The 144,179-nt window shown below is 35.5% G+C and overlaps 6 protein-coding genes and 1 pseudogene across 15 annotated transcripts in view; 2 read left to right on the forward strand and 5 right to left on the reverse strand.

Annotated features, from left to right (window-relative positions):
* Nucleotides 1-1,240: 1,240 nt before the first annotated feature.
* On the reverse strand, nt 1,241-18,688 carry LOC125650535 (uncharacterized). The gene is made up of 2 exons (XM_048878912.2): nt 18,318-18,688; nt 1,241-2,493 (listed from the first exon to the last, which is right to left on the reverse strand). The coding sequence occupies exons 1-2, from the start codon at nt 18,501-18,503 to the stop codon at nt 1,603-1,605; spliced, it is 1,077 nt and encodes a 358-aa protein (XP_048734869.1). The 5' UTR covers nt 18,504-18,688; the 3' UTR covers nt 1,241-1,602.
* Nucleotides 18,689-26,537: 7,849 nt separating this feature from the next.
* Nucleotides 26,538-27,906, forward strand: LOC125650531 (uncharacterized). Its single transcript, XM_048878909.2, has one exon. The coding sequence runs from the start codon at nt 26,663-26,665 to the stop codon at nt 27,878-27,880; it is 1,218 nt and encodes a 405-aa protein (XP_048734866.2). The 5' UTR covers nt 26,538-26,662; the 3' UTR covers nt 27,881-27,906.
* A 22-nt stretch (nt 27,907-27,928) lies between these two features.
* On the reverse strand, nt 27,929-34,155 carry LOC125650530 (uncharacterized). The gene is made up of 2 exons (XM_056139218.1): nt 33,969-34,155; nt 27,929-29,424 (listed from the first exon to the last, which is right to left on the reverse strand). Exons 1-2 carry the CDS (start codon nt 34,091-34,093, stop codon nt 28,311-28,313), a joined length of 1,239 nt encoding a protein of 412 aa, XP_055995193.1. The 5' UTR covers nt 34,094-34,155; the 3' UTR covers nt 27,929-28,310.
* A 745-nt stretch (nt 34,156-34,900) lies between these two features.
* LOC125650536 (uncharacterized) lies at nt 34,901-38,566 on the reverse strand. Its single transcript, XM_048878913.2, has 2 exons — nt 38,347-38,566; nt 34,901-36,007 (listed from the first exon to the last, which is right to left on the reverse strand). The coding sequence occupies exon 2, from the start codon at nt 35,946-35,948 to the stop codon at nt 34,926-34,928; it is 1,023 nt and encodes a 340-aa protein (XP_048734870.2). The 5' UTR covers nt 35,949-36,007; nt 38,347-38,566; the 3' UTR covers nt 34,901-34,925.
* Nucleotides 38,567-48,194: 9,628 nt separating this feature from the next.
* LOC125650529 (uncharacterized) lies at nt 48,195-119,765 on the forward strand. 10 transcript variants are annotated; one of them, XM_056139222.1, is made up of 16 exons: nt 48,372-49,187; nt 59,026-59,265; nt 62,351-62,458; nt 62,976-63,038; nt 63,575-63,613; nt 67,586-67,710; nt 68,201-68,402; nt 69,999-70,096; nt 76,407-76,456; nt 86,956-86,982; nt 88,337-88,467; nt 92,858-92,921; nt 103,531-103,560; nt 112,192-112,407; nt 114,097-114,188; nt 118,002-119,765. In XM_056139222.1, the coding sequence occupies exons 2-16, from the start codon at nt 59,140-59,142 to the stop codon at nt 118,119-118,121; spliced, it is 1,491 nt and encodes a 496-aa protein (XP_055995197.1). In that variant the 5' UTR covers nt 48,372-49,187; nt 59,026-59,139; the 3' UTR covers nt 118,122-119,765. The 10 variants fall into 10 exon arrangements, with proteins under 10 accessions (XP_055995200.1, XP_055995202.1, XP_055995199.1 ...); XM_056139223.1 differs by lacking the exon at nt 86,956-86,982 and having other exon boundaries at nt 48,374-49,187; XM_048878902.2 differs by lacking the exon at nt 86,956-86,982 and having other exon boundaries at nt 48,376-49,187; nt 76,407-76,624.
* An 11,865-nt stretch (nt 119,766-131,630) lies between these two features.
* On the reverse strand, nt 131,631-132,976 carry LOC125649401 (uncharacterized; annotated as a pseudogene).
* Nucleotides 132,977-136,052: 3,076 nt separating this feature from the next.
* LOC125650527 (uncharacterized) overlaps nt 136,053-144,179 on the reverse strand; it is a 19,607-nt gene continuing 11,480 nt past the window's right edge. Inside the window, exons 3-8 of the mRNA XM_056139228.1 lie at nt 143,766-143,818; nt 142,873-142,912; nt 142,490-142,708; nt 137,820-137,923; nt 137,356-137,687; nt 136,053-137,270 (exon numbers count right to left, since the gene is read on the reverse strand). Coding sequence (XP_055995203.1) covers nt 136,310-137,270; nt 137,356-137,687; nt 137,820-137,923; nt 142,490-142,708; nt 142,873-142,912; nt 143,766-143,807 — 1,698 coding nt within the window. The 5' untranslated portion in view covers nt 143,808-143,818 and the 3' untranslated portion in view covers nt 136,053-136,309. The remainder of the gene's footprint in view (nt 137,271-137,355; nt 137,688-137,819; nt 137,924-142,489; nt 142,709-142,872; nt 142,913-143,765; nt 143,819-144,179) is intronic.

Here is a 144,179-nt window from a genome sequence, read left to right on the forward strand (position 1 = left end):
TTCCGTATATTAAGTGCAAAAAGGTCTATATATTTCCAATTTACTAGCATTAAACTTTTTATATCGATATTGTTAGAAGACATAAGTGCGTATTTATTTGATAGAAAGATTAATTTGTGCTGCTTTTGGAAATTAAAACAGTTTTTGCACTTTTAACCATTATTATTGACAAGTCACATGAGGACCGATCCACCTTAAGTGTACATGTAACAAGAGGTCCATGGGTCACATCACTCACCTGAGTCACCTTGGCCCATATTTAAAGATTTCCTTATATATATTCGCATGAAAAACTATTGTAGCCCCACCTTAACCTCGGGGGCTGTGATGTTTACAAACTTGAATCTTCACTATGTCAGGAAGCTTTCATGTAAATGTAATCTTTTCTGGCCCAATGATTCTTGAGATGATTTTCCCCAATATATTCGTATGTAAAACTTTGATTCCCTATTGTGGCCCCATCCAACCCCCGGGGGCCATGATTTGAACAAACTTGAATCTGCACTGTGTCAGGAAGCTTTCATGTAAATCTCAGTTTTTCTGGCTCAGTGGTTCTTGAAAAGAAGATTTTTCCTATATATTTGTATGTAAAACTTTGATCCCCTATTGCGGCCCAACACTACCCCTGGGAACCATGAGTTCCACAAACTTGAATCTGCACTATGACAGGATGCTTTCATGTAAATGTAAACTTCTCTGGCCCAGTGATTCTTGAGATTTTTAAAGATATATTTGTTTGTAAAACTTTGATCTCCTATTGTGGCCACAACCTACCCCCAGGAACCATGATTTTAACAAACTTGAATTTGCACTATCTCGGGGAGCTTTCATGTAAATACAAACTTTTTCTGGCACAGTGGTTCTTGAGAAAAAGTTTTAAAGATTTTCCATATAGATTTCTATGTAAAACTTTGATCCCTATGATGGCCCCATCCTACCCCCGGGGGCATGATCTTAACAACCTTGAATCTGCATTATGTCAGGAAGCTTTTATGTAAATTTGTACTTTCTTGGCACAGTGGCTCTTGAGATTTTCCCTATATATTCGCATGTACAACTTTGACCTCTTATTGTGGCCCCAACATACATCCAGGGGTCGTGGTTTTAACAATCTTGAATCTCCACTATGTCAGGAAGCTTTCATGTAAATTTCAGCTCTTCTGGTCAACATTTACGAGTTGAAGTTTGCGACATTATTGGGGGGGAGGAGCGTTGACGAAAATATTGAAAAGTCAACAAATAAAAAACATCTTTTATTGTGAATTTCAATACATACAATAATTTATTTTATGACAAAAGCATTTTAATTAAGAATTCTTGTAAAAATGAATTTCATGGTACATGTACACATGTATACCAGTACAAATATTAATATAGTGCAAACGTTACTGTCTAGCAAAGACGGTATTTATTTACTGAATCATTGTGATTCCAGTGGTGCATACAATGGCTTATGTGCATGATTAATATATGATACATATACATGTATCCCCACTATCAATGCTAAAATGATGAACTTCATCGTATATTGCACTTTTTACCATAAAAGCCCCCATTCTGTACAAAACTTAACACGAATTGATCAAATATCAATTTTACACGTTACATAAATATGGCATTTTTTGAGCTTTTGTCTCTGTATCCTTTTACAAAGACAGGGGCTTGAAACCACATATATGCCGACATGTCCTCTAAAATGTCTGTCCTTAATGATGGTTCTGTAAAGTCTCTGTGATCGATGGAAATACTGTTCATATGGTCGCATACGATGTCAGAAGAATTCGACTGGTTTTCCTTGTCGACTACAGTGATGTCATTTGATGCAAAAAGAGAAGAGACTGAGGCAGTGGCATGGATTGAACTTCCGGACTGACAGACCTCAAACGATTCCAAGAGACTATTGGTAGAATTCTGTAGAGATTCATCATCTCCGGACAACGACAGACGTTTCATAAAATCCGCCGAAGTGATATCTATAGCTGAGGATTCTAGTGGTTCGATCCCCGATATCTCGACCGTATCATCATTACAAACAATGCTTTGATTAGCTAAATCCGAATGCTTGCAGTTCAGGTTAAAAACGTGGCGTTTCCCCCGAACTGGAAGTTTAAAATTTGGTTTAGGAAGAAACCACGAGATTCCGCTACATTTCGGTGCATTAACCATCACAATCATATTAGTAGGAGATATCGACTTAGCATCACCCAATACGTCTTTGCATACAATTTGTCGGAAGAGTGTTTTAACTGAACTCTTTAAACTCAGGCAGTCGAATTCCGGGTGAAGCACCGGCATTGAAAGTAAATACGATTCCTTCGGACTAATCGGAGTGGTTCCGAATAGTATCAAAATACTACGGATTTCTGGGCAAATTTCGAACGCTTGTGAGATCATGTCAAATATTTGGTCGAGATTACGGACGGCCTTAATGGCATACTTGAGTTCCCTTCTGGTGGTTGGTTTGCCGGGTCGTGACTTCATCTCCGACAGTTGCTGCAATGACAAGAAGACGAGATCATTCATATTGTAGCAATTTTTTGACTCCTATTTCCACTAGAATACATTACAAGGCAAACAAAAGTCACTGCACATTCATATTAGACAATAGTGCGTGTTTAAAGAAGACTTATCTATTGAAGTGTACCTGCCGATTGGAATCGTGACAAATCTCGCCACAAACGCGAAATGGGATGATCGCCGAGATCTTAGGGAATTCCCAATACATGCCACGACAGACAGCAACGTAATTAAAAAAAATAAAATGGGTTCCTCTGTGTCAGTTTCTTTATCACTTTAACAGATCATCAGTTCAAATAACAAAAATTTCATGAAATACATCACAAACACAGAAAGATGTATGACCCGATGAGAAATGATTGATAAAACTCCTACTTGTTACAGATACCAAATTAAAATCCAATATCTGTAACTATCTGAATATATTTCCCCCTTCTTTCACTGATCAGCAATTAATGCGAGTAATGTAATATTGTTTGTACCCGCTAAATATCTTAATGTGTCGCATAATTTCAAACAGCTCTCTGCCTAACATTAGTATTTCGCACAACTGGCATAAATATTGAAAATAACTTTAAAGACAACATGAAATCTATCTGCTTCTATTTCATACATAGAAACGGACGGGGGAATCAACAGGTTCATGTGCCACAATGTTCACCTGACAAATAGTATTCCAATTAAAAAATAGTTCCCAATTTAAAACACGTCAGTCACTCGGGTCTATGTTGTACAACCAAAGCCAGTGGCGGCGGTGAGTAACTTCTTCAAACTACTAGGCTTGTTGGTTATTCTGACGAATTGTTGTTTGTTTCATCTGATCCCATATTGTGATTTCACCTCAGTAGGAGAAAGAGGAGGCCACGTTTCTGAATCCCTATCCCTATCTGACAAATGATACAATGCTTATTGGTCACAAGAACATTTTAGATATTTTCTACATATTTTGTATGTAAAATTATTACCACGTTTGCATTACTCATATGTCTCTAGGGACAATGGTTTGAAAAGATTTGACAAATTGAATTTCAATTATTTTTTTATGCTGTATATATATATCTTCTGTAAAACACGGGACCCTTATTATGGACGACTATATGAGATGGCGGCTACGTCGATTTTTAAAAACAAATTTCAACATATAAAAATGCTTACAATTCATGTATGTATATATGAAAGGTGGAGATAACGAACAGTGATCAATCCCATAATCAATACAAAATAGATAGTTGGGCAAACACGGACCCCTGGACACATCAGGTGCATATATATATTAATCAGTTACATGTATATCTTTGTAAATGTAATTTTAAGGTGGCATGTAAAGAACCCTATTTTAGCCCTTCTCTGGATTTATGTGTTGTAATTTGAAGCTTTACTTCTAACGTAGCCCCACCCTGGATCTAATGGTTGATTTAAAGACTCCTGTAGCTTAATCTTGGATCCAGATGTACTTTGAAGCCTTGGACCTCTATGTATTCCTAATCTGGATCTACATGTTGTTGGAAGTACTAGTATTCAGTCTTTGAACATTTGGATCCAGAGGGTTATAATGTAGGGGCGAGGAGATCAAAAGATTGATGTTGGATAAAAATCTAAATTCAAATAGTTAGGGGGGGGGGATAAAATCTCCCTAAGTTTCTATCATACGACATCCATCATTAACGATTACACTTTAGTGGAAAAAGAAGACGAGCGACTGTTAAAAACCACATAATAATGATACATTTTAATGAACATTTTAATTAAATAGTTTTAAAGTGACTTTCATTTGTGAATAAACAGTAGAAAAGGTGTACAGAGTGTTATTTAAAATCGTATGTTTTTCTTAATTGTTAATCATTTAGTTTCAACATCCATCATATTTAGTTTTAAAGGGGGTTGGGGAGGGGATCTTGGAGAAAAGAAAACTATGTGAATTTAGTTTTTGGTCAGACATTGAACTTTTGATATCGACTGTTAAAGTCTTCGACTCTTATTATATCCTCTTGTTGGATTTAGGGGCTAAAATTTAAACAACTGAAATCTATGCTACATATAAATGTTTCTATACTGATCGGAAAAGTACTATAGACAAATTCTTGAAGATTAAAAAATAAACATTTTCAGTTCCTCTACTAATATCACCAGTATCTATAAACTCTTCTGTGGCTACTACCTGTCACAAGGTATTTTTTCTTGTTTAATTGTTTTTCATAATACAACAAGATGTGTTTGTGAAACACAAATGCCCCTGACAATGGCCAACTCCAAAGATGGCCAAGCTACGTCACAAGGACAAATATCTTGGTACCAGTAGAAAAAATCTTGTCACAAGAAATACTCATGTGCAAGATGGAAGCTCTAATATTTACCATTAAGAAGTTATGACCAATGTCAAATTTTTTAAAAGTAGGTCAAATACCAAGGTCAAAAGGTTTAGTATCCACGGAAAGGTCTTGTCACAAGGAATACTCATGTGAAAGATCAAAGCTCTAGCACCTACTGTTCAAAAGTTATTAGCAAGGTTAAAGTTTTCAAAAAGTAGGTCAAACTCCAAGGTCAAATGGTAAAACATTTTGGTACCCATGGAAAGGTCTTGATACAAGGAATACTCATGTGAAATATCAAAGCTCTATCACTTGCTGTTCAAAAGTTATTAACAAAGTTAAAGTTTTTAAGAAATAGGTCAAACTCCAAGTTCAAGGTCACAGGATAAAAAATGTTGGTACCCAAGGAAAGGTCTTGACACAAGGAATACTCCTGTGAAATATCAAAGCTCTAGCATTTGCTATTCAAAAGTTATTAGCAAGGTAAAAGTTTTCAAAAATGGGTCAAATTCCAAGGTCAAGGAGTAAAAAAAGTTGGTACCCATGGAAAGGTCTTGTCACAAGGAATACTCATGTGAAATATCAAAGCTCTACCACTTACTGTTCAAAAGTTATTAGCAAGGTGAAAGTTTCAGACAGAATGACAGACAGGACAAAAACAATATGCTCCAAGATACTAGACCATGGTCTTTCATTTGAAAATCTTATACCATACTGGAGAAGTCAAAAATGTATATGTATTAAGTTTTGACAAAAACCTTGCTGAGTCCTTCAAACTTACAATGAACTACTATGAAAGATCTAGGTGAAATACAGAGAACATAGCCTATTATAGGTGATCCATACTGGTGTGAGTTCTAAAATTGACATGTCATTGGTTTCGACCACCGAAAATATCCTCCCACTGGTAAAGGGTGTCAGCTAGTACAGTTCATTGCTTTAAATTGATCAATTTATCAAAATGACCAGTATGAAAGACATTTTTCTGATAACTGAATTATAGATAAAACAGCAACCCTGAAATTAAGAACCGTCAAGCACAAAAAAAAAATTTGATAAAAAATCTGTATTTATAAATAAGTACATCCAAGTTAGACCCCAAGTGTAAAAATATGTGTGCATGGCACAAATGTCAGAAATTAGTATCAGCAATGTGCACATCACATGTAGAATCCTATTTATCTCTTTTGTCACTGGTGTGTGACTGGCACGGGCTTACACAAACTTAATTCTGCTGTTTGCTTTTATCTTATCTATCAGACTATCTATTTTTGGCTTTCGATCATTCAATTGAGGCTGTAAATTTATTTCCCTTTTCTGGAATTGTTACAAATCATGTATTACAAAAGACTGAAGCAGCAGGTAACATAAATTTCCTCTTTTGTATGGGACCCTGTTTACACAATGAATCAGTTGCCGGTGTGATTCTAGTAATCATGTCCTCTAGGATACTGGTCGAATTGGACAGTAAGGAATAACACATCGTTGTCATGGCAAACTTATGAAAGGCAAATATCAACAATACATTGAATTATTCCTTGTACTTGTCAGTTTTATGGCCTAACTGTTAGTGAGTTAACATGTGAGACTGCTGATCTATATAGATCCTGGCCCGGGAATCAAATCTAGCAGCTAGCCTGGATTAATTTTTTTTGGGGCCAGATAACTTTTCTACTAAAACTGTGCTGTATAGCACACTTTCCACCCATAACACTACAGAGTGCTGATTCATAATCAACAACATTGGCATGAGGACCTCATAATGGCAAGCATCAACCTTTTCTAACTGTACAAGTACATGTAAATATCATCCATCAGTTTTGTTTGTGTCATTATAGAGGTTCGCACCTCAGATTTGGAGTATTGTCAACTTTTTGGGAAGTGTATTTTTGATTTCTAAACTGAAGGAGAATTAGGAAATTAAAAAGAACAAGAGGCCCATGGGCCACATCGCTCACCTGAGTTACCTTGGCCCATACTTAAAGATTTTTTCCTATATATTTGCATGTAAAACTTTGATTCCTATTGGGGCCCAAACTTACCCCCAGGGGCCATGAGTTTTACAAACTTAAATCTGCACTATGTCAGGAAGCTTTCATGCAAATGTAAATTTCTATGGCCCAATGGTTCTTGAGAAAAAGATTTTTTAAAGATTTTCTCTATATACTTTAAAACTTTGATCCCCTATTGTGGCCCCATCCTTCCCCCAGGGGCCATGATCATGATTTGAAAAAACTTCAATCTGCACTATGTCAGGAAGCTTTCATGTAAATTTGTACTTTCCTAGCCCAGTGGTTTTTTTTAAAGATTTTCCATATATATTTGTATGTAAAAATTTGATCCCATATTGTGGCCCCATCTTACCCCCAGGGGTCATTGTTTTAAGGAATTTGAATCTGCAATATGTCAGAGAGATTTCATGTAAATTTCAGTTCTTCTGGCCCAGTTTTTGAGAAGGTTTTAAATGGCCCCATCCTATTTTTGTGATTATCTCCCCTTTGAAGGGAGATGACCCTTCATTTGCACAAACTTGAAAGCACTTCACCCAAGGATACTGTTGGCCAAATTTGGTTATAATTGGCCCAGTGATTCTTCAGATGAACATTTTTAATGATTTTCTCTATGTATTTTTATCTTTGATCCCCTATTGTGGCCCCATCTTACCCCCGGGGATCATGACTTTTACAAACTTGAATTTGCACTATGTCAGGAAGCTTTCGTGCAAATGTAAACTTCTTTGGTCCATTGACTCTTCAGAAGATTTTAATTTTTTTTTTATCTATTTAATATATCAATATGTAAAACTTTGATCCCCTATTGTGATCCCATCCTAGCCCCAGGGGTCATGGGTTTAACAAACTTGAATCTGCACTAAGTTAGGAAGCTTTCATGTAAATCTCAGCTTTTCTTGCTCAGTGGTTCTTGAGAAGGATACTTTTAAAGATTTTCCCTAACTTTGATTCCCTATTGTGGCCATATCCTACCCCCAGAGGTCATGATTTCAACAAAATTGAATCTGCACTATGTCAGGAAGCTTTCATGTAAATATCAGCTTTTCTGGCCCAGTGGTTCTTGAGAAGAAGATTTTTAAATGACCCCTCCCAATTTTTGCATTTTGTGATTATTTCCCCTTTGAAGGGGGCATGACCCTGCATTTGAACAAAACTTGAAAGCCCTTCACCCAAGGATGCTTTTGGCCAAATTTGGTTATAATTGGCCCAATGGAAGTATAAAAAAAAAAGAAAAAAAAAAAAAAAAGTAAAAATGTAAAAAGTTTACGGACAGACAGACAACGGACAACAGGCAATCAGAAAAGCTCCCTTGAGCTTTCAGCTCAGGTGAGCTAAAAACTGGGGTCGCAACACTTGTTATTGAGCTTCAATGTTCTAAACATGACCTTTTTGCAGTTAAAATTTATTAAATTAAACTTGATTTGTCTGTCAATAGTTATGCAACATAAGCAACACAAATCAATCATGACATCAAATAGATATATAATCATGTCTTCTACCACTACAGAAAGTTCCATACTAGTCTAGTAATGGAAATAAATAATGACCTTTTTGCACTTGATATATGAAAAAATTCATCATATCAAATTTGAGAGTTTAAAGGACATATTTAAGAGTAATGTCAATTTCTAAAATTTCACATAATTTTCAAGGTCTTGTCTTAAAATTTGAAATGGAACTTTAAAAAGTGGGGGTTGGACACCAAATTTTTAAATGATTGGCAAAAATACTGAATTTTTATAAAAAAAAAATTCAAGTAAATTAATTTAAACTTTTATAAGAATTGGTGTTTTTTTAATTTCTTTTGGGACTGACTATTAATAAAAATGGGCTGGAAATATTAGGACAATTGAAATTTTATACACATTTACTGTTCATGTTAGTTTTGGACACTCTAACCCACAAAAAATACATTAACAAAAAACAAGAACAACTAATTGAATTTATTTGAACCCTAAACAGACTTCAGAATTTGAGTAATTATGACTGACTTCTGGTTATTATTTGTCTACAATGACAAACTGCTGCTGCAGACATACAGTAATATGTAGAGTAGATTGGAAATGAACATTTTATGGTGTACTATTAATACATGTATAAGTATATTAAAGTTGGATAAATATCAATTGTAATACAATATTTAAGTTCCATTGTCGATTCTATTTGAAGAGAAAGTTAGATCTCTGATATGATTATAGTGTGTAATACACAAGATGGACAACTTTATGCCTTGTAATTAACTTCCAATATCAGTGATCTGGGTGCATCATAGTCTAATGCTGTTTCGTTTTACTTGTTGGTAATAACACTGATTATTTTAAAATATTCCCAGAGTTTGATCATCTTCCAATCCCAATCAGATATTGGGTAGTTCAAAATTTCAACTCTCAATCACTATGATTAGCCCCCTTATTTTCTGCCATAAGACTGTTCTGAAAATAGTGTTATTCTGCAGAACCCATCATCATCAAATGGATAAAAGAGTCAAGATGTAATTCTTGCTGCTAAATGTTACTGAAAAGGGTTTAGTACAATAGAATAATTGTGAAAAATGTTGTACAGCAAATTACAACCAACAGAACAAGAGGCCCATGGAACACAATGCTCACCGGAGAAACCTGCAGCCCTGCTGTTCTTCTTCAGATCCCCCCCCCCTTCTTTATTCCCATGAAAAATTATGACCCTATATTGTGGCCCCATCCTAACTCTAAAGGATCTCTGAATCTACACAACATGGAGATGCTTCATATCAATAATCAATGAATAATCTAAATATTTAATTATCTCCCCTTCATTTGAACTTGAATCCCCTTTCACCCAAGCATGCTCCGTGCCCAGTTTAGTTAAAATGGACAGTATGGTTCTTGAGAGAAATATTAACAATCAAAAGTTTACAAACAAAAGGTGGACGAAGTATGATGAAGAGACACCGATTTCGATCAAAGAAGTTCAATGGAGGTATAAAATCAAACAGAGAATTTTTTCTTAAAGCCTATAACACCCATATGAACTCATTCTACAATGAACTACCACAATGGTTAACATACACTACTTGTATTTCAGTGAAGGAACCTTGGTAAAACTTCAAAAGTTCCCAAAATAAAAGGATGCATTAAACCAGGAAAATAAAGGTCCAACTGTTATGGTTCAGATTTTTTTAGTAACCAGAAGTTTACATTTACAACATCCTGGGATGAGAGCATTCATTAGCATGTCCCTAATCATTTTCTTAAAATTACCATGTCATTGTCAGATCAAAAAATATTTCTTAAAATTAAATGACATCGTACAACTATCCAGTCAGGCGAAAACAAATGTATTTTTGTTTCCTGTTACCCAATCTACTTGGACTCAAAGCTGCCACCTGGAGTTTTTTCTAACCAAATTTCCTAAAAAAAAAAATTATTATAATTTCCAAACAAGAATTTGTTTTAATTCTGATCTAGATGAACTTGTAAATTAAACAAAATGGCAGCACCCAGTGACATGGGAACTAGCCTGACTACTGTGATAAACAGTTGAAAAATGCAGACAATATCACAGCCAGGACTCATTAATTACATGCTACAGTAACTCAAGTATTATCTTAAGTAACTTTAGTAGGGATGGCAATCGAATATAGAATTGCCAATTGGTTAACCGCAACTCGTTCCTACCGATTAACCGGTTAATCGTATCAATGATTGATTGTATATTGCTTAACGTCCTTCTCAAGAATTTTTCACTCATATGGAGACGTCACCAATACTAGTGAAGGGCTTCAAATTAGGCCTATGCTTGGCGCTTACGACCATTGAGCATTGAGGGTTCTTTAGCATGCCACACCTACTGTGACACGGGACATCTGTTTTTAAGGTCATCTCCGAGGACCCGTGACATTCACACCTCATGCAGAGTGTTGGAACTGTCACTAACTATTTGAACGACTTAGGTCTATCGTGGCTCAGGGATTCAAATCCCGACCTCCTGCATGCGGGACAAACGTTCTACCTCTAGTCCATGCGGCGGTAATCAAAATATACATTTTGTGACATACTTAATGGCTTTAATTTCTCAAGTTTGCTCTGTTTATATGCAAAAAAAAAAGACAATGCAACACACCTGTAATAATATGTTTATGTTTAATTGGGCTGGACACCGGAAAGTCTTTGAATTCTAGGGGATACAAATGATATCACTGACAAAGTTTCTGGAGTTTTAACTGTTTCACTAGGATGCTTAATGCCTTTAGATGCGCAAGCATATTTGAGGTACCACCAGTGTATGTCAATTCTGCTGAGCAAAGTTGACATTTTTCAATTTTGCCATCTAATTATTTCTCCCTTCCCAGAAGGGGGACATATATTTGTTTTAGTGTGAATTCTCTTTCTTCTTCTTCTCATACAAAGTTAGTCCGGGTCATGATTTTTTTGGTCTTTTGACATAGCTAGGCCTTTGATATTTGGTATGTTCACAACACTATTCCTTGGTTGAAGCACATGTAGGTGACTGTTATGTACCATAACTCTTAATTTTTCACTTTAAAGATGATTCCTAATTTTTTAGCTCACCTGAACCGAAGGTTCAAGTGAGCTATTCTGATCACATTTTGTCCGGCGTCCGTCTGTCTGTCTGTAAACTTTTCACATTTTCGACTTCTTCTCCAGAACCACTGGGCCAATTTCAACCAAACTTGGCCAAAAGCATCCTTGGGTGAAGGGCTTTCAAGTTTGTTCAAATGAAGGGCCATGTCCCTTTCAAAGGGGAGATAATCACAAAAATGCAAAAATAGGGTGGGGTCATTTAAAAATCTTCTTCTCAATAACCACTGGGCCAGAAGAGCTGAAATTTACCTGAAAGCTTCCTGATATATTGCAGATTCAAGTTTGTTCAAATCATGGCCCCCGGTGGTAGGATGGGGCCACAAGGGGGGATCAAAGTTTTACATACAAATATATAGGGAAAAACTTTAAAAATCTTCTTTTCAAGAACCACTAAGCCAGAAAAGCTGAGATTTAGATGAAAGCTTCCTGACATAATGCAGATTCAAGTTTGTTCAAATCATGGGCCCCTGGGGTTGGATGAGGCCACAATAGGGGATCAAAGTTTTACATACAAATATATAGGAAAAATCTTTAAAAATCTTCTTCTCAAGAACCACTAAGCCAGAAAAGCTGATTTTTACATGAAAACTTTCTGACATAGTGTAGATTCAAGTTTGTTCAAATCATGGCCCCCGGGGATAAGATGGGGCCCCAAGGGGGGGATCAAAGTTTTACACACAAATATATAGGGAAAAACTTTAAAAATCTTCTTCTCAAGAACCACTAAGCCAGAAAAGCTGAGATTTACATGAAAGCTTCCTGACATAATGCAGATTCAAGTTTGTTCAAATCATGGGCTCCGGGGGTTGGATGGGGCCACAATAGGGGATCAAAGTTTTACATACAAATATATAGGAAAAATCTTCTTCTCAAGAACCACTGAGCCAGAAAAGCTGATTTTTACATGAAAACTTTCTGACATAGTGCAGATTCAAGTTTCTTCAAATCATGGGCTCCGGGGGTAGGATGGGGCCACAATAGGGGATCAAAGTTTTACATACAAATATATAGGAAAAATCTTCTTCTCAATAACCACTGAGTCAGAAAAGCTGATATTTACAAGAAAACTTTCTGACATAGTGCAGATTCAAGTTTGTTCAAATCATGGTCCCCAGGGATGGGGCCACAAGTGGGGGGGGGGGGGGGGGTGTCAAAGTTTACATACAAATATAGAAAAAAGCTTTAAAAGAACCATTGGGCCAAAGAAGTTGACATTTACATGAAAGCTTTCTGACATAGTGTAGATTCAAGTTTGCAAAGGGTAGTTTGGGCCATAATAGGGACCAAGGTTTTACATGCAAATATATATGGAAAGTCTTCAGATATGGGCCAAGGTGACTCAGGTGAGCGATGTGGCCCATGGGCCTCTTGTTTTTTTTTTAAAAACATGGAAAATGGAAGGGTAGACATCAGTTTTAGTGTGCAGAAACAATTTTATCTAGTTCTCTTTTGAAATATTTCCTTATGTGTAATGTTGAAGGAGGCGGTATGCAATGAACCGAGGTGTAACAGAGATACATACTAAAAACATTTTACAGTTCACAAAAATGTTAATAGCACTCAACAGTGATTTTATTTTCATTTATGCAGGCTTAAAGAAAAAATGGTGGGTTGGAGCAGTGGAACTGATTGAGTTTAAACAGTAATATAGCACAGTACTGCCAATACAGTTAATTACCTCCAAATTAACTAATTAGATACGTGAAAATGCAATCATATCACTATTCAGAGCTTTTGGAAATGGACTGGCAAATTTGTAGTTAAAGATACATTCAAATATACATGTACTCATTTTCATATTTTTTCCTGATTAACCGATTATGGATTTTGCAACTGATTATCACCATTCTGACCGAGTAAATGGTTAACCGATTAAAAATTGCCACCCCTAATTTATAGTCAATAGCATGAATCTGGACCTCTGTTTCTAAGGTCATATCTAAAAGACCTGTGGCTCTCACTTTTGTATTGCTTGTCAGAGTTATGAGATTGATCACTGTTCATTATCTCCACCTTTCTAAACGCTGAGCAGGACTCGAAATTAACATATGCCTGTCAGTCTGTGACTGGTTAAAAGTCTGGCGGACTGACTGACATTTGTTTTAGTCAGTCCGATGGGATTGGTTAATTTTCTAAAGCATCATTTTGGAAAATATACTTTTGAAATTTTATACACACATTTGGCATGCTTCGATCTGAAGATATCAGACGAATCTGATTCGTAAATATAAATCCCACATTTAAGTGTTACAATATTGTCTGAGGCATATTGAATTAAATCTCATTTTGATAACATTAACAAAATATGTTTAATTATTTCTGGAAAACTCTGTTGGACTGGTAAATTCTTCTGCGGACTGGTTGAAATTATACCCCATCATTCCAGCTGGACTGGTGACATAAAAAGTTAGCTTCAAGCCCTGCTGAGCATTTGGAGAAGGAGCAATCACTATGTTTACGTCTTAAGTTTGATCCGACCATGGCAGGAGTGAGACTCAAACCTATGATATCCCAGTTATGAAGTGAATTATGCTTTAACACTGCAAGGATACTACACCTGTGGTGCAGGGTCCAAATTCTTAACTTTTAGGTCTGACACTGTGACCTATACTTCATGTGTGATCGAGTCTTGTAAATTAGTTCTTAGTATTGGTCCATTTCTTAAAATTGTATAAAACCAACCCCCTAAAAACATAATTAATAAACTACTAAAAAAAAATTGGGACTGTGATTTCACTTAAGGCTTTGAGAGATTGAAGTTTGAGTCATTGAAAGTCACCTGTACATTATACACACAGAGAATTAAAAGCATCAATGATTGATACACCTATATATGAATACACAAAGAACCCCAAAATACACAGCACTTAAGAATAATTATCTACAAGAGTAGCATGTATTACATAGCCTTTATTCGATGTAAATTTTCATACCAGCGAAGGAATGGCACATAATTGATAAATTTGTTATCTGTTGAATAATACATAATTACAAACAATGAGAGTTATGAACAAATTGCACTGAAGTGATTTATGAATTTATAGCAGACTAAACTTCTTACCCAATACCCCTTAAAGAATTCCAGTATCACAGAAACCATAATATCATATTCATTATAAATGGCATATTCAAAAATTCATTAACCAAAAGGTTTTTGAGAACAATCAGGCCATATTTTTTATAGATATAATAGCTCTATTTGTCTAACATTAAACCATGAGGGAAATATCTGTTCTTGGTGTAAGATTAGTTTGCAAATAGTAATTTCTCAAGACCACAGAGAACTATTCAGGTCAGGTTAACCTGTCAAAGTCAAATAAAATTTAATTTTTTTCCCTGTTTCTATTTTAAGCTCAAATGATCTTTCATCTCAATTGAGACTTTCTGATCACATTTTGTCCGACACCAGTCTGTCCCATCCGTCCATAAACTTTAACATTTTTTACTTCTTCTCATTAGAACCATTGCAAGACCTAATTTCAGTCAAACTTGCTACAAAGCATGCTTGTGCAAAGAGGATTCAAGTTTGTTCAAATGGAGTGCCACTTATTTTTTGAAGTGGAGATATTAAGAACAAAAAAGGTCCATGGGTCACATCATTCACCTGAGTTACCTTGGCCCTTCTCTGAAGACTTTCCATATATATTTGCATGTAAAACCTTAGTCCCTATTGTGGCCCCAACCTACCCTTGGAGGCCATGATTTTTTACAAACATGAATCTGCACTATGTCAGAAAGCTTTCAAGTAAATGTCAACTTCTTTGGCTCAATGGTTCTCGAGAAGTTTTTAAAAAGATTTTTACTATATATTTCAGCTCTTCTGGCCCATTGGTTCTTGAGAAGAATTTTTTAAAAAGATTTTCTCTGTTTATTCCCATGTGAAACTTTGATCCCCTATTGTGACCCCAACCTACTCCCGGAGGCCATGATTTGAACAAACTTGAATCTGCACTATGTCAGGAAGCTTTCATGTAAATCTCAGCTCTTCTGGCTCATTGTTTGTGGAGAAGAAGATTTTATTAAAAATTTTCCCTATATATTTCTATGTAAAACTTTGATCCCCATTGAGGCCCCATCCTACCCCCTGGGGCCATGATTTGAACAAACTCGAATCTGTACTATGTCAGGAAGCTTTTATGTAAATGTCAGCTCTTCTGGTCCAGTGGTTCTTAAGAAGATTTTTAAACGACCCTACCCTAATTTTGCATTTTTGTGATTATCTCCCCTTTGAACCTCCCATGGCCCTTCATTTGAACAAACTTGAAAGTCCTTCACCCAAGGATGCTTTTGGCCAAGTTTGGTTGAAATTGACCCAGTGGTTCTGGAGAAGAAGATGAAAATGTGAAAAGTTTACAACGCCGACAGAAAATGGACAAATGATAAGAAAAGCTCACTTGAGCACATTGAGACTGTTGACCGATGACGTCATATGGCGCTAACTTGAGCTATCTTTTCGTGTCGTTTGGATAAAGAAAAATGGCGGATGCACATTTTGCGACAGCAATGGAGGATGAAATTCAATTAATTCTTCAAATTAGGGACAGCAAGAACATAAAAAACTTATTTGTTCATCTTTTTCTAGAATCAATTGCATAAAATGAAGTTTACTTATTTCTATTTCATTCTTGTTAAAGCTGCTATATACACAAGTCAGTAAAGGCGATGTTCACTGATTTGACTGATGATGAAACACAGAATTTATTAGATGAAAAGCAGAGCAGATACACGGAAAATATAATTTTCAATTAGGATATTGGACTGGGCTCGAAATTAGCGAGAAATACTCGCAACATGCAGGGCTCGAAATTAACAAATGTCCGTCAGTCTGTGACTGGTTAAAAGTCTGGCGGACAGACTGACATTTGTTTTAGTCAGTCTGATGGGACTGGTTAATTTTCTAAAGCATCATTTTGGAAATCTTATATACACACATTTGGCATCTTCTGTAGATATCAGATAAATCTTGATTTGTAAATATAAATCCCACATAAGTGTTACAATATTGTCAGGTATATCAAGTTAACTTTCATTTTAATAGCATTAACGAAATATGTTTAATTATTTCTGGAAAACTTGGTTGGACTGGTAAATTTTTCTGCGGACTGGTTGAAATTATACCCCATCATTCCAGCTGGACTGGTGACATAAAAAGTTTGCTTCAAGCCCAGAAATGCGAGTACATTTAAAAAATAGCGAGTAAAAATAGTGCATGACACTCGAAAATCTTAGCAAGTGGTGATTTGCAAACCATGACTGTATCTGTTTTATACGGTGATGCGCTATTCCTTTATAAACTTGCACCCAAAATCATACAAACACTTACATGTACGATCGATTTCAACAACCATTTCTATCCGGATTTTTCTTTTATGATTTTTAAAGAAACTCGGAGTCAAACAAATGCTATAGAGGTCGGACATCGCATTATGATGAAAAATACATGTGACACGAGTCCTGTTCACTTATAGGGGTGATTAAATTGAATTCCAAGTATGAAGTTTTTGTTATTCATTTATATAAAAAAAAATCCGAGTCTATGTTTTACCAAGTCTTCCGGTAGTCAATTTTATCAGAATGTCCTGATCTACATTAATTTATTCTCATATTGAGGTTGGGTTGTAGTGATGACACGAGTGCGTTCATGGGACTCGTGATCGTGCTGCTTATAAACCATGAGTCCAGGATTCGCTTTGAAAAATCACTAGTGACACCTCTGATGTGGCGTGAAATACGCAAGATCGTAAATACCGAGTTAGCGGAACTCTCTTGTAAAGAAGTCCGGAAAAGCGTGTCGATCTTGGACAGTTTTTGTTTATTCAAACATGGCATCGGAAGACGATTTAACCTGTGCTTTCCACGATTAAAAGTATTTTTAAATGAAAGGTGTGTAAAAACATCTGGATACAGGAAAAATAAACTCCTTAATTTAGCTCGTGAAGCTATATGTTTTGACGCAAGCTCTTATCAGCTTTGGGAATTTCCTGACTGACAGCAGTGGGAAAAAATCCACCACATTTCCATCAAAATCTATCATTTGTGGATATTTCTGGGTATTATGTTTCTTTCTTGAATCATTACTGCAGTCTACTGCAATGCAATGATAGTGCACCATTGTTAAAATCAGGTGAATCGATCACAACAAAAGTTGCAGAACTGGTATTATTTACCAACATGCCCAAATTCTCACAAACTCTGGGTCTCGTGAGACTTTGAAAGGGGAAAGTAAAATTTAAAACCAAGACGAAAAAAGTAGTCGCGATCTTGCGTATTGGAAAACTTTGGATCTAGACAGGTCTGCGGTAAACAGGTTGTGGATTAGAGCATGGTGCGATGGTCAAGAGACCTAAACATAGCACCATATGACTTATATAACTTAGTATCTTGTCCAAAGTGAACGATGCCTGTTGACCCACTAGGCTCAGTCATGTCAATAATGATGGGGAAAATCATTGATTTAAAAAAACATACGAAAAAAAAAAAACTGCTTCATTATTTTTATTTTAGCTTGTAGGTTTTCATTTTAGCCTTTGGATTTTTTACCCACAGGCTAAAATTAGCCTGTGGTAGAAAAAGTTAATTTTGACCCCTGTTGGGTATATTTTTTTGAACTAGTGGAATGGTGATAAATGTACAAAATCACACTGTCCCGTTTAAAGTCAACAAACCATGTGCATCTAGTAAAACAACCTAAGAAATGAAGGTGTATGACATTGACAAAACAGTTATTGACTGGGTCCTCGGACAACAGCTGTTTTGTTTGACCCTCGAATGGACCTGTTGCCCTCAGCCTACGGCTTCGGACAACAGATCCGTTCTTGAGTCAAATAAAACAGCTGTTGTCCTCGAGTCCAGTCAATAACTGTATATAATGTTGCAATGTAAACACAAAATCTTACCGTGTCGTCGTTGAGACTGATATGCCTTTTCAGCTGATCTAAGGCCAGTGGAAGCTGTTGTCTCTGATACATTAAGTATTTGATGACTTCAATAATTAGTTTTACTCTTACTTTCGAATCCAAGCCCTCATCAAACTCAAATTCGTGCGTTATCAAATTATTTTTGAATCTCCCTCTTTTCGCCATGATTTTCAAATATACACCCCGAACTCGGTCAAAATATTCTTTGTACACCGATCCCAATTTCTAAAAAATAAAAAAATAAAAATAAAATTACTTCCATGGACTCATTCCCCCCATTTATGTGAAATACGGACAATAGAGAAATATAGCTTTTTGACAAAATCAATGAACTTTTACCAACGCATTATCGGTACAACCCCATGCATAATAAATGCTAATATGTTAATATGTTAGTATCTTGAATTTCAATACATTATCTTGAATATATGTCCAAAATTAAGTTAACATCTTTAATTTTTAAGATATTTTCTTGAGTTTTCAAGGTGATATAAAACGGTGTTGCACGTCTCATGTTAATTTCCCTAAAGGTGTTGCATGAAAAATCGATAAAATTAATAACTTGATTCAAACATATTTTAAAATAGGTTTAAAAGACGTGTATTGACAAGAATTAGCCAGAATAATTTTAGTAAAAATCAAGCATTTAGGACGAGCCTGCATATGGTTTTTAGCGTTAAAATCCAAAAGTATCCCCGAATTTCGGAAAAACTGCCTCCGTGAAACAATTTTTTTTTTTTTTGGTATGAACATGTTCTTCGAGTTTTCCACTAAAAAACTGTTGCTTTAAAATTTTGTTTCACGGGGGAATTTTTTGTAATTTTCAAAAAATCGAAACGATTTCACTAATAATATTTTTAATTTCACCCGTATGTTAATTTTCGTAATACATGTATGGTTTACTGCGTGGTTCATCTTTTTTTTTAAAACGCCCTGGTTCGAATCCCTCACGTACACAAGATTTTTTCATATTATGTTTCAATCTAGATTTTTTTTCTTAATTGAAACACACTTCTAGTTTATAAAAATGTTTCAAGTCAACTTTCTTTTTATTGCAATGTGGTGAGTTTGAAATAAATTCCAATCTGGATACTGTAGTTTATTTATGCTGAAAACGACTTCCTCTTCAAGATGTGAAAGTGACTCACAGCAAACATGTGACACGTTGTACCTTTAGCTTATTAGTAAAGGCTGCTAACGAGGACTTGTGTGCTTTTCCGAGTGAAATGTGAAAGGCCTGCCCCTAGTACTGGGGAATCCTACAGGTGTAAAAATGGCAAATTATTTACGTAATATGAGTTTAAATCTGGATGAAGATCGGTTCTACGTCATGAGTGTTTAAATATCAGGCACTGAGCTCCAATTAGGGATATCTACCGCTTCTGTGCAAAACCTTCTTTGAATTTTGAAATTAGCATCTTAAAATTTTGGTGACAAAATGACAGTTGATGGCCTTACAATGAGAATGAGTTAAGTAGTTAAACGCAAATTCAAAATTGCAAGAACACGGAAATCTTACTGGACTGCCAAGGTAAGTATAAGTGTGTCTGTTTGAGGCAGGACTTGTCCATCTACGGGACCGGTCAATATTTATTGGGGGTTGGGACCGGTGCATTCCATATTTCCATTTAAAAAATAACAACACTTTTGTCCTATCTTCTAAGAATACAAAAAAGTTGCTGTCCTATACCAGATGTGTAATGAAAAAGTGTGTGTCCTATCTAATGAATAAATATACATGTATGATTAAACAGCATTTTTACTTTACTTTAAAAATCTCTGGAGTTCGTCACTTAAAATTTGTCTCTTATCGATATATCAACAGAGGGATTCAAGCTCCTGAGAAACTTTTGTTTACTTTGTCATGTTTGTTCGGTAATTTGTCTAGTGAAGTTACAAATCTCATTATTGTTTTTATCTTATTTTTTTTTTCTTTTTGTGAAATTGTTGTTTAAAGTGCTACAGTTTGCATATTTTTGAATTACTGTTTTACTGAATTGTTGTCTGATGTACGTGCAAGTATTTTTCACATCTCAGTATTCTCTATAAAAGGTGAAGATAACGAACAATGATCAATCTCATAACTCCTCTAAGCAATACAAAATAGAGAGTTGGGCAAACACGGACCCCTTGATATACCAGAGGTGGGATCAGGTGCCTAAGAGGAGTAAGCATCCTCTGTCGACCGGTCACACCCGCCATGAGCCCTATATCTTGGTCAGGTAAACGATCCGTAGTCAAAACCAATGTGCTAAGAACGACCTAACAATCGGTATGAAACACGTCAGACAGCATTTGACCCAATAATAGGTTGTATTGGCAAACTATCAATTTATGAAAGATGTGTTTAGACTTTAGTTAAATTCTGGTCTGTATCTTTCAAGTTATGACAAACATGATATACCATTTTATTTTCTATGATTGAAATCCATACTCCATGCAAAACATACATGTAATTTTTGCTATTTTATTCACAGCTGAATACTTCTTTTTTAATTACATGTTTTAATATTATAAATTTTCAAATTGTCTCTAGTAAATTCAACTTGGACATGAAATAAAGCATGCATACAATTCAGTATTATTGTTTGTAAGATAGTTGAATTAAAATTTTGAAATACTTTATAATATTTTTTGTTCATTGATACATTTGCAACCAAAAAACATATTGCTGTCCTATCAGTGTTGAAAATAAAAAAAAAAGTTGGGGTCCTATCAGTATGTAAGTCAAAATAAATGTGTGTCCTATTGCATTTTGCACCGGTCCCAACTCCCCAATAAATATTGACCAGTCCCTAGAAGGACTGACGGTGAATTGGAGTTATTGAGAACCATGATTTCCGATTTCTGGTGTTGATTCGTAGACCTATTTGGTTGGGACCTATTTGGTTGGAATGTGTTTGTAATCTGGTGGTTTTCTCTTGGATATGCTGATGAGTGCGATAGTACGGCATGATCATCAGCAAAGTCGAGATCTTCTAGGGTTGAAAATTTTGATGTCTCTTGGGGTGTCTGAAGTTGTTAGTCAAAACACCCGATCAATGGCTATAATAGATAAAGATGATGACATGACATATAACAACAAGGAATTTATATCCACAACTGCACAGTGAATGAACGTCTCGAAAACGCTGATATTCCTGCATGTACGGATTCTATTACTTAATTGAATACATTTGTACATGTGTATGTATTTACATTCACTGTGTGTATTCTGCTTAATTTCTATTCAAATACTTTTTCATTTGCAACTATGAAGGCACACTCTGTTCCAGTCTAGTTGGATGAGGACAATATTTAACCATTTGACCTGGGTTGTGAGGAAAGACGAGAGGATGACCCAAAGAATGTTAAGGTATAGATACAGGATAGTACCTTAGTGGGTACAAGTGGAGACCTGTTCCGACTTATTACAAGTGGAGACCTGTTCCGACTGATTACAAGTGGAGACCTGTCCCAACTGATTACAAGTGGAGACCTGTCCCAACTGATTACAAGTGGAGACCTGTTCCTTCTGATTACAAGTGGAGACCTGTCCCAACTGATTACAAGTGGAGACCTGTCCCTACTGATTACAAGTGGAGACCTGTTCCTACTGATTACAAGGGGAGACCTGTTCCGACTGATTACAAGTGGAGACCTGTTCCGACTGATTACAAGTGGAGACCTATCCCTACTGATTACAAGTGGAGACCTGTCCCAACTGATTACAAGTGGAGACATGTTCCTACTGATTTACAAGTGGAGACCTGTTCCGACTGATTACAAGTGGAGACCTGTCCCAGCTGATTACAAGTGGAGACCTGTTCCTACTGATTACAAGTGGAGACCTGTCCCTACTGATTACAAGTGGAGACCTGTTCCGACGGATTACAAGTGGAGACCTGTCCCAACTGATTACAAGTGGAGACCTGTTCCTACTGATTACAAGTGGAGACCTGTTCCTACTGATTACAAGTGGAGACCTGTTCCGACTGATTACAAGTGGAGACCTGTCCCAACTGATTACAAGTGGAGACCTGTTCCTACTGATTACAAGTGGAGACCTGTCCCTACTGATTACAAGTGGAGACCTGTTCCTACTGATTACAAGTGGAGACCTGTCCCTACTGATTACAAGTGGAGACCTATCCCTACTGATTACAAGTGGAGACCTGTTCCTACTGATTACAAGTGGAGACCTGTCCCTACTGATTATAAGTGGAGACCTGTTCCTACTGATTACAAGTGGAGACCTGTCCCTACTGATTACAAGTGGAGACCTGTTCCTACTGATTACAAGTGGAGACCTGTCCCAACTGATTACAAGTGGAGACCTATCCCTACTGATTACAAGTGGAGACCTGTTCCTACTGATTACAAGTGGAGACCTGTTCCTACTGATTACAAGTGGAGACCTGTCCCAACTGATTACAAGTGGAGACCTGTCCCTACTGATTACAAGTGGAGACCTGTCCCTACTGATTACAAGTGGAGACCTGTTCCTACTGATTACAAGTGGAGACCTGTCCCTATTGATTACAAGTGGAGACCTGTTCCTACTGATTACAAGTGGAGACCTGCCCCTACTGATTACAAGTGGAGACCTGTTCCTACTGATTACAAGTGGAGACCTGCCCCTACTGATTACAAGTGGAGACCTGTTCCTACTGATTACAAGTGGAGACCTGATTACAAGTGGAGACCTGTTCCTACTGATTACAAGTGGAGACCTGCCCCTACTGATTACAAGTGGAGACCTGTTCCTACTGATTACAAGTGGAGACCTGTCCCTACTGATTACAAGTGGAGACCTGTCCCTACTGATTACAAGTGGAGACCTGTCCCTACTGATTACAAGTGGAGACCTGTTCCTACTGATTACAAGTGGAGACCTGTTCCTACTGATTACAAGTGGAGACCTGTTCCTACTGATTACAAGTGGAGACCTGTTCCTACTGATTACAAGTGGAGACCTGTCCCTACTGATTACAAGTGGAGACCTGTCCCTACTGATATTCTCTTTCAAAACATTTATTCAAACCGCTAAAGAGAGAATTGATTAAACTTGTATAAATGTCCCTAAGATAGTACATTTTGAGCATTATTTGTTTTAACTACATGTATTATTGTTTTGTTTATTTTTTTTTAAAATTATCATACATGAAAGAAAACCGCTAAGAGTTTAAAAATCCCACCAAAGAGCCCTGGTAAGTGCAGTCAAATTCAACTGCAAAATCAACCTAATTTCAGAATCTTTATTTGAAAATGAATAGTGTGATACCTCGATCCATAGTTTTCCTTTTTGCTATGATATTCCAAGTTGTATTTACATATATGTTTTTAACACAAATGCCCCTCAAAACGAAGAATGAATGGTGTGAAAAGAAGACTTGATTGTACTAAAAACAATCAGACCAAAGGACTACCAACATCCAAAAAGAGGATAAGTAAAAAAGCTATTTCAATAAAAAAAAATATGAAGATAACGAATAGTGATCAATCTCATAAATCCCACAAAGAATGCAAAAGTAAGGGTATGGTGAACACGGACATCTGGATACACCAGAGGTGGGATCAGGTGCCTTGAAGAAGTAAACATCCCTTGTTGACTGGACAAACCCAGTGTGAGCTCTACTGAATAATCTGTAGCCAAAATCAGGAAAAACAGCTTTCTTTCTCTTGCTTCTGCCTTAAATTTCTGTGTGGCAAGTAATGAAGTATGTGCAATTTTTACACACAAGGGAAGTTCAAATGCTATATTTATCGTGGATTTGAAATTCTATGTGTATTTGAGCCCCATGCACGTGGCAGTGAAGCTAGTTGCTAATAAAGACTGTAATGCTGTTTCGATGACAATGTGTGGGTTTTCAAACTTAGATTTTGATTTGCTTTTATGTTTGTTTGTTTTTTCACTTTCAAGGCACCGATTTTTCTCTAGCAGCATAGGATTTAAACAGCATACATGTAGATGTAGATGTAGCATTATTATCTTTATGACATTTTGTATCGCTCGTCATCCCGTTTCAGTACTTTGATTAGTTTCAAGGTTTCACAATTTACAAAATCATTGACATTTCTGAACATAAATTGTTCATACATTTAAAAGATATATATTTAAATGTTAATGAGTTTGAAGTCAAATATTTGGGAGGGGTGTTACTGGACTCACCGACTCGACAAATCACTGAAAGACAACAGGTAGATGACGACCGCCTTGCTCCACAATAGACGAGATAGTGATGGTAATCTATTTAGAATACTCTCAGTGCACTTTCAGCGGTCGCTACCACACGCAATATTATATCGCTTGTGTTCGAATTTACTATCAAAGAGTAGATCCAAAGCGATACAACCCTCTGTGGTGGTTACTTTCTTTAAAATGGAATGAATCTCGGTACCGTCTAGAATATGTTTGTTACTTTGTGATCGTGAATTAGCAATTGAGCCCCAAACCATACATTTTTTCGGTAGTTGGGGCATCTCACCCCGACGTTTACATCAGTACCTTTAGGAGTAAGTCAGGGTGATTACGTAAAACTCAGTCTTTTAATGATAAAACGTAAACCTGTATTTTAATGATATCCCATAAACGTACAATGTCATCCTATCGGAAGACAAACAAGAGGCCCATGGGCCACATCGCTCACCTGAGTCACCTTGGTCCATATCAGAAGATTTTCCATATCTATTTGCATGTAAAACCGTAGTCCCTATTATGGCCCCAAACCTACCCCTGGAGGCCATGGTTTTTGCAAACTTGAATCTACACTATGTCAGAAAGCTTTCATGTAAATGTGAACTTCTTTGGCCCAATGGTTCTTGAGAAGAAGATTTTTAAAGATTTTCCCTATATATTTGTATGTAAAACTTTGATCCCCTATTGTGGCCCCATCCTACCCCAGGGGGCCATGATTTTAACAAACCTGAATCTGCACTATATCAGAAAGCTTTCATATAAATCTCAGCTTTTCTGGCTTAGTGTTTCTGGGAAGAAGATTTTTAAAGATTTTTCCTATATATTTGTATGTAAAACATGACACAAACTGTGCTAACCCTGAGGTGATTAAAATCGTTTTTTAATCGATGTAGAGATGGCGTTTGTGTTTATAAACCTCTTTTACCGGAATGACACGGGGTGTTTGAACAACTTGACATGGATACGACAGAAAGGTAAGTCATTGAGAATATTTGGATAATCTGTCATTGGGTCGTTCATCTATTGAAAGGTGAAGATAACGAAAAGTGATCAATCTCATTACTCCTATAAGCAATACAAAAAAGAGTATGTTTTTTTTCCCCTAAGAAATCATGGCAAAGCAGAACATTAGTTTTAAATACCCAACAAAACTACATCTGAGCTGCATTGTACACTCATCCGTATCTTATGGTTGCATTTTGCTGAAAGGTTGGACACGAGGTTCACCACCCCTCTCTCTTTCCACCCCGTGCTCTCAGACACCTTTGCGATTTTAGAATACATGTATATCTTTTTAAAATCCCAAACATCATATCATACACTTCTTTTCTTTCCCTCCTCTTCTCGCTATTCCACATCATAACCCGGGCAACCCTCTCTTTACACCATTATTAATAAGCCCATGATTATATCGTTAAAGTATTATGTTGCCGAAGTTTTGATTCATCCCTGCACTTCAATGACAAAGGGCTAGAATCATTGGTTAATCGGGTTTGAAATTAAATCGGATTAACATGACACAAACTGTGCTAACCCTGAGGTGATTAAAATCGTTTTTTAATCGATGTAGAGATGGCGTTTGTGTTTATAAACCTCTTTTACCGGAATGACGCGGGGTGTTTGAACAACTTGACATGGATACGACAGAAAGGTAAGTCATTGAGAATATTTGGATAATCTGTCATTGGGTCGTTCTCTACTTCTAAATTAAAAAAACCAAAGATTTCAAGTGATTGGTACATAGCCTTCTCTAAAAAGATACAAATTCAAGACAAAGAATAAACTCCAGTGCATTTTTTGGTGGAGGATGTCGCTAATAAATATAATGAGTAAAATCTATTCAAATTATCCATTGATTTGCCTGTCGCAATAATGCAGCTCGAATTGCAACTTGATAATTCTTTAATCCCATCTGCATGTAAAGGTGCCCCGAAGTCAAAAACAGGAAAATGAAAAAAATCAGTTCTAATTCTTTAATTTTATTTAATTCCAATTAAATTGGACGGATAATATAGAATTAATCCTTTTAAACATTACGTTTCTTTCAATTAAGAGTGATATTGTGGTCCGTCTTTAGGATTTGGGTTGCTTAAGGTTGCTCTTACTTGTTGATATGCAGCATATGTCAGTGGTTTCATAGAACAACATGAACGTTTTTCAGACAAGGATGCCATTTCGAAAGCAACTGAAATCCTGTCAACCACAAGCGTTCGGGAAAAACGCGTTGTTACAGAAGCAGTATGAACGACAGTATAGCAGACTGGAAAGAGAGCGGAAATCGACACAGAGGCAGATCCAAATTACCGAGGAGAAGTGTGTTCACTCCGTATACAATCTCCTACAGGAGGCCGAGTTATATGAACAAGAGAAAAAACAAAAACAAGAGGAAGAAAAGGTAAAACGGGCTGAGAAAGAGCGCAAAAATCCGGTGTTTTATTACGAAATAGAGAACGAATATGTTCCTAAGCAACCAGAAACAAAAATAGTCCGAGGTCGTCCGATGACAGCATCAGTGAACACTCGTAAAATAGGTACACAACATAACGAACTAAGAAAACGCCCTTCTTCTGCTAGTCCCGCTCTTTGTTGTCAAAATGGAGGCCCTGCATCCACAGCAATTAATGTTCAACGAATTTCTAGTGCCGAAAGTTCTCACAGCCGACTCTCCAGCGCAAGCTCGTATGGTTCTGTTCAAAACGAAAACGTTTTCGATTCAAGACCAAGCTCCGCGGACATTGGGCCTATTTCTGCAAATACGGGGACTAACCTAAAACTATGGCAACTTAACGTTAAAAGGAACAGTGAAGGTAAGCCGTCTGCTGTAAGGAGGGGTAGTTCAGCAAGATCGGTCCGATCTGTGGAAGAGTCGTCCGAAACCTTTCAGGATCCGGAGACGATGAATACTTTTGCACGACCGAAAACTGCCGATAGGTACCGGCGTCGGCGCCCTGATGACGAACTCTCGGAGTACTGGAATCGGCGCGTGGCGAATATAATCCGTAAGTGGGACCTTCGGGACAGTGACCAATACACCAAAGATCTGAAGGTCGTCAAGGACATCGGGCCTCCTCCCTACAGAAAACTTGATTCCAGAACAGGACAGGTTGAACGGTTTATTCAGAAATATTCCGGAAAGTACCGTTCCTTGTTAAGACAGACAACATCGCCGGCTTTACTAGACAATCGACAAAAAAGAAGTGAGAAGATAAGCAGACAGGACCTAGCAAGCATTAATGCGGATACCGCTAAGTACAAAAAGAATACCAAATTTCTTCTGAGTAAAAGCAGAGAAATAAAGCTGTTCATAGAGAATCTTCCTGGAGTGGACAAATCACAAAATCTTCTTAATTCGTCAAATCCCTGATCCCATTCTCTTATGTAAGCAGATTATTAAGAAAATAAAGGCGGTCAATTGACACTAATCACACATGTTTATTTTGTTGAACACAATAATATAGGACATGTACTTTGATGTAAAAAAAAAATGTAAATCCGATAATGTGACATAATATATGTTCTCTCTCCCCCATACTATATAAAAGAAATCAAATCTTTCATAGTGCAACCTAGGACACTCGTTAGTAAATAACACCATATCATAGGCAGGGACCTATATACTAGTATATAGGTCCATGATCATAGGTCATTATGAGTGTAAAATTGATATTTGTATGACACAGAAAATGTGTTCGTTGTGATATAACAATCTTATTTTTTTAAATATCAACATGCATCGTGTTTATAAAGATGTCTCGAGTTTCATTTTTGTTTGCTTTATCTTTGTGCTAAACATTTTATCTTGGTGGTCGACCAGTCGTCACGTGACTCATTTCTTCTCTTATATTGGTGCTCCTGCGCACAAGCCTTCTAATGGACGTTTCCTTCCGGTGTAAGTCAGCTTGAATTGTAGCGAGCTCGGACTGGCGGACTTTCACTTTCTCCCGTTCTCGCTGTTTAGACAGACACTGTTTGTCCAGGTCGTAGTATGTGACACCTGGAATAAACACCCACTTGTATTTGGAGACAGTGTTTTGAAGAAAACTGCGCGTGCGTGACGATGCCTTACTTTGCGGACAGGGAATGCATGATTGTGGGCGCGGTTCTGTCTGCTCTTCATCTCCACCATCTGGCCCTGAAACTTTGAAAAGTTTATTGATACGCTTCAGAAAATATTCAGCCTCTATGTCAGACGTACTTTTGCTGACACTTGACTTTTCACAGTCCTCCCCTTTGCTTGTATTTGTTGTACTGCTCCTTTCCGTCTGAGGCCGATGTCGTGGAGAGTCAGTGGAATTTTCCTTGCCCCGATCCTTCGACGAGGTGGGGTTTGTAGCACTTTTATATAGTCTTGGCACGATATGAGCACGGAAACCAGCAATTGAGGTTGTTTTAACCTTAGGTTTGCTTTTCTCTGACACTTCATCCATTTCTTTGAACAAAGTTGTTCGACTTCTGGTAACTGCAAATTTTTGTTGTCCTTTAGATATACTGGTCTTTCTGATATTTGACTGAGATGGCAGATCTCCCAGCACGAACGTGGCACTCCGTTTCAGACGAGTTTTAGTTTTGGCTCCACGAAGTGACTTCATCTGATCTTCGTCGTTGTCTTGGCTTTTCCGTAAACTGATCGTAGGGATCTCGGGTCTTTTCAGAAAATGTTCATCGGATTTCTTATTTTTGTCCAGTTTCTCGTTCTCTATTGTCTCCGCCTCTTTCAAAAGAGAGTAATGGTTCAGAATATTGTCAACAGTTTTAGCTTTAATTTGATTTTTCGCGTGGTCTAAATCTTTTTTGTAGGACCGGCACCTTTGACGGTAGATTCCTTGGGCCACCTGATTGCGTTTCCGAGTAATGTCTTCTGTCAGACGTCCGAATGGACGTTCTCCAATCTCTTTAGCTTCGGGGATCCTGAAAAATAGCAAAGGGTATCTTTATCGCCTAATATCTAATAAATACACAAACAAGAACTCCATGGGCCAAAACGCTCACCGATATGAATCATATTGATCCATAAGCAGCACGTGCCAATGGCGGATTTAGAGGGGACCTGGGTCTCCTTTTTGTGACCAAAAATAAAAATGAATTGTAGAACAACAGCAAAAGTATAAGATTTTACATTATATATATAAACAATCACATTGTATTCACTGTAATTCATTGATTTTATTATGCATAATGTATAGCTAGACTGGAGCCCCTAGCCTAGGGGATCCCTTTAAACAAATCCTGGATAAGCAACTGCATGTGGAACCTTAATCATGAGCCTACACTAAACCAAGATTTACAGTACCCGTCATCGGCTGAACATTTTTATGAATTGTAATTAATCTAATTGCTGATGTAAGGAAGATTTTAAAATATTTCATCGGACCTTTACTGTCTTATAACTCATTCAAACAAATGAAAGCTATATTTTTAAAAGTTACAATATCATTTTTTAAAATTGCATAGCCAGGCGCATGGCTGTCATGTAAACCTGGGCTTGCACATTATTCGGTGACCAAAAAAAAAAAAAAAAAAAAAAAGTAGGAAAAACTGGGTCAGTGAGAGAAAAATAACGCCGGTGTCTACATGTACTACGTCACTACGAAGGGTTAAAGCGTACTTACGAAGCAGCATGGGTCAGGAGAGATTTTCGTCTTTTTCTATTCTCCACATTCATCGGGATGAAGACATAGATACAGATAAAGACGTTGACATTTTCTTATCATCAAAGAACAGAAGATTGTAACGAAATTACATGAATTGAATGAAATATCACCTGAAAGAAGTTTTCGGGTGTTTTCTTTCAAGTTGTTATTTTCTGATCGACCCTTCGCAGTTTATTGCTTCCCCCCCCCCCCCCCCCCCCCCATTCAACATGCATACATTGGGGCATGAAAAATTTAATAGGTTTGGGCAACTGATTTGGGCACGGGATGCATTTTTGAAAATCATGTCTCTTCAGTGATTCTTAAAAGTGTGGTCAATTATTAAATATGTTCTATTAAAAAAGAAGCTTTTGAAAAGCATTTTAGGGGACCCTGATTTGCTTACATTGTTTTCCGTCGGGGGCTTCGACCCCTGAACCCCCAACCAGGGCTCTGCCATGGACCCGCTGGGGACCTAGGGCGGCCAGACCCCTCGCCTGTATGGGCTACCACTTCCAAACAGGGCTAGCTATGCACCTGGTAGATAGAATGTCTATAGTTAAAGTGAGAATGTCCTACGGACCCGGTTTAACGATAGATTGATTGATTTATCAAATATTGATTAACGTCCCTCTACAGAATCTTTCACTATATGGAGACGTCCCCACTGCCGGTGAAGGTCTTCCACTTTAGGCCTATATTTGAAGCTCTATGCTCGGCGTTTACCGCCATTAAGCAGTGAGGGTTCTTTAGCGTGCCACACTCACTGTGGCACGGGACATGCGTTTTAAAGGTTATCTCCGAGGACCCGTGACATTCACACCTGATGCCGAGCGTTTGGTGATGGACCTGTCACTACATGTTTTAACGACTTGGGTATGTCGCAACCGGAATTCGAACCCCAACCTTCCGCATGCGGGGCAAAAGTTCTACCTCTAGACCACCGCGGCGGTCACCTGTTTCATCACCAGGTTCAAGCCGGTTGATACTTCCGGTAGCCTGCAAGTATTTTTTCGACCGGAAAGTAGCCAGGATCACCCGATGAATCTAGAGCGGGCACGTGGAAAACAATATGGCGGAAAATGGAGATTAACATTTTCTTGCTCGTGATTTATCCATTTTCCATACTTTGAAAGAGTTTAATTTATGAGGTAAGTTTTCTGACATTATTGTTTCTGTGTGCTCGATGATACGATCAGCAATGCCTCTCTGTGGAAGTTAAAGCCCAGTCCGCCATTTTTGTGAACAAAAACTGATTATCAAGTATGATTTATAAACTGACATGGGAACATTTTATGAAATCTGTTTTGCTTGTTCTTCGAAAATTACGTAATTTTAGTTTTTACATTTTGATATAAATTCTGCTGATTTCCCACTCGTTTCCGCAAGACAAACCGGGTCAAAAAGTCATGTGATTAAAGTGAACCGCGTCGCCCGGATGTCCGAAACAAGTGCGCTTCGGGGTCATGACACACTGTTCCTAAAGCAGGCTACAAAGTTTCGATCTCCATGTAACTTATGAATTCTGTACTTGCTTCGACATATTATTCACGTGTATTGTTATATGTATGTTGAAATGCATTGATTTTATATCCTCAAAATTGTATCTGTATGTCTACTCACCCTCTACTGTATTATTTGTATATACATGTATTTGTAAATATTTTGTATTTATAACCGATGAGCTGTATACGGTAGCTTAAGGAAATAAAGAATCTGAATCATTTAGTCACAAGAAGTGTCTCTTGATAATTAAGTGAGTTGTGATCTAAACAATTATTCTTAATTTTTTCTTAATACCAGAGTTCTCGGCTCATTCTGGTTCTGTGACGATGAGGGGAAAAAGAAATCATTTAAGGAGGACATTGCCAAGCTTTTAACCAAATATAGACTTCTAATGTCTCATAATTACACAAATTATGAACTAGGGTCAAAATAGGATTGAACGACAGACGATGGACAGGTTCCACACTGGGGCTGCACACTTCAGAAAGGGATCAGGAATTTCACAATTTTGGTAGAGGCCTCTGATGCATTTTCACTATACAGCCAGTCTCTGTGCTATGGCCAAACACTAGGCTACGAACCCCTAAATGAGAATCACGGATTATGATAGAGATCTGCCCATCCATCATTACTATACACTCAGTTTAGTTGTTTGATGCCAAGGATTATAAAAACAGAAATTTTTATAATCCTTGACCCAAGAGCCTTTGACCACAGGCTTCTCTCCACATTACTTTGCTGACCCAAGAGCTTTTGACCACAGGCTTCTCTCCACATTACTTTGTTGTCCTCATGTTGCTTGTCTGGTGTTCTGTTTGCTGTTCCTTCACCCATACACGTTATATAAACATATGCACACCATTATCTGCGAAGAAGCTGAATACTAATATGTTCCAATACAGACGTAAACAGATTTCATAAGGTCAATCGAATGTACACAGGTGACCTAGAAATCCAATAATATCAGGGCTACCATTAACCAAACAATATACATGCATTTTCAGTTAAGCTTAGTGTATCATGGCTCTCAGAGTTTGTTTGATTGACTGATTGAATATTGTTTGAGGTCCCACTCGAGAATATTTCATTGATATGGAGACGTCACCATTGGCGGTGAAGGGCTGCAAAATTTAGACCTATGCTCGGCACTTACGGCCTTTGAGCAGGGAGGGGCCTTTACCGTGCTAAACCTGTGGTTTCATCCGAAGAACCGTTCCATTTAGTTACATCTTACGACAAGCAAGGGGGTAGTGAGGACCTATTCTAATCCGGGTCCCGACGAGAAACAAAGTTTTTGATGGGATACGGTAGGGATATGAAGGCATTATTTTAGAACAGGGCTGCTATTTGGCTAAATAGAGTAATTTAAGTAGGATATGCTCATTTAAGCAAACCAGCACTGAATTGATGCACAGAATAAGTGCAATTAAGTTTTTATATGGGATTGTACAGAAAACTAATTATCCCCAAGAACTAAATTTAAATACTGAAACACTTCGGAGTTAATAATGAATTCTAAGGGGGACAGAATTCAGGGACAGAAACAAAACCACAATGTTTCAATTCAATTCCTTCTCTTCTATTATAGCTGCAGATTTTCCAGCTGGCAACATCGGGATCTAATTATAAACCACCAGCTTCCTACATGGCCACACTAAAATGTTTAACGTTTACACAAAAATGAACAAGGAACCTCAGATGAGCGTTGCGACCCATAGGTCCCTCATAAATTATTGTTGTTGTCTACTGTTTAAAACAGAGTCGAATTTTACACAATTTAGCACACACCACGCAGTAAAATTCATTCTAACTCGTGAATGTTGTACAAGAAATATTTTCCCAATCAGTGACTTACTAGTATGCGGAAGCGTTCAATTTTTTAAAAATAATTTTATAGGGCTTCGACATTGCACGTAAGTAGTGGTGAACATTATTAATTGATATCAATTAAAATTATATAATAATAAAAATGATAAATTCCTTTGCCCCCCCCCCTCCCCCAAAAGAAGATCAGATAGGTTTTGAGAATTCATTCCAATTCAACTCTTTAATTTCTATTCACAGTACTATAACACAGTTTGACTTACAGCATTCTCACAATGTCGGGGATCTTGAGGTGTCCATGGGACACGAGTGGACCCAGGACGCCTGGCATTGTGAGAATGGTCTAACAGCCTATAACATGATTAAAGTTTTACCAAATGTGTACATTTTTCTTATTATGATATAAACAGAAATAAAAAATATAAAAACAGAACACTATCTAGCACGATACCATTTAAAATAAATATGGTATGTTTCGGTTTATACATGTACCTGCTGACAGGTGCGTTGACGTTCTGTTCTGCTCTGTACATGCAGTTAAAGCAGATACACCACTGCTCACTGCTCACATCGTCAGCAGGCCCACTTTCAGCCGTACAGCAGTTTGGTGGGTCCATTGCGAAAACAACACTTATTATCAGTCCGTATTCACTTCAGCATTTCATATTTGATAAAAAAAAAAAAAATTGCACGAGAATTTTAACCAGGTAACGCCAGACTTCAGGCGATAGAATGAAATATGTAACATTTGTATATCTCTGTGATTTTTATTATATATACAGTACACAGTATGATCATTTCTATAGCAGCAATACAAATGACATTAGTCGTATTTCACCGACTTTGTCATTTGATACTCCAGTGAAATAGAGACAGAATGGTGTCGGGAGTTACAGCTGATAGGATCTGAAAGGAATGGTTACAAAGACACGGGGGTGAGTAACCGCTCGTTACAGCGGACACATTGTCTGTACCCAACACTTGTTCACCAGTTGGTTGCAAGTCAGGCCCGAATTTGGACGTGTGAATTCAAGCAAATGTGTGATTTTGGACTAACCTTGTCATACAAATAGATGGTGTATTTTTACAGTTTCAGACGAGGAAGGAATTCTACTTGGTATTGCAGACTCTTTCGCAAGCCTAGAATAACATGTATTTAGCTTCAGTCGAATTTATACAAGTTATGAATTTTTAGTTTTATCGGAACTGGGGGGGGGGGGGGGGATTTGCAAGTGATTATTGGGTATTCCTAATGGATCAATGGTATGTCTTACCTCTACTTAGTAGACAACAAGGAACCAACGAGTGGACCAGATTTACGATGTATATAATACTCCCACCCCCAAAAACTCCAACAAACTGACCCCGTGGTTTATCAACTGGTTTTAATTGCAGCCTCTTCATAATGAATAAGAATGAAAGAAAACAACAGAATGAATATAAATCAGACTAATTATGGATCATGTCATCACAGTTAAAAAAGAACGACTCCTCTTTCATCATTCTCTCTATCTCTAGGAGTGTTTCTTTGGGTAAGTTCTCGTGCACCTCAGACAAATATTTACTAATCGTGAAACTGGAGTCTTTCTGTTCACTGTCTTTACACTTCCTGTTGTCTTCGGTTTGCGCTGATTTTGGTGGAAGCTCTATCGTCTGCTTTGCAAGTGAGATTGCTGGTAAAGTAGAAAGATCGAAACTATTCCTGGGCGGCATTTTCGGTCGCTCTTTTGCAGAATGTCTTTCATTTGGTTCTTTTTCGACATCATCGTTCATCGTACAGCGAGGTGCACTGTTCACGGTGTCCTTGTTTATAACTGGCAAGGAAAATTCCCTGATCATCTTCAGATCTTTCCACCGTTGGGATGACAACTTGGATTTCGACGCACCAAGACGAGGTTGTTTGTCGCCTGTATCGTTTTGGCCTTCCTCTGAATCAGAAACTTTGATCTGGGGTAGAGAAATGTGACCTTTGTCTGAATTATTCCCTAAAAGTGTTAAATTTTGGATCGAATCAAGCATCATTTTCAGATCTTTATCGTTATCTTGCTCAACTTTGGACAACCTCTTCGTGAAGGTTTTCTTCCGTATGTGATTCCTCCTGTTCTGTTGCATCTTTTCTCTCTTCTTGCGCTTTTTGAGTTCCTTCATGGCGTTACGTGCTTGAGTCAATATGTATGAAGTAGTTTTGACCACTCCATCGTCTTCGTTTGAATGAATGGAACGCTGTCGTTTCGACGGAAACACTTTTTTGGCCACATTATCTGTGAATTCCGGTCCAAATATATTGTCTATGTCTTGCGCGGCCTTGAACATCTCATGCACGTCCCGCCGTGCGTTTTCCGTCTCCACAAACAATGACTGCCGGCGCCGCATGACTTGGCGGTCTATCTTTTTGATATTCTTTTCTAGCTCTATTTCCAGTTTTTTGTGTAGGGAGAGGTACTTAAATCCGGTGGAGGATATCTCGCCCATTGCTGAACTCTACTGTTCTACACTGTTTTGATGACTGCAGTCGTGGCACGGATGGCTTTCTATTGAATTATTAATTAATAAATACACTGACCAATAAGTGTAAAGCGATTTTCATGTTTGGTCAAAGTAATAGTTTATGTTTAAAAGATTATGAACAGATTAGAGCCGAACTCACAATGCCTGCACTTTTACTCAGTAATCGTTCGTACGCTCAATTTATCCGGTGGAATGTACAGGTCTGGTCTAAACAAAACACATATCTTGTTTTGCCGACAGCCTGCCGTAGATATTGAATTCGTCGGGATTTATTAATTTACAAAAATTACATAAATCAATGTTTCAACAAATACTCATTGTGAAAATAATATACCAAATATAAATATAAAATGCATTACGTTAGAATTACAAGAGCATGTTCTAAGAATACTAAAAAATGCACGTATATATATTGAAAATCGAGTACAATGCAAACACCCCCCCCCCCCTACGGTAAGGGAGAAATAATACTATCTCGAGCCTCCATAGCTGTTCACGAAAAAACCGGCAAACCGGGAAAAACGTGCCCTCTAGACATAGGCGACTCATTCTGCACTAGAATGTATTAGAAATCAAATTGTTAAAACCAATAAACAAATTGAAAATTTGGAGAACTTGTGCAAAATGTTTCATACCAGATGCTAAGCAAGCTCATATGAGAAAATATACAATGCAAGAGGCTGCGCTGTGTACTCGATAATACATATTCCATTTTCTCAAAATTCAGATACATAATGCAAATCAATCATCAAAATTTAAAAAAAAAAAGTATGCAACATTTCCTTAAATGTTAAAAGAAAATTCAATGCGCACTGCTTGGTTGCTAGGCTGGAAGTGACCACTGTATCAACTAGAAGCGCGAATAGCGCACGTGAAACACTGTCACTCCCTTTAACCAATCATATTGCTGTATCATTCCGCCAAGACAACAAATTTCTACTTTACTTCGAACCGTAGAAATTTTCTATTCTTTGTGTTATGCATGTGTAATATTGAACTGTACGAAAAAAGGTTTATGTTTAAAAGGAACAGACTTGTACATTGCATTATGGGTTAACGGACTGAATTCAGTTTCAAAGTGGGGGAGCCAGCCGGAGGAGGAGTTAGATGGATTTTTGCCCGATCGTCAACATCCTAAAAAAAAAAAAAAGGGGGGGGGGTCTGGTGCATTTCAAACTTACATTCCTCTCATTCACTACTATTATTAGAAATAGGGGGATGTCACCCAATATATTTCATTTGCAAATGAAATGACAGATAATGATTATTGTTAAAAAGGGGGTACCTCAGTTGTAAGGGCCTGGAATTATATTTACACATATTACTATCCTTCAACAAATCATCCACCTAAATGAGAGAGAGAGAGAGAGAGAGAGAGAGAGAGAGAGAGAGAGAGAGAGAGAGAGATGAATACATGTTAAACCAAATGTCTACACGGTGCTTCATTGTGTAGATTATTACATCCCACTTTTTATTTCCAAACTGACCTTCATGATTTATACCCTATATTTTTCTACCATGGTTAAAGGTTCTGATCCAATACGAATATTTCATTTTATCTGTTACTTACATCAACACTTAGATTAACATCCCCTCCTCTCCTCTACTTACATCAACAGCCCCTCCTCCCCTGCACTTACATTAACAGCCCCTCCTCCCCTGCACTTACATCAACAACCCCTCCTCCCCTACACTTACATCAACAGCCCCTCCTCCCCTACACTTACGTCAACAGCCCGTCCTCCTCTGCACTTACATCAACAGCCCCTCCTCCCTGCAATCCTCCTCTACATTTACATCAACAGCCCCTCCTCTTCTGCACTTACACCAACAGCCCCTCCTCCCTGCAACCCTCCTCTACATTTACATCAACAGCCCCTCCTCCTCTGCATTTCCATCAACAGCCCCTCCTCCCCTGCACTTACATCAACAGCCCCTCCTCCCCTGCGCTTACATCAACAGCCCCTCCTCCCCTACACTTACATTGACTGTCCCTCCTCCCCTGCACTTACATCAACAGACCCTCCTCCTCTGCACTTACATCGAGAGTCCCTCCTCCCCTGCACTCCTCCCCTAAACTTACATCAACAGCCCCTCCTCCCATAAACTTACATCAACAGCCCATCCAACCCTGCACTTACATCAACAGCCCCTCCTCCCCTGCAATCCTCCTCTACATTTACATCAACAGCCCCTCCTCCTCTGCACTTACATCGTTTGTCTCTCCTCCCCTGCACTTACATCAACAGCCCCTCCTCCCCTGCACTCCTCCCCTGCACTTACATCAACAGCCCCTCCTCCCCTGCACTTTTCTACTATATAATTTTAAAGAATGAATATTATCTCTAGAAATATGTATTACCTGATGAATTTTCAAAACACTGTGTAGAGTTGGAACATTAATCACAAATCACCGACTAAAACAGGACGCTGTCAAAAACATCACGAGGACATCGACTCTGTACTGCGATTTAGGTGAGGAGTATTTAATCAAAGTAAAAATACATCATCACTAATCGCAAGAAAAGGCTCATTTTATTTCGTAAAGCTGAAGTAATTATCAGTAAGGCATAAATATGTAATCTCCCTAGCTTCCGGTATTCCCAGAAATATGTAATCTCCCTAGCTTCCGGTATTCCCAGCGTATTTAAAGCACGAGATCTCGCGAGATCTTCCTTCTTCCATTCGGCTTCAAAGTTGTAGCTGCAAAATGTTTTGGATTACATTTCTATCGATTTTTAATTTATTGTACTTGTGCGTGCAGTAAATTTTCTAGTCCACCCATCAGGCTTTTGTATGTGTCCTGGGGTATGGAGAGCAGATCAACAGCCTCTCCGGGCGACATCGGCCTTGATAACAATGCAGACGAAACTTTGTCTCGTGGCAACGATTTTGATGCGTCGCCATTACGGCTGAAGAAAAGATGGGGCGATTTTGTCATCCCCAAAAAGAGGAATGACGATGAAGAAGGGGGAAACACTTACCCTTACTCCGATTCAGAATCGGATGCAGATTTTGTCCAGTATGGCGATTTGTCTGACGGCGAACTTTCGACCTTTTCACCACATAAATTGGCGGGATAATGTGCTGTGTGAACCTAAACGGTTTGTAAAGAAAAGTATGTGAATTTTGTTTACTACCCATCTTAATGATGAACGCATTAACGCAAGTGTGCTTGATAAACATCCCGTAACAGCCAATATTTTCCTCATTCCGCCCGAGGTTGATGCTTACATTGAAGACCTTGTAAATGACAAAAGCGCGTTTAAATTTCTGAAACTCCAGGACCAAGCTCTGTAACATGCACAGAAAAAAGTCTCTAGATGCATGGTCCCTCTGGCTGAGATTTGGGAAAAATTGGATGGGGCCCAAGATGGGGACAAATCAGGCAAATCCATTCAAGAAGTCACTGATCTCGTAGAATCATGGTGATAGGGCAGGTTAATTCTGCCTGTCTGTATGGAAGACGTTTATCATGGCTAGCTAAATTGTTTAAAAGTGTGGCCAACGCTAAAACCATTATCAAGGACCATAATGATGACTTTGATAGGGAAGCTAAACTCTTTGGATCAGATTTTTACGGAGTATTGGATCGTAAAGCCAAATACAGAAAACAAGCAAGAGAAATGGCAAAGGAAATGAGACCAGCAAAACGAACACGGCCCTTTCAAGAGGGACCCTCAGGCAACAGCAGTGTTTCCTCCTAGCCTCGAGGGTCATAGACCATGTGGAGGGCAAACAAACCCATTCAATAGAAAGAGGACAACCCAGCCTTTAAGGTAGTACTCTACATCGTCATAATGGCTGACTTCCTTTATAACATGGATGAAAAAATCGATATCAGCTATATTTAACTTTTCCTTTTCCATTTCCATTTAAATACCTAACCGAGTAGCTCAGTAGGTTAGAATATCGAATGCTGAACTGTAGGTCGCAGGTTCGAGTCCAGCAGAGGTTTTAATTTTTTTTTTCAGATCACCTTCTATTAAAACTGTAGTTTTTGACAAAATAAAGTAAATTTTCAACTTCAAAATATTGTTGTACACATCCTTCACTTTTCATCTACATCAAATTTCTCTGGTGTAGCATACCTCCTTAAAACTGCAAAGGCCAACAAACCCTTCAAAGCAAGGTATGTTTTGCCAAGTAGATATAGACATAAATACTTGTACAGCACAAGAAATGATTATTTTTAGCCGAGTTGCAACGAAGTTGAACTCGACTATTGGTTTGGTGATGCGGGCGGGCGGGCGGTTGGGCGTCAACAATTGGTTTCCGGATGATAACTCAAAAAGTTTTCAATCTAATCAAATAAAACTTTGGTATATTGTTGGGTACCAGGTAAGGAAGACCCCTATTGATTTTGGAGAAAAATGGTCAAAGGTCAAGGTCACAGTGACCGAATATAGAATGAAAATTTCAGAAAAATTTGGTTTCCGGATGATTACTCAGAAAGTTTAAATTCAAATCAAATGATACTTAAAGATATTATTATGTACCAGGTAAGGAAGACCCCTATTGATTTTGGAGAAAATAGGTCAAAAGTCAAGGTCACAGTGACCGAAAATAGTTTTAAAATTCCCAAAAAATTTGGTTTCCAGAGGATAACTCGAATTTTTTTAAAATTTGAATCAAATGAAACTTGGATATATTGTTGGATACCAGCAAAGCAAGGCCCTTATTGAATTTGGAGATAAAAGGTCAAAGGTCAAGGTCACAGTGACCGAAAATAGATTGAACACTTCTGACAAATATGGTTTCTCGACAGTAACTCGAAAAGTTTAAAACTGAAATTAGTTCTTCACAATTATAAATATGCCACATAATTTTTGACTTTACAATGTATCCCATGCAACTCGGCTCATGCACCCCTGGGTGCATACATTGATTTTTCTCGTATTTGGCTCATTGTTGATCTTGGGTGATGTTTTCAGTCTTTTTAATGCGCTGAACGAGCGCTCACTGGTGGCGTCAGTTGCAGGAAGTACCAAAATTATTTTGAGAATTTTGATGATCTCACCAAACCGAATATGTGTCGGCTTTTATTGTCCATCATGTGGGACACAAAACTCTTAGTCCCATTGACGTTTTCTCTAGATTTTTGGCATGTTTCAATGTATTGAAAATTAATTTCTGTGTGTGGGGTTCATTTATCAGCTTTGTTATATGAAAGGTCAAGATAGCGAACATTGATCAATCTCATAACTCCTATAAGCAATATAAAATAAATAGTTGAGCAAACACGGGCCCCAGGATATACCGGAGGTGGGATCAGGTGCCTAGGAAAAGTAAGCATCCCCTGTCGACCGGTCACACCCGCCGTGAGCCTTATATTTGATCAGGTAAACAAAATTATCCATAGTCAAAATCAGTGTGCCAAGAACGGTCTAACAATCGGTATGAAACACGTCAAACAGCATTTGACCCAATGATGGGTTGTATTGGCAAACTAGATCGTTATAACGACCATAGAATTTGCAAAATGCTGACTTTAAAGAGACTGTTAAAACCCCTGCACCATCAACTTGTTTTTCTGTACCCTGCCACGATTAAAAACTGATCATACGCAGAACAAGTTCTTGCGTATCGAATCAGTTGATATACATGTATATATACACCATAGGTGATAATGGAATATTGCTACATAAATATGGGAAGTTGACGATGGAGAGTCTGAAATCATTCCGTTTGTCATAAAGTTGAGATGTTAGTTTGCCGTTAATAATATCTATTTTCAATAAAATATCAAAGTATGAAGCAGAGGTGGATGACTCTGTGGTGTCTTTTATTTCGAATTGTATTTTTGGCAATGTTCATGGTATCGCTAAGGAATTCACATCCTTTATTAGGATTCCTACAAGCTTTATTAAGAGAATGACCATAACAGTGTATGTAAAGGAATCTGGGTTCAAGTGCATGATTTTGTGTTCCAACACTTGTCTTTGAAGCAGCCATGTGACCATGTCATTACACTGGCCTCGTACTTTGTTGATAGGTAGAACAAACCGCAAGAGGGTGTCTTAAATTGCTAGGGTTATTAACCTTAGTGTCAGCAAGACAATACATCCTTAATAAGTCTTCATGAGCTGTCAAATCCTGATCTACTCATCGAATGCACCCCCCCCCCCCCCCGACAAAAAAACCCCACTCAAGTTGTTCTATGAAGTTTCGCCTGCCATTGATGAAAAAATCCAGACAATTTGATCGAGAAAAACCTGTATTCCCATTATATCTACAGAATTTCTTTTTGTACCTCCGGATCAACATATTTATTTGTCTTGCGTTGTAGCCATTCCTGAAGTTGGGGTTCGCGTTTAGCCTCAAGCATTAGAAGTTGATGAAAAATTTAATCTCTCTCGTCTTTGTCATCCCGAAGAGCAAGAAACGGTAGTAAGTTGATGATTTTAAGCAAGTTCTCTCTGATGGACTTCTTCAAGATAACGCGCGTCTTTGAAGGGATTCTCCAATATACAATGTATTCACCTCCTCTTTAATAATAAACGTTCTGGTCATTGCCTCTTTATGATAATTTCTTTTCTTGTGTGCAGCATTTTTTGGGGGTTGCTTTTTTCCAGATTTTTGAAAGTTCTTCCTTTCTTTTGATAGCTGGATGTTTTGTTCTGGAATGATTTTATGTAATTGAAACAGAATGTAACATCTTTGTTCCCAACAATGTAAACATCGATCAAACCAGAAGGCATTGAAACATCTTTTTACCAAACATTTTTGCTTGAAAAATAATATTCCGTGGCTAATTTGGGGTGCTACCAATCTTTGGCGTATGCCACTTTTTCATGATCGACTTGAGCCTTTTGAACTGGTATTTCTGAGGTATCAACATCTGATGATGAAGGACCAATAGAGGAGACAACCTCTACATGTGTATCCGGACCAATAGAGGAGACAACCTCTACATGTGTATCCGGACCAATAGAGGAGACAACCTCTACATGTGTATCCGGACCAATAGAGGAGACAACCTTTACACGTGTATCCGGACCAATAGAGGAGACAACCTCTACATGTGTATCCGGACCAAAAGAGGAGACAACCTTTACACGTGTATCCGGACCAATAGAGGAGACAACCTCTACATGTGTATCCGGACCAATAGAGGAGACAACCTTTACACGTGTATCCGGATCTTTGTACGTCTCCCAAAATTACCTGTTTCAATAGATTCCTCATTTACTTTTAGCTCTAAGGATGGAGATTGACTATCTTGTTATACCCCCCGCAACAAGTTGGGGGGGGGGGGGTACTGGAATCGGGTTGTCCGTCTGTCCGTCCGTCTGTAGACGCAATGGTTTCCGGGCTCTAAAGCATTATCCTTTCCACCTACCGTCACCATATCATATATATGGACTACCCATAGGATGAAGATGTTCCCTATCGATTTTGGGGTCAAAAGGTCAAAGGTCAAGCGCACTGGACATGAAGTAGCAATATGGTTTCCGGGCTCTAAGCGTGATCCTTTCCACCTACAGTCACCATATCATACATATGGACTACCCATGGGATGAAGATGTTCCCTATCGATTTTGGGGTGAAAAGGTCAAAGGTCACGCGCACTGGACATCGAAGTAGCAATATGGTTTCCATTTAAATTCTTTAACGGCTTTTTTCATCGCATGGAACACCCTTTGGGAGATTGGGGTAAGCGGGCAGGGCCGTAAATTAACCTTCAATTTGGAGGAGGCAGGAAATTATTTTGTGCACACTGAACACGTTTCGTGCAAAATCCTTGATTCTAGGGCCTTCTAAGATGTTACTTGACTAACTCATTCTAAAAGAAAGATTTGGAATGCTTTTTAAGTTTTTAAGGGAGGTATCATGTTCTTAGTTATTGGAAACAACATAAATTCTAATGAACTTTAAATTTTAATTTTTTTGGCTCAAAAGTTGGAGGAGGCAGCTGCCTCCTCCGCCTCCATGTAATTTACGGCCCTGGCGGGGGGGGGGGGGTATTCTTAGTGAACATTGCTCACAGTACCTCTTGTTATTCTTTGGTTCAGATGACCAATGAGAATCAGAATCTCCAAAGGGTGACTTCGATCGCTTGAAAGAGGTTCCTCGTGCTCATGTTGAATACAGACAACAAAATGATTAAGTCTTCAACCATCTAAACTTGTTTTAAGCGAGTCCACATGGTGTGGATAGCATCTTGGTTTGGTTAAGCATGAACACGATGAAGGGAGACATTAAGTTGATTATGATCTTCTCTGTTTACAGCAGTATTTTGTCTGAATAGATATTTCCCATCACCATATTTTTGAATCGGGACAAGCTCAGGAGAATGTAGCTCAAGGGATACAACATCTTTTCGAAAATTTGAATTTAGGATATCAGGAATGGTTGTTGGGACGAGATATTTCTGAAAGTTTGCCCTTTGATGTTTTTTTCCTGAGCTCTTCCCGATCACTTCCTTCCTGCATTCCTTGCACTTTTTTTTCGAAAATGACTTCCTGTGGTCCGTCTCAGCATACATTTAAGAAATAAATTTCAAATTTGAAAAAGTGTGATGACATAAACTGTGATGTTTTACACCAGTTTGAAAAGTATACCTGCTTGAAACGTTGCTGTTCATATCCTCATGTATCTTCTAAGCTGAAATTCACCCCCTTCCCCACCCGATATACATTTTACTTTCATTTTTCTCAAATCCCTAAACGTTAAAGCAGTCGTAGTATATTTATTAAGATTCATACGCACATGTTTATATTCATGGGAAATTAATGGCTAACATTTCAATTGGTAAAAATATCGATTGATTGATTGTATATTATTTAACGTCCCTCTCGAGAATATTTCACTCATATGGAGACGTCACTACTGACGGTGAAGGGCTGCAACATTTAAGCCTATGCTCGGCGCTTATGGTCTTTGAACAGGGAGGGATCTTTATCGTGCCACACCTGCTGTGACACGGGGTCTCGGTTTTTACGGTCTCATTCGAAGGACCGCCCCCATTTAGCCGCCTCTTACGACAAACAAGGGGGACTGAGGACCTATTCTAACCCGGATCCCTACGGGACTTTAAAGATATCGAAGGTAAAAACGTTGGATGTGTAAATATTGTGAAGTATAATCGAACTAGGTGGCTGATCGTCCATTGTTGTGACGCAGCTCGAGACTGTCTTGTTGAGTCTTAATTCCGACAGACAATGCAGTGAATGGATGAAATAGCACAGCCTCTCGAAGTTTTAAATGTCTATGATAAAAAAGTCTTCCTGTACTGGAGTTGTATTTCACCTATTCATGTATGTACTTAAACTTTACTACATTTAATGCATAATATGTTAGACTGTTCTTGGCACACTGATTTAGACTACGAATAACTCAGTCCGTTTACCTCAGATCAAGATAAAGGGCTCACGGCGGGTGTGACCGGTCGACAGGGAATGCTTACTCCTCTTAAGCACCTGATCCCACCTCTGGTATATCCAGGGGTCCATGTTTGCCCAACTCTTTATTTTGTATTGCTTATAGGAGTTATGAGATTGATCACTGTTCGATATCTTCACCTTTCATCTACGTCACGGAATGTAATATGGCACTGGCAGATCCTACTTCACACAACGTCGTGTTTATTTTACTTCAATAAAAACTTTGAAGATAAAAAAATTAACAATTACAGTGTATATTGCCCTTGCAAAAAGATTTTTTTTATATATAGAAACATACAAATCTATAAACGGTATTAGGGCAGATGACAAGTCAAAGTAAATAATTTTGTATAAATTTACTATTAGTAAGAAGTTTCTCTGAACAAGTAATCTAATGAATTCACTGATATCTTCCTGTGGTATCTTCTGGATTAGAACTTGAAAGACAAGGTCACACCCATGAGATACATTTAGTAAAAAATATGGTGGCTGATTGTGCCACTTTACAATTTGTCGTCTTTTCGTTATTTTGAGGAGACAAAACGAAAAGACGACAACCAGATAGCAAAATAACGGGAAAATCAGTATTTTGTCGTCTTTTCGACTTTTCGTTATTTCGAGGCGAAAAGACGACAAGACGACAAATTGTAAAATGACACAAATCAGCCACCATATATACCTCCTATGGAGCGCCATTTTAATTAATATAAACTCAAATAATCGAGATTTATTTAAGTGTTTGAAGATATCACCATTCATTTGATGCGTGCAACAATTCAATAATAATGATTTCTTCAAATGATTAATGATATCTTCAAATATAAATTATTGCGTGAGTTAATTGAAGTGTTGATAGCATTAGTTATTCTATTGAATATTGATGCGCGCTATAATTGAATTGTTCTTCTCTTCAAACGAATTGATGATATCAACAATTGGATGGATGTGCGCTATAATTCAACTGAAGAGGGCAGTAATTCAATTTATGCGCACAATAATTGATTATTGTTCTCTTCAATCAAATTATTGCGTGCATCATGCAATCAATGCACGAAATAATTCAATTACTGCCTTCTTCAATTCATTTAATGATATCATTAATGCAATTGATGCGCGCAACAATTCTTTTAGAAAGAGGTGTTATCTTCAATTCAACATAGTCTAAATTTGTGGTACTTCACTTTAAGCTGGCGACATTTCAATATGCGTGAAAAATTCTCGAGGGGGTGTAAAACAAATTAAACAATCAATCAACCAATTCAACATATCCAATTGAATTGATATTCTCATTAACAACATTGTTGCTCTCTTTAAAAGAATTGTTGCGCGCATTATCTTTATACAAAATCATTGTGAATAATTCATCAAATCATTTATACCGAGCTTCAAATGCAATTTTGCGAGCGCCACACAGCAAATCAATCATTGCTCTCATTACATGTAACTGAATTGCTCTCATCAATTGCATTGATTATCGTTGGACGCATGAGAAACTCGTATAATGTTCTTTCAATGTTAGACAAACATATTGTACTTATCACAAGCAATTTAACTATTTGATATCTCTTTAACTTTGAGAGATATCTCTCTAATTTAAAGAGATGTCTCTTACTTTAAAGAGATATCTCTTAACTTTAAGAGATATATCTTTGAATTAGAGAGATATATCTCTTAGCTTGAGATATATTTATTTCACTTAAAGAGACATTTCTTTCACTTTAAGAGATATCTTTATAGGACTTTGAATGAAAGATATCTCTTAAAACAGAAAAGTTATCTCTTTTTGCATCGGCAAAGAGATATATCTTTAACTTTAACAGAAATCTCTCAAATTTTAAGAGATGTCTTTCAAAGTTAAAGAGATATCTCTCAAAGATAAAGAGATATCTTTTTTTCAAATGAATAGTAAAACGGCTTGCCATATGTACCGGTCCCGTGCATGGACCTCCGTTTGACAACCGTTATTCTCCACTTCCAAGCGTTTCTTGTCCGTAAACATTCGGTTGGTGACCAATATATCTTCGGTTGATCCGCTGCATGCCCGGTAGTAGTCCGATCGTGACTCATATCCACCGGACATTAACGGGTGTGAATTGGACAAGTACAGGAAAAGAAACGCATGGGTTTCGATTAAAACGTATAACAACATATCTAGGTACCGTACATTAAGCGGACCCCACAGTCCGGTGGTGTCCATTTCACTTTTTAAAAGTTTTGAACATGCTCAAAACTTTTCGTCGGATAGACCGGACTTCGCCGGACAAGGAACGCGTTGGCCGAAACAATAACGGACAAGAAACAGAATGGAACAGATCGACAATGCTGTTATCTGTTGGCCGTCCGTTAGCGATTATTTGTGGCTCGAGGTGGGTCCTTATTCCTGGATTTTTGGGGTTTAGGTAGCATTTTTTTGTTTGGAATCAATAAATTAACATTCAGAGTAATGAAAAAATGCAAATTAGTTAAGGATTTCTATATTAATTTTCATTACAGACACCACTGAAGTCATGCACCCCTATGCAGATTTTTATGAAATTCATTGGAAACAGTTATTTGTCGTTACTTTAAAATAAAAACAACAAGAAAATTGTTTAATTGCATTTATTTATCAAGAAACATGTCAATAACTAAAACACATGTCATTTTCAATATGTTCATCAAGTTTTAGAATAATAAGTGCAGAATTATTGAATTATCGTTGTTCTCCAAAATGTTAAAAAACGAATAAATGTGGACACAATTTCCTTATAGCATGATTTACATATCATTTTTTTCTGTTTATATTAGTAGATGTACATCTATTATAGTTATTCATGAAAAAAATCCATACCTTTCCTTAATAATTTCAAATTTATAGCTTCTAGAGTATGTATACCCCCATAAACAACCGAAGTCTGGCACCATACAGCTGAGCTATTCAAAATCACTCATGGATTAAAATGTTATGCAATTTCACGAGAGACACAGATAATGATTCCTTATCACCTTGGTAAAATGTTTGTGAAAAATAAAGGAAATCTATCGCATAATGGACTTGATCAATAATTTATTGAAAACGGAGTTATTGTCCTTGGATTCAATATTTTGAAACATATCATTGACTATTCAAATATAACTAAGACTTTTGAAATATTTTATGCCTGACAATTTTTTTTTTTAAATAACTATTGAAAAAGACTCCAACAAAATTTATGTTAAAGTCATTAAATCATTGACTTTGCAAAATCTTATGACGTCACAGGAGTGTGGAACTACCTGTACCCAAACTCCCCGTCGAGGCCTCATTACGTCACCTACGATAGTTTGTGAGCAAACGAACTCTGGTGGAAGTTTGTACCTGTACCAAGCAATGAACAAACCACGTGATCTACCATGCAGATAACCGAGCGTCGGTCATCGAACCTGTCTAGAATCCATCACGTTTCCCCCCTTTTGAAATGTCATCATACCTTGAGGACATCAACACATAATTCCAGTTCTGCTAGGGGGTGCGAAAATTGCCAAATAGAAATTATATAAATTATATAGTAGATCTATACAGTTTGATTTTAAAAATAAAAAATTAAAACACTGGTTCCGATTTCAATTAAACACTATGTCCGATTTTTATATTTCCATCACTATTCACATTGTTTTAGGGACGGAAGAGCAGTGCAAATAGCAACGCAGTTTGTGCGTTTTAGAATATTGCTGTCCTGAACATTCGGAACCCTGAACAGCCTTGCATTCGGAAGCATCGTGTTGCTAGCTGACGTCATTTTATGGAGAAAGTGCACGGTGTTGGCATTCGTGATTTAAAAGATATTGACTTGTTTTGGTAGGTAAACAGAATAATAATTTTATATTGTCTTATATATGTCTAGTTATTTCAGAAAATGCGTATGCTCAGGCAGACATGTTCCATAAACGTGGATAGTTAACATTATTTAAACTAAAAAAGGCAGCCAAGTTAACCCGAAGTTCCTAAGCCTGAAATCTTCTTATGCACCAGTAGTGAATGGACGGTGTCAAGTCTTAAAGACCGCGTGCTGTTCATTTCTGTTTACTTAAAAACAACATAGTTGAAACAATATGCTACTACAGAACATGTGGAAAGTTAGAGCATGGCTGCTAGCTATTCTCATTAGAAAAGTGGATCGTGGATAGGCATAGCCTACAGCTACATTCACTTCGAAAACCTTCATGTTTTGCTTCTAGATAACGTGTAATTGCCGGAATCGGTGACAGTTCATGCTTCGGCCGATGTTTCAACTCAAATGTATATATGCTTAGGTGTACGCAATAATTAAAAAGTTATTTCTGCACCATTCATATAATGCATACATATGTACCTGTGATAAAGAAATCAACACTAACTCCTGTTAATACACATCTACCGAAGTGTGAACCGTCACCAGTTCCGGCGTTTACACATTTTTCAGAAGCATAGCATGATCGAGGCTTTGCGAAGAGAAGTGAATGTAGGCTATATATCTGTCCACTGATATTAAACCCACTGATTTTCACATAAACCGTGATATCCAATGTTATCAGGTTTTAAGGTCTAAAAAGATCAGAATTATGGCTTTAGAAATAATGTGCAACTGTTTTGGTATATATCAGAATTGTCCAGAAAAATGCCGATGTCACACTTTATTACCTACATTTCTTTCTTGATATTAATACTATAAATTAAAACTTTGAATGTCCAGAGTGAAATACCACGTCAACATAGGCAAATACAAATAATTTCACCCTTATATATTTCCTTTTGTGTGTGGTGCTTTTTTGAAAATTAATTCACCGGGGCAATGTAATTTTCGAGTCTGTGTAGATTTTGTGCCTTTTAAATATCATATAAATGTACAATAAATTTGTCACTAAGTCCTTAAAGTAAGCACCAAGTGTAACAAAAAATGGAATAATGCAGTTTTTTTTTTCGTTTGGTAATCTTATAAAGAGCTAGAAACACGGATTAGATGAGTTTTTAATTTGTAAAGCTAAGAATGTAATCATAAGGCTAGTGATGAGAATCGATGATTGGTTTACTGTAACTAACTAATTATCGATTATAATCAGACATAGAAAAATTCTAAAATAAAGTCATTTAACTACTAAAAATGTGTAAATAAATATTTTCCACGGTTATATTTGTTGTTTCTATTGCTGAGGGAGTGTAAATGGATATTTTCTTTGTGTATTTGTTATTCTTTTACTATCTTGATATCCCAGTATATTATATATGTAAAAGTCAATGCGATTTTTAGATGGGTTTACACACCCAAAACAGATATATCGTTTTCTTCAGATAAATATCCTCATAAATCTATCTGCTCACAGTGGGTGTGACCGGTTGACAGGGAATGCTTACTCCTCATAGGCACCTGATCCCACCTCTGGTGTGTCCAGGGGTCCATGTTTGCCCAACTATCTATTTTGTACTGTTTGTTCGAGTTGTGAGATTGATCAGTGTTCATTATCCTCATCTTTCATCTAAGTTACCTGTCATTAACTGACGATGATTTGGCATAATTAAAATATAATTAATGTTCAGCAAAGAAAACTAAGGAAAGAAATGCATTTTATTAAAAAGAAACCCCAACCCCCCCCCCCCCAGATCTATTGTCGCCAATTGAAAACACGATACACACGTGCAGAGTAACAGTATAGCCTTGAAAAGCGGTTTTAAGTAAATCAGATATGGCTTTTGCTCGTATCAAGATTCTCTTTGTTGATGGATGGTCCTTTGTTTATATGCCTAAATCAAAGTACATCTATCTGACCATACAAACATGCATTATTCCTCAGGTATGGATACTTTTGCTTTCACGTACACCATTATGATAAACAAAACTTTAAGGTTAACTTAATAGATAGGTCATGGCAGGAATATTCTTCAAAATCTACAGTCATTAAAAAAAAAAAAAAATCTAAAAACTGATTTTTCATAATTGAGCACTTAGAATTTGCAAAAAATTGACTGACTTTCGATTATTGGAACACTGCTACATAAGGCACACTTATTTCACTGAAGGTATTGATTCTACATACAATTTCCACTAACGCTTTCAAAACTGTATGAAAACCGAGAGATAAATGATGAACAGTAAGGAATATGTCAAAGTAAATTTCCCCGAACACTATCAAACTGAAACTGAAAATTAATTTACGGACGTAATCTACAAGACCATTTCTTTATAGCTAAAGGGAGAATATGAGGGAATGGAGTGTAATGTAAGGTAAAGATTCAATATAGATCACGTGTATGCATCAAATGTTTCATGGTGGTGGAGTTTAAATGTATATGACAGTATAATTTGCCTTATGATCATCGATCGACAGAACACTTCAAGATAAACGATTTTTTCCCCATTATCTGTTTTTTTATTGTAAGAATTATGCAATTATGTATACATATAAATTCAAAGAGGATATATTTATTATATATCACCATGTGTGTAATGAGAAATCACGCAAGCATCACAGGTGAAGAAACTTACAGATCTCGTCCCGTATATTACAATGCTTTGTCCCTTAGATTACTAGAACTTACATATATATTGAACACTGAGTTTATTTAAGTTATTGCACTATGATAAATTCAACAAATAAGTAGCTAATTCAATTGTTTTATTATTCCACATACAGTTTTATACTTCGTTTATATGGATAATATGCACATGATACTCAGACTCGTCAATTACATTGGGTTTGGATTCAAAACAAGAATATTGTTAGAGCAATGCTGCAGAAATCTTGGAATATATTCCTTAGATATGTATCTATCCAATTGATGATTTTCGGTTTTCGCCTATTTTTAATGAGGACATGTCACGCTTATATGAAAATCAGTGAACCAAACATTGATATAATAAGTAGATGAAATTGACTGAAGCTGTGAGGTTTCACATTTAAATGGAGAAAGTATGTCTGGACACAAGTGTTATGGGAAAGTATATTGGGATAACGGGGCGGTCCTTCGGATGAGACCGCAAAAAACGGAAGTCCCATGTCACAGCAGGTGTGGCACGATAAAATTCCCTCCTTGCTCAATGGCCATAAGCGCCGATCATAGGCCTAAATTTTGCAGCCCTTCACCGGCAGTGCGTGGTGACGTCTCCATATGAGTGAAATATTCTCAAGAGGGACGTTAAACAATATTCAATCAATCAATCATGCATCCTTTGGTTAGGATGTTATTGTGTATCCTGTAGTTAGGATGTTATGGTGTATCCTGTAGTTAGGATGTTATTGTGTATTCTGTAGTTAGGATGTTATTGTGTATCCTGTAGTTAGGATGTTATTGTGTATTCTGTAGTTAGGATGTTATTATGTATCCTGTAGTTAGGATGTTGTGTATCCTATAGTTAGGATATTATTATGTATCCTGTAGTTAGGATGTTATTGTGTATCCTGTAGTTTGGATGTTATTATGTATCCTGTAGTTAGGATGTTATTGTGTATCCTGTAGTTTGGATGTTATTATGTATCCTGTAGTTAGGATATTATTGTGTATCCTGTAGTTAGGATGTTATTATGTATCCTGTAGTTAGGATGTTATTGTGTATCCTGTAGTTAGGATGTTATTATGTATCCTGTAGTTAGGATGTTATTATGTATCCTGTAGTTAGGATGTTATTATGTATCCTGTAGTTAGGATGTTGTTGTGTATCCTATGATTAGGATATTATTATGTATCCTGTAGTTAGGATGTTATTGTGTATCCTGTAGTTAGGATGTTATTATGTATCCTGTAGTTAGGATGTTGTGTATCCTATGGTTATGATGTTATTGTGTATCCTGTAGTTAGGATGTTATTGTGTGTCCTGTAGTTAGGATGTTATTGTGTATCCTGTAGTTAGGATGTTATTATGTATCCTGTAGTTAGGATGTTATTGTGTATCCTGTAGTTAGGATGTTATTATGTATCCTGTAGTTAGGATGTTATTGTGTATCCTGTAGTTAGGATGTTATTGTGTGTCCTGTAGTTAGGATGTTATTGTGTATTCTGTAGTTAGGATGTTATTATGTATCCTGTAGTTAGGATGTTATTATGTATTCTGTAGTTAGGATGTTATTGTGTATTCTGTAGTTAGGATGTTATTGTGTATCCTGTAGTTAGGATGTTATTGTGTATTCTGTAGTTAGGATGTTATTATGTATCCTGTAGTTAGGATGTTATTGTGTATCCTATGATTAGGATGTTATTGTGTATCCTGTAGTTAGGATGTTATTGTGTATCCTGTAGTTAGGATGTTATTATGTATCCTGTAGTTAGGATGTTATTGTGTATTCTGTAGTTAGGATGTTATTATGTATCCTGTAGTTAGGATGTTATTGTGTATCCTGTAGTTAGGATGTTATTGTGTATCCTATGATTAGAATGTTATTATGTATCCTGTAGTTAGGATGTTATTATGTATCCTGTAGTTAGGATGTTATTGTGTATTCTGTAGTTAGGATGTTATTATGTATCCTGTAGTTAGGATGTTATTGTGTATCCTGTAGTTAGGATATTATTGTGTATTCTATAGTTAGGATGTTATTATGTATCCTGTAGTTAGGATGTTGTGTATCCTATGGTTAGGATGTTATTGTGTATCCTGTAGTTAGGATGTTATTATGTATCCTGTAGTTAGGATGTTGTGTATCCTATGGTTAGGATGTTATTGTGTATCCTGTAGTTAGGATGTTATTATGTATCCTGTAGTTAAGATGTTATTGTGTATCCTGTAGTTAGGATGTTATTATGTATCCTGTAGTTAGGATATTATTGTGTATCCTGTAGTTAGGATGTTATTATGTATCCTGTAGTTAGGATATTATTGTGTATCCTGTAGTTAGGATGTTATTATGTATCCTGTAGTTAGGATGTTATTGTGTATCCTGTAGTTAGGATGTTATTGTGTATCCTGTAGTTAGGATGTTATTGTGTATTCTGTAGTTAGGATATTATTGTGTATCCTGTAGTTAGATGTTATTATGTATCCTGTAGTTAGGATGTTATTGTGTATTCTGTAGTTAGGATGTTATTGTGTGTCCTGTAGTTAGGATGTTATTATGTATCCTGTAGTTAGGATGTTATTGTGTATCCTGTAGTTAGGATGTTATTGTGTATTCTGTAGTTAGGATATTATTGTGTATCCTGTAGTTAGATGTTATTATGTATCCTGTAGTTAGGATGTTATTATGTATTCTGTAGTTAGGATATTATTGTGTATCCTGTAGTTAGGATATTATTGTGTATCCTGTAGTTAGGATGTTATTGTGTATTCTGTAGTTAGGATATTATTGTGTATCCTGTAGTTAGGATGTTATTATGTATCCTGTAGTTAGGATGTTGTGTATCCTATAGTTAGGATGTTATTGTGTATCCTGTAGTTAGGATGTTATTGTGTATCCTGTAGTTAGGATATGATTGTGTATCCTGTAGTTAGGATGTTATTGTGTATCCTGTAGTTAGGATGTTATTGTGTATCCTGTAGTTAGGATGTTATTGTGTATCCTGTAGTTAGGATATTATTGTGTATTCTATAGTTAGGATGTTATTGTGTATCCTGTAGTTAGGATGTTATTATGTATCCTGTAGTTAGGATGTTGTGTATCCTATAGTTAGGATGTTATTGTGTATCCTGTAGTTAGGATGTTATTGTGTATCCTGTAGTTAGGATGTTATTGTGTATCCTGTAGTTAGGATGTTATTGTGTATCCTGTAGTTAGGATGTTATTGTGTATCCTGTAGTTAGGATGTTATGGTGTATCCTATGATTAGGATGTTATTGTGTATCCTGTAGTTAGGATGTTATTGTGTATCCTGTAGTTAGGATATTATTATGTATCCTGTAGTTAGGATGTTATTGTGTATCCTGTAGTTAGGATGTTATTGTGTATCCTGTAGTTAGGATGTTATTGTGTATCCTGTAGTTAGGATGTTATTGTGTATCCTGTAGTTAGGATGTTATGGTGTATCCTATGATTAGGATGTTATTGTGTATCCTGTAGTTAGGATGTTTTTGTGTATCCTGTAGTTAGGATATTGTGTATCCTATGGTAATGAATGGATATGATGTGGACTGTTGGCTGCGGGTGATGAATCCCCTGTGGAAGGACTACTAATAGTAATCACCATATAGATGTACAAACATTGGACAAAAGTAACAGACATGCTTGTAATTTCCTACACTGTAAAGGGGCCTCCATGGCCGAGTGGTTAGAGCATCTCACTCAATATCACACGGCCTCTCATCTCTGGTCGGCGCGGGATCGAATCATGCTCGCGTCGGTAAGTGAGAAAGTTTCCCAGTTTACTTTCGGAAAGTCGGTGGTCTCTTCCCAGGTACATTGTATCTGGGTTCTCTCTTCCATCAATTAAAACTGGGCGCCACCAAATAATTGAAAAATTGTTGAGTGTGGCGGAAAACATCAATCAATCCTACACTGTAATGATTTTTCAAAATATTTGTTTTAAACCATATTTGATGTAATTAAGTTTTCTTGACTTCATTACAAAACTCAAAAAATGTTTATGGTTTCTTAACATATTTAAGATAACCCTTTAGGCCATTTCTTTATTGTTTGTTTTATGGATTTTTAAAAATTCATAATGTCCATTGCTTTGAAACTGACCATTTATAAACCCCTGGACTTTTCAAACATTTTCTATATGAGTGATCAAAGGATCTGATTTTAATCAGAGTGTGTCCAAATCCTTATGAACAACAAGTACACTGCATCATTCATTGCACCAAATTACCATAAATTAATTCTGAAAAGTCCATGTATTATTTTGAGATAGGATTATGTAAATATTAGGACAATTACTGATGAAGGTAAAAGGTACATTTTAATTTGTTCTTAAACTGACCACATGACAATCGTCACAACAAATCATGAACGAATTGAACAATGTGGAGAAGTCAGCATGAAAGATATGTATTGGGCAATATAAAAACTAAGAGTAAATTAGCCATCACCATGCCTTTCACCCTGACATTAATGAATGGCATTAGAGTGTTTAAGTGATTAAGATTATAATGTTGAAAATTCAAACCACAAACAAACATTTCTTGATTTTTGAAATAGGATGTTAGTAAAGATTTGATCAGGGTAAGAATGGTAATAAAAAAAGAAATAAATCTACTTTTTCCCCAAACTGTAAAGAATTTAATGAAAATGGCTGTCTGATGCATAAGTCATAAATTAAAACAGTTGTGTATCTTGCCATTATTAACGAAAAGTATTGTAAGAAACTATGCTGAAAACTTGAAGTCTATTCATACTCACTCACTGTTTAAATTTGAAATAAATGGATAAAAAAAAAAAAAGACGGCTTCAAATAAGTATTTTGAAAATATCCTTTTGTATGAAAAACGTAATGAAAATTGGAACCATTTTGGTACTTTCTGTCCACTCTCTGAAGCGCATGCAGTTTCATTATAAGGATGAACTGCATGTGTCTCTAGATTATAGTTTGCATTTGCAGTACTGGCTATGAACTAATTATGTCTTTTAGTATAGGGATATTGTGCAGTACCTGACAGATTTTCTATGCACAGTGAATACTTTTGTTTGTGTGCATTCACAGCAATTACAATGAGGACTGGCCATGCAAACAACAATATGCCATAGAGTGAGGGTCTAATTTGGCATACTGAAATATAGCTTTAATTTTTATGCACATTTTTGTAGAAAGATCGAGGGGCATAATTTGCTTTGCACATGTCCATTGATCTCCCACATCTTGTACAACAGATAACTAGAGAATGCCTCATAGACTTCATACTTATAGTAAGCTGAGTAACACATGAATGTGCAGATGATCCCTATTACTTAGCAGTTCAAGGTCACTTAAACCAGGCCAGACAAGTTTCATGTGTTTAATGGACCTTGTGCAATGGATATATAGCTAAAGAATGCTTTACTTCTTAGACTCCTTATACTTAATGACATCTGATACACATCAACTTGACATGATCCTTGTTTGTCAGGTAAGTATGTCTAAGGTCAAGGTCACTGCCTGCATTTGCAATACCTTAATGCTTCCCTGTTTTGTATACATCACATGTACACTGAAGTTCTGGCTCTGATACCGATTCCATTACAAGACTTCCATTAGAAATGATGGACTAATGGCATATTTGATAGTGCTGTGTACTCTTTTTTTTGGGGGGTGGGGGAGGGTGGGGGCAGCATAGATGATTTACGTACATCTCTAATTATTATGAAATTGGATTAGTAGAAAATGCACCTTGTGACTGGATATTTGTAGTAATTTAAATTCTGTTCTAAAGAAAATTAAAAGTCAGTTTCATTTATTTTGCAGTAAATTATTTTACAAAATAGCATTTTTTAAAATAAATTTTAATGGAGAAAGCATTAAAAAACCCATTTGAATGAATTAAACAGAACTGCTATTATATCACACATGAATGACATGATCTGCGAAGGTCAAAATCTATTGAGGCTATCAAAACAGCTGGACAGCCTCCATGAAATTCATAAGGAGTACCCTAATTGATATAGCATTATACATTTCATAGTTTTATCAAGTTGTTAAGAGTGTCTTAGCAATGTTTGATGCAAATTATTGATGGTTATTTTAATTAAGGTCCATCTAATCATGAGTCCAATTCAAGTATCCCCATGATAAGCAAATCACCAGTCCTCTGGAACTAACTCGATACAAAACTTGCTAATGGTTTATTTCCATATATAGCTTGAGACTTAAAATTTTCAACAAGGTCTAATATTGGAATTGAAAGGATTGGCTCTTACCCATTGAAGTGATTTGATGATATGATTGCCAATAAACATCAGATGATGACTCCGGCTGAGTAGAAATGTTTGCAGTGCTATGAAATGATGGAGTATGAACTTCAAGAAATCACAGGTTCAACAAGGCTTTAAATGGACTTTTGCTGTCAAAATACACACACATTTGTTAGATCTCATGATAAATGTATTTTGTCTGGATAAATAATGGAAAATGCAGGAAATCTTTTGATGAAACAGAAATGTATAGACAAGGGTTGTCTTTGGTTACGAGTGCAGGCAGGTTTGATTTAGTGGTAGTCTTATGGATTCTTGGAGACTATATTAATCGTTCTCACTGCCGTATTGTTGTATTTTATTAAACCATCTGTACAAACAACACAAGTTTGGCTCTGTAACAGGAAATAGCAGTATTGTTTTCCCAGGAACTCTTAAGACAAAGGGAGGTAACCCCCGAGGTTCATGCAATACTGGCGTGCTCTGTGTCATTCTGTTCCGTAATATAATTGATTTGTGCATTCCATGATCAACTTCTATTCTTCTAGATATTCATTAGCAGAAAACCTTGAAATCACCGGGAGAGATATTTCTGATAAACTTTGGTATATTTATATAGCTTAAGCCACATGTCTTGAAAAGATACAGTATTACCTAAGTAATTCAAATGCAAGTTCAATTCAATACTGTCCCCCTAGATGGCTTGATAGATAGACCCAGACATAGCACCCTTTAAATTAAATCCCAACATGGAAGATATGTCTGTGTTTTCTGGCATTATATTCATTGTAAGTAACTTACAATGCTTTGTCATGGAGCACTTGATAACCAATTGATATTTACTTAGAACATATTCAAAATTAAAGGCCACTTTAATGTTGTATTTTTCTTCTTCAATTTCTTCTCAGATCAAACCAATGGGAGACACAGCTGAGTAAGGAGCTATTGTGAAGTTTTAAGTGAAATGATTTTGAGGATGTAAACTAAGCTGCTGGACCAAGTGACTTGTAAGAGTGAAAATCATGATGCGGGGTTTACACCCGTCTAATGCAGGGGAACTCCCAATGACCAGGAACATGCCATTCTCCACAAAAACCATGCCTAGCAAGTTCCACAACCGCAATATGACTGGGATATACCTGGGTCTTGTAAGTGCATGTATATTATTATTCAGATATGTCAAATGTGATCAACTTCAGCATAGTGAATATGATTTCAGTATACATGATGTCAATCCATGAAAAGTTTTTGTATTCCAAATATCAGAGTTAAGGAAGAGCAATATGAAGATCCTAGTTATTATACCACCGTTATCATTATACAATGTACGCTGTACTGTATACAAAAGAGTTCATTAAGGAGGTTTACTGGTATTTGTTCATTCACTCATACATTTGTTTGTTGATTCAGAATTGTGTACTAGTGAGGCTTTAAGCCACAGGATTTTTGATATGATTTAAAAAAAACAAAAAACTATTAGCAGTGTTAACAAGAATGAAATCTTAGTTCCTATTGGTTTTCAAAGTCAAATGTGAAAAGTTAAAGTTACTTGAAAGCTTGTAACTTCTGGTATACAAGTTTTAACCTTGATCATAACTTTTAAATTACAATGTATGCAAGGTAGAGAGTTCACAGTTGTTGAACAGAAAAGTTAAGTTTTATATGATGTTAATTTTGAAGGTCATTGATAAAGTTCAAGGTCAAATGTGTCACTACGGAATGTGGCCAAGTTTGTAGGCTTTGTTTTTCACACAACATTTCTTGTTAATTACTGAATTGAGTGAGAGAATTAATACAGCCCAAGACGTTTTCCATTGAACGTTCCATAAGGATAAGTAAAATGAATTCTTCGTTTTATGTCCTGTAAGTTTTCTAAAGCCATAGGGAGAAAGAAATAAACCACAGAATTTCTGAACTCTATTGGATTAAATCTACACTGTGTATACAACTACCAAGCAAACAAAAAATGTTCATGCTGACCAAAACTGCCAAAGGAGAGATTAGCCAAAGATTTAGACCTCTAGTACATATGAACAAGTACTAATAGGTCACATTTATTAACTTCTTTGGATTTATGTTTTTAGAGCATAAATATACGACTGTACACACAAAGTTTGTGATAATTATGTATATCATACCTGTGTATATGTGTGTTCCAAAACAGTCATTCATTAAGTCCCTTATTGGTTTACTTGCTTAAGTGTTAAATAGAATTTAACATACATTTAACATATCTTATTTGGCTCATGGCTGGTGTGACCGGTTGACGGGATACTTACTCCTCCTGGGCACCTGTTCCCACCTCTGGTGTGTCCAGGGGTCCATGTTTGTCCTACTTTTGTATTCTTATTAGTAAAACTTTTTCTTTTGTCCCTTGGAAGGGAAAGGTTGTCCCTAGGATTTATATAGTCATCCGTTTCATTGGTCATTTTAGTTCTGTGTGTGTGTGCGCACGCATGTGCGTGCGTGCATGTATATATATATATATATATATATATATATATATATATATATATATATATATATACACACACACACAAACATACAAAACACTGAAATGGAAAGGCACAAACAACCAGATTGTCAAATTTTCGAGCTGACCTGTCCCTTCTTCAGGACAAACAAAAAAAGAATTACAGAATGTGTGTGTGTGTGTGTGTGTATATATATATATATATATATATATACATGTATACATATACCTTTATATTATATACACACATGCATATATATGGCCGTCTAAAAAAAAGGAATTAAATTATGTGCACTGTTGACGTAAAACCTAGCATAAAATTTATATGGGTTTGTCTGAACAAATACTGAGTATACACAGATTCATTTACAATGCATACATAAATAATCTAGTTTATTAATTGAATGAATGGAATATCCTGTTGATGTGTCTGACAATATTCTAATGCAAACGCTTGGTATATATATATATACATTGTATATTTCCCCAAACTGAAGGAATTATGACAGAAATCAATACCTACTTTAAATTTTCTGTTTGTTGTGAGCATTCGATGTGTCTTTGATAGGGACTGTTACAAAGAATATATGTCACATTGTCCCCATGTGCACTTGGTGGTATATGATTTGTGTACATTCATTTGCAGGTGCCCCTTTTTACAGTCATAACAGCTATTGAGTCCCAAGATAAAGTTGTCATAAAATATCTTTTGATTTATCAGGTACCAGGTTTGAAGTCAGTTAGAAGAAAATCTTTTATGTCAATCTGGGGCTTGTGTTATTGCGATATTGGCAATCTGTCATATTTATTTGTTATTAACATGAGAGAAGTAAGGTGGGTTTGCTTTAAAAATTGATAGGACAAAAGTAATAAGATGCTATCTCACCATTTGATATTTCTGTGCCAAGTATGTAAAAGTTATGATGTAAGTGAAAAAAAAAATCAATGAGTAAAATTATGATATGGACTCTAGCTGCTAAAATTTAAGGACAACTGCATGCATTTTCAAATGAATACGCTTTGATTTTTTGCCACTGATTTATAATCAAATTTTCAATTATTTGCAATGTTGTGTATATAGGTATTTATACAATTGAATTCTGTTATATTTAATGAAAGTCAAGTTACTGGAATTATAACCATTGAATATATCGTAAAATATGTATAGAAATGGTAACAAAAATAAAAACAAGATTCCAAACCTTTATCTGCAAAATGTGCATAAACGGACAGCTATAGGCACCAATTCTGTATCGCTTGTGTTTCATTTCTACATTCATGCCAGATCAGAAGGAAATTTGAATTGAGTGTCATGGCTGTGAGTTCTGAAAAATTGTAAAACATTTGAATTTTTAACTAAAAATCAGTCTCATGAATCTCAGTGTGGACATTTCCACCATCCCTGTATTATAATAATCCCCTCAACAGACTCGGACAGTGTTTGAAACAATATATAATATACATATATGTATAGATGGTAGGGAAGAAAAGAACAGAAGAGAAAAAAATTTGGTCAGATCGACAGCTAATATCAAATTTGAGTTTAGTAATTTATCAAGTGAGAAGGATGTAGATTTTCTTAGAATTATTTGTCGATATATATTCAATACATTGTGTTGTATTGAAATTTAGTGGAGTAATGTGTGTATGGTGTAATGCCATATTTTTGGGTATTACATGTATATGTAGTAGCTTGTAAAGGTGATATGTGTCTTCTGCAGTGTGAAATCATGACTACCATTTCGTATATCTCTGTTTAGGAAGGCAACATCAAACCACCAGGTGGGAGGACGCCAAATGTGCCCGTCATAGCCCGGGGGCGAGGAATGTCCCAGAGGATTCGCACCCCGACAGAACAGAGGCGATATGTAAGCAAGGAATTCTTCTATTGTAATCCACTGCAATGATTGAAATTGGGTTACTTTTCAATAAGAACAAGAATTAAATTACCATGAGTATGAGAATATTAATAAAAAACAGAATGATAATTTTTTTTATTTAATATTCTATGAATGTTTTTAAAATTTTAATATTTTTGGCAATATCTTTGTCAAAATAATTTTACCCATTAAGTGACATGAAATTTCCATTGGAATCTTATATCATAAAAATTAAACTAAAATCTAATATACTTAGATATGAATTCATATCTAAGTATATTAGATTTTAGTTTATTTTTTATGATACAAGATTCCAATGGAAATTTCATGTCACTTAATGGGTAAAATTATTTTGACAAAGATATTGCCAAAAATGAACAGGTCATGAGCTGTATAGCTATATAGTTTATTTATCTGTCAGTGATCAATTCTTTGTTGATCTTTAAAGTCTAAGGATTTTGACATGGAGACTTAGTTTAAAGATATTATCTTATTTTCTTTACAGAAAATGGTGGAACAGTTACGCATTAAAGAAGAAAAGAGAGGTTTTGTAGGGCAAACACTCAAGGTATAAACCTAGAGACTAAAGGAAAACATTAAACCATTTGCAAGAGGCCCCTGTTTAATTGTTGCATGTTTTTCATTTTCATTTACCAGTGAAACGAGTAGAAATCATTTTCAGATCTGTAAATCAATGGAGATTTTTAAAAATTAAATCTCTGGTTAACAAAGATGAAATTAAGAAAGTGACACTAGTAAGAATCTAGATCAACATGTAAAATTTGAAGATTGGTAGCTCTAAAAATGACGAGAAAAGAGGAGTTAAATTCTTATGTCAGTGAATCTCAGTAACTTTTTGAAATTTTTTATTGTCGTTAAATAAAGTTTTGAAATAGTTATTTTGAGTTAGATTTCAGTTCAGTGAATCTTAGTGAATTTTGAAATAGTGATTCAGAAACTCTTCACGGTTCATTTCATCTGAAGACAGTAAAGTTTTCGCAGTTCATTTCATCTGAAGACAGTAAAGTTTTCGCGGTTCATTTCATCTGAAGACAATAGTGATTTACAAAGTGACATGTGACGGTGAATTGTTTACTTTTGTAGAGTGGTAAGAGATCACAATCAGCCTATGATCCTGAGGAGGTACACAAATTTCAGTCCCACAATTCAGCTAAAGCTTGCATGTTCTTTAATTGACCAAACTTGAAATGCATGTTTAAATACTAATTAAAACATTTAGTTGTTAGAAACCCAGTAAACCAAGGGTTGGGGTAAATATAGGAATCGTCATGTTTGTCTGTCAATCTGTTTGTCCACCCATCTGTCCTTTTCACTTCCTGTCCAGACCATATAGTTTAGTAACAGTTGAGCTTACTGGACACGAAAGTTTCTTTTGACCAGAGAGTTTTGCACTTTGGATTAATGACCATGAACCAAGATGAATTGGATGTGGTCAAGATCCAGTGCTTGGCAGTATAAAATCCCTGCCTGTATCATTAACTTTGTAAACAGGGATTGCACAAACATTCATGTGTGACACAAAGATTTATTTTTATACGCTTGTCATAGACAGCTAGGTTATATTTTAGTATGAAGAAGTGTGTATTTCTCTGTCTGTCTGTGTGTGTGTACATCGATCTGTCAATTTGTCAGTACTTTGTAGGTCAGATAAAAACATCACTTATAAGGCTAAGGTCATCAAACTTAATACACATGTTCCCAATGATTAAAGGAAGAAGATTTTTGTTTTTCAAGATCATTTGTCAAAGATCGAAGTCAAACTTGCATGGTTTTAAGGCTAGGATCATTAAACTTGGTACACAATGTTCCCAATAAATAGAGGAAGAAGAAACCTATGGTTTTTCAAGGTCAAGGATAAATTTACATGGTAATCCTATAGGAACAAAATGAAATAGAAACCGTACTAATATCAACCATCATAGACGGGTTGTATTGTGGGTATTCTGTGTGTCTGTCTGTTTGTCTGTTCATCCATCAGCACCTTGTAGGAAGGATAAAAAGAATATTGATAATCAAGGCTAAGATCATCAAACTTGGTTCACATATAATGATATTACCCATGGTGTGAGGAAAATGTTTTTCAAGGTCAAAGGTCAAGTAATGCTTTCAAATTTCCCCATGGTGTTGCTACCAAGTGTATCATGAAAAGTAATGATTTTGCTTCTTAGGATTTACTTTATTGGAGTGAAACAATTCTTAGTTTGTTGTTTAACAAAGTCCTCTTACAACTGATTTTAGAGAAAGTGTTGAAAGAACACTGTCAGTGCCATTCTTAACCAATGAATTGGTTTATTTGATGTTAATTAATCGTTTCTTTATTACTGCTGCATTACTCAATAACTTATACAATGGAAGTGCATATTTTGCATTGTGAGTATTGCTTTGTAACACTGGGTTAGTGAAATATCACACTTTGACAACAAACAGTTTGGCTATAGGTTTATAGACTCCAAAGATTGCATTTCTTTCTATAATATATTAATTCTTTGATATATCCCTTTTCTAACTGCATGACATGTTTTTTGAAGATTTTATCCGTAGATTTAAAAATATTAACAAATAACTTTTTCAATTTTCATAAATACTTGTCCTAAAAAATTAGAACGTTTATATATCTGAATCTTTTGGGCATGCTGTATTAGATATTCATATCATGCACCAAATCACAGCGAAATTTGGACTAAAGCATCTCTTATTTGCAAACAAAACACCTTTTTTATCATTCTGGGAAAAATCACAAAAAATTCATATAGAATAATTGAGACCTTGTATCACTCTTTCGATGGTGAAAAGGGGCCTCCGTGGGCGAGTGTTTAGAGCATCGCGCTCAAAATCACACGCCCTCTCACCTCTGTCGGTGCGGGTTCGAATCCCGCTCGCGCCAGTAAGTGAGAAAGTTTCCCAGTTTACTTTCGGAAGATCAGTGGTCTCTTCCCAGGTACATTGTATCTGGGTTCTCTCTTCCGCCAATAAAAACTGGGCGCCACCAGATAACTGAAAAATTGTTGAGTGTGGTGGAAAACATCAATCAATCAATCGATGGTGAAATCATATTTCATGAGAGGTGTTTTAATGAGTCATTAAATAAAATATTAGTGTAATGAGCTACAAAAAGGACTTGTACCTTACATGACATCCAATGTTTTTTTAAATGCATAATTGAAAAAGAAATTATTATACTGTATAAAATGGGTATTAATGCACTGGTTATTCATGAGTAATTTTGTTGCAACCCTTGTTTGATAAAGAGGAAAAGACTCATTGTAGATTAATGTTTTAAATAATTTGAGAAGAGGTCATGTTATATTTATTTGCAGTTCAAGTTATGGAGAACAGTGCAAGCATTATGATTATGTCTTTTAAAATATGATACATTAGATGCATTACTGACCATATATATTGAAAAAGAAAAGTAATTCTGTAATTTCTAATCATCCTTTGCTAATTATGAATTATGTTTTATGATACTAATATCAATATTTGTTTTCTTATTTGCATGACTTTTGAGAAATACAGTAAATTTTGTATTGGAAATTAACTCTTTAGGTCACCTGAGTCACTCATGTGACCTATTTATTTGCTTTCCATGCCTGTGTGTTGGAATCAACTTTTGAAACATACCTGATAATTAATTTTCTCAGACATCAAATGGTCAAGTTTTGCCAAATTTGACATATTAGCATCTTTGGAGACAGGGAAATAAAATTGTGAATTTCATGGTCCCTGCCCTTTTAGGGCCTGAAGGCTACTAGGGGTTCAAGATTCCAGTATGGGGCTATAAGAAATTTGAAAATCTGAATAAATAGCAGATAAACTGGATGCCTCTTCCAAAATTGTGAAACTCATAAATATAAGCCAGGTTTCTATGCCCCAGGGTGTGATTGCAGGGCTCATAAACTGAAATTGCATTACATCTTTAGGAATGCTCTTTATACAGAATATTTATCTCATAACTTGCGTAATAATTAAAGCTTGGTTGTTTATGACCAGAGAATGTGTCGTGATCCTGAATTAGTCATTTGTCAAAGGTTAAATTGGATTTATTTTACGTTGATTAACAAACAAGTTCTATAACTTTTATCAATACTAATTTCATTGATATTTGTGTAAAACGGCTGTTAATGTGGGAGGAAACTCAGCATGTCCAAGCGGGAGATCACACCACCCTCACACTTACAACCACAGCTGATCATGAGGATTAATTCGGATCACAGGGGTGAGAAGTGAGTGTGTTAACTACTGCTGTAACACTACCCGGACTCCCAGGTCCCAAATTCAGGACGTCTGAACAAGGTCATGAACACTATCAAAAATATGTTTAAAATTTTTGTCCAGACCAAAATTTAGTGAATGTAATGGAAAAATAATAGAAGTTGGTATGTGGCACAAAGGTTCTAATGATGAGCATACTGACACTGTGTTTACTGACCTCAAATAAAGGTAAAAGAAAGTCAGAAATATGGCGAGACATAGTGTATTATGAGCAGATAAATTGACATGGTCCCAAATTAAGGATGTCTGGCCATGCATATTGTTACGAATAAAAAAAAATTCAAATGATTGTCCAGGCCACAATTTTGCAATGAAGAATCATGCTAATTTTGGCTGAACAGGGTGTGTTGACCCTGAACTAAGACAATCAGTCAAGATCAATGTCATCGGTAAAAAATATAAAAAAGAAGGGTCTGAAACATTTCTCTGGGAATATTAGGACTTGACACAAAAATTGTTTCTTGAATGAGTAACATGCAGCACTTCTAATTTAAGTTCTTTGTTCATTGATACTCAGGTGACCATTAAGGCCCATGGGCCTCATGTTAATTCATTTTAACAAGGCTTTTGGTACTTGAAATGCAACATTTTTTTTACCCATGGTTATATTTTATTTTTGTAATATTTATATTGCTATTTAAGATGGATTGTTACACCAAAATTTTATTCAATGGTTTGTTCAAGCATCTCATATAAAGTATGATTTCACCATTGAAAAAGTGATACAAGCTCCGAATCATTTCATATGAGATGCTTTAACAAGCCATTAAATAAGATTTGGTTTAGTGATCCACCTTGATGTATTTATGTTGCTATTTCCAGAGAAGGAAAGCTGTTGGTGCACCTGAAAGTCTGCCCCTTGGGGATATGAGCCCCAGGACTGCAGGAGCCAGAAAATGGGGACCTGGCAAGACTGCAGATAGAAATCATTTCTATGACCTTATCAAGTGAGTCGAGCCTCAATTCTGATATGATAATTAGCTAGCACAATCAATGCATCAGTAGTATACATTGTCATAGTCTGACTTGCAGTCTCCATAGTAACATCTTGTCACAGTCAAACAGACTCTCCAGTAGAGATTCACAATAATGAAAGACGTACTGTAAAAGTGGTTATTTATGCGTGGGGGAAATTTACACTAATTACGCAGTCAAGTAATAAGCTCATAAATTTCCCCCATGTGTATAGTTATAAATGTTTCATATAATATATATTACAATGTATATTCAATTATTTTTTCCCCACGTGTGATGTTGGATGTTGAAAAACATGAACTTAATTACCCCCCAGTGTACATGTAGATAATCACTTTTACAGTAATCTGTATGTTTATATGCAAAACATTCTCTAATTGTTGTTTGAAATCAGATGATAATTAAGTTTTAAAACAACAAAAAATTTCCGAAATTTTATCCCATGACTTTCCGTCCTTGTAGAACAAACCCCCGTAATTATACAGTGGTGGTAAATAATGGAGTTACCCGGTCAGAAAATTTGTCTGGACTGATGAGTTTTTCCATGGAGCAGCCAGACAGCATCCCTCAGATGGTGGACACTCTGGCTGAAGAGGTCAACAGAATCTCGGCTAAAGAGGAGGAAGCACTTGGACTCGAGGAGTGCTTCAAGAAAGTGTGCAAGGTCAGCTGTGAACAAATCCATCTGGACATATTGTGAACAAATCCATCTGGACAGCTGGAATATTGTGAACAAATCCAACTGAACAGTTTGATTATTGTGAACAAATCCAACTGAAGAGCTGGACATTTTGTAAACAAATCCAACTGAACAGCTGGACATTTTGTAAACAAATCCATCTGGACATTTTGTAAACAAATCCAGCAAGAATATTGTGAACAAATCCATCTAGACAGCTGGACATTTTGTAAACAAATCCATCTGGACAGCTGGACATATATTGTGCAGCACCAAAAAATTATTGATTTGAATAGTTCTTATCCTTTGCATTTTCTCAAATTCAGACAGCGATAGAAATCGTACACATGATTAAAATGTAAAGCTTTCTATCTTCATGTGTACTGGATTCAAGGCCATATTACTGTATTTTCATGGTAAAAAGGGAAAGTGAGGTCAAGTTGAGATTGTCTTAGATTTAGGAACCTGAAGTAATTCATTTTCCATGAATTGCTTCAACCTAAATAAGATTTATTCTTATTAGGAAATTTTTTTTTGTTCAATGACCGAAACTAAAATGGTTATAATCTACCTGAATGAATTCCTGTTTAGAAATAAGTGTCATGATAAACTTGAGGCATGTGGTACAAGTGCTGACTGCAGAAATTTACATTTGTAGCAGGTCTGGCATTCGTATGTAGCGGTCAGCCGGGTTCGATCGCCGGTGGCCAGATAGCTCAGTGGTTAGAGCACCTGACTAGAGAATTCAGGGGGCCCGGGTTCGAATCCCGGTCTGGTCCGTTGCATTTTCTCCCTTCCTGTTACATTTGGTGCCGTAGACCAGCCCCTGGAACTGACAGGTGAAAATGCCTGCCAGGGGATAAAGATCCTGGGTTGATATCTTCAGGGTGTGAAGATATTTAAGGAGGGAGGAATGTAGCGGTCAGCTGGGTTCGATCGCCGGTGGCCAGATAGCTCAGTTGGTAGAGCACCTGACTAGAGATTCAGAGGGCCTGGGTTCGAATCCCGGTCTGGTCCGTTGCATTTTCTCCCTTCCTGTTACACGTATAATCTGTACTTCGCGTTGTGTTTGTTTCATTTATATAGTGGTGGCTTCCATACGACCTGACTACACTATAATTAGAGACTTTAAAACAAACCTAATAGCAATGAAAATAGAATTAGTAACACTTTACGGGTATATTACAGGTATATAACATTGACAAATACACACTTCTAAAGCCTAGAATTTAGCCTATGAAGTATAAGGAAATTCTCCCAACCCAAATACAACATCATGTTAAAATTCAGTAAGTAAAAAGGGACAAAATGTAGGGAAAAAATAGAAGAACAAAACTTGATTCCAGTATAGGAAGAACAGAGGGAGAAGTGTAGCTAGCACAGCCAGCTGTCTCGCTTTGACGAAATGTATGCTGCAAGGCCTTATATAGTAACTGAGACAAAAGAAATTTTCATCAAAGTTATTGGTCAAAAGATAAAGTGGATAATTTACATCAGGATCAAAATTCAGAAAAAGTTAAACCTAAAGTACCACACATTTTTGTGTCAGGTTTTTATTCAAATTGATATCTTGACTTTCAGGGCAATGTGGAATCCCTCCAGTCTCTGTTCCCGTACAAAAAAAACCACCCTGGGATCCAAAGGGAACCGTCTCAGTTCAGCACAGGATTCACCGTCAGGTAACACAGCACAATGAGATAATATCAAAGCTTCCTTCTTTGGGTTCATTTCTATTTAAGACATCCAAATGTAGAAAGTGAAATAAAATTTATAAACTTTAATTCATACTAGTAAGGAATTATGTATGCGTGAGTTAATTGTCTACATTTTTTGGTGTGACCTAACTCTGTCTTTACAATTTTCTTACTTATTTGTCTTTGCATTGAATTTTCATTCATTTGTAAAAATATGATTAGAATCAGATCCTTTTGTCCACTTACATAGATTGTTAAACAAAGATCTAAGAACATTGCATTGAGAATCACTTTCTGGTGACTTGAGGTTAGGACCTTTATAGACCAATTAAATCAGTACTTCTGAGGTTATGACCTTTATAGACCAATCAAATCAGCACTTCATATTTTTGTGAAGTAGGTTGCTTTCACATAGAGTCTCATGCAGGATCCTAAAGTGTTGTTTACAATTGTCATTGGTTTTGTATGTAAATGTGGATTGCTGTATATAGGAATCATATGCATAAATGTGGTATTCATAATGATTCATAACACTTAATTCATGACCTTTTATGTACATTGTCTTATTTATTCAACATGTGAATTGTTTTAGCTGAGAGAAATCTAAAGAATTTAAATTCTCTTAGCTTTCAGAAATAACTCTGTTCTTATTTGCTAAAACGCTTTCAAGATTGACCTCTGGTCACCAGAATGTGGCCCTCAGGAGGACGTGTTAGATTGTAGCAATTTATGTAAGCAGATCAAAAGATCTGATTTAATTAGATTGATGCTGATAAATATCCAACTAATTTCCATTCATCAATAATGCTATTCTCTCATCCATCTCCAGGCAGCCCTGCATATGTCCAATTCGTCCCCCTAACACACCGATGTCTAGACCTGGAACTACTTCTACCGTTAAGAGGTGTCATTTCCTGTCTCGGAGTGCTAACTCGGCACGAAGCATCTCTCTTAGCTTCACTGTGTAAAATAATCCGAACTCTGATCAACTGTCTTCCGTAGAATTTAGTGCTTTTTGGTGTGAATAAGAGTTGTCTTCCTTTGATCATTCTTTGTGCTGTCATCATTTTAACATTCATTTGATTATTTTGGAGTTGGCATCGTCGACTTGTCATCAATGAAGCGTGGAATGAGATCAATTCCAGGTAACCCTGGTGGTGATTGGTGCTTGGTGTGTATAAGATTGTTGTCATGGATACAGGTCTGCACATTCGGGTACCACTGCCTTGAGTTGATTATGCACAGTGTTTTATGTATCTTTCTCTCAGGTGATGGTAGAACAGACATAGTTTCACAACTGTCATTTGGTTCTCAGCAGATGATGGGGATGTGGGACTGATGAACAAGCAAAATTTGCGATTTCATGTAAAAAAAACCAAAAAAAAAACCCACTGTTTGCGTGGGGGTAATATTTGCGAAAATAAAGAATAAATTAATTGAATTGAGCTTTACATGTACAGATTGTTCATTCAATCTTTTCATTTTAATTTATTTGTTTTATATATTTGAACCTTCTCTATACATTTCTCATAGACACATGATATGACTGAATTGATACATGTATGGGGCTCTGCATACTAACTTTCTTAAGTCAATTCACCAGGTGTTGATTTTTGCGATCCTTTAGCCATTGCAAAATTTTCAAAGATTTCCATCAACCTCATATTTACAATCCCTGGAAAGCTCTTCTTTCCTATTTGAATGATGAACGCATGGTGAATGAACGCAGAGTGAAAGTTGTGTGAATGCTGAACGTAATGTGGTGAACACTGAATGGTGAGCGAATGGAGAATGGGAACAGAGCGCAAACGCAAGTGCGAAGTAAGCTGTGAGCTAATGATGGATGCATGGTGAATGTAAGATGAACAATTTATTCTGAATATCTTAGATGTTTTTCCTACATCATACTTATTTTTTAAGAAAGAAAGGTATTTATGCAATGAATAAATTTTGTAGTGTGGATATCACCAGATTACATTAAAAGCCATACAGATATTTGTGAACACTTCCGGGAACAAATAGATAAATAAGGATGCGTGCAATGTCGTGAGAAATATAATGCGTCTGTGCATATATGTACCAATACATACACATTGCATAATTATGTCTCACTAAAGTGTACATTCTTCTTCTGCTTCTTCTTCCGCTTCTCATACAAAGTTTGTCTGGGCCATAACTTTTTCGTCTTTTGACATCGGTCTTTGATATTTGGTACGTAGGTATACATTTTTGATGATCTTTGACCTTGATCCTTTATGTAGAGGTCATTCAATAGAATTTTTTGGGCATATTTTTTTGTTTGGACATGTCTTTTGATACACATGTAGGCCTTTGATATTTGGTATATGGGTATACCATGATAGGATGGTGTGTCATGTGTCATTTTTGATGACCTTTGACCTTTTATGTGAAGGTCAAATGATAGATTTGGGGATTTTTGTTGTCCAGACCACAACTTTTTAGCTCACCTGAGCTGAAAGCTCAAGAAAGCTTTTTTGATCGCCTGTTGTCCATCTGTAATCTTTTCACATTTTCTGCTTTTTCTTCAGAACCACTTGGCCAATTTCAACTAAACTTGGCACAAAGCATCCTTAGGTAAAGGGCTTTCAAATTTATTCAAATGAAGGGCTATACTCCCTTCAAAGGGGAGATAATTAAAAAATGCAAAGATAGGGTGGGGCCATTTAAAAAACCAATGGGCCAAGAGAGTTGAAATTTATATGAAAGCTTCCTGACATAGTGCAGATTTCAAGTTTGTTAAAACCATGATCCTCGGGTGTAGGTTGGGATCACAACAGGGGATCAAACTTTTACATGCGAATATCTAGGGAAAATCTTTAAAAATGAATTTGTTAAAATCTTGTCCCCCGGGAGAAAGGTGGGACCACAATAGGGGATCAAAGTTTTACATACAAATATGTAGAGAAAATCTTTAAAAATCTTCTTCTCAAGAACCATTGGCCATTAAAGTTTACATTTACATGAAAGCTTCCTGACATAGTACAGAATTAAGTTTGTAAAAATCATGGACCCTGGGGGTAGGTTGAGGCCGCAATAGGGAATTTTACATGTGACTATATAGGGAAAATCTTTAAATATGGGTCAAGGTGACACAGGTGAGCATTATGGCCCATGAGCCTCTTGTTTGTCTTTTGACATACACGAAGGCCTTTTGATATTTGTTATGTAGGTATACCATGATAGTACAGAGTGTTTCGTGCCATTTTTGATGATCCTTGACCTTGACCTTTTATTTAAAAGTCAAATAATAGAATTTTGGGGGCATTTTTGTTGTCTGGTTCATAACTTTTTTGTCTTTTGACATAGGCCTTTGATATTTGGTATGTGGGTTTACTATGAAAAGGCAGTGTGTCATGTGCCATTTTTGCTGACCTTGATCTTTTATGTAAAGGTCAAATAATAGAATTTTTTTGGCTAGGCCTTTGATATTTAGTATAATGGTATACCATGATAAGTCAGTGTGTAGCGTGTCATTTTTTGCTGACCTTTTATCTATAGGTCAAATAATAGACCACTTGGAGGATTTTTTTGTCTGGACCATTACTCTTTCGTCTTTTAACATAGGCCTTTGATATTTGGTATGTTGGTAAGTTTAATTTACTATCACATGTTCACAACACTGTTCCTTGTTTGAAGCACATATACATATAGGTGAATGTTATGTACCTTATTAGTCTTAATTTTCCACTTTAAATATGATCCCTAGAAATCAATTTTAAAAAATATGGAAAATGGAAGGGGAGGCATCAGTTTTAGTGTGCTAAACAAAATCAATCACAAATGCAGCTTGATTATTTTTCTATCATATTATTTTAGTATGAAGTTTAATTATTTCAATGACTTGCTCAAGAATATATGTATTGAATTCCAGCTCCAAGCTTTTGGAAAATTCCTTGATTGTAGAATAAACTGGAATTGGGAAACTGCATGTTCTATAGTTCCGAATTTTAAACAAAATACAGTACAGTGTACAAGTATTGAATGTATCATTCTCATGAAATGCTGGCAATGTATGTACAGATTGGTAGCATTGCTTATCAAAGGGAGAAGGGGTCAATTCAGCAGAAATATCACTAGTCCACTACTGTTTACTACTGCCATAAAAAAGTGGGAGGGGTGCAACCAATTAGGTTTACATATATGAAAGTAACAGCAACATTACATTGTCAAAAGGTTGCTACATCAATGATGTAAAAATAGATTGTACAGGTTAAAGTACTTATGAATTCCCTATGCCAGTATTTGCATTTATGTCACAAATTGCAGACTCGCAACGATTGCCATTGAAATATATTTCTGTTTGACATTATACATATATACGTAATTTGAATTGGTAGATCTAAACACTGTTGAAAAAAGTTCCTCGTAAAAGAATATGGACAAAAAAAACAAAAAAACAACCAAACTTGCAATCAAATTTAACATAAAGTGTACAAAAACTTTAATTGAACTCATATATCAATTTATCTATTTGGTAAGGAAATTTTACTGAAGGAAATATGAATCATCATTATAATGATGTTTTAGATAGAAAAAAATTTCCATGTGTAATAAAACACAATGAAATCAATCACGGAACAGGTGCTCTGATATGGATGCAGAGTGGACTGGAGTTTTCTTTGAATTTTCACAATAATCCAGATACCATTAGTTCAAAATCATATCTGTGATGTGATATGAATGTTTCCTTTCACTCGTATGCATGTGGTCCTTTCCATTTTGTCTTCGTTACAAACATTGATCCTTTCGCTATGGAGTTCTGAATGACAATGCAAAAAACACTGAACAAACGCTGAATGCACGGTGAGCTCACAGTGAACGCTTTGTAATCGATGAACACCAGCAGTTGGTGAATTATGAATGGAGAGTGCACGGAGAGCGAATGGTGAACGCACGTACGGTGAACGAACGGTGAATGAACAGAAAGAGTAGAATGTTTCAGGAACTACATATTTGCTGTATTTTAGATCATTGTCCAACACCCACAGTTAATTCTGACCCACAACTGAAACAAACTTGCTAAAAACAATCATAGGTTTATTAAATGCACTGTTGAATCATGTCATTAGTACCTTTGCCATATTATCAAACTTTGTGTTATTCATTCTTTTATGGCAGTAATAATTTCCCATGATAAACAAAGAATTGCAAACCTTCTCAACTGACTTTGCATTGAAAGAATTAATTTATATGCAAATTCAGAAGACAGTATGTCTTCACTGTGGAGAGGTTGACATTTGTAGAACATATGACCTCGAAGGAGTACTTAAAAATAAAAACTCTCAAATTTGAATCTGAAAACATTACCACATGACAAAAAAAATATGTTTATGAGAACTTTTATCACTGTTATGAATCTTTTTGAAAAATTAAACCTACTTTTTTGTCATCTGATTTATCAAGAGCAAGGGATATTGATTTGTGGTCTGTTTGTGTCTGAATGTCTTTAGCACTATCATTTATGAATGAATTTGCATTAGAGACAATTACCAAAGGATTATCCTTTTTTCCAATGGTTAAGGTCACCAGGTTACATAGTATAAAAACTGGTTAAAATCTCTTTGACTTACAAAACCTTATTGTTTGGGGGGGGGGGGGGGGGGGGGGTGGGGGGGTGGGGGGTGTCCAAAGATCATCGGTCATGAATGGTTCCCAATGTATTACTGTTTCTGGTTTAGCATTCATTTGAAACTTCTCAGTAAGAGTCTCAATGTATAGAGGATGATCTCTACATTTCTCTACAAAAGTAAAAGTCACCAAGATGTATTATAATAAGAAATAGTTTTTGGAGGAGACCTATATCTTTTGAGCATTAGCAATAAAACTTATGGATTACCCTGTTGTTTTTAGCTTTTAAGGTCAAAGTTGAAATTCACCAATTGGTAGTAAGTATAGTTTCTGGATGATAACTGTAGAGTTGTTGACATGATTAAGCGATGAAGCTTTTAAAGAAGATTTTTCCTAATGTATTTTCCTTTGATATAGATTAAATCAAAGTAACCTTTAGCAAGTGACAAAAATTGACTGAATATGCTTGTTTACTTGTTTGTACCATTGTGAATCCTTTTCATCACGTACAGATCTAAAGATGTGTATATCCCTCTAGCTGTTGCTTTTGATACCCCCCCCCCCCCCCCATTCATGTTATAGAAATTTTACAATAGCAGGGTTTTCTAATAGATTTTTGTATCGTTTACGTCTGTTCATGTCGTAGGAATTTTACAATAGCAGGTTTTCTAATAGATTTTTGTATCATTTATGTCTCTATTTGCAGGAGTTATAGAAACCCCAATCAAGCAGAAATCATGGCCAACTTTTCTGAGGGTAATTCCCAGCGACCTCGCACAGTGCCTGCTGACTCTACAAATAACCGCCCTATAGTGCCGAGTCCGTATTTCTTTCGGCAGTACAACAACCCCTACAATAAGCTTAACACCAGCTCGTCTAGTGCCAAGTCGCGTAAATCTGCACCTTCTCAGTTTAATTTTGATGGTAAGTGTCATAAAGAGCATCTATATAAAAACTGTGTTGTCATAGCAATACACTACTACAACAATACACAACTACAACAATTACGTCTTGGTTAGCTTTACTATGTGATGCATATTCATACCCCTTTGTTAATGTGGTCATTTGATGTAATTTTTTATCCAATTTTCAATTTCCATTTGCTCAATGGACTTCGCAGTACAGTTTAGATGGCCATTGGAAATTTCGCCAACAAATTAATATGCCATTGAAAAACATATCATATCTATCAGGATGGACGGAACATATCATATATATCAGCACCTTTGAGCGTACATAGTGTATGAAAAGGGTGCTATATAAATATGGTATTATTATTATTATTATCAGGACGGATGGAACTTTTTGGAGCTTTATTGATATTGGATCAAAATATGATGGACTAAAAATACATATTCAGGACTGTTATATTTAAACTGGTCACGTGATTCAGTGTCACATGGTTTTAGCAAATATACCTGCGACATTGAGGTCATCGGTAAATTTTGATAATTCATGGACACATAATAAGGTTGAAATTCAAACTTTAATTCAAGAATGTTTTAAACAACCTCTGTAGTGTATGAAAAATGCTGCAGAATTATACAGATTTCGATTTATAATTGTTTTAAAATCATATTGCATTGCGCATGTTGAATTTCTTACCAGTTAACTGCATTTTTAATTATACCCTATGCAACAAAGTTTTGGAGGGTGCAGTGTTATTGACCCATCCATCAGTCCATTTTTTGTCAGTGCAACTCCTCTGAAACCGCTCAACAGAATTTTGTGAAACTTTGTAGTTTTATAAGGACACACAGGGTAGATGTGCTTATTTCCAGAAAATTCTGATTCAATAATTTTTCTGGGAGTTATGGTGCTTTTGAGCTTAGAATTTTGAGCCCATCTGTCCTGTTCTTGTCAGAACAACTCTTCTGAGACTGCTCAACAGAATTTCGTGAAACTTTGTAGTTAATAAGGAAACACTGTTTGGATGTGCATATTCCCAGGAAATTGTGATTCAATAATATTTTGGGAGTTATGCCCCTTTTAAACTTAGAATTTCGAGCCCATCTACACTCTTCTTGTCAGCACAACTCCTTTGAGACCACTCAACAGAATTTTTTAAAACTTTGTAGTTATATGTAATAAGGACACACTGTTTATATGTTCATATTCCCAGGAAATTCTGATTCAATGATATTTCAGGGAGTTATTGCCCCTTTTGAACTTAGAATTTCGAGCCCATCTGTCCTGTTCTTGCAGTAATGCATAACATTACCATCCATTATGTGAGGCATTGTCAATCAATGCTGGAGCTTAGGGTATGTGAGCTTGCTCACTTTTTCTTTTTACAAAAAGAAAATAATTTGTTTTTTTTTTCATGATTTTCGTCTAATTGCCCATCAGTAATGTGCTTGCTCACCTTTTCTTTCATTTGAAATGCATGTTTATTAAGATTTCAAATAGCTTAGTACTTCTTTGGTTCACGTTAAAAAAACCATAATGATGCATTAAGGGTATGCTCTTGCAATAAACCCACCCATCTGCCCCTTCTCTATAAATAAAGCATTATATAAATGCTTTCCTATGAGAAGAATAGAAATATTTTGATAAATTTCTAAGGTAGGCATTGTTTTCATTGAGAACAGACATCTATAAGATTATTAATTTGACAAATTAATAATCTTATAGATATCTGTAAGCATTTTTAAAGGTGACGGACCTAATTCGTTTCTACAATAGAGATTTTATTCAAATTTTGATATAAGGTAAAGCATGCATTAAAGAGTTAAAATCAATGGAAAAAACAAATGAAAATTATATTTGATTTTCAGCGGGGGCGTTTCAAAAGCTGGCTATGAAGTAGTCGTAATTGCCAAGGAAATATAGGGAAATTTTCAATGTGCAATATAAAAGTTAAAATTAAAAAAAATCTACAGTAGAGTTTTAATCCAAATTAAAGAATGATTTTAAAAAGACAATAAGCTTACTAATTGTAAGTAAAAAAGTATGGGTCATCGGCAATTCTTTTTAAGGGGGGCATGTCAAAGGACGGTTTTTGGCCAGTTTTGAAGGAAAATATCATTAAATAATAAATGGATAGGTTTTCTACTTGTAGTTTCATACTTTTTCTTTATACTAAATAATCATATGGATTAATTAAGAAAAAGTTCACCAATCATATGTAAACACTGAGTCATTGCATAATATTCCAGGGGTGGTGTCAAAATATTTAATGTATGAACTGTCACAAATTCAATAAATCCGATGTAGAGCTCAGTATGCAGCTTAAAAGACAACGGATTTGTATATATTGTATATCTAATGTGCACATTTTGTTTTCATTTTCATAATCTTTAACCTTTCTAAATAAATTTAAAAAGTTCAAATGTTTGAATAAAAACATACATATTTCATATTGATAAGAGATCAAGAACATGACCTATTGGACAGTTCCAAGATAGGATCTAACATGTACTTCAATTGTCATCATCATTTATAAGATTTTTCTGATGAACACTCTCAGAAACAAAATGGACTTTTATTCCCTGAAACATTTTTATAAGTTAAGCTTAAGAGTAGTATAAATTTATTTTGATAAAGGAATTCTGACATTTCTTGTACTTGTATTGAATGTAAATGCATATACATGTTTATGTAATACGTGGTACTGTGACATGTTGGTTGGCAATTGCAATCTCAGACATGAGTAACTAAAGCATTATTTTACCTGAATGTATTTTTCCTTAATCAAAAGATGACGATAAGCCGACTATTTTCGCTAAAATATATTTATCTCTGCCGTGTGATTGGTTCTGTGCGAAGATCTGCGCTAGGGTGATAGTCTTCAAACTATTCAACGGCAGCATCGATTTTCAGCGTAATTCGGCATTGTGACGTCAAATACAAAGCCCAGCGGCATATTCAACATCACAACTATAGCAGCTGTTTCCCAACATTATGACGGGACGATTTGCTTTGTTGTCGGAAGAGGAATTATTCTACTTTGGTATAATAATAAAATATCTATCCAATGAGTAGGGGCGATAGCGTGTTTATTGTCAGCCGAGAGAGAAACTACCCCAGCCCTGCCTCTGTTCTTCGGTTGTTGTTGATTGATACGGTTTTAGTAATTTTTTCTGTGTCGTTTTAATGGATGATCGAAAGATTTCAAAACATAATTCTACTCTTTTCCGCAGTTGGTTGTAAATAGAAATTATCATCGGTTTTTGCGTAATATGCTTCTGGTGCATGCCATAAATCGTTAATTGTTTATAGAGTAATACAATTATATACTGGAATCACTTTGTCCGTCTGTCCATCCGTCTGTCTGTCCGTCCGTTTGTCTGTAGACGCAATTTGTCCGAAGTTTATTTCTAATACCGCTGGACATATTTCATTCAAACTTTATGCACAACTTCTATATATTATGTAGTTGTGCATCTCCTATTTTCATTGAAATATTTTAACAGTTATAGAAGTTACGCACATTTTCTTTCCATTTTGGGGGTTGCGCACTTTGTCCAGAGTTTAATTCTAATACCATTGAACAGATTTGATTCAAACTTTATTCTTATCTTATATATATAATGTAGTTGTGCATCTTCTATTTTCATTGAAATATTTTAACAGTTATGGAAGTTACGGACATTTTCGGGTTTGGCATCCACATACTGTATCTGCAATCTTGTGACTTCTCGGTAAAACATAAAGTGGCTCATGTGTGTTGAATACTTATTTGTCAGATAGTATTTATAATCTCAACTATCCCTGGCAATGGGATTCATAGTAAACTGCCTTTATTGCAGCTACTTAGAGTTGTTATACCATTGGAAAAGATTACAATAATACCAATACTTGAGCTAATGTCATTTATTTACTGACAAAATCAATGACAAAGTAAAGTTGGCATAACATAATGATCTTTAACAAAGTGAATATAAACTAAAGACTAGAAGAGTTGACCAGGGATTTGCAATCATACAGCCTAAAATGTGCCAAATAGTATTCATTGTTTATATTAAGCATATTTTTAATATTTCATATACTGCTGTACTGTAGAATATACACTTCTGCATTCACATTGATTGCCCTGTAGATAATGTGAAAATATCCAATGTGCTTGCATTAAATATTTCCCATCATCTTATATGCCCCGCGGGGGGTATTAGTCCCATTAGGACAGTTCTAGTTACTATTAATAAGAATATTCATGATATAGACTATATTCAGAAGTAAAATTTTAATAACAAAAGAGTCCATATATATATATATATATATATATATATATATATATTACTTCGTTGTGCATACCTATGACAGTTTGATTCATGGCATATGCGAGGGTGGTTGTAAAAACACGGACAATTACGGAATCTCAGAAATTACACATAAAACACGGAAAAATCACGGACAGATTTTTCAAAGTAACGGATTCACAGATACAAAAGTTACGGAAATTCTATAAATCGACTTTATTGAAAATTCATATAAAATATGGATTAAAACAATATATATTATTTCTATAATGAAAGAAATACAGTCTCAAGTTCAGTTCGTAAATATTGCATGTTCATAATGTGATGAAACAATTGCAGCGACGTCACAATGCACGGAGACTGTAAATAGCGATGTGCGCGGCTTTCTGCGCAGAAGTGCAAAATTTCGAATTAGGTCTGTCGTCCTTAAGTCACCTGAGTAAACTCAAGTGAACTATTGCAATTGGTTGTCGTCCGTCATGCGCCGTGCGTTAACAATTGAACATTTTTAACTTCATCTTAATAACTACAATTCCAATTCTTTTCAAATTTGGTATGGAGCATCATTGGGACAAAGGGGACATAAATTGTAAATATCAGGACTCCAGCACCCCTGGGGTCCTAGGGGCGGGGCAAAAACTGCCCAAAATTGACCAATTTTCAAAAATCTTCTTCTCAAGAACCACACACATGTAAGAAAAACTAAATGCATAGTGATATAGAGCAGGAAAACCTTTACCAAAATTGTAAATTTCATGACCCCCGGGGTAGGGGTTCTGACCTCAGGGCAGGGCCAAACTTGTTATATAGTGTTTATGTGTAAAACACTTAAATAACATCTTCTTTAGTGCTATTGATACTAAATTGAAACTAAATGGATAGAGCAGGTAGTCTTTTACCAAAATTGTAAATTTGATGATGATCCCCAGAGTAGGAGTTCTGACCCCAGGGTGGGGCCAAACTTAGTATTTATATGTAAGATTTGCTGATACTGTATAAAATCTAAATGCATACTTAGGAATAGTAGAAAAGGACGTACAAAAAATGGTGAATTTCATAACCCAGGTTTATGCTAGGATGGGTCCAAATTAGTCATATCTTTTGATGTTTTAATGTACATGTATACACCTATTATTTAAAGCCTTTCATCATTGTATGCACTTTTGAGGGCAGTGAAGTTTTAAGAACACATCTTGTTTTATACTGTTGCTGAACATGAGAATTTAGCTTAGATATTCAGAACAGGATTTTTTTTTCTAGATTTCATAGCCCATGGGAGTAGTGATACTTTTTCACTAGTATTCTGGTGACCGATAAGGCCTGTGGGTTTGTTCCATCTAATTGTAGAATATATTTTTCATTAAGAAAAAACAGTTGATCCGCCACCTACTGCAAATGAAATGCGTTAGACTATCATGATGACGTCATGATGACAAGTGCATAATGATGAATTTTCTCAACGTGTCAGATTACATTAACGACAAAAAATGTTTAATGTTGATTTAAGTACAAGTGAGTCCTTTGGAAGGCTTATAGCTATTGAGTAGAAGCTGGGAACATCTGAACTTAGCGGGTTACTTTCTCTTACAGATTTATACTAATTCCAAGAGATTGAGATTTATCACTGATGCGTCTCATAAAGATCTTATAGAACTGTATAGGTTGTGAGACAACTTATCATTAAACTGATCGGGTGACTAAGATGTCGCAAGTATGTGGGTATTATACGAGAGATGTCGGTAAATGTTAAGGATGTCATTTACCTTTGACCATCTGTCCTTTCTGTCATAGGAAACTTATTAATCTAGATGAAACCACTAGCCAGAGGAATATATCAGAAATCATTAATTATATACTGAAATTCATGTGCGGTGGAATCTTATTGTGTTTCTCATTTTGTCACAATACAATAACATAATGCCAGGGGCAGCCTAATAAAAGTTGCCACTGAAATTTATTGAAGACGATATCATTTAGAAACTTCATAGAAGGGGGGGGGGGGGGTGTCAATATATCTTTATTCTGTTTCCTTGTTTAATTAAGACTCACTTGAATTTATTTGTAGCATAATTAAGTGCACATAATGCATTCATATAAGTATCACTCAAGAACTTGTTCTTAAACAACATCTGTATCTGTAAAATTATATTATTTTTATTGATAATTAACTCTTGTTTAGCTGTATTTTTATCATAAAAATAACACTAAGTATCCGATGCCTGTTTCTGGTGTTGCTGATGAGTTTACTCAGCTGTGTAATGGAAGTTTAAATTTATCCAAATTATGTTTGATACGTACCCTAGCCGTGCTTAGAAGTAAATTTTATAGAGATTAATCAACTTTGTGGAACTACCGTCTACAAATAAACACAATTTAATTGTTTATCAATGATACAGCTAGGTATTAATTGTATGGATCTTGCTAGATGGTCTGTCAAGCATCACTTGAGACCCCTAACAAACCAGGAAATTTACACATTGACAGCCTTGGGCAGCTAGCTAGCTAGTCCAGTTTGTCAGTATAGGGTTATCTTATCTTGATCAACAGTGACTATGGTTTATTATTTAGTTTATTTATTTTTGGCGAGAATGTTTACCACAATTGATACTGAATCACTGCATCTTGGAACAACATCTATTCTATATATGTTTGTTAAGAAATGGTTTTGTGCTTTGAAATTCCAACTTCATAAGTATTTTAACTTAACCATGAACTTTATAATGAGGTTCCACTGTAGCTGTATATTCTGACTTGTGTAGGAAGCAACTGAAAATCAATCAAACCAGCCCAAAGGTGCATGTGCATACATGTGAATATGTGTGGTGGGGGGGGGGGGGGGGTGGCAGTAGGATTGGGTTGGGGAATACCTTTTGGCAGACTTTGGGAAAATTTCTAGATCTATTGGCCGCTGAATTTGTAGTTTGATCAGCATAAGATGCATTATAAGTAGAGATTGTGGATGTTGAAAGTGATGATGCCCCACACAGTGGTGTCGTTCTTGTACTTGTCATTTACACAGCAGTGCTTTTGATGTATTCTATGTAAAATCTAAAAATGTGTAGTGTGCATATGTGAATGCCTGTGTCAAAAATACAGAAAAAATGGGTGCAATAGTTTTACTTCACAGTATTTGCTTCATTTTAATTTTAACTCTGCAAAACTTCACCCGAAAATGCATGTTAATAGCTTTATAATAGATATACTACGTAATGATTTTCTTTTTTCAAACAGAATGCAAATCAGATAAGTAGAACTTGCAATCTAAAATGAATACCTGTAGATAGTCTGAGTAACCTTGCTTTTCTGAAACCCAGAAACACTCCAGAGCCGGCCAACAGACCAAATTTGGGTTTACTATGTGCATGCATGGAGTTAGAGGGTGTTAGAGATGGTGGCTTATATACAGTAAAACTCGAATATAGCGAACACGGATATAGCGAAATTACAGCTATAGCAAAGTGAAATCAATTTCCCGGCAAATTCTTTATCTATTCTATATAAAAATCTGTGACTATAGCGAACACGGATATAGCAAAATTACGGCTATAGCAAAGTGAAATCAATTTCCCGGCAAATTCTTTATCTATTCTATATAAAAATCTGTGACTATAGCGAACACAGATATAGCGAAATTACGGAAATTCCTATCCCCCTTGAATTAAAGATGAACGTATAAATCACCTTTTATAATGAATTTGTTTTTTTATTTGTTTGTTGTTTTTTATCATTTTAAACTCGTAATTGTTAACAATCGCTTTCCATTGCCATAAAGGATCCACATGCACTTATTACGAAATTTCCGTTTGTATTTTTAAAAAAAAGAGGTTTTTAACGCAAAACAATACTTACACATACGTGTTGGTATTGTTTACTATTTTTGTTAATTGAATTTGAAGTCACAACTGCAATAGACTGTTTACAATGTATATATTGCACATAATTTTGTTGACATTTTTCTTTCAACATATTCTTGCATATGGCCTAATTTCTCTCAGAGACAATACAAACACAAATATATCGATTGCTGCTTTCTTATACAACTGATATACATGTAGAACAAATCAGTTTTATAAGAATTCGTTATATTTTAATTATGAATTCGCTATAAACGTATAGTGAATTACGCTTATAGGGAATTTTTATAAAATGTCTGCAGAAATTCGCTATATATCAGAGTTTTACTATATATAGCCTTTGATTGCCTGAGGATGTAATCACTTTTCATTAATTAACAAACAGAAAACTTTTGAAGACTTCTATAGAACAGATGATGGAACCTGATACAAAGTACAAATTATATTTCTTTATGTTTAATATGTAATTAAATTCTTCCCAATGATTACTGGTTTCGAAGCCATTATATGTTGAGATGAAACATATGATCGAATCACTCAAACTTCATTATTTCAAAGTTCTAGATTTCTTGAAGTCCGGTCCTGTTTCCCATTTTCCCCTATCATACTAAGCAAATTTACTTCTGATTTTTCAAGCTTCCATTCTCTTGAAACATTGATTTCTAAAAGTAAAATATGTATCCTATTATGCGTATTCCTATGGCATGCTATATTTATATTTATTCCTCTATAAAGATATCATAAAATTTATGAGATATCTTCTATTTTTAATCAGATATCTGATACATTTTGTAAGATAATTCATATAATTTACAGCTTATAAGATATCATAAAATATATAAGATATGTATAAGATGTCTCATAAACTTTATAAGATATCTTGTATATTTAAACAGGATATCTTATAAAGTTTATGAGATATCTTATAAAAATAGAAGATATCTTATAAAGTTATTTATATGTTTTATAAGATATTTTATAAACTTTATGAAATATCTAATATATTTTGTAAGATATCTCAAATTGATTTTTATAAGAAATCTCATTAACTTTATGACATATCTTATATTACATACAAAATATCTAATAAGTTTTATAAGATATCTTATAAAAGTAAATTCATATGATACTTGATAAAGTTTATAAGATATCCCATATAAAATATCTTATAAAGTTTATGAGATATCTTATAAAACATAAGATATCTTTTATGTTTTATAGGATATTTTATAAAATATATGAGATATCTCATAAACTTTGTTTTATAAGATATCTTATAAAAGTGATAAGATATCTTATAGAATTTCTGAGATATCTATGTCAAAACTTTTAATGAGATATCTTATAAAGTTTGTGAGATATCTTATAAAGTTTAAGTGATATCTTTTAAAATTTGTGATATCTTATATACTATATATATAAGATATCTCATTATTTAATGAGATATGTTATAAAGAAAAAATATGAGATATCTCATATCTTTTATAAGATATTTTATAAAATATATAAGATATCTCATAAACTTTAGAAGATATCTGATAGCTTTTATTAGATATCTTATAAAATTTATGAGATATCTTTATTAATAAATGTAAAAATGGCATGCCACATATTCCTTCATATTTCTCTTTTGATAACTCAAAGTACTAGCTGTTAACCAGAAAGGTCAATCTGATTAAAACCAGATCTTCAATCCGCTCCTCTATTCTCCATGTCGCGTTCAACGCGACATGGAGAATAGAGGAGCGGATTGAAGATCTGGTTTTAATCAGATTGCCAGAAAGGTATGTTGTATTATGATGTGTAGATGCATGCTGTTAAGATAAAAGTTATTGTGTGATAATAAAATTTTATTTGCTGGCATGTCGGTTTTCTGATATTTTAAAACTAGAAATCTCAATCTCTCAAACTTTTTCTATGCGGTCTTGTGGACTTTGAGTTTTCAGGATGTCATCTACGTGCATATTTACATGTAATATCATTATTGTTCAATTTAGGAGATATCTCTGTATATATATTTCATAGATGTGTAATTCACCTCCATATAATGTACATTGCACAACATTCTTTTCTGTAGAGCATCTGTTATATAATCTGATATTATCATATTTATCTCCTCCATCATACTTAACACAAACAGGAAACAAACAAGATAATCAACTGCTGTTTTCTGATGTTTCTTTTTTTTCAATTTCCATAGCGACACTAAACAATCGTAAACGATATGGTATGGACTTTTAAGGTTGATTTGCTTTCTATAAATTTGAATTGGAGCCTAACTCAGCCCTGTCTAACATGTAGCCTCAGTTTTGAGCGGTGTTATGCTTCTGCCTTCGAAATGTCACAAATCGTGGAGATTAGGACTCTTTCTTCTGACTAATCTCCGCATCATTTCTTGAGATCCAGGGGGATAGATTCGCAGGCTGCTGTCAGCTTTCTCCGGTTATTGTGGTGGATTTAGAGGGTTGTAAACTGAAGTATTGAATGGGAGAACATAAAGATCAGAAACAAGTGGAAAATAATTCTCTGGGTCAACAGTAGATAGTATTGCTTCAGTAGCATATGAAAAGAAAGACAATTGTGTGCATGCACTAGAAGTGTACCAAGTGATTGAGCAACACGTACACAAAGAATGTTAAAAAGGAAATATCCTATAGATATATATATATATATATATAAAATGGCAGTAGCTTCTGATTATTATAATAATCCTAACAGTATTATGTCATATCGTTTGAAAATAAGCATCGGGTATACATATACATACATAATGCTTGTATAAATCAGTTAGGCCAATTCAACTTAATTAGTAGATTATCATCCAGGGTCAGCAAAAAGTATGGGGCGGGTGGGAGGATTTTATTTTTTAATTTTTATTTTCTGAGAAAAATATTAAAGACAAACGATTTCCCCCCCCCCAACAGATCCGTATCATTTAATGGCAGATGGATATCAATCTATGCTATTTTCATACACTACATGTAATTCCAGGTTAATCTTTAATTTAAGTATATAACAGAAATATACCTAACTTATTTAAGATTTACCTCTGTAAGAACACGAGAAATTAAGAAAACCATATAAATCTATTTTCTTCATGTGACTTTTCACGTTCCTATACCGGAAATGTAAACAAGAAGTGTAAATACCAGAGTAGGACATGAAAATATTCCGGAAATCGCAAGTTTCGCAAAATAAAAAAAATTCGGGGCAGGCCAATTTTTGAGGGGCGGGTGGGGATGATAATCTATCAATTAAGTTGAATTGGCCTTACATAGGAATTTTATTATGATATTGAGAATTAGTTTCAATTTGATAACTTATATTCTAGCTGCTGTTGATTTTAGACACTGAAATGGTTGAACTTCGGTATCTCGAACACCAATAAATATCTCGTATACCATGGATATGATATGTCAAAGTGATTCGGAAGTCCCAACCACTTTTTCTTTTAAGTAATTTACCCATGATATCTCGAATCCTCGGATATTTCTAAGTTTTTTAACCTTCCCATTGAGTTCGGGATAATGAGGTTTGACTGTACATGTATTTTTTTTCCTGATGGTATTTGAACCTTGCAGGTCAGCTTTCCTCAGTGCCAGCGACGTCACGGATGGCTGCACTTCCTGGAGCAGGTGCCTTGACACGATCTTTGAAATCACGATCTGCAGCATGGAGCGAAAGTGACTTCAAACTTCACGGCAAACTTCATGTAAGTTTGATGTTAAGACACTGGTTTTGTATTAGCTGCTTACGTATTGGTAGTGTAATATTGGTAGTGTAAATGTGTTTACTATTTAAGTTTCCTTGTTATATGTAGTAGCTTTTGTATTCATAGATTTTAAATCGAGAAATTAAATCTTTTCATCTTTTCATGTCTAATTTCTTAGGGGTACATATTTGGAGCTAGCTAATTTTTGTTACTTGTAACCTTAATTAGGAGGGAAATAGGACTCAAATTTTCTCAATCTCCACATTGAGGGAATAGAAAAAGGGCCTTACAAACCTGGCCCATTGCACATCTGGATAATGATCTAGAATTATATGGAGGACTGTTTTACTGTTATCACCTAATTACTGATATTAAAAACAATAATTGATTTCAATAGGTCATATATATATAATTTGAATAATGAATTGTCTTTCAAAGTTTTCATATACAATGTATATGTAAGATCTTTTGAAATGGGAGTATGATTAAGGTGTTATTTTCAAAATGATAAGCTACATGTATTTACAATACTGTGGTTTTTTGCAGAAGAGAATTTTAACCAATATATTATATTTTTTGTGATTGTATTGCGATACACAAGTAAATCAACCTCATTCTAAAGTGGTGGTATTTCTATCAATTTGACATTATTGACAATTTTATTGATAGAGGTTCTATGCGCTAACCTTTCTGCACTATCATGCAGTTTGTAACATCGACAATGCATATGGGTCCTCTCTCTTACAGCTTTTCTTACATGTGCTCTGCAACTCCATAAAACTGGCGTGAGTGAAATATTGTAATACAGAAAATTTACTGCATGCATGCTGCATTTTAAAAATGTAATTATTTACTTTTCCTGATTCACCTGTTGGAATGAGTTGTTGTCCTTGAACAGGTTTCCTTGTCTCTATTTGTAGGTCACTATATTTTTAACTGGTTATATAGGTGTATATGTAATATTGGGTTTTTGTGTGATGTAATAGGGAATATCTGCCATTTTTGTACAAATTTAGGGATGTTGATTTGCCAGTATTTTTCAAGACTATTACAATTTTCACTATAGAAATACTCAGTAATGGGTAGATTCACTCAGCATTTACTTGCCAAGTCTCATTCTATTTATTGTTGATATTCAGATGTATTTGGAATGTATATATGATATATTTGGTTAGAACAGCAGGCCATAGGGAGCAAATTAGGGGCCAAACAAGGGGAGCAGGGGCAAATCATAAAATCATACTGTTCGACAGACTTCCATTGATTGTCTGTAAGAATAAAAAAAAGAAGAAAGAATTTATCTAATAAAAAAAAGGAGGGGGGGGGGGCAGCCCCTTCTAATGAAACTTTCAGTTTGTATGAAATTTGTGCCTAATATGTGCCTTTAAAATATTATTGCTTGTTATGAATATAAACACGGAGAGGATTTACTGATGGTTACCATCTTGGACATGCAAACATGTTGTATCAGATTTTGCATTGATTGGCCTTCAGTCCACTTATCTCCAGCGTTAAGCCAGAAGACAGTCAACAACAGGCAGTGCCATAAGGTCTTTGGCCAAAGTAAATGGTGTAAACATTTTATTTCAAACTGACAGCTGTTTTATTAGTAGTTTTATTGCCTTCTCCACCTTTTCATGACTTCCTGTTTTTACAGGATAAAATTGTACTCCACAATATTTTACTCAATGCATATTGATTTTGCAGATTCATTTCCTTTGAAGAAAACTATTTTGAATGTCTTTGTTGACCATTGGAAAAATTGTCCAAGTTAATTATTATATGTAAAGAGACAAAAAGAAAATTGTGTAGAAACATTTTCTTTAAACTAAACTGTATTAATTTTACCATGCAAGGCTGAATATTAAATACATTTCCAATGTGTTTGCCTTTCATATCTTTACAAATACATGTAGTAATGATAGCCATTTCCTCATGAATATGATGCAGTGGTAAACAAAGTGCATATGAATCTTATATAGTTTATCCATTCTAATGACCGGGAATTCTGACAGGGGTGAAAGTAGAATGTAAATGTAAGAAATAAGTTCAAAACAATATTTTCTGAGAATCTGTTGATTTTAGATTTAAAAAAAAAAAGTGTTTTAAATTGGCACAGACTGCATGTTTATAGGCTCACGACAGCAGCCATAAAGGAATGCTGGGGGGGGTTACCAAGATTTATCTGTCTGTTGCACATAGTTTCCTTGTTTAATGCACACTCCAAATGAATAGGAATATATAAAAGGAATATTAAAAAAATTCTCTGAAGGACCACAAGGGTAGATTGTCAAATTAAGATGGAAGTACCTTCATGTATTATATAACTATAGTTCTCCAACCATGATGCTGGTCGGCCGGGGTGGAGCCAATGGCTTTATTATATGCATGTATAAGCAAGGTGACCCGGTGAGAGTTGTGGCTAGGGTCTCTTATATGTTAATTTCTCTATTTAGAATATGCTATGATATGCTGAATAAACTTTAGTCGATAATTAAAGTATGTCTTTATGAAAAGGTATATATGCATGCTCAAAAATGGGTAATTTAGATAATTTCTATGCATTTTCATTTACAATTAAACTTAATTGTTGATATATGAGTGAAGAAGACTCTTATTCCATAGTTTTACCACGTACTTATACACTTTAAATTCAAATTAATGCAAATTGTAATGATTTCAGTTAAAACAAACATACACACCATGCATTGTCTTCTGAATAACAATTTGAGGTTTTTTTGTTGTTGTAAAAGTATTATTATTCTAGACCGAATCTTTTGTAAATTAATTCAATAATTAAGTACTAGTAATGTCAGCGATCTTTTGAAATTCGGAAAAGTTTTGAGTGCTGTTATACTATTTTAAAAGAAAAAGTCACCTTGATGTTTAATGTTTACTTTGTGCATTCTCTCTCTCTCTCTCTCTCTTAATTACCTGTTATTATCATTCTACTTAATTGTTTCTCTGATGGGTCAGTTGTCGCAAAGAAATAAAAGAATCTGAATCTGATCAATACATTGAAAATACAGTTTGTTTTAAGGAGGTACTCTATATCGTCATAATGACTGACTTCGATACCTTTAAAACATGGATGAAAATATGAATATCAGCAATATTTGTCTATTCATTAAAAAAATTATCACTTAGCTGAGTAGCTCAGTAGGTTAGCACGTCGACTGCTGAATTGTAGATCACGGGTTCGAGTCCAGCAGGGGTTTTAAATTTTTTTCAGTTTGCTTTCTTCTAAAACTGCATTTTTGGACAAAATAATAAATTTGAAAGTTTTCAATTTCATAGTATTGTTGTACATATCCTCCACTTTTCATCTATATCAAATTTCTCTGGTGTAGCATACCTCCTTAAAGACCACATTTGTATCTGATGAAGTTTGATTATTTGAATGTTGTATAAAAACAATACAAATGGATTTATAGAGTTGGAGTCTATAGGTGAATGTTTTCATTCCAAGAAATGATCAAAACCCAGGTTTTTCTTTATTTTTGCCATAAAATGTTTGTTTTTAAAAAAAAAAAAAAAACATAATTATTGTAGGTAAAAATTGACAGTATTTTTTATATGCATTTGTAATTTTCATATGTATCTTTGCAACTCTTAAATTCTGTTATTGATTTTTTTTGTTTGAAGCAATTATAAGACATTCCCCTCGCTTGAATCCCCCATGCTCTTTCCTTTTTGTAGAAAGTTCAAGTACAAGATTTTCAAGTGAATGAAATACAGTTTAATTTTTGAACCTTCTTGCTTAGAGACTGGGGAATTGCCTCTTTGCTTGTACCTAGGCTTAACGATTAGTATTTATGATCTGCATTGCATGTACATGATTTTTTTCGCTTTTCAAATGATGTTTCATTCTTTATTTGCCAAGTGGGATTGGTAGTTGGCATTTTATTTATGAAAGGGATGGAGAATCTAGAAAATGCTAGACATTGTAATGATTTATAATGAATGGGCTTAACAAATGCACTTTTACTCTGATTATATCATGGTTATGATATAGGGGGGGGGGGGGGGGGTATGTGGTTGGAGAATAGAATATGTTTCCAAACAAAGTTCAATGTTTTGCATGGTAAACTTTTGTTTTGAAAAATATTCTTGCATGCATCTTAGTTTTTGTGCACAAGGTCATATATTGCATTAATACATGCAACACTTTTGACCCTTGGTTTGCATATTAATTGGTAATTGAAAGTTTGAAAATTTGTGTGAGAGTATATATGTATGTAAAATTTAGATTATAAATAAAATAAAAATATTAGATATTTTTTCACATTGGGTGGAATTCTTTCTGAAGTAAAGTAACAAACATGAGAATAGTATGTTATCTTTTGTAAATGGTATCCACAAATGTGACTTGTGTGTACTGCTATTGTAGGGAACACCTAGAGAAGTCCTGCCTAGACCGGATGAGATCGGTGTTATGGAGTCTGTTGTTAAAGGTAGGTGTTCAGTGAATAAGTCTCGGCTAACTGGATTCCGTGTTGTTAAAGGTAGGTGTTCAGTGAATAAAGTCTCGGCTAGCTGGATTCCGTGTTGTTAAAGATAGGTGCTCAGTGAATAAAGTCTCGGCTAGCTGGATTCCATGTTGTTAAAGGTAGGTGCTCAGTGAATAAAGTCTCGGCTAGCTGGATTCCATGTTGTTAAAGGTAGGTGTTCAGTGAATAAAGTCTCGGCTAGCCGGATTCCGTGTTGTTAAAGGTAGGTGTTCAGTGAATAAAATCTTGGCTAGCTGGATTCTGTGTTGTTAAAGGTAGGTGTTCAGTGAATAAAGTCTCGGCTAGCTGGATTCCATGTTGTTAAAGGTAGGTGCTCAGTGAATAAAGTCTCCGAGAGCTGGATTCAGTGTTGTTTAAGGTACATGTAGGTGCAGTAAATAAAGTCTCAGCTAGCTAGATTCAGTGGTCAGAGGTTGTCTCTCTAAAGAGTAGTGTAACAGTCATGAAATGGAGCACTAGCAGTATAATGTCTGACAATGAATAACTGGTTATAATAATTTTAGAATTTAGCAAAATACATGATTGATATTTGCATGTTATCAAGCGGCATGCCAACCATTCTGCAAAGTTCATTGTTATGGTTACCATCAACAATAAGCTGGTTACAACAGGCTGTTACGGGCCTATTTACACCAATGTTTGCTACCGTAACTTACCGTCTATATTGGTTATAGTGTTACTGTGATAATAAGAGTTGGATGAATTAGTTTTGCAACTGAATCCAGAATAACAATATATGTGGACTGAGAGCAAGATTGACATGTTTTCAGGTGTACACAACGTCATTTGGACGTGTTTATAGGAGTATGTGTTGTCATTCGGACATCTTTTGTAAGATCTAGACACTATGATAACCCGTGCATGCACAGGTGGATGCATGAATATATATCATTGTAGATTTGGAAGTAAAAATCAGACATTGGAGTTTTGAGGTAGCTCATTACACAGTGAAATTTGGACTTTAGAGTATCTTATTTGCAAACTAAGTACCTTTTTTATCATTCCAACATAAAATTAAAAAAAAATCATATAATTTAAAATACTTGAGAGCTTGTATCGCTCTTTCGATGGTGAAATCATGCTTCACAAGAGATGTTTTAATGAGCCTTTAGATAAAAATTTAGAGTTACATTGTATGAGCTAGCTACCTTAATTGAATAAAAGGAGAAAGTACATGTATTATTATTAATTACATGGGAGTTTATCGTAATTGTTATTTGTTTGAAAGTGAAAGTTGTATACTGAATAATGCATGAGTGTGATGTCTCCATATAAGTGAATTTTATTAAGCTATCCTTTCAAATTAAGCTGTGTTGAACTATAATGTAGCAGGAAGTTGATTAATAGGTGAATAGAAATTAGGTTCGATGATGGGGTGTTTATTCAGCAACTACATTATATAAATTTAAGCCCTATATGTAGAAATCATAAAATACAATATTACTATTACTAAATAATTGATAAACATTTATAGACTTCAAGGGAAATAACTCTGTTGTACACATTAAAGTACTGCATGTAACATTGAATACGCAAATGCATCTCCCAATCTATGAATAAAATCTTTACTGTAACATTATGCTTATTATAAGATTAAACATTCTTTTTGAAGAATTTATCGATGTATAAACTCCGGACATTTTACTCACAAACTGAATAAAAGTGCAAAGCACTTTTGTGTTAAGTTTGTGAGTAATATGTCCAGAGTTTACACATCGATAAATTCTTTGAAAAGAATGTTTGATTCTTATAATTCCAATTCATTCACTGCATTAACAATTTCAAGAATTTGAATAGGTTCCCTGCACTATGTTATTTGTTTTCAGGTGCATATGAATATATCGCATTTTCGGATTTATTGATGTGTAAACTCTCGTTCAGCTTCATTTTTGTCCAATCAAAACAATTGTAATAAATAACATTGGAATTATACTGAAATATTTAAGTCAGTAACTCAAGATACTCAAACATACCATTCTATGGGAATAGGCAAGTCCATTATTCGGCAAACTGAACATGTGACTAACAAATATCACCATATAAAGTTTGGGCCTGCAAGTTGATTAAATAACTTACAAATTACAGCTTGAAAATATGGCTTATGTTTAACATACATGATAGCAAGACAAATAATGAAATTAGTTGACACACTTTATTGTTAAAATAGATACCTCTTTCTCACTATACTTTTACTCAGGATGCTGGACACAGGAAATTATTATTCATGCAAAACTTAGTTTTAAAAAAGTCAGTCTCAGGTAGGACTGTCATGTAATGTCAAAATTTATATGGACTGCATGGTCACTTCAAAACTCAAACACAGTCTGAACAAACACAAAGAACTCTTGAAGGAAAAAACCCAAAATGAATAAAAACACAAGACACAAAACTAAAACACCAATGGAATTAAAAGACTTGTGGACAACTTGGCCAAGACATATGATTATAGGGACCTCTGAGACACCTGATATACCAGAGAACTCGCTAATTAAGCATTATGCTTGACCAAGTATTAAATTACAGACTCCGTTGAAGGATTATATCATTCAATACACATATTGATATCAAATTAAAAGTATCAAATAATAAAGATGCACATATGCATATTACTCCAGCATGCTAGAGGTTCACTGCGAGATACTTTTGACTTGGCGCCGCATCCGAGGTATATAAGGGACCTCAACCGAGGCTCTAACTTGTTGGAGTAATATGCATATGTGAATGCATATTATATAATAAATTACTCTGCTGCACATTGATAAATTATTTTCTTATACTTCTAGTTCTTGAAATCATTTTTACATAAATCTACAACAGTAACAAGAGGCTCATGAGCCTGAATGATCACCTGAACACTGCATGTACACTGAGAAACTAAAATTAGACATGTTGCTTGTTGTTGTTCAAAACAATAATCCATAAAATATTATTCACTCTCTTTACATATAATCAAAGATAATTTAAATTAAGTACTCAGTGGCCTTTTCTCTCCTCTGAAATAACCACATATAAACATTACTCTCTAAAACCTTTCTAATGACAGAGCCACATCAGCACCTATCCACACATTCATCTTCCGCACTTTGTGACCCTCTCCCACCCACCCTACTCAATTCCAGGTGACTGTTTTTCAGTTCTATGCTTTAGGATCTCTCAAATAATATTACACTTCAATTTTGATTACTTTGAAATTGATGACATCATCCCCTTTCCAAATCCCAGGGATGGCCATTTTTTATTACATGTGTAATATGTCACAAGACCACATACCTAAATTTTGATTTTCTGCATTCCATGAGGACATTTTTGAAAGATTTAATACATTTTCACATACTCCTACAAAACATGTCTGAATAACATCACATGCTCCCACAACACATGTCCGAATAACATACCGCATGCTCTAAATGACCTAGCTCACATAATCCAACAACACATGTCTGATTGACCTCACATAATCCTACAACACATGTCTGATTGACCTCACATTATCCTACAACACATGTCCAAATGACCTCACATAATCCTACAACACATGTCCGATTGACCTCACATTATCCTACAACACATGTCTGAACGACCTCACATAATCCCACAACACATGTCCGATTGACCTCACATTATCCTACAACACATGTCCGATGACCTCACATAATCCTACAACACATGTCTGAACGACCTCACATAATCCCACAACACATGTCCAAATGACCTCACATAATCCTACAACACATGTCCAAATGACCTCACATAATCCTACAACACATGTCTGAACGACCTCACATAATCCCACAACACATGTCCGATTGACCTCACATTATCCTACAACACATGTCCGATGACCTCACACAATCCTACAACACATGTCTGAATGACCTCGCATAATCCCACAACACATGTCCAAATGACCTCACATAATCCTACACTAACACATGTCTGAACGACCTCACATAATCCCATAACACATGTCCGATTGACCTCACAGAATCCCACAACACATGTCTGAATGACCTCGGCATACTCCTACAAAACATGTTTGAATTACCTCACATACTCTTGAAAAATATGTCCAAATGACCTTGCATATCTTTGATACTGCTATATGATTATTATGGACTTGATATTTTGTCCTTTAAAGTCGGCTAATCGGGAGATAAATGTCTTTTGCTTTTAATAAATTAAACACTGTATCTTATTGTAATTTTCATATTTGAATGTATTTTTTATCTGTTATGATTAATTAATTAATACAGTGTAATTTGGAATTTTAAACCAAGATAACTTGAATTTTATAATCAGTGCATGTGCATTACAAAGAGAGAGGAGGAGATCTTGAATGGAAGAAACTATACAAACCAAATGTATGTTCACTTTATAATGTGTTCAGAGTACGTGAACGGAAGAAACTATACAAACCAAATGTATGTTCACTTTATAATGTGTTCAGAGTACGTGAACGGAAGAAACTATACAAACCAAATGTATGTTCACTTTATAATGTGTTCAGAGTACGTGAACGGAAGAAACTATACAAACCAAATGTATGTTCACTTTATAATGTGTTCAGAGTAAGAAATAAAAATTTATTTTTGAATCATCTTGTGAAGGCCTATAATTGCACATTTTGCAAACTGTTACTGATGAGTTTTAATTTTTTTTAAATGTCAGACTCTTTTGAAGATTGAATACATTACCACCTTATAACACATTTTGGAGTAATGATCTTTGGAGTAATTCATTTCACATGGGTGGGGGTAGGTCTTCTGACATCGTGTCAAGCCACGGTCCGGAGTCAGCATATAGTTTTCTCCAGATGGTCTACTGAATAAGTATAAGATAGGCCAACAACCAAAATAAACACATAGGGATTTCACATGGGTGGGGGATAGGTCTATTTTTAATTCACATGGGGGTGGGGACATGACATTTATATATGCTAATCCCCACTGAATCTCATCTTATTGTTAAGGTATAGTGTTTAAGCATGGCCTACCTACTAGCTCTGGCTAGTGGGTATACACTTTAGCTCCATCAGAGCACTGGACTGTCATGCCAGAAGTCCTGGGTTTGATTCTCAGCAGAGGCATAATCCAGTCTCTGTTACATTTGACACCCACATTAGGACCTGCATAATTTTTGGCAGGTGAGAGTGATTGCCCCCAGAACTTCTCCAGGCACTGGTAGTTTTGGAGAATCGAGATGCGCCTCTCTATCTCTCTCTCTCTCTCTCTCTCTCTGGAGGGGACAATGTGGTAGTGTTTTTTTAAAACTATATTTTATTCACAAAGTGAATGAGATTGGGCAGCAGGCATAGCCTATTTAAGCCCTTTCCCTAAATGTGGTAGTGTTGGATACATGACCTTCCTACTAGCTCTGGCTAGTGGGTTTCCCTTAAGCTGGATTGGTAGAGCACTGACTGTTTTGTCAGAGGTCCTGAGTTTGATTCTCAGCAGAAACACATACCAGTCTCTGTTACAAATGTGCACATAATACTCATATTTTTCATTTATTAATTTGTATGGCAATACATGTATTTTCAAATCTGGTGGTGAATCTGGAATTTTTTTCCTGCAACTATGATTTTCACTATGAAGAATGATCAATCCTGTCTTATACAATGAAAAGACTTCAGATAAACACTGCTTAATCAGAGAGTTCCTATGGTTTCTGTATAAAGATTACCTAAAGGAGATTGATTTCTTTTGTGGTGGAATACATCATGACCATACATTAGCATTCATCTTGTACAAGTATCAAAAAATCACATCAACAAGATGTAAAATTGATTTCATGACCTTGAAAGTCTTGCAATCTAACCTACCCATGGAAAGCCAACTTTTACTGACTCCAAATCATTCATTTACAAATGAGGTATATAGGTGCAGTAAATTTTCTTCTAGTCAGGCCAAATTGTGCTAATATAGAAATAATTGAGAATTGCTGTAGCAGAAAAATACCAAATTTTCTAAACACTTTTTGAGGGATGGTTCTTGAAATCTTCTGAATCACTACAATTAATTGAAATCTAATCAGATTGTCGATATTGATGATTTTGTGATTTTCTGCTGTACATGGTATAGGATTTATAAGTTTGGATCAATACAGTGTTAGGAGATAGAGATGGTGAGATATATAGACAGACCTATGTGATGGGTAGCCTCACACTGTGCTAGCTCGGGGATGTCCACGTAAGTAACACACACCACTATTTACTCAGGAAATTCTCTCTGTCAGCATTTATGAAAGACGTTTTCTATTTTCAGAAAGTTATTCTGATTCTGTTTAATCAATAGTGTTTAAAGACAGGCAGATTTCCACTGCCGTGCTTTGATTTTATCATAAGAAATTTGTTATTGTTTTCTTCTTTAGGTTTATTTTGGGGTATCAGGAATCGGTGTGATAATTAAAGAAACTCTTGATATCTATAACACTGTAATAATTCATGGAACTGAGCTCGAAGCTGCTTCTTAAGACTGCTAAAATATATATATATATTCATATTATGAAACACTGAAAGTTTCATTGAGATTATTAGTTGAGATTATTAATGTTATGTTTTAATTAATGTGAATATGGATAATTGTTAGTTATGACCACAAATTCTATCAACTGCCATACTGTATTTTACAGTAGTCAATTGATTTGGCCTCAAATGTAATTAAATTTTTCTATATTATTTAAACAGCTAGTGTAAAGCTTTTTGAGATATCTGAAGTTATCAAAATGTGTTTAACAGCTTGAGAGAGGTGAGATGTAATCTTTATTGAGTAATAACTTTGAATAATGGCAAATTTAGATAGCAAAAATCTTGAAAAGAATGCTTTTGGTTTAAGAATTTTAATTTGTTTCCATATTGTCAGTGCATCTGCTTTTCAATTTCATGTGATGACTGATAGACATATCTTGTATCTAAATTGTTTTGCCAAGGTGTATTTATATATATGTTTAAAATGTGCACCTGCATTACAGTTTTCAGACGGTCATGCTTAAGACCCAAAGATTTAGAGATACTAATTAATGCTTAACTGCAATTAATTTCATAGAAATGAATACATACGGTTGAAATTAAAAATACTAAAAATTTAATTTTTTGTTTGTATCAAATTTAAAAATGAGGAAAATTGATTCTAAAACATTTGAGATGTGGTTCAATTGAGATGTGGTTCAATCAATTCTCCTGTACATTTTGTTTATAGTGTACCTAATGCATACATGTACATGTATATTGCATGAGGATTTCACAGCTGTCTTTAAATGTTACACTGTTGTTTCATAACAACGTATGTGTCACTTCGCTTGATCGAGCATGCAAATTTCACTCACTGATTGGCCGTATAGTTTCAATAAATGTGAATTTGGATGACCACGCTTTATAATGCCATTCTTTCAATGTGATTGGTCACTGAGAAAAATATTAATCATTAATATTTGTCGTTTTTTTCGTGGTATATGATATTTGTTTATGTAATATATATCTCTTGATAAAGTCGCGGGTTGCGTCGAAAATTTGAGTTTAAATAACCAACACTGTTGTGGCCTTTTCATTGCTTTTATAAATTTCTTTTTTGCCTTGTATATATATATATATTTAGATCAGACACTTTAAGAAAGTAGGGTGTAGTTGGGTTTTCATGATATATATATATATATATATTATATATATCTATACATACACATACATATATGGATATGATGAGTGCTAATTTTAGCAACTTCATAATTCCAATAAAGATATTATAAACTATTACCTCCGATATGGAATAAATTGTTAGCAATATTCAATTTTAACAATCTCAACAGTCGCTGATAATGCCAAAATTGAATCTTAGCTAAAAATTCTGCTGATATGGTATTTTTACAAATTGTAATGATAATAGTTTCCTCATGAATAACAATGCAGATAGGAATTTTGATTGATATATAGTGCATCATTTTGAAGACTGGGAATTCTGACAGAAATGAAAGTAGAATGTAAATCTAAAAGATAAATTTCAGTTTTTGAAATACATGAGAGTATGAACTGCAACGCTTCACGTCATAAAATGCTAAAGAAATTTATTTCTACATTACGATTACATGTCATATATATGAAAGTTGTCAACCCCCCCCCCCCCCCACCCCCACCCCCACCCACCCCCCAAAAAAAACCCAACAAACTTCCAGGACATGCACATAAGATATATTTTAACCAATTCATTACATGTCGTGTAATATTTGTTTAACTGTTAGAGACAATTTCAAAAATTATACAGTTTTTTAATTTTATGAGGTGATTTAGCTACCCAAAGAAAGGTAGTTATCTGTAGAGCCTTAAGGTGAAACAAATGTTCGTTATTATCCAATGTTCTGATGTTCTATAGTCATTTCTAGGTCACCAGAGTCCCTCAGGTGACCTATTACTATTGATATGCATCTGTTGTCTGTTAACGATTGAACTTTTTAAATTCTTAATAACTACCCATCCAATTCTTTTCAATCTAGCATTAAGCATCTTTGGGACAAAGAAGGCATCATTGTAAAGTCCCACAACAATTATAGTCCCCGAATATTAATAGCGACACATGCACTTACAGGTATCCTGTAAACCTCGCTTTTTAGTGGAATGTTACCGAAATCAAATCATTGATTGAATTTGTCTTCAAAATAGGTTGGAGAATTTTTCAGCATTTCAGCCATTCGATCAGATAACATAACATATTACTTAGTCTTAAAATGATATTGAATATCCAATGCCCAGTGATTTTTTCATAAAGGCAGAAAGTCTGTTGTATGCTGTTTTCAATTTAAGTCAAGTATATATACATATCATTGAACAATTCTTTTACAAATGTAAAATTCAGATTTATCGGATATATTCCATGGCTTCACTGAATGATGTTATGGCAAATTTTTCATGGCCTCTTCCTAACAATAATCCCTGCCCTAATCATCACTCCAAATGATCTTTTAAGGACATGCGCACCATTTCTAACATTTTTTCTAAAATTATTAACAGTTCTTGTATGATTTCTGAAATAGTTTTGAATTTCATATTATATTGCAGTAATATCACCATGTTTTGTATATAGGCCAGGGTAGCTCAGTGGTCACAGTAGATCACTAAACTGGTTATGCAAGGTTCATGGGGTTGATATCAGATTGCTTGAAAGATTTTTCTCCCCTTTTTTGCTACAGTAATGTCCATTTATACAACTTACTGTAAAGAAGAGCTAACTTTACACTTTTTCTAACAACAACCAGGAACCATCAAAGTAACAGGCATGGTAATATATACCCTAAGATTTTTTGTGGAAACTATGGATAGATTTCAGCTTCTCCATCGTCAACTACACATATTGATGTAGCAATATTCCATTGTCACCTGCATATTGCATGTGGTGTTTATAATATCTCTCAACTGATTCAATATGCAAGAGCTTGTTCTGCGTATGGTAAGTTTTTTAATCGAGGCAAGCTAATGACAAACAAGTTGATGGTACAGGGGTTTCAACAGTCTCGATTGAAGTCAGAATTTCACAAATTCTATGGTTGTTATAACGATCTAGTTCGTCAATACAACCTATCACTAGGTCAAATGCTGTCTGACATGTTTCATACCGATTGTTAGGCCGTTCTTGGCACACTGATTTTGACTACGGATAACTCCGTTTACCTGATCAGGATATAGGGCTCACGGTGGGTGTGACCGGTCGACAGGGGATGCTTACTCCTTATAGGCACCTGATCCCACCTCTGGTGTGTCCAGGGGTCCGTGTTTGCCCAACTATCAATTTTGTATTGCTTATAGGAGTTATGAGATTGATCACTGTTCGTTATCTTCACTACTTTCTTAGAATGCAAGTGAATTGTATGTGAAAGGTAAAAAAAAAAAAATCATATATTATTTAGATTATTATCATATGTCATCAATATGCTAACACAGGTTATTTGTTTTGTTCTTTCATTCCTATTAATAATTTTACAAAAAAATTATTCATAAAGTAGTGAAATGAAAACTTTGTAATCACACAGTGCTCGTTAACATTTATTTTGAAAAAAAAAATCCCCTGATGATTAGCTAGGATATTACATTGCTGATTAAGACTTACAGATATTATAAAGAATTGTCCAGGTTCTCACTTTGCAAACTTTCATCTTTAATGTATGCTAAAAATGTAATTTGTCCACAAATTAATTGGACAATCTTTGTAGAATATACTCTGTCAAACCAGAATTTTAGTGTCAGTCTATTGTATTCAAGAACATAGATTAACAATTAAACCAAAGTTACCCAGGGTATGTTTCCTGCTCATACATTTGTTATGTATAGATAGGTGTAATTATGTTAATATGTATAGATAGGTGTAAGTTTTGAGAAATTTATGACAGTAATGGTAAGAAAATCCATATTGTTCTAGGACCTGGAGCATAATGAATTCCTTTTTAAAAGCTTGTTGATAACAAAGCCTTTACACAATGTTAATGTGTAACTTGTTTGTGAATTCTGTGATATGGTTGATGAATTAGAAACTCAGGAATGCAAATCTTATATTAATTTATATATTTTTCACAGGTGCCACTATTAAACGGAACACTAGTTCAAGTAGGTGCATCTGACCCCTACCGGTTTCTCTTTCTAATTAGCTGCCACTTTCTTTCTCTCATGAGAGTTTTCTCTAGAGTAGTGATTGCCTTTTGTTATCATTTCCTTTTTTGTAGTCCTTAATTTTTTTTTTAGCAAGAGTGAAACAAAAATCCTTCCAGAATATATTCTTTCTTAACATACACTACTTGACCCTAGATGACATTTATTGTGTAAAATTTTGACCTTAGATTATATCATTGTGTCAAAATTTTGACTCTATATATAAAGATTGCATTATAATGTCAAAACCTTGACTCTTAAAATTCAGAAATGACGATGGGCTTTGAATTCATAATTGATAATATTTGCATGATGACAATAGTTCAAGGTCACCTTGAGTCATATTTTACACTGGTAATATAGCAAAGATGAAAATTATCATAGGGAGAAGTTCAAGCTTAATCTAATAGAAGATGATGAAATTGTTACTTTAGACACTGTCTTGCTACAAATGTGCACTTGCAGCTTTTTGAAGAATCTCAAATGAGTGTCTGCAAACAGATGAGATGTGTGAGATTTGAAGTGGTTTGGAATCTCTGTGTGCTGTGTTATATGGAAGTCATCAAGCTTTCCTAGAATCTGCTTAACTCTCTCCCAGAACTAGAATACTCTGTGACAGTATCTGGTAAATAATAGATTAACGAACCAGATTCCTGCTAGTTTTCCAAGGGTTTATTCTGGCCATGATGATAAATTAGTTTTCCATTGGAAATGCTGATCCTTTAGAAGTATTTAAAGACAGTAGAGATCCGATGCCTTACATTTATGAGGCTGCATGGATCTGTTCACCATGATTCATTAAGGAATCAATGCCCCTGGACAAGTTGTGAATTTCATGTTCCTTAACGATAATTGTGAATCCCAACTAGCATGGATGTAGGCTTCCATGATTTAACATGTATAGTTATAAGTGACTCTTTCATCAGGAAGCAGAAATAAATGAAATCTTTTTTCTGTCTTAAAATCTCATGATATTGCTACAAAGAAGTATGATTAAAATTCCATTAACTTGGTTGTTTACACACCTTAGAATTGTTTGTTCCAGCTGTGTCAAGTTTATTGAAAATGTTGTATAAAGGATCAGACAAATTGTAAGACAGCATTTGCTCAGCAGTGTTGGATGCAAAAACCACAGCAGTCATCATCACACTAAACCACTAGGTGCTATACTTTTTCTGAACAATGAAGACTGATCTAAGAAAGAATTGTTGTATACATATATTTGAAAATCATCAAGGCCTTTTTCTTGTCTTACAACCAACTTGATCTTCTTTGCTGGAAGTCTATAACAATTGGAACTTTCCCCTACATCAGTGGTATATAGATGCCAGATGCAATCTTGAGCATGTGGCAAAGTGATTTTTAATGTAAATTGTTAGATAATTGTCTCTTTTTATTGTTTTTTATCTCCTGTGAAAACTTTCACAGCTTCTAGAGTTTGTTTCAGAGAGTTTTCTAAATTAAGTGTTTTGTCTATATCATGTGCATAAAAAAAGATTACCCATTGAAAGGAATCATTGAGTGCATGCTATAAAGGCTTCTCACTGGGAGTAGTAATATTGTATTATAAGTGTGTCGTCATCGAAGCTATAGCAAGCTTGAGGAAGAAAGATGTAAAGAAGTATTGATATTTTCTTTGGATTATAATTTTCATTGAAATGACACAACACTTTATTTAAGGTGAGTTTATTTAATATTCTGATTTGTTTATATTGAATGAAATGGACATTGTTATTGTATTATTTACACTGTACCACATGGACAGAAGTCGTAAGCTAGCTGCATGTACACATTTTCAATCTAAAGTGGAAAAACTTGTAACTTTAGGGTTACTTATTATTCCGGCATTTTGTTTTTAAATGATCTGCTATAAAATTTGCATAATTTGTGAATATTTGGAATGTTTTCCCAAAGTTTTTTGTGAATGAGAATGTTTGGCAAATGAGGTAATATACATCTATCAATTCAGATTAAATACAAAGATATGTTGAACAATAAAATAAGTACTTGAAAATCATCAATGATCAGGAAGGTCTATTTTTAAACATTCGCATCCATTTCCAGAAGTGCTGGATATGTTTTCTTTACGGCTCTAATTGTTTTTTTTTTTTCTTACATCATCTCCTTATCATCTTGGGGAGTTTTTGTATAACACTATTTTGGGATCATGATTCGGAAAACTGTCCTCCATTGATAGAGCTCAGCATGGGTCAGTTTGAAGCTACGTATTTCTCAACCTAGATATGATTTTACTGAAAGATAAGCAAATCCTAGCTTTTTTCTCCCATGTGCCAATTTTCCGTAATCCTGGGCAATAACATATTCTGATGCTAGCACCAAGACTCTCCATAAAGTGCTGCCACTGAATAGTAAAACAGTAGTAGACATTTATTGATATATCTAGGTAGGGAGGGAAAAAATATTTGGAACTGACAAAGTGATAACCTGGACCTACGTCATAGGCTGTTGTAGTATATCAGGGGAGATAAGAATTTGATAATTCGCCTGAGGCAAAGAACAATCCCTGTATGTTTTACATCAAAGGGCACAGGTGTTAGCTATTTATGATTGTGTGGCATTTATTTATATATATTTAGGAGACATGTGAGTAAACTGTATAGTGTTGCAATTATAAATTCAGGATATATCAATAAATATATGTAGATTAGCCCTGTGAATGGTAAAAATCTTAGTGGGAAATGTGAATGATATACGAGACAAATAATGGTATGAAGATTTTTTTATTGGACTACTGCAGAAGAGAAACTCAGGTATTGTTGCACAGGTGTCTTGTACTAGCTTTTCTCAGAGAGCAGTGCATGTAGTGTACCGATTGGTTTACAATATCCTGATTGGTATATAATGTGCTGATTGGTATATATATAGAAGTCTCAATTACTTTAATGAAGTGGTAATATCAAATGACTATACTTAATCTGCAGTGTTGATAATGGGGTTATTCAAATATATCTTGTTATATGAAAACTATAACTGCTTCAGGGACTGATGGTATATTGCACGCTGCAATTGTGTGCTAACTAGGATTGGAAAGTGTCCATTATAATGAATCTTAATGAATTACACACTGTGTCGGTCTTTGTTGACTAAGTACATGAGTATATATTCCGGCTGGGAGAGACGGATTCCTTTTACATGTATTTAATGTTCACTGTTTTATGAGTTTCAGTGTCATTTAAAGTATTAAGTAATGTGCCTGCAGTTGACCTTAGATTTTCTGTATTTAAATGATTAGCTTTATATTAGTTGTATACAGATAAATGTGGTATGTTGACGGGCTAATTTTAGTGTTCCCCTGTAGCGGTTTGTTATACGGAGTTTGTAACACAAACACTCGCATCCTATTGGGGGATTAAGTCATTAATGCTTCACATTCCAATTACTCATGAAGTAAACTGCTGACCATCAGGTATGTTGTAAAAATAAGGCACCTGCAGCCGGCATGTTTATTTTGTTATTGATATTTAACTGTTATAGTTTAGTGTGAAAAAAAAAGATGATTTCAAATTAGAATCTTTTTTGCCATGGAATGCAAAAAATATTTTGTAATTTGTGTTTTGGATTAAAAATTAGAGAAACAAAGTATATCATTGATATAGATGGCAGATGCAATTTACGTGTGAGAGCACAAGGTGTTGGGGTGGGGGTGAACAGAGAGATGTTAGTACTGTGGAGAAAATTTCTTAGGATGTACATTTCAGGTTTTTCTAATGAGTTTTTAAAAAATTGACGAAGGAAAAAGTTTTCTGTTTACAAATGGACTGTGTTTTCTTTGAAACCTTTGAAGGCCATTGATTTCATTTTATTTCTCATCCCTGTCTATAATAGGAGTCATTTTGGCCACTCTGATTGCCGTATTTAGACTCTGGGAAAATTGGTAGAAGGAGCTTGATAGGAGTTATTTTTGCATCTCATGAATCTCATCTAAACATAGTGTGTGCATGCAATCAAAAGAAGTATTTTATTACTGATATAGAGAACAATCCATAAACCAATAGACGATGGTGATGTCATCTGATGTCTTCTTGTGGACCGTGATTCGGTCTAACAAGTTATGGGGTCCTTACACATTGATTTTACTTTTCACTGAAGAATGTGAGTGGATCTCTGTAATTCAGTTTCTGAGAGATCTACCCATGTTTTTCCCGACTACCAGATCCTAATTAGTTTTTGTCCTCTGTCACCATGGTAATAAGAAAATTATATTCCAAAAAATACTGCTGAGGTAGGACTAAGCTGATAATGATTACATGGTGTGAGTTCAGTGGTCTGTTATAAAGCTAGGATAATTACAATAACATATTGAGAAATATTGTAGTTGTTATAGTGAAGTAAAAATCATTATTTTGTGCATTAAAATTTGCTGTAAATGACTAAAATCAGTCAGTAATGGAGGTGACTGAGCAGGTTTGGATGCGAATTAATAAGTAATATTCCATTAATAAGAATAGGAACTGGATTCATTTTTAGCAAATCCAAATCTTCGATTAGTAGAATTAATCGAAAAATTTCCTGCTTAAATAATATTATGTGTCTGATAATGATGAATGGGTCGAAACACGTCTGTCAGAATTAGTTATATCAGTTCCCAATACAGCGAAGCTGAAGTTGTGAATCAGTGATTTTTCAGCACTGTAAGGTACCACTTCTCTTGTTAACACACAGATTATGTTCTTTGGACTAGATGAAAATTATTGAGACTTAATTAGAGTACGGCAGCCAAGAATTGATATTACAAATCATTCAATTAAAGATTCAATACATCCCCTCACATTCTGTAAAAGTCTTAATTTTTTTTTATGTGTGTGTCTTGCTTAAACATAGCCCCATAAATATGCATTAGGGGAGATTTTTCATTTCATTTACAAGCGTGTTTAAATCTCTGACTCGGGATTACCCTGGTTGCATTTGCGTCACAGTATTTCAGATTTATAATTCAAAGTGGGGGTCATTTTTTGCTTCATCGCTTTCATGTAAGTGACAATTTTCTGCCTTTTATCAATATTCCTTTTCTAGTGTAATTTGATAAATATTTCTTGTTATGGAAACACAGTTAATGTTCTATTTTTGTTCTTTGTTAATACTGAAATTTAAAACTACAGACTTATTTGATGGAGTCTAATCATTAACTGTACATGAATGTATATGAACAAATGATTACAACCTGGTCATCTGTAAGGATCCGGTATTGATCAATAATTTTTTTTCCTTTATAAGGATTGTGGTAGAGATTTTACAGATTTTCTCTTAACGAAGGGATACCAGTCTTTAAAAGGATAAAAATGCTATAGGCTGTATTCTTGATGGTTGTGTATGGATTTTTCTCTATGTTTTCCAGTAGGGTAAGACCAGACTTGTTTGGGCCTATGTAGTGATGTGTATGTACTTAGCTTTGTAGTATCAGTAAATCCAACATGGTCAGTACTGTGTGGCTATTTAAGGTGTTCTCAGCTTACAATTTATTCATATAACAATGTTTAATTAAGTAAGGAAAACTGATGCAGGCTGTAAGTGTATTTACACAACATAATGACTTTCTAGTGCAGGCCGGGAAACTTTAATTTCCTGCCAACTATGTAGGAAACACTGTACTCTATCTGCAAACAACAAGGTTACCTGCAGAGAAAACTGTAATTAGAAATTGATTGATAAAAAGTCATAGAATGAAAATCTTAGATTCAGAGCTTTGTTCTTTAATGTTCTCTAGGAATACCTGGAAAATCTTAGATTCAGAGCTTTGTTCTTTAATGTTCTCTAGGAATACCTGGAAAATCTTAGATTCAGAGCTTTGTTCTTTAATGTTCTCTAGGAATACCTGGAAAATCTTAGATTCAGAGCTTTGTTCTTTAATGTTCTCTAGGAATACCTGGAAAATCTTAGATTCAGAGCTTTGTTCTTTAATGTTCTCTAGGAATACCTGGAAAATCTTAGATTCAGAGCTTTGTTCTTTAATGTTCTCTAGGAATACCTGGAAAATCTTAGATTCAGAGCTTTGTTCTTTAATGTTCTCTAGGAATACCTGGAGGACATGGGGTTTTCAATTTCTGGTGTCTCTGTGTTTGAACACCTTGATGTGCAATTAATTAGCTGCATGTTGTTTAGTACAAAGTATCATCTCTCTGACTGGTTTGTCATTAGTAGTACATACAAATTATCATCTCTCTGACTGTAGTTTGTCATTAGTAATACAAACTATCATCTCTCTGACTGTGGTTTGTCATTAGTAATACAAACTATCATCTCTCTGACTGTGGTTTGTCATTAGTAATACAAACTATCATCTCTCTGACTGTGGTTTCTGATTAGTAATACAAACTATCATCTCTCTGACTGTGGTTTCTGATTAGTAATACAAACTATCATCTCTCTGACTGGTTTGTCATTAGTAATACAAACTATCATCTCTCTGACTGGTTTGTCATTAGTAATACAAACTATCATCTCTCTGACTGTGGTTTGTCATTAGTAATACAAACTATCATCTCTCTGACTGTGGTTTGTCATTAGTATCTGTAGTACAAATACATGTAACACACTCTGGGATTGTCGGGGCTGGTACCTCTAGTATAAATACATGTAATACACTCTGGGGCTGTCGGGGCTGGTACCTCTAGTATAAATACATGTAATACACTCTGGGATTGTCGGGGCTGGTACCTCTAGTACAAATACATGTAATACACTCTGGGGCTGTCGGGGCTGGTACCTCTAGTATAAATACATGTAATACACTCTGGGGCTGTCGGGGCTGGTACCTCTAGTACAAATACATGTAATACACTCTGGGACTGTCGGGGCTGGTACCTCTAGTATAAATACATGTAACACACTCTGGGATTGTCGGGGCTGGTACCTCTAGTACAAATACATGTAACACACTCTGGGACTGTCGGGGCTGGTATAAATACATATAGCACACCCTGGGAATGTTGGGGCTGGTATAAATGCATGTACATATAGTACTGCCTCAGAATAGTCAGGGTTTGTACATTGGGTAAAAGTGCATATAGTACTCTCCCAGGACAGTTGGGGCTTTGGTATAAGAACACTCTCCCATGACAATTGGGGCATGTGGCTATTAATTGCCACCAATTGCAACCCTATTGCCACATTATTCATATTTAGAGGAGATCTACTTTTGATCTGTCAAGACACTTAGAGGGAGAGAGATAGAAGAGGAGAGAGACAGGGGAGAGAGAGAGAAGAGAAGAGAGACAGGGGAGAGAGAGAAGGGGAGAGAGAGACAGGGGAGAGAGAGAGAAGAGAGACAGGGGAGAGAGAGAAGAGGAGAGAGACAGGGAGAGAGAAAAGAGGAGAGAGTCAGGGAAGAGAGAAAAGAGGAGAGAGAAAAGGAGAGAGAAAAGGAGAGAGAGAAGAGGAGAGAGAGACAGGGGAGAAAGAAGAGGAGAGAGACAGGAAAGAGAGAGAAGAGGAGAGAGACAGGGGAGAGATAAGAGAGAGAAGAGGAGAGAGACAGGAGAGAGAGAAGAGGAGAGAGAAAAGGAGAGAGAGAAGAGGAGAGAGAGAAGAGGAGAAAGACAGGGGAGAGAGAGAAGAGGAGAGAGATGGGAAAGAGAGAAACAGAAAGACAGAGAGGGAGAGAGATGTGCTTTAGGTTAATTAATGTCTGACAAGGCCCAAAATATCTTCTGCACATGCTTGAACCATTATTATTTTTACGCTGATTAGTTGAAAACTAATTGACAGTGGTGGAGTAGTAATTGACACTTGGTTTAAGGGATGGGGAGAAATGCAGCAATTTGCTGCTGAATTTGAATCCTCACAGAGAATTCGTTATGGCTGACTGGCACATTTTGAGCTGTAAACTTTGGAATATGATTTATTTTCTGTGTCACTTTCTCATTTTCTCTAGGTTAACACTGTTATAATTACAAACTTTCTTAATCAGTGTCTCAATGTTTCTCAAAATGTCAACAAAGAACAAAAAGTGAAAAAGGAGCACTTTTATCTCCTCAAAGTGTTGCACTTTTTTCTCTTCAAGGCATCAATCATGAAATCATGGATACTAACATAGCAGGATCTCAAAACTTGTGAAAAAAAACCCTGCACTTTGTAATAATTAGCTGACTTAATTTGGATTTTCTCCGTGATGATCAGCATTATTGATGTTTCCCGAGCAGAGCCATTTAGTACTTGCTTTGTCCACATGTATGTGTATTAACACCTTTTTTTGTAACGTGAATTCTGATATTTGATTTGGAAGTAGATTATAGCCGTGCAGTAAGACTTATTTTGAATTTGAGGTCAAAAGGACAGAAGTCAAGGTTTTTAAGGTCAAAGGCCATGAATAATCTTTAGCATTTTCACTAACAGATTTCATATGTTGTATTTACATGAAAATAGACGTACAGATTTTGACATCAAAGTTCAAGGTCATAACGAAGATGCTGCATAGATATTTAATTTGAGGAGTCTAGAATGCTGGGTTTTGAAATGTGACAAACTTCTAATAGTTATTGAAATATCAAAGATATACCAAAATTTCATTTATCAGATCATAGTTTTAGAACGTTGATTACATAGTACATTTAGTTGGTATTTTTTTTTCAGAAGGAGGAAAGCAAGTGCAGATCTCGATGAAACTAAGCACTGGGCAGGACTCTGGAAACTCACCAGACCAAACCAATCCGACCAACAAAATGATGGACACTGTGGAGAAACCCTCCTCCAGTAACAAGAAAGATGGTTTTGAAATTGAAGTGGCTGATGAGCATGGAAAGGCAGGGCAGGTGGAGATTGACTCACCTGAAGAAGAACTTCAAGAACGTATGTATCCTCTGTTTGTACTTTGTGCTTCTTACTACAACATTAACCACTCAGGCTTGCAATTTTTTTGTGTTTCTGTTTGTTTGTTGTTTTTTTTAAAAATATGTTTTTTAGTTTTATATTAAAACCAATTTGATATAAACTGTGTGGTGTTTTCTTAATACAATGTATCATCATCATCAGATAAAATTAATTTTTCAAAGACAAAAAAATCATGGGACATCTGTTGAAGCTCACAGGGTCAAAGAGATTGTTTGTATCTAAATATGGTGCATTTATTGAAGAGAAGTTGGTCAGAATGTGGTGCTTTATGTTTACTTTTTTTTCATAAGAAAAAGAGATGAGAAGAATGAGGATTTATCTTGGGGTTTATTTTGGTTTCTAATGTTTCGTGTTTTTGAATTTATATGATTAATTGTCAGTTGTGATGGATTGGGAGAGGAAAAAGAAACCCAATGTACTCCATAAAAATAGAAGAAATTTATAACCCTTGAAGTATTTTCATGGCTGAAGAGGATTTTTTAGAATTGTGCACTTTCATGAATGGATGTCAACCGGTACTGAACGCATGCACACTTTTAACATCTAAGACGAGGCATATGACAGAGAAGACAATAAATATAGTCAGTGTTTCGGCATGCTTCTGTTTCTGATTATGCTCTAAACCAATGAGATGACTGGACTTGTGGAGTAGTCTTTTCTCCCCTTGACCATCTATTTAGTTTTTCCAACTTGATATTCCTGCGTCAAACTGAAGATACTAACAGTCTGATGGGTACTCAGTGCATATCTTACTTACATATACCTTGGGGAAAATCAAAATATAGATGAAGTATTTCAACTTTTGATGAAGAGTTTTCTGTTTGAATTTATGGGTTCAAAACTTTTATGACCCTTCAGTACATGGTCTATGAGGTCAAAATCATTTAGAATTTGTTTTTTTCCTGATTTGATAGCAACTCTGGGTCAAATGAGTATACCTTTTGGGGTTTTCTGTTGGATAAGTCTACTCAGGTTTTACCTGTAACATGAAGAATATTTTTATCTGCGTCATTGGAGTTCAAATTTTGTTGTTTATGATACACATTTTGTGCATGCGCGTCAGCAGACAGTACATTGGATGTTGGAAACAAAAAACAATTAATATGTGTTCCTGATCAATGGGTTGGGCTGTCAATGGAGGAAAAACAGCACAGGAGGAAATTACTCGTCAAGTGGTTAAGTAGACAAAAGTGGTCGGAACAGACAGTAATAATATCTGCTGCTATTTCCAGAAATGTCTGTAGAGCATGGAAAGATGATTTACAACATCATTCAATGTAATGTATATAATCTTGAAGATTCTGCTATTGCAAACTAAATATTGAAAAAAAAAATTTGCGCCTACATAGCAGGTGCTCTAGAATTCCGGGATATTGGTACAAAGTGTATCCATTTAGTGGTAGATTTGTGCAGATTTCTCATTCATTGATTCATAGGGCAATATCTCAATATGGTTCTTGTTTTCTCAGAGTAGTATATTTAGAACTTCTGATTGCTTCGGCTTAAAGGTCATCTAAAGGACAAAGTTCACTTATGGGCAAGTTTACTTAGAGACGAAGGTCACTTAGGGGCAAAGGTCACTTAGGGGCAAAAGTCCAGTTTGGTGATACCGTCTTCTACATCCCAATCTTCTCTGCTCTCTTTTAGCCACGCCCATAAAAGGCAATGTCCGTAAGACCTCAATAAGTGAAAAGGTGGAGAAGACGAGGTTGTCTCAGGCGTACATAGAAACCATCAAGGTAAAGACTTCCATCTACTCTGACCTCACATATCTAATTGTCTCCCCTCACTAACCAAAGTCAGTAGCATGCTATTTATTGTAAATATCACCATGAAAAAAAGGCATGTCATGATGGAACATTTGTTACAGTTGTTTGGTCTTGTATTATCTGTAGAGTTCAGCATGCATTTCTAGTTAGTCGCTGTTGCATGTATCTAATGTGAAGATTTCTCTTTAAGGCTTTTTAGGGGATCAATGTCTGGCTTTGCATGTTTTTGACATATCTCTTTTTTGCTGGCATTTGCAAGTAAAAGTTTAATTGCATTATTTATTTCTCTTTTCTCCCTCTCAGCAGTTTTATTTGTTGTCATGGCCGAAGATCACGGTCACTAAAAATAGCTTGACAGCAGAGGTCAAAATATATGAGATCATTACAAGAAAAACTCAGTACTGACTTGCCCAAGAGGGATTGGGTTTTGTGGTATATTTTCATCTTAAAGAAGATGGACCATTTCGAGCGAGATATTGCAGGAATTGTCGAGGAATGTAGCGAGATATTATACAGTACTATACATTTCACATTTTATGTAGTGACACACTATGGAAACAATGTATTATTCTCTCTACATACATGTATTTGTTTCCTTGAAAATTTCAAAAACACTTTCCAATATGGAGAATTGAACCCACAATTCTGTCATGAAGTAATTCAGGACACATTAAGACAATAATAAGCATTTTATGGTGACCAGAGGTTCTTATTTTTCAGAGAAATGCAAATTTCATGGTTTTAGGGTCTTTTTTCTACTTTTTTTTTTTTTTTTTTATCAGATCAGCAAAATCCAAAAGGAGAAACACTCATTTTATGCATTTCAAATTTACAGAGGGAAGACCTAGAGACACATACTACCTCCAAAATGTTACATTAATGTCTTAATTGTGTTGCCACATTTGATATAGTCAGATTTCAACTGTTTAAATTAAATTGTACAGGATCTTTTTTTTCCTATCCTGTATCACAAGTTCATGCTGTCTATCATCATTAGAATGTAATAAATGAACAAAAATTTAGTAATTTGTACATTCCTGTACGATGTATATCAATTCCTAAAGAAATCAATCTTTTTCACACAGGATAGGATGTACATTCATTTGTATTCACCTTGAATTAAAATTGGATTTTCAATCATTAATTCATTCTTTCCTAAATTCTGAAATCTATAATATCATAATTACTTTTCTATAATACTGTTGATGAAATGTATGGTAAAATTAAGACAATCAAATTTCCAATGTTAATGATGCGTGAACCAAGATGTCTGTTTTGCAAGAATAGTTTCTAGATTATCATCAAAGCAAGATTGGTACTTGTCAAATTGCATTATCAGAGCAGACGACAGGAAATGAATATGTTCAGTCAGTCTTGCATGATGATCCAAAAATTTACTTTGACAATATTTTATTTTCTCCTCCACATAGACACTTTGTCTATTACATATAACTTAAGATTACTTTAAATGTATGTGAAATCTAATTCTGAATTTAACAACCAAAAGCCTTTTCTTGTGAACAAGTTTTTGGGAGATGAAGATAATGAATTGTACCTATGATGTTTTATTTGATATTGGGAGTCTGATCAGCCGTAATGGATACAAGTTTTGTGAATGTGATTGATGGAAACTTCCCCCCTGGTTCCATGATAATACTATATAATACTTGACAACAATCCTTCTTCTGCAAGTAAAGGTTGGAAGCATGACGTCAGCCTATTTAATGACTTCTTAGGCTGGATGAATGAAAATAAATCCCTATTGATGTGCATTTATAATGGACACTGAAAAGGATGAAATGATTATATAGGCCACATGAGGACCTGTGAATGTTTAGCTTTTGTGAAGAAGAAATAAAAATATGAGGAGTAGGGGGACAGTTTTGTTTTGTAGGGGACAATGACAATAATGGAGAGTGTTTAAGTCAGAGATAAATGATTTTATAACTCCCTGTGAGAGTTAACGATGACCTGATAACTGCTTTATTAGTTGTTAATGAGTTGGTTAACCACATTTCTTCATAAATCAAATAACCAAACTACATAGCAGAAGGTCAAATTTAAGCTCTCTTACCACCATGCCCCCCCCCCCTCTGTCTGTCTGTTTGTTGACTACTGTTTGTGATCTGTATCTAATCTGTTGGTTAATTTTTATGATATATTGATTGTCTTCCAGGGGGACAGTTTCCCATTGACAAAAACAAGAATCCCATAAAGTTTTTTGAAAATATCTGAAAGTAGTTTTTGGGTTTTTTTTTTTTTTTGTTGTTGTTGAGAAAATTTGAAACTAATTCATTAACAATTAACTTTCATAGATAACAATGATTCAAAGCTAATATTACAGGGACACGGACAAGTCATCTCAATCAGCACTTCAGTAAAACTGCATTTCAAACGTTTACCTATAATTGCTATCAAAAGTCTTGGATGGATGAATTTTGCTCTTTTTAAAGAAAAAAATGCATGTGTGTTTCTTTTATGCATGGCTTTGTGAAATGAAGTATGTTAATTATATTGCTTGAATAACAGCCACACTTACAAAACGGAAATCTCTTCATGTCCTCAATGTGATCAGAGGCCACAACACTTTTAAAATGAGGCTTGTGAAAATACACAAAAGATCAACAAAACTATGTTTATATGATAGTCTTGTATTGACCTTATGCTCCGACTGGAGCGAAGAGGATAGGGGGGATGTTTATATGATAGAATTTTTTCCCAATAGTCCACAGATATAATATATTTACAATTCTTGTGTGCGAATGCGATTTCATAGATTAAGGCATTTCCTTTAATACAGTATTAGTACACTAAAATCTGGTCATATGAATGTATCTAGTTTGTGCTTAGAGTACTATGATACCCCCTGCCCTGCCTCCTGCATGCAGATTTTGTTTTGTCTGTCTGCCTTACCGTTCAGGCCATAACTGTGTAATGAAAGAGCATTAAAAATGAGATTGCCTAAGACCAAAGAATAGGTCATCAACATGTATCAAGCTTAATCAGACAAGATCTGTCCCATTCCCATTGCATTATCATAGATCAATTGGATATTCAGCTAACATTTTTCCAATTTTTTAAAACCAATAGGCATGTTCTTGATTTTTTCAATACATTTTTCTTCAAATATCTGCCAGACATTCCTTATGCAGCAATATTATGAGAGGCCGGTAACTGTACACTGAGAGTGACATACTCTGATGAGGTCATAGTCTCACAAAGAAAACTCTAATTTTACTCACTTTGGGGAATGAAATGTACATGTAATTTGTTATACAAGTTTATTGATTGATTGATTGAATGTTGTTTAACGTCCCTCTCGAGAATATTTCACTCATATGGAGACATCACCACTGCCAGTGAAGGGCTGCAAAATTTAGGCCTATATGCTCAGGGCTTAAGGCCATTGAGCATGCATGGAGCGATCGTTATTGTGCCACACCTGCTGTGACATGGGACCTCGGTTTTTGTGGTCTCATCCAAAGGACCGCCCCATTTTGTTGCCTCTTATGATAAGCAAGGGGGTACTGAGGACCTATTCTAACCCGGATCCCCACAGGATTATACAAGTTGAACTTCGGTATCTTGAACATCAATATCTCGAAAACCATAGAATGTCGAAGTGAGCTGGAAATAGACCCAGCTACATTTCCTTTACTTATTTTAACCTCTGGTTAATATCTCGAACCTCAGATATCTCAAAGTTTTTTTGGCCTCATTGTCAATAGAGTGAAACTTAAAACTATTTAATCTTTTTCATGACTATTTAATGTGTACTTGTAGGAAAATGCTGAGAAGAGGAAAAAACAATTTGAGCAGATGCTTGATGAGCATGCAGAAATTGTTCAGGAAATTGGAAGGGCAGGAAGCAGGGAGAGTTTAGAGGACCAGAGGGACCACTGAGCCCTCCCCCCCCCCTCCCCCCCCCCCCCCAGAAAACCCCTATAGCAATAATCAACCAGGAAGACAGTCCGCCATGTAAAATAATTGTAATTTTTTATGGAATCACCCTCTCTCGCTCTTTTAATGGAGAGGCCATCTGATAAGGCGGTAAAAGATATGATGGTGATTGAGAGGAAGGGAAAAAGACCAGCCAATTGCAGTTATTTGAAAACTTTATTTAGACATGTCATTTAATGAGAGGAATGGAAACTGCCATTAGATATCATCTTATTTACTCCATATTGTCTTCCAGACACTAGTCGCTAGGAGACAGGAAACTGTGATAAATTCATTGCTATAGTGACAAATTATCTCACCATGGCAACAAATTGCGTTGGCCTCGCATTCTAACTCTGGAATCTCATTGGACATTCATTTGAAAAAAAAAAGTCCATTGCACTCTATTTACATTTCATCTGATTGCAGTGATTCTAAAACACCCTATGTCTGAACAGTCATGAAAGTGCAATTTTCTGCAAGAAGTTGGTGTCCTTTACAGATATTGTAATTAACCTGTAACAAGCATTGTATAAAAAAATGTGTCAGCCATCATGATTAAAGATATTTATAGAATTGAAGTTATGCAACTTCCCTTGTCTCATAAGTAATTTAGGTATAGGGTCTATTTATTTATGATGGACATGTTTGTGTGATGATTACATTCATAGTTTTTTTTTATCAACTTAAAATCATGTCTTTCATTAAAGAGAAACACCCTTGTCATTTTGTTACATTGAATGTTTGTAGTAATGAATTAATTAGTAGTGTGAGAGTGTCATTAATCACAATCATAAGATGTACATATATGTATAAATTCATAGTTTTACATCATTGCCAGATATATTTACTGCATATATAGGGGCCATATGTTGGTAATGAAAAGCTATCTAGTTTTGTTTTCTTGACAAATAAGGGTATGGATATTTGAAACATGTAAAATTTGAACAAGTTTTCAGACATTTGTGCTTATTTCACATACTGAAATGTACAGTATTGTATACAAATGCATTAAGCAGACAGAAGAGTGGATATTGTTATATGTAGTTCTGTATACAAATGCATTAAGCAGACAGAAGAGTGGATATTGTTATATGTAGTTCTGTAGAGATAAAGTGCTGTACAATTCATGATGATGCTTGTCCTGTACAATCTCATCCTACTTCAGCTGTATTTCAGTTATACAATAAATCAAAAACTTATACTCTTTAAACAAGCTATGCAGGATAAAAAATTTATAGAAAGGACTCCATTTCAAACCTTTTGTTATTTAAAATTTATCTGGAAATTATGAATTGACATGTTGAGAACATTTCTCTGAATTTTTCATTTACATGACATTTTTCAAATGATTGCAAAGTTGTGAAAATTTTGCCAGGGGTTAAAATAATCTGGGTTTGCATAGCTTTAATTCTAAAATTAGATGTACAAAAGTAGACATGTTGATCCAACATTGAAGGCCTGATTAATTGTGCCAGCCTCAAGACAGTATAAATTTACTGTAAGAGGATTAAAATTTTGGTGCTACGTCACCTGTTTATATAATTTGTTGGATTTTCTTCTGTGACCATTAATCATTACAGATTAAATAAAGTTACTTATAATAGATTTAATTGCATTGTTCAGTTTTTGATTTGAGAGATTTGAATTCCTAATGATAATCTTGTGTACACAGCGATAACATCATTTAGCCAATGAATGTGCAACGTATTAGGGTGAAAAGGTCATGGATAGAGTATTTCTAGAGCTGAGTGTTGTTATAGAAATAGACTAACCCAAGATTTTTATGTGTTCTGCAACCACAGACTAAGGTCAGTCATTTAATGACTGACATAATTATTGCTGTATATAGTACCTGTGATTGGCTGTGAATGTCTGAATGATGGCTTCTGACAAGCTGCAACAAACAGGTATTCCATATGTTGCAGTTAAAAAGCTAACTCCTAAAAAGACACAAGAATTGGAGAATTGTCCTGACTGCCCCACTCCCGGGTCAGTGGTACCTGGGTTAATATACAGTGAGCAATACTAGAATTGAAGAATTGTCCTGACTGCCCCACCCCCAGGTCAGTGGTACCTGGGTTAATATACAGTGAGCAATACTAGAATTGAAGAATTGTCCTGACTGCCCCACCCCCAGGTCAGTGGTACCTGGGTTAATATACAGTGAGCAATACTAGAATTGGAGAATTGTCCTGACTGCCCCACCCCCAGGTCAGTGGTACCTGGGTTAATATACAGTGAGCAATACTAGAATTGGAGAATTGTCCTGACTGCCCCACCCCCAGGTCAGTGGTACCTGAGCTAATATACAGTGAGCAATAATTTGGTGGTCCTGTTTATTTGGCTTTTACAGTACACATAATTACAATGAATGCAGTATGGCATCACTCATTCCTGACAATGGTTTGTGCAACATAGTCACTACAACATTGGTAAAAGAATTGTAAGGCAATTTATTCTACACATACTAGTAAGCAAATTGATTCAATCATTCTCTGATTTGATGTTTTACTGCATTGATTAAGTATACAAAAGCTAAATTGTACACAAGTTATGATAACTTCAATAGTTTTGTCTGAAACACTTAGAATAAAAATACAACAACAGGTACACCATGAATGTCCTCAGCTAAAGCAAAGTCTCTTATAGCCATTCAATTTCTAAGGCAGGGCCTTGATTGTTGTAAGGGATTACAATAACTAAATATCAAAGCCCTCTCATTGATCAAAAGCTAAAATATATATTTTAAGTTTTCACTAAGTGATTTAAAGGTCACGAGGCCATTAAACATGGCATCATTTACCAATTTATTAACCTTTCCACTTAATTAACAAAAGTTTTAATAAATTTTTAATTTTTACTAGGTAAGACATAAATCATGGGAATATTGAAAAGACCTTTAATTTCAAGAATGTTACCTTTTCTAATTATCAAAGTCTCCATACCCCAGTTCAAACGTTATAAGCAATGTCAAGTTATGAACAAGAATTATCAGTAAAACTGATGGATGCTCCCCAAAATGCATCTAACCAATGAACTACTTCATGAAAGGTGAGGATAACAAACAGTGATCAATCTCATAAATCCCATAAGCAATACAAAATAGATACATGTAGTTGGGCAAACGCGGACCCCTGGACACACCAGAGGTGGGGTCAGGTGCCTAGGAGGAGTAAACATCCCCTGTCGACTGGTCACACCTGCCGTGAGCCCTATATCTTGATCAGGTAAACAGAGTTATCCGTAGTCAAAATCAGTGTGCCACAGTCTAACAATCAGTATGAAACACGTCAATCAGCATTGACCCAATGATGGGTTGTATTGGCAACAGTATTTCAACAGTTGATCATTTTGGATCATTTCATGAATGACCTAGCACAATGATCAACAGTTACTGTTGAAATATTGTTGAAATGAAGGTTTTTTGTATATTAGGTACATGTTAAGTGACGTTCACAAAATGACATTGAGTGACCTTTGTCTAAAAGCCATTTCCTTATTACTTGTTTGTGTGATATATGATCAATACCTGTTCAAAAACTGTTGAAATGAGGCACTTTTCCTTATATAATGTATATATTCTGAGTGACCTTGACATTTCTAAAATGATCTTGAGAGGCTTTGGTCCAAAAGATCAATAGCTGTTGAAATATTGTTGGAATGAAGTATTTTTTTTTCAAATATACATGTAAGGTATATACACTGAGTAACTTTGACCTTTACAAAATGACCTTGAGTGACTCATTTGCCTATTATTTGAGTGACATATGATCAGTACTTGTTCAAACACTGCTGAAATAAAGACCTTTTACTTATATAAGGTATATATGTTCTGATTGACCTTTCCAAAATGACCTTGGTCCAAAGGCCCTGTCTCAAGGAATATTTGTGATTGATATGATCAATTTCTGATGAGTGGTTTAGGAGATGGGAACATTTATATCAAACGTACACTGTTGAAATAAGGAACTTTTACATGTTCTGAGTGACCTTGACCTTTCCAAATGACCTTGAAAGACCTTTGTCTAAAAGTCCTTGTCTCAAGGAACATATGTGGTTAATTTCTGATGAAAGGTTTACGAGATGAGCTCGGACGGATGGATGGACAGCCATGATGGCAACTATATGCTCCCCATAAAATTTTTGGAGGGCGTAAAAATGAGTCAAAGGTGGAGACAATCGTAACTACTCGGCTATTTCCGTAACCGCAAATGATTACGGTTACGGAAGAGGACGAGCGCGTGATCCGATTGAGGTGGAGAGTGTTATCAAACATGGTACTTTTAGAAAGGTCTTGTCGCAAGGATCATTACACTCTAAATCAAAGTACTGAAAATACTGATGGGAGTTGATTTTTATGTAGATTTGCACCAGATGCTTCTGGAATTGAAAATTATTCCAAATAATAAAACAATAGAGAAGTACACTCAAAAGTCATAAACTTATAACATATGTTGTGTCTCTATAACAATCTACATAAACTTACGTATAACATGTGTTGTGTCTCTATAACAATCAACATAAACTTACGTATAACATATGTTGTGTCTCTATAACAATCTACATAAACTTACGTATAACATATGTTGTGTCTCTATAACAATCAACATAAACTTACGTATAACATATGTTGTGTCTCTATAACAATCAACATAAACTTACGTATAACATATGTTGTGTCTCTATAACAATCAACATAAACTTACGTATAACATATGTTGTGTCTCTATAACAATCAACATAAACTTACGTATAACATATGTTGTGTCTCTATAACAATCAACATAAACTTACGTATAACATATGTTGTGTCTCTATAACAATCAACATAAACTTACGTATAACATATGTTGTGTCTCTATAACAATCAACATAAACTTACGTATAACATGTGTTGTGTCTCTATAACAATCAACATAAACTTACGTATAACATGTGTTGTGTCTCTATAACAATCAACATAAACTTACGTATAACATATGTTGTGTCTCTATAACAATCAACATAAACTTACGTATAACATATGTTGTGTCTCTATAACAATCAACACACAATTGTTTATGTCTACGTGTCGTATATATAGACACTGTTAACACCTTGTCTGGAGTGTATTTTACTATTCCAACATATTATACTCTTAAAATTGCTCATTTTTGTCAAAACATGTCACTACATTAATATTCTAGCACAAGAGCATGGTTAAAAAACTCCATACATAACTTAATAATTCTTGGGTTTATGCTAATTTTTGAATTTCTTTCTACAACTCCTTTTAAAGATTGGCATGACTTACACAACTAAACAATTCCTCATTGCTTAAAGTGCAAGAACTTATCCTTTATCTTTAAAATTGTGTATGATCTTACTTAAAATTCGAACTTCAATTCATAGAACTCTATGCAAATCATCTAGGAAAATCTCGACGAACATAACTTCGAAAGCATCAACAAATGACAGTGAAATAGCTATAATTTATTCAATCTACAAAAATAGCTATGTGGTCTTACTTTTGCACATGAGAAAAGGTAGTCCGAAATATCTGACGTTTACCTGGATTTTTTATGATTTTTATATTTACCGTGCCAGGAAAACGTCAGATTAGGCGCCAAGTGACTACGTAAGCTGGAAATTTTGCCGCCTCCAGCTGCAGGAGGCGGCATTCTTGGACCGATTTTAAATACTTGCGAGTTGAATTCAATGTTAAACTCATAACTAATCAATAAAACGATGCTTCTTGTACTTACTAATATCGATTAAAAGAAAATGTCACTCCAAAATTCGATAACAGAAGCACACAACGTGACTCAAAACAAAGCAGGACAGTTTGTTAAAATGTTTTCAAGAGACTGTTTATGTTATGAAAGAACCCATAAAATCGATATTAGTTTAGTGATGTAATATTAGCGTGATTTTTTTTTTAGCGATTCCATGTGTTGAGAAAAAATAAATAAAATACATGTAAATGTGGAAAAAACAAAACAGAAATTTATTCAAGATTGGATGTAGCTGGAAATGCAAATTCATGGTGACATTGGGTAGTTCTCCCACCATAATTGGCAAAAAGTCACTGGAGAGGGATCCAGCAAAGGTGGCTAAAATTGTAATAAATTTATTGATCTATTATTCAATTTTACATTGAATAAACATGAACAGTTGCATAATGCATGTGATTATTCTTACTTCTCCGCGATTTTGATTTTCCAGCCTGTCTGCTTTTCCGCGACTACATATCGCTTTTCCGCGATTGGTTTTTACCACATGCAATTGCATCGCTTGGGGTCGAATTTACTATATAAATGTAGTAAATTCGACCCCCGAGCGATGCAATTGCCTGTGGTTTTTACTATATGTTATGTGTTATCTTCTTTATTTGATACCTCCTGTCCGCGATTTTTAAATGGTCACGCTTAGCGCTCACCATCAAACGGTTTCCGAAATTTACCTGTATTCTCCCACAGAGTTCTACTTGTGTGAGTAGTAACTCACACTATGATAAAAATTGAATGACTTTCGCATTTACACTGGTCTTTGAAAGGAACTAGACGCTATAGAAATTGTTCATACAGAAACAAATCGTGGCAACACATGCTTTATGTAGGATGGATTTACATATGATTTAAAGAATGGAGATGTATCCTACCGACGCAGTGTACATAAATTATACAAAGAAACAATTAGAACCGATGCAAAAGGAATTGCCGTATTAAAATCCAAAACACGTCGTAAGCAGTGGGCAACAGGTTTTAACTGGCTAACAGAAGAGGTACATGTTTAAATAAGTTGCGGAAAAGCAAAAAATATAATCGCGGGAAAGTAACATGACTTGTCGCGAAAAACCAAGATTTTTTCCCGTATATCCAGGGGTCCGTGTTTGCCCAAGTCTCAATTTTGTATTGCTTTAAATATAGGAGTTGTGGGATTGATCACTGTTCATTAAATCTTCACCTTTCATCGTAGCACGAGTTATTTTGAGAAGGTATCGATATGTTTATTTATTAGATTTTAAAATTTAATTACCCGTTATTTGGCGTTTGTCGTCGATGCCTTCTCTCTCGATACGCTTGCCCCCCTCGCTAGCCATTGAACACAAATTTGCAGAGAAAACGATTTTTATTGTCAATTAATTTGAGAACAGCTCAACAAATCGTCTCTGAAGACACTTACCTGTTACGAGTAGGTCAAGAGGTATAACTCTATTTAGTTCCAAGAAATTTTCCCAGAGCATGTAAAGAAGGATAACTCTATTTGGTTTTGCTCATCGTAAATTTTTTACTAGCGTGAATTATTTTTAGCGTTTTCAAAACTACCGCTAATAATGCCAAAATTAGATTACCACTTTAAAAAACCCAGTTATACGGTATTCAGGATTACAAAGTTGGCATGTATAAATGTTTCTCAAAGGAGGTATTGTCCAGAGTGTAACTAAGGTTTTAATAATTTTGGTTTCTTGTATTGACCATATGATTTTCCAAATTCTTGGCAACCCCTTTCCATCATGTAACTGTATGAATCGTGTAAAATCTGAGTCAAGATATGTTCGTTTATTCCATTCACAATCGTCCTAAAGAGAAATAGAGGATTTTACAGGATTTTTTCCAGGTATATTTGATTGGGAAGGCACAACATTCCATTAGTAAGATGCAAGATATTGCGTCAAGGAGTATTTATCCAGAATGACTAGAAATGTCTTTAATGAATCCACGCGTGGTTTCCCGTGGTTAACACAAAAATGTAAAGAGTCTGAAGAGAAATGTTTGTTTCGCCAGCACATTGTGAGAGAAATTGCACAGTTTTCCTAAAAACCAATAGTTTCTTTTTATCAATTTCAGATACATGTATGATAGGTTTTAGACCTAGTAAGCTGCCACACGTAGCGTTGATATGCTTAAGCTTTGAATATCTTTAACAATGAAATGTTGAAGTCGATGCAACACCTGAAGATTCTGGGTTTTAAGATCATTCCAAATTTCACATCCATATAAAGCAGAAGGTATGACTACTTTTTTTTTTAAAAAATAAAGATTCACAAGAGTATTGAATTGGAATTTTCTGAAGATAAGTGTTTTATGGAGTAATAAGATTGTCTGTCTTTGTCACGTGCCTCCTTTGTCCTGGAGAGATTTGAAATAAAGAGTTTTGAATGATCCCAAGGTGATTGTATTCACTTTTTACAGGGATGATTTCGTCGGCCATTAACCATTGATTTGAGACTTACCGAATACTATAATACATGATTTTTTAGCGTTGAAAGAGAATCTCCATCTACAAGAAAAATTGTATGCTACATCCAACATATTCTGGAGTGAGTGAGGAGTTGACGATAAACAGGCAATATCATCTGCAAGAGTTGGGGTCGATGATTCTATACTATGAATTCCAAAGTTTTTGTTGGTGTGACCAAGTTCATCAAGTAAGTCATTGATATAATCGTAAACTGTATATAGAAACCCAGATAAGACACCGCCTTGCCGTATTCCTTGTTCAACCGGGAACCAGTCTGATTGTTGGTAATTTACAATTACAGCACTTTTGGTATCAATGTGGCAGTCGTCTATCAATGTCAATAATTTTCCCTTGATATTTATTTCGTTAACTTTACAAAGCAATCCCTTTCTCCATACCGTATCGAAGGCTTTTCGGCTGTCTAGAAAGCAGGCATTAGACTTGCTAAAGTCTCTATGTTTAATAACCAGTGCTTTCTTTAATACTTTTGATAATGCCAAACATAGATCTATGTTATGTGACATTAAGTATGGTAGAGAGCAGCTATTTAGATTTCTAAAACACAGTAAAATTTGGATGAAATGATAATAAAAACAACATAGAGACTTGAGCAATTCTAAGCAGGCATATACACGTGATCCGTTTTCAATGTGATGTAAGATTGTTTCCTGAAGGTTAAAGGCGGCTGTAATAGACCTCAAACCTTTAAGAAAACCTTATTATTAGACTCGGGTATTTCTCTATGAATGTTACGTTCATAATACTTGTGTAGATGATTTTTTTCAAAAACTTTGAATATAGTAGACAATAATGAAATGGGTCGGTAGCTATCAGGAGAAGTTCTTTGTTTCCACCCTTGAAAATTGGTACTATAAAACCTTGTTTCCATGCAGAGGGAATTTTACCTAGTTTTATTATACTGTTGAATAATACACATAGATATTTTGATATTACACTTTTTCCATGAATCTAATGTTCTGATTGAGTTTTATCGGCCCAGGGGCTTTTTTAGATAGTGTTATAGAATCAACCACTTTTCTGTAATATATCCACCAGGAAGATGGACAAATTTTGAGTTTCTGGTATGGTAATGTTGTAAAATTGATTGTCATACATTTAATTTTTTCCGGACTTGTTCACAGTTGAAAAGTATTCAGCAAAAACTGAAGCGACACTTTCAGGTGTATTTCCTATTCTCTCGGCAACTGAATTTCTGGATATAACTTTGGCGTGGTTTTTGTCGACGAATTAATTTCCAAAAACAATCGAATGTCGATTCCTGCAGCGTTGTCGATATCTTCGTACGTTTTTCGAAGAAAGTCCTGGGAGGTGCTTTCTTGATATCGTCGGAAATGGCGTTTTGCATGTTTATACTCAGCATACGATATGTGCTGCATACCCCGAGGTCTTCCTTCTTTTACCCATCTGACTCTAAGTTCCATTTCGTTCTTATGAGCTTCATTCACTGAGGAATTCCAATGAGGATTGGTATGAGGATTATATGAACACATGGGAAAAGTTAGTTTGGCACTTTTTATCACAGCTTTAACAATTTCTGTTGAATATGTATTTATATCATTTACGGACGACATCTTGTTTTCGTCGGGCAGAATGTGGTTTAAATCTTTTTTTCAGCTGGTTACAGTACGATCTTTGTATCTGTGCATATTCTGTGCCATGCAGGCCATTTAGATGTGTTTAATCAATAATGTGTGTGGGTTTTCCAGAACTTTAACCTTAACTATTATAGACTACTGTAGGTCTGAGGTGCTAAATATTATACCTTCTTCTGTAATTGCATAATCTAAAATACGGTTTTTTAGGGATTCACTAACATATATATAATCTAATATGGTTTTATAATGTACAAATGTATATAAACATCTTGACATTGATTTTTCTTATTACTAGTAACATCACAATATATGTTGTTTTTCATGACAAAGCTCAGCTGATTTATAAATATTTGTCCTGTCAACATCTTTTTGCAGTACGCTTCCATTCATGCCACTACGAAAAATTACATGACCATGATTTGAGTAATTAGTGAATAATCCGTTAAGTATATGCAACACTTCTCTACATTGATCAGCATTGTTTTCAGTAGGTAAATACACACCAAAAAACATATAATAGGGCATGATTTGGAGTTTTCAAACAAATACCAACAACTCAGAGTTAGTATCAATTGAGGATGTGTAAAATTCTAAAGATTTTTTGTATAATATTGCTACACCTCCTTTGCTTATTTCATCATTTTTGTCCGATTTTTCAAATTTTGCTGTACTTGTATAATTCTTATCAATAGAACCAACGAATTTTGAACATGATTCGGGTAACTTGTGTTCTGAGAGCAATATCACAGTCAGATAAACGTAAAAGATTTGTCAAACATACACTAGAGGACATGATTCCTCTGACATTCCAAGCACTAAATAATCACAACTAGGTACTGAAAATTTTCGCCCCAGCCCCGGGTCGAACCATCGACCTGCGGCACCCACCGCCTAGCAAGATTGTCAAACCAGTGCGTAAGTCCACTCGGCCACAACGACTTCCCTAAAAAGGAAGTTTTGTTATGTTCCTAAAGCGCTACTTATACACACTGATGCAATCTCACACAGTCGCTGTGTCATTCAGTGTTTAAGATATTTTATAAGGAGAGTGGATCTCTCGATGCAATTGTATAGAATATTTAATATAAAGCACAAACAAACCATTATAACACCCAACCTTACGTTTACCCCTAGGATCTAAACGATACATGTGATAATCAATTAATTAATATATAAAGCACTAAATAATCACAACTAGGTACTGAAAATTTTATATTAATTTCATATATTTAATTCTATATTATAAATTTTATATATATAATCTGTGTGTGTGTACTGTAGTGATAAACAACATTATGTATTGTCTAAGATTGTTCATTGTGAAAAGTATGTCTATGATCGTTTTGGCAACTTCGTTGTCTCTCATGAGCATTGATCCATGGACGGCATCTGACTCCTTAAACAGGTTGGAAACACTTCCCCTATAGCGAGATATTCTCGCTAAAACGCGATTGTCTCTCTTTAGCGAGAGTAAATATATCTCGTACAACCGAGAAAAACACCCGTGGAATACATCTCTTCGTGTTTCACGTGAAAAGAAGAAAAAGTCCTAAAATGTGTGATGCTTCTGCAATTCTATAAATCAAAATTAAAACACTCACGATGTGTATTGGATTTCAGTCTGCTTCTCTCTTACGCAGCAACTCTGATATGAAATTTCTTGACTATGTTGTCAATTTCATAGAAACAATTCTCTTCATGTTGAGTGTGTGCCGCACTTATTCAGCGTTGCACGGGATTTGCCATTATTTTCAATAAAGACGCCAAAACACCTGTTTATGGTCATGTTTATTTCTCGCTAAAGAGTGATGATCGCGTTTTAGCGAGAATATCTCTCGCTATAGGGGAAGTGTTCCCAACCTGTTAAAGCCAGAATGATCGCGTACATGTTTTACGATTTTCTTCGGGAATGTGGAGTTTTGCAGACAAACAGTCCTGGTTATATTGAACAGATACGTCACACGGATATTACTAGCTGCAATATTGTAGCCCCTTCCAATTTTTTTTTATTCTGACGTTTTTGAGATAAGGCTACAGTTCCATTAGGATCTCCGTGATGGTGCAAAAATAATTTTATGAATAACCGATAATAAGCTCTGTGTATTAGTCCCAAATGTTGTTTACACCAAAAGGAGTACCAACTTTGTGCTCGGGCATGTCTAGTAAAGGTGTTTTTCATTAAATAGCATGTACAGCATGCAACATTCTTCGTTTGTTCCGCCATGCTTGTGATCGCGAGATCTCGTAGGTGGATCTACTGAAAAACCTAAACATTGACAGATATAGTTACTCTAACCATTCCGACAAAGAAAGGAAAATCATATGGTTGCTGAAAGATACACTCTGCTGTTCGTTTTTTAAACTTGATATTGAATTTAAACCTTTTCAATACCAATGCTTTCTTCTCCGTACTCGTCCACTGATGTAAAGACTACCTTATATGGCATATGTAAAAACTTGACAATCGGAAGTTGAAACATACTGTATCTTAAGTAAGACACGCTCATAGTGACTCAAGTGATGAGTATTGGGTAAAATAGGAAGTTGCTTCAAACACCCAAACTTTACTCGACAACTCAATGCATTTCTCAAGTAAAATGTTAACCCATTCAATCCTCCCCAATACTCAACCCATCACTAAATAAACCCATCACAAAATAAACATGTCCGTGGGGATCCGGGTTCGAATAGGTTTTCGTCATAAGAGACAACTATATGGGACGGTCCTTCGGATGAGACTACAAAAACCGAGACCTCGTGTCACAGCAGATGTGGCACGTAAACGATCCCTTCCTGCTCAAAGGCCGTAAGCGCCGATCATAGGCCTAAATTTCTCAGCCCTTCGTCGGCAATGGTGATGTCTCCATATAAGTGAAAAATTATCGAGAGAGACTAAATAATATACAATCAAACAAAATTACCAAACCACAATAAATAACATTTTTTAGCAAATTTATTATAGAACAAGATGTGTTTGTGAAACACAAATGCCCGATAATGTCCAATTCCAAAGATGGCAAAGATCACAAGGACAGATATATTGGTACCAGTAGAACAATCTTGTCACAAGAAATGCTCATGTGCAATATGAAAGCTCTAATATTTACCATTTAGAAGTTATGACCAATGTCAATGTTTTTAAAAGTAGGTCAAACTCCAGGTCAACAATTTTGGTGCCCACGGAAAGGTCTTGTCACAAGGAATACTCTTGTGAAATATCAAAGCTCTAGGACGCACTGTTCAAAAGTTAAAGTTTCAGACAGAGTGATAGAATGACAGATAGGATAAAAACAATATGCCCCCGATCTTCGATCTTGGGGACATAAAAACATTAGCAATTTATTATAGAAATACCAATATTCAATAGTTATAACAATATATAAACACAATATAGTGAATATACAGTTCACAAGTAAATAGCATTCACATATAAGTGGAATCTGAATAATTTTCTCTGAGAAAATCTTCATACCATTAAATTCAACAGCTGCCTTATCCTACGCATGCATGACTGGAAAGCGTGTGGGAGTTTGGAATAGTCACCAAACTTTCTGAAATAGTACGTGCATTAACATCCCCGTCTTTCATAACTAACACTTTACCAACATGTCAACTACTCGAGCATTTTCAACTATCTTTTGATTCGAGAATATCTATTCAAGGACATTTCACTTCACCACCCAACATGCTCCATATTTTCAAGAAGAGCTTGTGTTATTTGATATAATTCCCTTGAAAATACCCAAGGAAATGAAATTTTTCCTTAATCTATCCGACATTGATGATATCACATGGTTGCATGTCTACGACTGAGATCCTGGATGAATCTAAAGACATAAACAAGAAACCTGTTCTCAAATCAACACCCATAGCCTTTGATCTTTCAGTGTATTCATTTAAACCTCCCATAAGACAAATGGAACGATTCTGAACCCTGGGAAGCATGAACCCGTTCTATTACCAAATGTTTTTCCAACAGTATGACTTAACAAATAACACTTTTCATCTGGGAGCTTCTTAACCTCCTGAGACAAACACAAAGCCAAATCATTAGCATGGTCACCTGAATAAAATGAAACTCTAAAGAAAGTCTGATCTCCAATAAACACGAAGACCTGTTTTTGATTATTTAAATGAAAACTCAATTTCTTCAACTTGTTGAGAAAATACACTTGGCCTGTTTCGCAGACACCCGAGACATTGCCTGTGTTTTGGTTCTTTTTGGGTTTTTTTTGCATCAACCTACCTTCTCAAGAGATGCCATATTACACCTCCCCAAATGTTTTGAAGATTCTCATGGTTCAAGCTACCAATTTCATTGAACATTGCCTAAAACTGTGCAATATAAGGAACAATTTTTGGACAAAACAAGAACTCAAACTTACAATACCAAGGCGTTGGCAAGCTACATCATGAACTTGGGTCCTGCCAACTTTAATAGAAATAATCTTATATCTTCTGTTGTAACCTAGAAGAGATTCTTCCCCATTATTGTTTCAAAATCCGCCTATAATGTCAATTACTTTGACAGTATGATTTGAATAAAGCTATTGAGATAAGCTATACGTCTTTCTACTGAACATTCCTAAGCATGGAGTAAGCATTAGCATCACCAAGAAGCACTACCTAGAATATATATGAATAAAACCGGAATTTACTTCTGAAAAACCATCTAACAACAATTACTAGTAAGTCATACTACAATCCACGCTTTACACCCACAAACCCTGACTGGGAAAACCGGTAGTAGAACTCTTTTTTGCAGAGTACAAACATATCCACTGCATACCCACTAAATAAAGGCCATCACACTGGTAGGGAAGAGGACCCTTATACAAGCACTCACCATTAGACCCCTAAGATATACTACAAGGGGGATAAAAAGCCTAAAAGGGGAAAAGAGATGAAAAACAACCACTCCAATCACCTATACATCTCCAATACAAAAGTTCCTGTTTCAACTCGGAACGACAACATATTCTATGTGTAATATTGTGCATCAATATAAAACACTTTACCAATTTGTTTTTTTTTGGGGGGGGGGTGTCTTCACTAAAGAGGGATCTGCAGCCATGTTACTAAAAATAACACTTTTATTCTGACAAAAGGATGGAATCAGCTGTATTTTATCTTTTGTTATTTAAAATAACCTGACTGGTTATTTGATATGGATTATTCAAAATTGATACATTTCATAAAGCAACAGGATATGAATGTTCATATTGTTCAGTGGAACTCCCATATTTTACTTCCATTTAAGTGCACAAAGGTCATATATCTGGCATAATTCCAGATTTTGGTAAATTGCAAAAAAATGATCATTTTCAAATCACCCAGTAATCCAAAAGTAACGCTTTAATTTCATCAAAATTACTTCTAACTTTTTGACATCATAGACAGTCGCTTCTTGAACAAAAATGGAAAAATGAAATATTCATATCTAGTGATCAGTCATCCAAAAACACCACTCTGATTCCAGGCACAAGTATTCTGAAGTTGAAATAAAAAATATACTAGAGTTCCTCATTGACAATATCTTCATGGTCTTTGGTGATCAGGTTTTCCAACAGCCTGTTGGAATTCCTATGGGCACGAATTTTACTCCTTTGTTAGCTGATTTGTTTCTATATTCATATGAGGCAGAATTTATTCAAAAACTTCTACGCGAGAAGAAAAAATCTCTTAATTGCTGTGGCATTCAATTCGAATTTAGATATATCGACGACGTTTTGTCTATTAACAATAATAACTTTCATTCATATGTCGATTCGATATATCCATGTGAGCTTGAAATAAAAGACACCACAGAGTCGTCCACTTCTGCTTCATACTTAGATATTTTGTTGAAGGTAGACATTGACGGTAAACTGACAACTGAACCGTATGACAAACGGGAGGATTTCAGCTTCTCCATCATCAATTTCCCATATTTATGTAGCAATATTCCATTATCACCTGCCTATGGTGTTTATATCTCTCAACTGATTCGATACGCAAGAGCTTGTTCTGCGTATGGTCAGTTTTTAAATCGAGGCAAGCTGGTGACAAACAAGTTAATGGTACAAGGGTTTCAACAGTCTCGATTGAAGTCGGCATTTCGCTAGTTCTATGGTCGTTATAACGATCTAGTTCGTCAATACAACTTGTCATTGGGTCAAATGCTGTCTGACGTGTTTCATACCGATTGTTAGGCCGTTCTTGGCACACTGATTTTGACTACGGATAACTCCGTGTACCTGATCAGGATATAGGGCTCACGGCGGGTGTGACCGGTCGATAGGGGATGCTTACTCCGCCTAGGCACCTGATCCCACCCCTGGTGTGTCTAGGGGTCCGTGTTTGCCCAACTATCTATTTTGTACTGCTTATAGGAGTTATGAGATTGATCACTGTTCGTTATCTTCGCCTTTCATCCACTGGTTAGAGTAAGGTACCATAAGAGGCACTCGATGTCATGCATTTATAATAAAATGATCAATCTTCCTATCACAAAAGATCCCATATCATGTATATTTCGATTCCTTATTATATAAATCTATTCATTGGTACTTGATGACTAATATCATGATATTCTGGTGTGCAAAATCAATGTGGATTTATTTTCACGTAAGCTGATAACATTGATTGCTAAAAAAGATTTGAAAATAAAATGTGTGGTCTATTCTATTTGCCTTCATCGTTTCGGTAAAGCTTACTGATATAAATTAGATTCTGTGTGATCTTTTATGTGAGCACAAATCTCAAATCAGAGGTTAGAAATTCAAAACACGAATTTAATTGAAATTTTCCTTTGAAATTGTTTTCAAATTGAAATATTTTCTATGCGTACTCTTAATCCATTGATGACTTTTCCTTAGTGGTTCCTTTATAGTTGATGCTAGCTTCAGTCAGCAGCCCTATTCAATATTTTCACAGAAGAATCGTTTTTGAGATTTTTTTTCTTTTTCGTGTCAAAATGAACTGATATTGGTTAGAAATTGTAAATTGAGATAAACTCCACACTGCCTCAAATCAGAGTTTCGATGAAAAATCCAATAATCATTTTCATTGATTATAAGTCACATATTGTTCATATCCATAAAGATATCTATATAGAAGATGTATATATTGTGTATATACTCTGTAGAGGATATATATATTGCGTGTTTTGATATTTGGTTTATCCAACGAGTTGATATGGTGTATTTATTCGCGAGGCTTGCTGAGCGAATAAATACACCATATCAACGAGTTGGATAAACCAAATATCAAAATACGCAATTATAGATGTTCTATTTATCTCATACGTCTTCTTTTCACTTGATTTTGAGATGATCCCCAGTATGGTAGAAACAGCTGATTGAATTTGTTTTGAATCCGTGGCTCAGACGTCGTGCTTAATCTGTCTACCTTACGCGGGAAAAAATAGTGCGCTTATAAACCATTAATATACAGTACAAAAGGTCATTTTTATAAAAGAAACCATGGATGAAAATTGTTTTTAGAAGGGATTATATTTTTATAATTAATAATGGTTTTGCCATTCCAACAAAGTAACAACTATTGGCCGAGTATTTATTTTTTGACGTAGGCCTGACCTTCTGATAAAAGTTTGATGTCGTCGTCATTTTGAAATAAACATGTGTAATAACGATCAATGAAAGTAATATTTTAATGCAGCGTTATTAGAATGTTCAACAGTTTACAATGAAAAGTAGAAGTGTTTGTGCTTTTGGATTTTATTTACATAGTTTCTTTGGATCTATGATGGGCGAGAAGAAATCCTGAGGCACTTTAGATAGGCCTAGCCTAGTAAGTAAAGCTGTTGAGATTTGTTACTGTACATTTAATATGCTCCAGAAAAAAGAGACTGTGCTTGTGAATACTTGGTACCGCAGCATGTCGAGGTACTTTCCATTAGGCTTGTCCAGTAGGCCGTCGATTCCTTGTCGATGATAATATTATAGTGTGCACATATTTTTGTTTTCTGATCGTAATTTTTGAGTAGTTACAAACCGAGTTGGCATTTTTGTGGCCAGTAACTTGCATTATATGCCAGTTGGGGCAACATCATTTTAATTTTGCTATAAAAGAAATTCTAAATAAATACAGAATAATAAGTTTTACGCTTTATTTCATGCATGGATATGCATAAACACAGAAAATATGTCATCCAAGCGGGGACAGTGTCAAAAGTAGTTCGGACCGGAAGTGCTTTATCAAACGGGCGTGTGATAAAGCTGATGCTTTATCTCACTCTCAATATACACCACATGTATGAGATAAATTATAAATATCACATAATGCGATTTTGTTACATGGTAATTGAAATCATTCACCTTCGTTTTCATCAAAATCATTGGAAGAGCTAGAATCCTTTGATATAAATTCAAGGTTCAGAGTTTCACTTTTATTCAGTTTATCCAATGCGGCATTGAAACGAAAACACGCTGTTGATTTTTCTATTTCAGGACACTGCGATTCATATAAACTATCAACACCTCCAAACACCATACCAAGAACAGATACAGAGGACTGATCGGATGATCTATCGCGAGTAAACACGATTGAACCACTATCACCTTCTTCTGAAAAGTAATCAGTATCACCCAAACTTGCAACAAGGAAAACATCGTCTCGGTTTCCAAACAAGTCTGAGTAGAACTCGGGACTCTGGATTCGACCTGTGGTCCAAGCGGTTTTAGCGCCTTTTTTATGCACTATCGTATCTACCATGGCATCTTTCACGTGTACAGCAGCATTGCTTTCTTTGTCATCGTCGTTTACGAAAATGTGTTCACACTTATCACACAGATCTTGATTCACCTCAAATACACCAAAATCATGAAAACTGTCTTCTGCAAGATAAATAGTATGTCCTAATTCGGAGAAGTTTTCATCTGTTCCAAATTTTCCATAAATCTTTTTGTTTTTCTGATTTAACACATGACGGCAAGATAAACCGTATAGTTTCTGTTGGTCGCGTTTTTCCTTCATAAAAGCACCAAGAGTTCCATAACACGATTCGTTTACGGAACCACCATCCAAAGAAGAGGATGAGCAGCTGCTTTGATCGTTTTTGTCGTTTACTTTAGGATACAGTTTGTCACCTTGTTTGGCAAAGTGTGTAAATTTGATCTCCCCTTCTAATACTTCTACCTTGTGAGACTTCATGTATTGTGGATCAAGATTCAACAACTTTTCTTCCAAGTTTTCCTGCTGAAATCCCGATTTCACATTAATTCGGAGAGCATTTTCTTCCCAAAGTCCAAAGCTCTGCACTGCTTGATTTCTATAAAAAAAATATAATAGCAAATAGATTATCGCTTGATTTCGTGAACAAATGATTAGTCGGAATATAAAGATCACAAACATACTTGAGTAAATATTCTTTAATCCTCTCGGGTATTTTGTCCGGGTTGTCTTCCGTATATGATGACAATAGTTTCTGTAAAGATCTTATTTTTGCCTTCAAGCAATTTGTACTTTCAGCCTTCTCTTTTGATAATTCCGACCACATGTACTCTAAATATCGACATATTGGATCTTCCAGACATTTGGTCAGTGCATCTCGAATAGCTTTCTTGTTTTCTTCAACGGTAGTAATGGAATACCTATCGTGCGTACCCTTGTGGAAGACATGTTTAACTTTTTCTTTAACTACGATTAACACGTGTTTCCAGCGTACATGTTCCAAGTTCTGTATTTTCTACAATCCACCCAAAAGTAAAAAATATTTCGATGCAATTAAATTGTACACGTTCTGTTAGTACATAGAAAATATGATAACCAAATAACTGTCAATTCTTTAAAAGTTGATAAAATATTGAATGGTGGGAACCTGTTTGATATCATCAATGCTCTCCATACCCACTTGAAAATATATCAAAACTGAATCTGGCCATTGTACAGCGTCGGTGTCTATGGGATATTTTCTTCCTGTAACTGAACAAAATAAATATTTTACAATGTATAGATTATTTGCGTTTCTACGGGATTCTTTTGAGGCGTGCCCATTGTAAATTACACACTATAAATACCCAATAGAAACTCTTCAATAGTCCAGTGCAGTGTTCAATGCGAACCTAGTACATGTATTAACATTTGAACAATAAAATGGCTCGATTTCAAATGACAGCAATGTGCATTTCAAATAATTCATTGATAAATTGATTATTAGGTAAATTGCTGCCTGCCTTTGAGAATGCAAACTGAAAAATAGATATCCTTATTCCATGCTGTTCTGTGTTCTGTAGGAGAATATCCACTTCTGAAACTACATCTTTTTATCAAAAAAGATTTCAAAATTTTACTGATTTTACTGTAAAAATTTCCCCTTTCCATCCCCCCCCCAACTTTCTATGGTACACGTACCTCATTTCCTCATTTATCGCTTAAGAAACTAATTTTAGATACTAGTATCCGACACTTCAGCACTGTCCTATGATGCCGGATGAAAACTTTAGGTCGACTGCTATCTGGCTTGTTTCACACTAATTGTCGAACCGTTCTTTGTACGTTAGTTTTGGCTGCTGGTTTCTCCGTTTGCCTGGTCGAGATAAAGGGCTCAAGGTAGGTTTTACCAGTCAACAGGGGATGTTTTCTCCCCTAGTCACCTGAACCCATCTCTGATGTGTCCAGGGATCCGTGTTTGCCCTACTCTTAATGTTGTGTTATTTAAAGGAATTATGAGATTGATTACCGTTTTTACTACATAAAAGGTGTATACAACGAACGGTGATCAAACATCATTTGTTTATAGAATTCTTTACATTTCAACAAGCTGAGTGTATCATGAAAGGTGAAGATAACGAATTGTGATCAGTCTCATAACTCCTATAAGCAATACAAAATAGAGAGTTGGGCAAACACGGACCCCTAGACACACTAGAGGTGGGATCTGGTGCCTAGGCGGAGTAAACATCCCCAGTCGATCGGTCACACCCGCCGTGAGCCCTATATCCTGATCAGGTAAACGGAGTTATCCGTAGTCAAAATCAGTGTGCCAAGAACGGTCTAACATATTATGCATTAAAGGGACTGGTTCACGATTTTTGAAAAAGAAATATTTTTCATTTTTGATGTTAAATATTAAAAGTATTACTCATTTAATGTTGACAGCCAAAATTTTGACCTTCTGAATGCCAGAATGAAAGCAACATTTTAGCCTTAAATCTGTGTTATGTAAACAAAGACCCGAGTCTCTTAACATATACAAACAAACCAGTAAAATATTAATTTTGTAATATAAAGCATCTCCATTTTGCATAATCACAAAATTTAACTTTTAGATGACAGATTTTACCCTTAGAATGCTTCAAATGAGAAAGATATAATAAACTTAGATCAATATCCATTTTTTATTCTGAAAATTTCGTAAACAATAACATACCGCAATCTTTGTTTACAAAACAAATAATAAACTCTCTAAAATGAACTTCTGTGATGATGTATAACCTTAATTTTTATGTGAAATCTTTCAAACACATTAGACAGTAGAGTTTGATCGTTAAAAGTGAAAAACTAAATTTTGGGGGAAATCGTGAATCAGTCCCTTTAAATGTAGTAGAAAAGTTTAAGCACATACATGAATAGGTGAAAATATCGAACAGTGATTAATCTCACAAGTCCTATAAGAATTACAAACTTAAGAGTCGGGTAAACACGAACCCCTGGACATATCAAAAGAGGGATTGGTGCCTAGGAGGAGTAAATATCCTCTGTCGATCAGTCATACCCGCCGTCAACCCACTATTTTCATCAGGTAAACGGAATAATCCGTAGTAATTACAAAATCAATGTGTCATGAACGGCCTAACAATTGGTACTGGGACACCTCAGGCAGCATTTGGTCCAGTAATAGTTGTATTGGCAGACTATACCGTTATAACGACCATAGCATTTCTAAAATGCTGACTTTAAACGGGACAGTTGAAACCCTTGTAACATCAATATGTTCGTCAGTAGCTTGCGTATCATACGCATAACAAACTTTTGCGTTTTGAATCAGTTGAGAGATATAAACACCATATACAGGTGATAATGGAGTATTGCTACATGAATATGGGAAGTTCAAGGTCATGCTGTTTGTCATAAAGTTGAATTGTTAAATGCTATTCTTTGTTATTTGAACTATGGCATGTCAAACGTTGCAATATTTGATCTTTTCCATTTGCATCGTATAATTTTCCATTTGTATTCTATATTTTCCATTTGCATTGTATAATTTTTCATTTGCATTGTATAATTTCCATTTGTATTGTATGTTTTTCCATTTGTATTCTATATTTTCCATTTGTATTGTATAATTTTCCATTTGTATTCTATATTTTCCATTTGTATTATATAATTTTTTCGTTTGCATTATATAATTTCCATTTGCATTGCAAAATCTTTCATTTGTATTGCATCCGAGGGATTGTTTATTTTAATTTGTTACGAAGGATTTCATTAGTTTAGGTCCCACTTATATTTAGCCGTCACCAGCTGCAGGTGACGTACCACAAATAGACTTACTATGCTACATGTACGGGCACAGTGGCGTAGCAGTGGGGGTTCAACGCCTGTTGTAACACGGGATGTCTGCTTTTAAGGTCACATTATCCGAAAGATCCGTGATTTTCACTTTTAGATAGCAATGCGTACGGGAAAGTATTAACTATATTTACGTCTGAGGTTTGATGCAGCAATGGCACGAGTATAACTCGAACATGCGACTTCACGGTTACGAACCAAAGGATATATCACCGAACTACCGCGATCGGTTCCATTATAAGGACTAGTTGAACATACATGTAGTTAGCAATGAGGAATCTTGCGCCAGGAGACCCCCTCCCTCCCTTCACAAATATGATATTTTGTATATAGATGTCGAAAAAGGCATGCATGTACGTTTTATTTTATCAGAACGCACTTGTTCCAGGGGCGGATCGGGGAATTGCGGTTACGGGGGCGCCACTTTATGAAGCAGGGGTCTGGGGGCCGCCTCAAGGCCGCCAGTGGGTCCAGGGCAAAGCCCTGGTAGGAGTCCAGGAGATGAAGCTCCTGGATTTTACAGGGCTTGAAATATGTCATTTTTAATAAAGTGTAAAATGACGCCAATTTTAAGGGTTTCTGGAAAAATGAAGTTATCTCAATAAAGTAAACAAGAAATCATTTTGTCATTTATTTCTCCGGGAATGGAAGAAACTATTACTTCTTTTATCGTTTAATACATTTTTCTAAACATGATACCAAGATTTACCTTAAATTTGAAAATTTTAGGCTACACCCCCTTAAATCCGCCACTGACTTCGCCCCCCCCCCCCCCCCACTCTTGCAACTCCCCCTCCTCCACCAAGGTTTTGCACTGGACTTACTAGGGATCTTAAGACAGTCCACAGACATCCAGCAGTTTACTGCATCCTTTCGTTCAGAATTATCTAGATCAGTCAGTGGTTAAATAGGAGACTAGTTTGAATATGCTGATCACATTAGACGCATAAAAGCGATCAATTAATTGGGGGTGGGGGGGGGGGGGTACGCCATTACACTTAGCAAATACGGTACATTCCTCCGAAACGTGGCTCCTGAACTTTACCTCTTCAACATCTCACGCATTACCAAATTCGATAAACGATAACTTAAGATTAATCCATTGAATAGTTGTAACAAACCAAACTCGATGTGGACCCGTGGGTCGAATCAAGTCCCCTGAATCTACTTTAAATTCTGACTAAATAAAAATGTGCATGCTTTTCTGGACAGTTCTATTTTTAAAAAAATGATCAGGGGGTGGGGGGGGGGGGATTCGCCATTACTAGAGCTAACTACGTATTTTAAAAAATAACTACTCCTGCATGGACCTGGTCGCGGTAGCTCAGTATATCGCTTGGTTTGTGGGCGAGAGGTCGTGAGTTCGAGAACCGTTACTGTCATTGCCGCATCAAACCTTTGACATAAACAAAGACAGTGATTGCTCCTTTGCCAAACACTCGGCATTTAAAAGTGAGAATCACGGGTCTTTCCTTAAAAACAGATGCACAGGTGTTGGCACGATAAAGAACCGTCATTGGTACGGCCCTGTGTGCTAAGCACGTCTACAGATGTGGTACATCAATGACGTTAACTAATGAGATCCTTCGTAACAAATCAAAATAAACATTCCCTGGATACAATACAAATGAAAAATTATACAATGCAAATGGAAAATATAGAATACAAATGGAAAATTATACAATTCAAATGGAAAATATAGAATACAAATGGAAAATTATACAATACAAATGGAAATTATACAATGCAAATGAAAAATTATACAATACAAATGGAAAAGATCAAATATTGCAACGTTTGACATGCCATATTGAACAAGTAGTTTATGTTGATGTCAGTTTTCGCGCATTGCTGAGAGACGTACTATCATTTGATTATATGCTATTTTAAACTTCGTTTTATATCTGGGACAGTCCTGATTTACAAATATCTATATTTTCCCATTTCTTATTCAAAGCGCGGCGTAGCATTACTCACCATGTGATTTGGAAATGAGCCTTTCTTCCTCCTTTGTGGTGTGTGAAGGTACGTATATTCTGACCACTGGATACTGAGATAGGATGCCATCAAACTCCTCCCAACACCCTATTTCAACATTTTTTAGTGAAAGTCTTATCATTTTATGTAGGTACTGAATGCGAGGGAAGCTCCCGATGTTGTGGTCTAACATTTTCAATGTTTTTTCAAATGTGGAATCTGCAAATAAATGTAGGTCATGCCACAACAGATTTCTGGAGTCTTATAGGTAGCGATTATAAACTGTGAATTTGTTTCCTACCGTAGTAAACACAAGTTGCTATAAATTATGATATTGGAAATAATTTTAAGCAGGTATTGGAGACAATAAACAATGTACATACCAGACGAGAACATCTTTTCCCCAATAAATGCAGATAAAGTCTAAAGATAAAATAATAAAAAGGTGAAGATAATGTATCATATTGACAATAAAACAGAAATCCAAACTTTCTCTGTAATGTTTATAAACCGCCGCGGTGGCCGAGAGGTTAGAGCGCATGTGGTAGGCCGGGGTTCGAATCCCGACCGCGTTAGACCTAAGTCGTTAAAACAGGTAGTGACAGTTCCATCGCCAAACGCTCGGCATCAGGTGTGGATGTCACGGGTCCTCGGAGAGGACCTTTAAAACGGATGACCCGTGTCACAGTAAGTGTGGCACGCTAAAGAACCATCAATGCTCAATGGCCGTAAGCGCCAAGCATAGTTCAAAATTTGATGCCCTTCACCGGTTTTGGTGACGCCTCCATATGAGTGAAATTTTTTCGAGCGAAACGTGAAGCAAAATACAATCAATCAATCAACCTGTCCGAAAGTACTTAAAGAAATTTAACTTTACTAATGAAAGCATTCCGATGGGCTTTTCACCTAAGTTACTAATGCACTATTTGTATACCAGTCTCGATCAGGAATTTTGATGTCAAACAAAGGTAAATTTACATTCCCTATTTATGTTGGAGGCCGAAAGGAGGTTTTTGAATCTTCCCAAGTTTCTCAATGTTTCCCTTAATTCACAACTTAATATATAGCCGCTTCATTCCCAATAATGCTACTATATTTTACGCTTTTCAACAGGTGGATACATAGAAATATACACAAAGTCTTAAGGTGTTTCATCTTTTAAAAAATACTTCACCTGATTTTCTACCACTGCATTAGGATGTGTGGTTCTATCGAGCTATGAAAGAATCCCAGGTTTTAGTTTCATTTTTCAACTTTTATTCATAACACAACTTACTTGCAACTCTTGTTCACAGTGGGATCGTTCAACTGCTAACATTGTATGTTTTCCTATTTAAAAAAGTAATGAATAAAATATGTAGTTTAAAGTTACATCTTTTTTGTTCCAGCCACGACACAGTCACGTCAATATGTTCCTTTAAACCATGCGTCTTTCGAACTTAGAAATAAATGACCACTGATATGCTATATAAGAAAGGACTAGACGTGAAAAATTCAGTAAATATTAGTGTGCTTCTTCTGTGTGTAAGTGTTATATCTAACTATATGCTGAGGGTTAATTAGTCCAACTTTAAGTACATGTATACCTTCGTAGACAAAGAGAAGAACATTGGCTAAGGACAATACACACAGTCTGTATTCGGGTGCAATGATAACGTTCAAAGTGTAAAATATTTTTTCAAGTTAAAAG

The sequence above is a fragment of the Ostrea edulis genome, chromosome 5 (genome assembly GCF_947568905.1).
Source record: "Ostrea edulis chromosome 5, xbOstEdul1.1, whole genome shotgun sequence".
NCBI classification, from domain to species: domain Eukaryota; kingdom Metazoa; phylum Mollusca; class Bivalvia; order Ostreida; family Ostreidae; genus Ostrea; species Ostrea edulis.

Bases quoted from the DNA above. Each gene is read 5' to 3' on its own strand.
- LOC125650535 (XM_048878912.2), bottom strand. From the start codon at position 18,503: ATGGCGAAAAGAGGGAGATTCAAAAATAATTTGATAACGCACGAATTT. The intron at 2,494-18,317 runs GTAAGATTTTGT...TTGTCATTGCAG, and splicing joins TCAGTCTCAACGACGACACG to CAACTGTCGGAGATGAAGTC.
- LOC125650531 (XM_048878909.2), top strand. From the start codon at position 26,663: ATGAACGTTTTTCAGACAAGGATGCCATTTCGAAAGCAACTGAAATCC.
- LOC125650530 (XM_056139218.1), bottom strand. From the start codon at position 34,093: ATGGACCCACCAAACTGCTGTACGGCTGAAAGTGGGCCTGCTGACGAT. The intron at 29,425-33,968 runs GTACATGTATAA...GCTATTTTTCAG, and splicing joins GTCAACGCACCTGTCAGCAG to GATCCCCGAAGCTAAAGAGA.
- LOC125650536 (XM_048878913.2), bottom strand. From the start codon at position 35,948: ATGGGCGAGATATCCTCCACCGGATTTAAGTACCTCTCCCTACACAAA.
- LOC125650529 (XM_048878902.2), top strand. From the start codon at position 59,140: ATGATGCGGGGTTTACACCCGTCTAATGCAGGGGAACTCCCAATGACC. The intron at 70,097-76,406 runs GTAACACAGCAC...CTCTATTTGCAG, and splicing joins AGCACAGGATTCACCGTCAG to GAGTTATAGAAACCCCAATC. The intron at 76,625-88,336 runs GTAAGTGTCATA...TGAACCTTGCAG, and splicing joins TTCTCAGTTTAATTTTGATG to GTCAGCTTTCCTCAGTGCCA.